Source organism: Arachis ipaensis, chromosome B3 (assembly GCF_059453495.1).
Source record: "Arachis ipaensis isolate K30076 ecotype BB chromosome B3, ASM5945349v1, whole genome shotgun sequence".
In the NCBI taxonomy this organism is placed as follows: domain Eukaryota; kingdom Viridiplantae; phylum Streptophyta; class Magnoliopsida; order Fabales; family Fabaceae; genus Arachis; species Arachis ipaensis.
The window spans coordinates 146,349,027-146,493,205 of NC_142438.1; the positions used below are offsets into that span (position 1 = coordinate 146,349,027).

The 144,179-nt window shown below is 32.2% G+C and overlaps 12 protein-coding genes and 2 non-coding genes across 34 annotated transcripts; 8 read left to right on the forward strand and 6 right to left on the reverse strand.

Moving 5' to 3' along the window:
• Positions 1-4,507: 4,507 nt before the first annotated feature.
• LOC107634006 (uncharacterized) lies at positions 4,508-5,194 on the reverse strand. The gene has a single exon (XM_016337587.1). It carries the CDS (start codon positions 5,192-5,194, stop codon positions 4,508-4,510), a length of 687 nt encoding a protein of 228 aa, XP_016193073.1.
• Positions 5,195-12,908: 7,714 nt separating this feature from the next.
• Positions 12,909-13,629, forward strand: LOC107632042 (galactosyltransferase family protein). Its single transcript, XM_016335677.3, has one exon. It carries the CDS (start codon positions 13,026-13,028, stop codon positions 13,320-13,322), a length of 297 nt encoding a protein of 98 aa, XP_016191163.1. The 5' UTR covers positions 12,909-13,025; the 3' UTR covers positions 13,323-13,629.
• Positions 13,630-13,633: 4 nt separating this feature from the next.
• TRNAL-AAG (transfer RNA leucine (anticodon AAG)) lies at positions 13,634-13,714 on the reverse strand. Its single transcript has one exon. It is a non-coding gene; the product is annotated as a tRNA-Leu (tRNA).
• A 619-nt stretch (positions 13,715-14,333) lies between these two features.
• RH1 (RNA helicase 1) lies at positions 14,334-19,511 on the reverse strand. Of its 8 annotated transcripts, none has more exons than XR_015907223.1 (10): positions 19,218-19,511; positions 18,799-19,089; positions 18,211-18,712; positions 17,966-18,120; positions 17,554-17,731; positions 16,948-17,135; positions 16,108-16,312; positions 15,404-15,509; positions 14,815-14,974; positions 14,334-14,730 (listed from the first exon to the last, which is right to left on the reverse strand). XR_015907223.1 is itself a non-coding variant. In XM_088508182.1 (9 exons), the coding sequence occupies exons 2-9, from the start codon at positions 18,909-18,911 to the stop codon at positions 14,919-14,921; spliced, it is 1,503 nt and encodes a 500-aa protein (XP_088364308.1). In that variant the 5' UTR covers positions 18,912-19,089; positions 19,218-19,468; the 3' UTR covers positions 14,334-14,918. The 8 variants fall into 8 exon arrangements, 2 of the variants coding, with proteins under 2 accessions (XP_088364308.1, XP_016191164.3); XR_015907222.1 differs by having other exon boundaries at positions 14,827-14,974; positions 19,218-19,468; XR_015907225.1 differs by having other exon boundaries at positions 14,827-14,974; positions 16,101-16,312; positions 19,218-19,468.
• A 26,119-nt stretch (positions 19,512-45,630) lies between these two features.
• On the forward strand, positions 45,631-50,669 carry LOC107632040 (CBL-interacting protein kinase 23). 2 transcript variants are annotated; one of them, XM_016335673.3, is made up of 15 exons: positions 45,631-46,421; positions 47,211-47,273; positions 47,359-47,430; positions 47,523-47,630; positions 47,779-47,859; positions 47,945-47,998; positions 48,105-48,230; positions 48,536-48,625; positions 48,775-48,894; positions 48,986-49,111; positions 49,328-49,444; positions 49,632-49,688; positions 50,028-50,102; positions 50,208-50,280; positions 50,384-50,669. In XM_016335673.3, the coding sequence occupies exons 1-15, from the start codon at positions 46,227-46,229 to the stop codon at positions 50,425-50,427; spliced, it is 1,401 nt and encodes a 466-aa protein (XP_016191159.1). In that variant the 5' UTR covers positions 45,631-46,226; the 3' UTR covers positions 50,428-50,669. The 2 variants fall into 2 exon arrangements, with proteins under 2 accessions (XP_016191159.1, XP_016191160.1); XM_016335674.3 differs by having other exon boundaries at positions 45,672-46,421; positions 50,387-50,669.
• Positions 50,670-55,455: 4,786 nt separating this feature from the next.
• Positions 55,456-62,161, forward strand: LOC107632038 (uncharacterized). 4 transcript variants are annotated; one of them, XM_021119986.2, is made up of 8 exons: positions 55,456-55,704; positions 56,279-56,522; positions 56,940-57,063; positions 57,302-57,648; positions 57,748-59,530; positions 60,529-60,782; positions 61,442-61,550; positions 61,655-62,161. In XM_021119986.2, exons 1-7 carry the CDS (start codon positions 55,649-55,651, stop codon positions 61,514-61,516), a joined length of 2,883 nt encoding a protein of 960 aa, XP_020975645.2. In that variant the 5' UTR covers positions 55,456-55,648; the 3' UTR covers positions 61,517-61,550; positions 61,655-62,161. The 4 variants fall into 4 exon arrangements, with proteins under 4 accessions (XP_020975645.2, XP_016191155.2, XP_020975646.2 ...); XM_016335669.3 differs by having other exon boundaries at positions 61,837-62,161; XM_021119987.2 differs by having other exon boundaries at positions 61,445-61,550.
• Positions 62,162-63,544: 1,383 nt separating this feature from the next.
• On the forward strand, positions 63,545-64,844 carry LOC107632041 (transcription termination factor MTEF1, chloroplastic). The gene has a single exon (XM_016335675.3). The coding sequence runs from the start codon at positions 63,670-63,672 to the stop codon at positions 64,606-64,608; it is 939 nt and encodes a 312-aa protein (XP_016191161.1). The 5' UTR covers positions 63,545-63,669; the 3' UTR covers positions 64,609-64,844.
• Positions 64,845-64,868: 24 nt separating this feature from the next.
• On the reverse strand, positions 64,869-68,056 carry LOC107632039 (Chaperone DnaJ-domain superfamily protein). 2 transcript variants are annotated; one of them, XM_016335671.3, is made up of 6 exons: positions 67,469-68,056; positions 66,179-66,741; positions 66,012-66,061; positions 65,634-65,732; positions 65,360-65,536; positions 64,869-65,249 (listed from the first exon to the last, which is right to left on the reverse strand). In XM_016335671.3, exons 1-6 carry the CDS (start codon positions 67,933-67,935, stop codon positions 65,196-65,198), a joined length of 1,410 nt encoding a protein of 469 aa, XP_016191157.1. In that variant the 5' UTR covers positions 67,936-68,056; the 3' UTR covers positions 64,869-65,195. The 2 variants fall into 2 exon arrangements, with proteins under 2 accessions (XP_016191157.1, XP_016191158.1); XM_016335672.3 differs by having other exon boundaries at positions 66,179-66,729; positions 67,469-68,032.
• Positions 68,057-79,749: 11,693 nt separating this feature from the next.
• Positions 79,750-82,584, forward strand: LOC107632037 (Metallo-hydrolase/oxidoreductase superfamily protein). Of its 6 annotated transcripts, none has more exons than XR_001618672.3 (10): positions 79,750-80,053; positions 80,130-80,265; positions 80,367-80,494; positions 80,671-80,818; positions 80,909-81,014; positions 81,234-81,292; positions 81,563-81,662; positions 81,768-81,877; positions 82,056-82,117; positions 82,242-82,584. XR_001618672.3 is itself a non-coding variant. In XM_016335665.3 (10 exons), the coding sequence occupies exons 1-9, from the start codon at positions 79,875-79,877 to the stop codon at positions 82,111-82,113; spliced, it is 960 nt and encodes a 319-aa protein (XP_016191151.1). In that variant the 5' UTR covers positions 79,751-79,874; the 3' UTR covers positions 82,114-82,117; positions 82,242-82,584. The 6 variants fall into 6 exon arrangements, 3 of the variants coding, with proteins under 3 accessions (XP_088364309.1, XP_020975650.1, XP_016191151.1); XR_002360044.2 differs by having other exon boundaries at positions 79,751-80,053; positions 81,627-81,662; positions 81,742-81,877; XM_016335665.3 differs by having other exon boundaries at positions 79,751-80,053; positions 81,627-81,662.
• A 1,321-nt stretch (positions 82,585-83,905) lies between these two features.
• Positions 83,906-85,531, forward strand: LOC107634815 (uncharacterized). The gene is made up of 3 exons (XM_016338228.3): positions 83,906-84,148; positions 84,564-84,629; positions 84,933-85,531. Exons 1-3 carry the CDS (start codon positions 83,972-83,974, stop codon positions 85,428-85,430), a joined length of 741 nt encoding a protein of 246 aa, XP_016193714.1. The 5' UTR covers positions 83,906-83,971; the 3' UTR covers positions 85,431-85,531.
• Positions 85,532-86,872: 1,341 nt separating this feature from the next.
• LOC107634814 (protein TRANSPARENT TESTA 1-like) lies at positions 86,873-87,799 on the forward strand. The gene is made up of 2 exons (XM_016338227.3): positions 86,873-87,223; positions 87,289-87,799. Exons 1-2 carry the CDS (start codon positions 86,873-86,875, stop codon positions 87,682-87,684), a joined length of 747 nt encoding a protein of 248 aa, XP_016193713.2. The 3' UTR covers positions 87,685-87,799.
• Positions 87,800-96,595: 8,796 nt separating this feature from the next.
• Positions 96,596-99,417, forward strand: LOC107632035 (Remorin family protein). 2 transcript variants are annotated; one of them, XM_016335664.3, is made up of 6 exons: positions 96,596-96,979; positions 97,081-97,243; positions 97,322-97,858; positions 98,019-98,466; positions 98,548-98,629; positions 99,039-99,417. In XM_016335664.3, the coding sequence occupies exons 1-6, from the start codon at positions 96,950-96,952 to the stop codon at positions 99,240-99,242; spliced, it is 1,464 nt and encodes a 487-aa protein (XP_016191150.1). In that variant the 5' UTR covers positions 96,596-96,949; the 3' UTR covers positions 99,243-99,417. The 2 variants fall into 2 exon arrangements, with proteins under 2 accessions (XP_016191150.1, XP_088364307.1); XM_088508181.1 differs by having other exon boundaries at positions 96,788-96,979; positions 97,081-97,858.
• Positions 99,418-103,955: 4,538 nt separating this feature from the next.
• LOC107632034 (auxin response factor 6) lies at positions 103,956-110,000 on the reverse strand. Of its 3 annotated transcripts, XM_021119993.2 has the most exons (15): positions 108,935-109,785; positions 108,784-108,845; positions 108,333-108,445; positions 108,064-108,162; positions 107,880-107,936; positions 107,630-107,785; positions 107,461-107,545; positions 107,270-107,360; positions 106,889-107,053; positions 106,676-106,798; positions 106,412-106,487; positions 106,108-106,255; positions 104,763-105,931; positions 104,479-104,669; positions 103,956-104,385 (listed from the first exon to the last, which is right to left on the reverse strand). In XM_021119993.2, the coding sequence occupies exons 2-15, from the start codon at positions 108,824-108,826 to the stop codon at positions 104,262-104,264; spliced, it is 2,640 nt and encodes an 879-aa protein (XP_020975652.1). In that variant the 5' UTR covers positions 108,827-108,845; positions 108,935-109,785; the 3' UTR covers positions 103,956-104,261. The 3 variants fall into 3 exon arrangements, with proteins under 3 accessions (XP_020975652.1, XP_088364305.1, XP_088364304.1); XM_088508179.1 differs by having other exon boundaries at positions 108,784-110,000; XM_088508178.1 differs by having other exon boundaries at positions 106,676-107,053.
• Positions 110,001-120,644: 10,644 nt separating this feature from the next.
• TRNAS-AGA (transfer RNA serine (anticodon AGA)) lies at positions 120,645-120,726 on the reverse strand. Its single transcript has one exon. It is a non-coding gene; the product is annotated as a tRNA-Ser (tRNA).
• Between the last annotated feature and the right edge of the window lie 23,453 nt (positions 120,727-144,179).

A 144,179-nucleotide genomic window follows, 5' to 3' on the forward strand; every position in this document is an offset into this window, starting at 1 on the left:
CAACCCGCGGGTAGTAAATTGCAGTACCCGAACCCGCCCCTGCGGGTACCCGCCCCACCCCTACCCGCCCCTATAAAAATTAAATATTTTAATTTTTACATATTCATATCTAAATTAAGACAAAAACTTAAAATTCATAGATAAATTAAAATACAAACATAAAAATTCATACAATGTCATTAGCTCAAATAACTTGAAATAAAAAAAAAGTGTTAGATCACTACAAATTTAACACCATAATAAAGAAATTATAGTATTAGATATAAAAAAATCTTTAACCCTTATTCTTGATCACTTTCAACATCTTCATCATCATTAAAAGTTTGCAAATCAAGATTTAAACCTGAAAATCAAAAGATATAACAATTAACAAATTAAAATCATATCTTAATAAAGATCAGAATGCATAAATGAAAAATCAGAATACATAACAAGTTCTGCCACTTATTTTATGCAGATATTGGATGCTATTAAATCAACTGTTGGCTACTGATGAGGTTAATCACAATCTTTCAACCATCTATGTGATCTTGAATTCACGTGATCATCATAATGATCATGTTTGGGACAAAATGAATTTGTATAATGCATTGCAGACTATGAAAATCTGGAGATTAAGTTAATCATAGCTTCTCCAAATGTAAAACATTTTTAAAAAATAATAATAATAAGAAATAATGAATGAAACTTGAAAATCAATAACCATACATTCATATATTAGGCCCATCCTTGTAGTTCTATATATAATAGGATTGTAACACATGAAATATTTAGATGAGAATATGAGAATACATGCTAAGCCAATTGAATTAAATTAGATAACCACAAACAAACTTTTTCTATTTGTATATGTCTATAGCTTATTCCCTGTTTCTTGATTTCATCATAATTCAGAACACTGCTGCACATTATGGATTCCCCACAGAAACTGAAATTGCTTGATTGGAAACTGAAAACACAAGACATTGGGGGCGGAAAAACATCAAGCTAAGTTCAGATCTGAAGTGAAGTGAAGTTCATTTCATATACCAGATATAGTAAATAAGCAGAATGAAAACATTTGTCCTCTTCAAGTACAAAGTTGACTTTAAAATAGAACTAAAACTCTAGAAGATTAAATATTGAACTAACTTGTCAATTTCGGAGGAATTTAGAGAAAGTGAGAGAGATGGTAGGTAGTGTGAAACCTGTTCAGGAGCAGGGAATTTTAGAGTGGAGTCAAAAGGCTTCTCATCTTGAGAAACCTTAAAAGACATCAAGTGTGGAACAGCATAGACTTTGCTTGAGAAAAGCCACTGAGCAGTAGAGCCCTTGGTGAAGCCTACAATACAAATTAGAGACTCAATTTCCCACTCAACACTCAGATCATAGAGTTTCACAACTTGGAATCTATTAATTACCCTATGTCTACCTACTTGTTTATTAGAAATACCTAATCAACAAATTGGCATTACTAATTTTTGTAATAATAAAAAAATTCAGAACACTTCCGCACATTACTAATTCTGCTAATTTCAAATGCCCAATTCTCTCCATAATTAGAACACCTTGGGCATATTCCCTTTCATAAACCAAATCACTCTAATCTTGAGGGGTCCATTCAGTACTCAATGACAATTACAAAATCAGATTAAAATCAAAATTCAAAATGCATAAAAATGATAAATCAAAACTAAACATGCACTTCTTATCAGTCAAAAATATTGTTATCAAAACTAAATATGCACTTCTCATCAATCAAAACAACTTTAATTTTTCAAATCTAGTAGAGCATGCCTGTGGGATGGCAAATCTGCAAACACAGAGGGGCTCAAAGACTTACCGGTGGTTAGAGACAGAGAAAAAGGGCTTCGGTGACAGGCTCACATGCAACAGCGACGGACAAGCTCACAGCGACAGCGACCAAGCGATGAATCTGTGGAAGAACAAGAGAAGAACTTAGATCTCACAACGATGGAGAGATAGAGAGCACGAGAGAGAGAGAGAGAGAGAGAGAGAGAGAGAGAGGGGAACTTACGGAGCTGTGCGAGCTGAGCAGCGAGGGCGAGGAGTTGCGCGACTGAGCAGCGAGGGCGAGGAGTTGTGCGGCTGAGCAGCGACGGGCCGACGGCAGGCGGGAGGTGAGCAGCGACAGTAAGGAGCAGTGGGACTAAGTGGTGACGCCAAGGAATTGCAACGACGGCAAGGAGCTGCGAAGCGACGGCGCAATGGCGGAGAGGAGATGAGAGGCTGAGCTGAAGAGCAAAGGGACTTGGGGTCTCAGGTCTGATCTCTGATGGTTGGTGGATTGGAGGCAAACCCTAATATATATATATATATATTAAGTACTCCGGGATGGGTAGGGGCGGGTTTACCCTGACCCCGACCCCGCCCCGCCCCGCTACACTACCCGCCCCGATCAAAACCCGCCCCGCCCTCGGGTCAGGTTTAAACCCGCCCCGAGCGGGTCGGGTACCCGCGGGTTCGGGTACTCTTGCCACCCCTACCTGGAGCTCTTCATCCATTGCTCTTCGCCATTCTAGAAACTTGACTGCTTGATGGAAGAAGGCAGGTTCAGGGATTGCAGCAACATTGGCAATGAAAGCACAGTGAGGTTGAGAGAGATGTTTAAAATTCATGTGGTAAACATTGTGGCATTGATAATCCTTGAGGTACGGAGGTGGTCTTGATGGTCTAGATGTTCGGCGAGGCTCAGTGGTGGGAATCGCCTGAGATGAAGCTGAGACTTGTTGAAGTTGTGGCTCTACATTGGTGGCAGGTGAAGAGGAACTAGGTGTCACATCGGGAAGGAAAAGAGGCATGACCACATCAGGAAAGATATCAACAATGGTGCTGGAAGTCTTAGAGGATTGTTGAAATGAAAACTCAGACTCCACAAAGGTAACGTCCCTCGAGATAAAAATCTTCTTAGCGATTGGATCATAGAGCTTATATCCCTTGTAGCCAGAAGGATATCCAATGAAAACTGAGCGCACTGCACGTGGAGAGAATTTGTGTTATTTGGAAATGAGGGTGGAAGCATGAGCTAGACAACCAAAGACCCGTAAAGAATGGTAGTCTGACTGTTCGGAGAATAACTTCTCATATAGTGAGCTATATTGAAGGGCTGGACTTGGCAATCTATTGATTAGAAATGTGGCAGTCAGAACACATTCGCCCCAAAATTCAATTGGAGCATTGGATTGGAAGAATAGAGATTGAGCCACATTGAGCAAATGATGGTGTTTTCGTTCAACTACGAAGTTCTGCTCAGGCCTTTCGACACATAAGAATTGATGCACTATCCCTTTCGAATTGAGGTATTCGGTGAGGGAAAGTTCACCTGTATTGTCCGATCGCATTTGCTTCACCCTGGTCTTAAATTGAGTCTCAACCATATTGAAGAAATTGATAAGAGTATTAGCAGCATCAGATTTATGTTTCAACAAGAAGGTCCATGTGAATCTAGAGTGATCATCCACAACAGTAAGAAAAAATCTCATATTATTATATGTAGAGACACGATAAGGCCCCCAAATATCACAATGAACCAAATCAAAAATGGAAGAACAAAAGGTATTATTTGATTGAAAGGATAAACGCCTAAGTTTGGCTAATGGACACACATCACAATTGGAGTGATTGAATTTTAAGGGTGTTGAAGACAAAATAGAATTCAACCTATTGAAGACTTTTTCAGACGTATGACCTAATCTTGCATGTCAAGTAGAGCTACTAACAGAAAAAACTAAATGACAATTATCAACATCAAGAGAGGGAGCATGCATTAAGGGTGGTGATTGTAGAACAAACAGATCATCAACTTCATCACCTCTGCCAATCACTTGCTTGGAGTTCTTCTTCTATATCACAAATGATAGGTCAGAAAGATGGACACTACAATTTGACAATTTTAGAAGGGAACTAACCGAAATCAAATTGACTCTAAAGGATGGAATGAATATGACATTAACAAGTGTTAAAGAGGGTTGAGGACAACATTACTAATGGCTAATGCACGGATTTTGGTATGATCAGATAAAGCAACAAAGTGGTTAGATAATGATTTTGGCTCAATTAGAGAATTAAAGGAGTTGGTGATGTGGGTGGTAGCACCTGAATCAACAATCCAGACAATTGGAATTGCCTTTTGGTTCATGTAACAAGAAGAGAACACTTCACCTGCACATATCTCAGGTTCAATGTCTTGAACAGCTTGCTATGGTTGAAGAAGAGCCATCAATTGGTTGTATTGAGCTGCCATGAGAGAGAAGGGAGAGGTGACTGATGAATCTTGCACTTCTTGAGCATGATTCACTTGAGCCACATGATGCACCTAAGGCTTGGGAGTCTTGTTTTGCAGATAGCCTGGTGGATAGCCATGAAGGCGATAACACTTGTCTTCAGTGTGTCCCATGAGTCCACATTGAGAGCAAGTTAGACGATCTTTCTTACCCTTTGGCTTCGAATTTTGATGCAGAGAGAACTTCGGAGACTACTTGACTGCGAATACCATGTGCTGGCTAGGTTAAGGAGAAGTAAGTGCACATTGTTTCTCTTCTTGCAAGACCAGAGAGAAAACTTTGTCAATTGAAGGAAGGGGATCTGATAACAAGATTTGGCTTCTAACATTTGCCAAATTTTTATTGAGCCCCATGAGGAACAGCATGACATATTCTTGATCGAGGTAGGTTTGAATCGATTTAACACCACCGCAGGAGCACGAGACCAGAGGCTTGAAGGTATTGAGTTCTTCCCAAAGGATCTTCAACTTTGTGAAATATTGTGAAACAGAGAGAGAGCCTTGGGTCAGTGACATGAGAGATCGTTTCAGCTCAAAGATACGAGGTGCATTGCTTTGAGAGAAACGAGTCTCCAGGTCCTGCCAAAGGAGAGCAGTTGAACCCGCGTAGATCACGCTCGTGACAATGTCCTTGGAGATCGAGTTTAACAACCACGTCGTGACGATGTCGTTGGTGCATTCTGCAAGCACGAGATGAACAGTTGGATCTGGTTTCTGCAAAAAACCATCAATGAAGCCAATCTTGCGTTTGCCACTCAATGCAAGATGCATCGATCTGCACCACGAACCATAATTGTCTTTTTGGAGCGGCTGAGAAATCGGCAAAGACCGTGCCGGAGAGGTCAAGTTGCCTTGGGAGGGATTCGATTCAAAGATTGTGGACATCTTGATTGGAATCGGTGAAGCAAACATCTTGAAAAAGAAAGGAAGGAGAAGAAAAAAGAGGCAAGAAAATCAAAAAATTTTTCCGAAAAATCACCAGGAGAAGAAAAGTGTAGCAGAATCGTGAAGAGAATTCACTTCTGATACCATGTTATAACATGCAAATGCAGAGAGAAAATGAGTGATCTCATTGATTAATTCTGTTACAGATGGGATATATATTCATGTACATAACATATAAGGGTCTAACTGCTTAATGAGGGAAGGGTACTCTAACTAACTAATCAATTATATTGAAGAAAAGCTAACTAACTAAGTTACATGAGTGACTGACTATTGGTTAGACTAGTGACTAATTAACTTAGATGGTCCATAATACACTCTAAGCTATTCTGTTAGGGTTAGAGTTAACTCTAAACCTTGGATACATGAATGTTTGCATGTAGGTAGATTCTAAAGTAGTAGTAAGTCTCTGTCTTTAAGGAACCATCGAGTTGCACTCTACAAGAGCATTAGTTTTAGCTATTAAATATCGTTACAGTAGACTAAACAATTGAAACATTACTCATAAATTCTGAAAAATGAATGCTTATGCAGATAGATTGACATGGCAAGAGCATGCGTTTCAGTTGGGATGTCATTTTTTTCTCTATTCCCTCATGTATTTCTTTAAATTTTCATATAGATTTTATTGAAACTGCTTTTTTTAAGATAATATCTATCTAGTTTTTTTTAGAACTTTATGTCTCTATATCTATAAAAAAAAGTTAAAAATTATTAAATAATTTAATAAATTTAGCTAAATAAAAATAACTACACGTAGTTTTTATTTTTTATTATCATACATGAGGAAGAAGTGAAAGTAGCTAGAAAGCAATACAGCACTTATCATTATAATATAAGCATGACATGGTTGAGCGCCATCGATGACCACACCATGCATGTTTGAAGAAATAAAAAAGAACAAAAATACATAAATAAATAAAGATAGCCAGGTCCATGGCGGCATACACTTGCTTTACAGCATAAATGCTGAGTTTGGCATTATTCCTTTTTGTTCCTCTTTTATTAGTCGTTATTCATTATTTTCCACTACTGGCTGAATGCAACCGCTTCTATTTCTCTATTAATTGGTTTTAGGGCCTAATGAAGAAAATTACTTAAAGAAAAGAAAACATGAGTAGTCTTATTCCTCTCTTGTATGTATTATACGTACCCTCCCTAATACGGCATAAGTGATGTTTATATTATGGGGCTCATTTATTAATGATAGGTGAAGGGGGTCATCAAGTGCTAGCTTGCTACATGGCATATGGTGCAAATTGTTCAATTTTGTCTTCCATATATGGAATATGCTACTTACACTCTTTCTTAGAAGCTGCATGCATGCATGTGCTGTTGTTTCTTCTTTTAATATATAGACATGTGATCTAATATGATGTTGACAATGATGATAGATGATACAACATAACAAATTCAGCAATAAGATCTCATTCATAATAGAACCTCATAGCATTCAAGTGGTATGAACCACCATTGTTGAAAGTATTAGGAAATAGCTTGATCATCAGAATGGATTTGAAAGAAAATTCGACCGCCTAGCTAATAAGGAGTCAGAGCATTATCTTAATAATAGAATCGGTAGAGTCATTAGTGAGTGAGTGAGAGGAGCAAACAATATCAGGTGTTCATGGGTCCGATATCTGCGGTATTTATCCGAATCTGATTTGAGAATTGTGGATATCGATTTGATCCGTAAGGTTATAGGATCGGTTCCGATTCACAAGGTTATCGGATTGCGAATTTTATGTTTGTATTCGCATATTCGGGGATCTCCAAAAATAAATAAATAAATAAATAAATATTTTTTTATATTTTATTTCAATTGATATATTATATATATTGTATGATTTTATTTTTATTATTTAAGAAAAGTATGTTTAATAATATTTTAAGAGTAAACATGTTTAAAAGAGTAAAAAAATAATATTTTATTAATATTTTTAAATAAAAATAATTTTTTTAAATATTTATATATTTTGTGGATATATCCGATTAGATCTGATTCGATCTGCAAATGTACGAATCGGATCGGATCCAAACTTAAAAATCGTAAATATTGGATCTGATCCGATAATTTTAGTACAGATTGAATGAAAATTTTGACCATACTCGTCGCGTTCACTGCAAAACAATATAGAAGCTAAATTAGAAAATGAATCACCAAGTTTGTTGTTTTTTGGGGGCACGCACTAATTTTGACTAATTCAACTTCATTCCATGCCCTCTTATAACAAACAACGACTTGTAAAAGAATATTTTTCCATGGCAAAATCCTAACTGATTAAGGAAATAAATAAACCCATCGCCCCAGAGGCTCAGATTAGCTATTTTCTTTGATAATGGCTGATGACAAGCAAAATGGTTCATAGTCCAAACAAGGGTAATATTATGTTAGGTAAGTTTTTCATATTGTTTTGTTTGGCTAACTAAAAGATAATTTTTTATATTTTTTATATCTCAAAGTTATAATAAAAATATTACATACATACAAAAAATTTATTATTAAATTAGTTATTATATATTTATTTATAAATACTTATATTATTTAACTTATTTTTAATATATATTTTATATTTTAATATATATTTTATATAAGTGATTGATTTTTTTATTTATATCTAATATAATTAAACTTATAAATAAAAATATTATCCATACAATAAATAAATTATTATATATTTATATATAAATATATATTATTTAATTTATTTTTAATATATATTTTATATTTTAATATGTATTTATACTAACTAATTTTAATATTCAACTAATATGGTTAACTTATAATATATAAACGACTGTGGAATTTTTCTCTTTACCGTAAATTTTCTGCTATATATAGTTTAATTCTGTTACCTTGTTAATTAGTATTTATAGGAATGAATAATTCATAATATGTATTCAAAAAAAATTATTAATCAATTATTTATATAGAATATATATTAAAAATATATAAAATATTTACTTATACATAAATATAAAATAATTAATTTAATAATTATTTTATATATATATTACATTTTTATTTAGAATTACTGGAAATTAACACATTTAGTAAAAAAAGAAATTACTGGAAATTAACACATTTAGTAAAAAAGAAATAAGAAATTAACTAGTATTTACTCAAATATAAAGTAATAAAAAAAATGTCGACACTCTAAAATTTGTGTTAAATAAACTAAAGACAAATTAATGATAAAACAAATGCCAAAATTTTATATATAAAAAATAGAGTAAAGTGTTAAATAAATCTTTAATGATTTACATTTTATATATATAGACTTTCTATTCTAATAGGGACTAATTTAAAGGTATTGTGTTCACACTAATTATTTTAGAGAACTTCTTTGTTTTTAGGAACTAATATGTTTAAAGTGTATACTATAAAAAAAATGTTGAATATCGTTGAATTTAATGTCGGAGGTTAGCGGCGAATTTTCTGGCAGATTTGGCAATAAATTCGTCGTGTAAAAAAGTTATCGTCAAATTCGATTTCAAAATATAATTGGAGAAAAGAAAAGAAAAATTGGCACGATCATTAGCGTCAGATTTAGAGAAAAAAATCCGATAGTAAGGTAATTAAATGAAACACGCCGTTTTTGTCACAAGCTATGCGTTATCGGCGGATTTTTCTGACGGTAAGCCCGCCGATAAAATTGACCCTAAATTCAAATTTGTGAAGTCTTCCCTTCCATTTCTGTAACATCATTAACCTCACTTTTCTCCCTTTTCTCTCTCGCTGTCAGTCCCCATCACCACTATTCGCTGCCGTTTTGCCATCATTGACTGCTTCCCACGATGACTCCAGCCATCATCGCTGTTGAGTAGCGTCCACCTGGAGCTTGTTTTTGCCATGGAGGAGCTTGTTTCTTTCTTGCTGTCGCTTGCCTCCATCAATTGTGATATTACCCTTCTTTTTTTATCTAGTTGTGTCTTTTTCCTTCCCTACATTTCTCTGTTTTTTATTTTTATCATGTTAATTAGATTTTTTTTTTTTTGAAGAAAGAAGCTCAACACATCAAGTGGAGCGAACAATAACAAACGAACCAAATAAATCATAAACTAAACTATGCAACTCCAAGTAAGACTACTGTTTATCCCATTGTCATCTCCGGCATTGCCATCAACAACAAAAAGAATCTCCACCTAACCGCTCTTTATAGTTCATGAAGGACATATGGATGACCTCAACAACCCCTTTTCCTTTGTTCTGAAAAATTTTTCTATTCCTTTTTAGCTAGATGTTCCAGATAATCGCACAAAAGCCCATCAACCACCTCTTACGCTCTTCTTTGCTAGCTAATATCTCAGTCCAACTTATAAAATGTTCTTTCAGCGTCCCCTTATCATGTTAATTAGTTATTTGGTTTCTTTAGATTTTATTAAGAATCAATTTGTAAATTGATAATAAAATTAAGATAGGTCTTTTACTTAAAGATACAGATAATTAAATTGTTTATAGATGTGTAGCTCTGTGACTATTTTATAAAAATGACTAAAACTTTTTGAAAATTTTATTTTTTGAAATACCAAGTTCAAAAAAATAAAAATTAAAGACCGAAACTGTAAAGAACTTAATCCAAGTTACTGTAGTAAAAAATATATGATTTTTGTTACACTATTCTAGTATTCTCTAACTTCCTCAAAAATATTTAATCACTAGAGAATGCAACAACTAAAGGGCGGTTAACTCAATTTCAAGATCAACAACTTTTCAAAACTCAGTTGTTGTGATCATAAATATTTCAATGTTGATGTTTATTATCAGAATCAGTGATTTTTTATTACATTGATTTATTGATACCGAAAAACTCTATCTTAAATTTTTAATACTATTATAAAAAAGATTTGTAATTGATTGTTCTTAAAGAATTCATCAATTAGCACTAAATAGGTAAAATCAAGATTATTAATATTTACCTAATTGATAAAATAAAAATATTTATTCCCTTGTTCCTTAATGCATGTGGTTGACTCTTTTTTTTATTCATGGCATAAATAGTTAAAAATTTTGTACTAAACTATTCTTTGTTTATTTTATTTTTTCTGCAGAATGATCATCAAATGTATCTGATCTAGCTCATCAAAAGATCAGTCTAATTAGCAAATTTCAGGTGTGTTGGTCAATTCATAAGCACTTATGCTGTCTTTATTATTAAATATTTCATTTATAGAATCATCTTGTATGAAAGCTTCTTTGTATACATGACTTGCAATTAAATAAACAGTTAATATCATAAAATGGAATCATAACCCATAGTGTGAAATTAGTATTAAGCTTCTTTAACTTATCTATTGATAGATGTATGCTTTATACTTCGATTTAAAATAATCCAACATGTTGAGTACTTGTATTACTTTCTATGGATTAGTATTTTCCTCATACTTGTTTTGTGGCTTGATTTTGTTGTCTTTGTATTGTGCTCTCTATTGTTGTTCGATTTAAATTTCTCATTGTGATCTAATATCAATATCACTTTTAGTTTATGCAATTAAATTTGGTATCAGAAACACCAAATTGCATATGATTGAGTTTCATTACGGAATTAACTTATGTCTCTTATAGTTTATTTTACTTTAGTTCTGGTTTATTATTTTAATCTATGTTTATAATTTTAATTTAGATTGATTTTTCAGAATGTAAGTAACATCTTTAGTTTAATAGTCACTTATGCACTCTCTCATTGTTACAGCTCATTAAAAAATTTTGAAGAACAGATAAAAGAATCTTTTGAAGAAGAAAAATTACAAAATCCTTAGTAGAGGAGCTTGAGACTGAAGATGAAAGGTCAACAGATTTGTTCTCATTTGTTCATGCTCAAATAAGATTTCTGTTATTTTTTACTTGTATATTGATATTTGAACTTGTTTATGAATTTTTAACAAAAAATTATAGACAACTTATTAAAAGAAATTATAAAACTTTAAATTTTGATAGTTTAAAAATTACTAAATTTAAATATCTAAAATTATATATTAAATTTTTATACAAATTAAAAAAAAAGAGTTCAAGTTTAATGTCGGATTTAATGTTGATTATATTTGTCGGTAACTATCAATTTAATTATTAATAATAAATAATATATTATCGTCAAATTTATCGAAAAAAATTCGACGATAACAAAGTCCAAAATTTTGTCAATTAAAAATTTAAAATTTGCTGATAATTAGCAACGGATAAAAAAATTTGCCAATAAATAATTACCAACAAAATTTATACTATTAGATTTATTCCGCCACTAAATTTAATGATAAACAAGTTACCAACAAATCTTTTTAATAAATTTACTAATAAATCTAACGATATATTCGATAACTTTTTTATAGTGGTAAATCTTTAAGATTTATTTGTCACTTTACTACCTGACTTAAAAAATTAGTGGCATCAGACAATAATTAATGAAAATAAGACACCATGTTCACGTGAAGATCTCTCTAGCTACCAATACCACGAATGAAGAATGATGAAGAAGGAAGACAAATTAGCATGTTGGCCTATTTCTACAACCTTATCCAAAATAAACATATTGCTACAACTTCATATATAATTCATCCCCTCATACCTCGTTTATGGTCCACACCTGTTCATCATCATTCTCATCCTTTTCTTGGTATTATTCTTTCCAAGTTGTTGGAAGAAGGCATTTAAAAAAAAAAAAAAGAAATTACAATCCTCGTCATATACAGTATGTACATTAAACTAAAAATATTTACAAGTGTACGAAGATGGTGGATGTATAACTTTTATTTATTAAAAAAAAAAGGTATATAACTAAAATAAGAATAATATAAAACGAAATGTTTTGTGCAAAGGAAATTATATATATATTAGAAAATTTGAAGAGCTAGTATGAATGAACCACAATATGTGTTGCATACGACAGTTCAGGGGCCAATGCCCTCGAAGATGGGGAATGAGAATTGAATAAAAATAAAAAGGAAGCTGTGGACGGTAGCTATGATGGCGATGGTAGTGATTTAGATATATCTTGCTTTATCCTTGCATCTTCATGCATGAATAAAAATTAGTGACATAATAATGAAAAGGTTATTATTATTTACATTAGACCTATAACTTTATAAAATTTTGTTGACTATTCATAGGTGAAAATTGAGTTAGTAGAGATTCTAAATAAAGACGTATAGTTAAACATTTCTGATGGAGAATGGTCGGGTCAGTTCAACCTCAAAAGATTAATGCAGTGCCAAACCTCACCGCCAATTAACATTAATGAATGGTACACTTGGCACCAATTTGCAGCGTTAATTAGTTCATGATTCAAACATGCATAAGCATAACAAAAAAATCCAAGCAACGACCACCATAACTTAAACAATTGTACGGTTAAAATTCCTCCACTCCTTTTAGCCGCCAATAAATGTGAAAGAAAATGTTCATGTGAGGAAACGTGTCAATGCATTAAAAGCACCCAAAAAAGTACAAATTTGGAAGCTAGTGCATGCACAACAAAAACCATATCTTCTACGGATACGTGCAAGTGCAAGGGTTATCTACAGTATGAAAAAGTCTCCAGATAGCAACACAACACCAGCATTAAATATCAAAAGCTGTAGCCGGCACTAGAAAATAAAAACTTGAATTAACCATTTATGACTATGACCCTTCACTCCTTTCAAGCCTAGTGTAAAATTAACCCTTATAAATTGAACCTATGCCCACTTCTTCATTCCATCCTCAACCAAACAGAACTACTTCATCATTACTGCTTTCATTTCTTCTTTCTTTAATTTTCTTCTTCACAAAACAGTTTCAATTAAGTACTTGAAAAATATAATAATGGCGAATTCTAGGCTTGCAAGGTTGTTCATGGAGGTTGCACCACCACAGTATGTTACTGTGATGAGGCACAGAACAAGAAAGATGTTGGACACAATCACCGAAGAGGAGAGGGAAACTAGTAGCTCTAGTGATTCTTCATCTGCCGCTTCTTCCCCTAAAGGCTCTTCACCATTATCACCGTCATCACCTTCTTCTTCATCATCACCTGCTGCTGCAGCAATTGCGAGTGCTAACAACAATGGAAAGTATTTCCTGAAGGAAGTTCACAGATCCCTCTCAATTTTGAATCACTGATGATGGTGGCTGTTGGTTATCATTCATAATGACGAGTCACTGCAACAAATTGATGAAGCTGCTGCTAGTTATTTTTATTCTCTTGTGTTATGTTGTGTTGTGGTCCTGTTTAATTAGGTAGTTGAGTTGAGTTGTTAAAATGAAACTGTATCCTGTTCAATGGTTTATTTGGATGAACAAGAGATGCCGTGTGTGTAGAGAGCTTGCTGTTTCTGCGCTTATTGTTATTGTTTGCCACGCTGTACAGGATCTTAACTCATCATCATCTATATGTTTCTTGGCAATGAAGTTATAACAGTTTCAAAAATTAATGTTGAGAGTGGGATTTGAACCCACGCCCTTTCGGACCAGAACCTTAATCTGGCGCCTTAGACCAACTCGGCCATCTCAACTTATCGATGTATATTTCCAACACGTATATATTATTGTTTGAATTTTTAAATCTCAAACCCCAACCAATTGAAAATAGTGGCAACAAAATGCGAGACTCAACTTAGCTGGACAAAGGATGTGAAGTTGTTAGACGAGGTTGGAACACAATTAAAAGTTCTACTTGTTTGAATACTTTTTCTTATAAAAAAAAGTTGTTCGGGAAAATAACAAACTACAAATATAAAAATGGTGGGCTAGTATAATTTGATTGAGCAGATTTTTCCCCTCTTTTTTAATGTTGTGTTGGTTGGTCAATTTGTATTGAAGCAAACTACCAGCTGAAACATCAAAATTACTTGATAAAAATAACAAACGAGCACACTTCTGTTCATATAAAATAACTTTAATCCAGTCGCAGTTTATAAAATTGTTTAAAAATCTTATATACATACAAAAAATTAATTATATTTATATATTTAACTTATTTGTAGTATATATTTTATATTTTAATAACTGAATTTTTTTATGTAGACGTAGCAATTATTAATTGTTTAGCTATAAGTGTGAAAATCAGGCATTTGTTTATAACGTCAGACATTTTACACCCCTAATCAAACTGCTTTGGGAATGCTAAGAGGCTTTTCAGAAGTATACGATAAATTCTCACTTTCTTAAGAACTTCAAATATTTTCCTCGTCAGAGAAATGAATGTTTCAACTAGAAAAAATAAAAATAATATTACAAATCTATTCATTAATATTTGCAATTCTCATTGTCACGGAACTTCTGCATGATCTCATCCATTTGCCCCGTCCGTGAAGGAAGCATCCCGTTAGAAAAACTTCAAGGAATGCACAAAATCCACCACTACCGAGGGATCGCAAGAGCTCTGTTCATGCCCTCATAATATGCTTCAGACTGTTGTTATTCATTGAATGACTTCTTTCTCAGTCAAATCGAATCCTTTGCAGGATGATTCAGTCAGTGGGATTCGGATTCTCTAAAGTTGTATTGTTACTTTAGAGAAAAAAGTACTCTATTAATCACCATTAAATTAAGATAGTAAGGCTCACAAATAATAAATGTTACAAATTCAAAGGTGATTAAAGCATCACTTTACCGCTTTACTAACATTGTCACTTTAGAGGATTTTTTCCCGGTCTCTTTGATAAGCTATTCCTATGAATGATCATTTTTCAATGTATATGCTCCATCCACAAGATTCTAATCATTTGCCTTCTTTCGTGCCTTCGAAATCTTCTCCTTGAATTTTTTCAATGCTGCCAAAAAATTGGAACATCTAATGTAAACTCCAAAACAGCAAAAAAGTCAACAAAGGAAGCTTTGAATTCAAATTAGGTCCATGCACAATAGAAAGTAAATCTTATTTAAGACATTTTCTGAAGCAGATGAATATGATACTTCGATTCAACATGCTTATTAATGGGTGGGAAATTAATTAATTAATTAATTTAAATGCGGAAAATCAGTACACCTTAGTTGAAGAGATATAGCATGGAAGCAATGATCCATAAAAGGCATTTTTTTTTTCACTATAAGATTATGAAGATTAAGCAAAATCTTCTTGATGAAGCATGTAATAAAGTGGCCTATTAAACTGATGTTTGAGTCTTATTCTCTGTTTCCAACTAGGTTGGTTGAGAAACTTGTCCGTTGATATACACGAAAATTGGAATTAGCACATGTACCTGATTCATAGGTAGGGTGAAGTGCTTCAATCAAACTGGATTGAATGATGTGCTCGGGACAAGAACTAGCCTCAGCCTTTTGCATCAACTTCTTAAATTGTCGTACCTGAGAGGTATAAGATTTGAGAAGTGTTCAAGAATTATTCAGTTCCTAATGTCGCTAAGAAGAAATTAACAAAACAATACATTCTTGAGTAAACTACCAAATATGTCCCCGAATTCTTTATTTGCTGAAAAAATATCCTGATAAGATAACGACAAAAATACCCTCAAAATATTTAAAAAAATGCCGAAAGTACCAAGACATGAAGAAAGGTTGTCTCCGTTAACGAAAACTAATGAAGTGGCAAACGACAATGCTTATGTGGCTGTCTCCTACACTATTCATGGTCTCGTTACGGAGATGGTCTTTCTTCGTGTCTGGGTACTTGTAGTGCATTTTAAACTATGAGGGTATTTTTTGACAACGTATAAATTATTCGGGGACATCTTTTGTGATTTATTCTATATTCTTAATCTCCACCGGTAAATAATATAGCAGTGAACAAAATGGGAGAGAGAGCAACAACATAATAACGGTGATCAACTAACATTCAGAAATAAAGTGTGTACGTTACTTTTCTAATTTATTAAACACAAATACACTTTGATCTAGTCGCTAAAAATGACCATGTGATCATTAGTGAGAGAGGGTGACCTCAAACCTCATCATTGGACATCAATGTGAAACAGCGCCCAGTATGGCCAGCTCGAGCAGTCCTACCAGCCCGATGAACATAGGTCTTCACGTATTTGGGCATGTCATAGTTAATGACATTTCTTACCCCTTCCACATCCATTCCACGAGTCATTGCATCAGAAGATACAAGCACTTGAAACTCGCCTTTCCGAAAATTATTCAGGGTCTTACTGCAGGAAAGCAGGTTTTTTGGGTCAAGGATCAACTGATTCCAAATCTATAGTTCTTAGGCAAAAGGACATGAACAGATTGATATCTGTAAATAATTTCAAAACTATATATTCCAAAAACATAATATGACATGCTAAGAAACATAGAAGCAGAGTGCACCAACACTTAATGGTGAATCCATACACACCGCATCAGATTATAGTGTAAATCTACATATCTACATAATTAGTCTATATTTATCATGACCAATAGTGCTCCTCATTTAACAATTATAACCAGATTTGTTGATTACTTAATGGATTTTCTCTCATTGACCAATTTGTAGAGTACAACCATCAAGTTGATGGAATGCCTAGGGAGAAGGAAACTAAACTTTCTTAAACATGGTTGCTTGTCGTGCGACTTTGGCTAAGTGTAGGAGCTTTGCTTTAGGTGAATGAGATACCTTGAAAATTCCAAATTTCTTTCCTTGTTAAGATTTCAGTGGCAATAATACAACAAAAAAATTGGATTCAACACAGAGGAGAGTGGTGTCTTCTTTTGAAGCAAGTTTTGTATAATTGAAAGATCAAAGGAAGCATTCATCATACATGACTCTATATTTTCTTTGTTCAGTGAGAATGTAACAAAATACCTTCTTACACGTTGATGTTGAAGACCAGAGTACTCCTTGATATCAATTTGCAGATCTCCGAAACAATTAAGCAATTTGCAGAGACGATGTGTAGATTCCACAGATTTTGTAAAAATTATGCATTTTTCTCCTTCTAGTGATTTTAAAAGGGCAACCAAGTACAAGGGTTTGACCTTTCTTTCACAGATCTGCACAAAAATAAATAAATAGAATTACAAGGGAACTTCTAGTTGTCAGGTATCACTTGTCAACTTAAAAATTTACTAAAGTGAAAAGCCATTTGAACAAACAATAGAAATACTTTCATCCACCAACCAATCTCAGAACCTTGCAATCTTATCTGTGTGTGAGTGCTGTAACTAGCTATGCTTTGGATTCCAACAGAATAACACATCCAGGTTATTCAAAGCAAAAGATAATAACATATAGAAAAAAGGGAAAAGCTAAAAGTTGGGGGTTGGTACTAAAACAGGGATTGGAGGAAAGGTTGAGAGCAACACTACTAATAATGGTTCATGTCAGCAGAAAGTATCTTAGCTTTAAGTAATCTTTTCATACAACTCCGGCGTAATTTAAAAGAGACAAAATCACCATGCAGGTTCATACCAATTTGAAGGATTGCAGATTTTCTGGGAGTCGATAACGCATTGGCCCAGCTCTCAGGAATAAAGGGTGATGCAACTCAAGCTGAACAAGCCTGCCTGGGTCCTGAGTTATTGTCGCAGACAGGACAATCTTTGCCAGCCTAGGGTAGGGCTTATCCTTGAAACCCCTCTCAACTCCACTACAAAAAACATAATAGTAATGATAATAACAATTTAAATGTACACTTTTACAATAAACATTCATTTTTTGTATTAAATTTAAATAAAAAGGGGGAAAAAAGGTATGCAAAATGGATCCTTCCGATTTTCAAACATATAATCCAATTTGAAAAACCTAAGTCCTAACACAACCAAAAGTCTAAATCTAGTCATTAAAACCTCAAAAGCCAAGATAAAAGGTACTTTGAACTCACCATCTTCTTCTGGTTGTTAACACACCCATGGAACAAGGTAAAAACGAATCACTGGGTTCAAAAGTGTTATCCTCATTCAACTGCACCGATTCAAGCACAGCAGGTAGCCATGACTGGTAGGCCTCACGGAGTAGCCGGTCCGTTTCATCAACCACCTGAAACCATTTGATTTGTAAACAATTAACACACACTACGTTCAACATTATATTTGTGAGATTTGAGATATAGTGCAATCTACTACTTACAAGATATTGAAGATGCTCAAGAGTGAAGCCTTTGGTGGTATTGATATGATCCATCAATCTTCCGGGGGTTGCCACCAATATATCTACCTTACTCCTCAATCGTCTCCGAACACGAAATGCAACCTCTTCCGGATCGTAAGAAATCCCGAACTCACATTCCGGCGAGTACACCAGTTCTGAAATCTCGTCCGCAACGGAAGACTGACCGGCAGCGAGTCCCACGCGCAGGCCGAGGGGCGAGGCAATGGCGTCGAAGACACGCTTGACCTGGAAGGCGAGGTCGCGTGTAGGGACAACGACCAATGCGCGTAGGCACGTGACGACGCGTGTGGAGAGCAACTGTACGATGGGGAGCGCGTAGGCCAAGGTCTTGCCACTGCCAGTGGGGGAGTTAACGCAGAGGTCTCGGTGGAATTTCCCGGGCCCAACGGTTTCTTGCCATACCGCAACTTGCACCGGGAACAGGTTGGAAATCCCCATGTTTTCCAGTGATAATTTCAACCTAAAAAACAAAATTACAAAACATAATCATTATATTTTTTGAAAAAGAAAATGAAAAGGAATATGGATAGAATGAGTGAGAGTTACTTAGGGTGGAGGGAAGGGAGGGTATGGAGAGGAATCTGTTGGAAGAGAGTAAGGTCTAGAGGGTCTCGCATCCATGGCAGCACCGGAATGCTGCGTTTCTTTTGTTCCTCCATTTTCTTCTTCTTAAACCCTTCGTTTGACTCAAGATGCTGCAGCTCGCAGGGTTTAACTGAACAACAATGAGGATTCCACGATAGTGTTTGGAGAGTCACAGACAATAAGAACTTGGGCCCTCAGCCCTTTTATCATTCTGGACTTCCTCAATTTTAATTTGAATATGTCTAAGTGGGCCTTCAACATGAAGATAAAAACTAGTTAATCTCTTTTTGGAAGTAGAAACAAAACAGAATATAATGTTTGGATCGAAGAGGAGTAGAGGATGTTGACCCAAAAAAAAAAAAAAGAGAGGAGTAGAGGACCTATCCAAACTGAGTCGATGACGGCGACTGGAGGACACCGCAGGAAGTGACGCGACGATTACTGGAAGGCGAAGGCGACGGGGAGGAGAAGAGATCCAGAGAACTTCGCGCAGCTGGGAGAGTGAGAACAGAACTCACGGCGGCTGGCTGGATGAGAAAGATGGAACTCGCGGCTGGGATGGGAGAGGCGGAGGAGAGACAGAGATTTTGGAGTATTTAAAAAACGGTTCAGTTCGGAAACCAACTAGAGTGAAGTCAATTCTAACTAATTAGTTAAAAAATAGGCTTAGTTACAAAACAAAATAAAAAATAATTGTTTGTGATAAGGATCATTACGCAGATATTCATTTTTAAAAGAGAATGAATTTAATAAAGTCGAAAATGTTATACGCATATAAATAGGGTTAATACTTAAATTAGTTTTAAAAAGATCACGTAATTTTTATTTTCGTCTTCTAATAATTTTTTTAATCAAATTAGTCCCTGAAAAATAAAATGTGAGTTAAATTAGTTTTTTTATCATTTAGATAATGATGTGTCACGTGAAGTGCCATGTGACATGATGGCGTGACATGCTACGTGGCAAGTCAGTGACACTCACTTGACATGTAAAAAAAATTTTTATAGTCAAAATAGTCTTTGAAAGTTCGGACGTAAGTCATTTTCATCCCTCAAATTTTAAAAATTAGTCAAACTAGTCCTTATATAATTTTTTTATAATATTAAATTTTCAATATCTTTTGATACTACTAATTTTAATATTATCTTTTAAACTTTAATAAACAAAATTCTCTTTACATAAAATAATAAAAATAATTAAATTTTTATAAAATTATTTTGTCATTTGTATTTTAAAAATTTACATTTTCAAATTGTAATTTTTTATGTGAATTTTTTTTATTTAAATGAGTTTATCAAATTATTGTTGATTATATATTTAAAAATTTAATATTTTAAATTTTATTAAATAATATAGTAATTATTTTAAATTTTTTAAAATTATAATTTTTATTATTGTTTAATTTATATAGTAAAACTCAATAATTGAAAAACTGATTTATGGAATCACTTTTTTAATATTTTGTAAAGTTTAGAATTGAAGCAAAATTTGTGAATCTTCTTGAATTTTGACTCTAAGTATCACTATCATTACATCCTATATGTAAATAATATCGTAATGAAAAAAAAAAGATGTAGTAAAAAAATAGTGGTATAACTTTGTTTAGGTTAACATACATAAATTTTGATTTTGAGCATATAACTTTGTTTAGGTTAATAAATACATACATTTCAATTTTGAGTGTATATATATATATTCCAACAAAATGTAATAATGTAAGAAAAATGTTTTAGAATAGAAAAGAATAAGAGAGATTTTGAGAAGAATTAAAGGAGAGAGATAATTTTATTGAAAAAAATTTGAAGAAGAAAAGATACAATTACTAATGTTTTGTTTGTCAATTACATTTCTATTAAAATTAGTAGCATCAAAAAATATTTCAAATTTAATATTATGAAGAAAAAATAAAAAAAATTATATAAGGACTAGTTTGACTAATTTTTAAAATTTGAGGTATAAAAATGACTTACGCGTCTGGACTTTCAAGGATTATTTTGACTATAAAAAACTTTTTTACATGTCAAGTGACACGTGACGTACTACGTATCACTGACCTACCACGTGTCGTGTCACGTCATTATCTAACTGACGGAAAGACTAAATTAACTTACATTTTATCTTTTAGGGACTAATTTGATTAAAAAAATCATTCAAGGACGAAAATGAAGATCGCGTGATCTTTCAGGGACGAATTTGAATATTAACCACATATAAACAGGAGGTTAAGTCTTAGACAAGAACACACATAACAATAACATATAAAATTTTCTCTCTTTCTATATCTCTCTATAGGTCTTAAGTTGCAATATATATAATACTAGGAAATATATGAGTTACTTCTATTATTATATTAAGATAATTATATTAGTGAATATTAATACTAGAGTCTTTTATTTACACTTTTTTATTTTATATTTATTATATCTTCCTTATTTCTTTATTTTACAACACGTTATCAGCACGATACTCTGATCAAATTTAATGCTCTTGATATATTTGAAAACAACTAGTATCATGGATACTAGATGCTGAAATCCATCTTGATTTAATAGATCTTTAAGATACCATTAAAGTTGAAAATAATGCATTCCAAAATCAGGGGGGAGCTAGATGAAATATTAGAGGGGGGTCAAAAATATTTACATAATAAAATAATACTAAAATAAAATTTTAAAGGGGATAAACTGAAATTTACATATAATTTACATGTAAAAAATTAAAATTAGGGGGTCATTGCCCCCCTTTACCACTATGTGGCTCCGCCCCTGCCCAGAATTAAAGGATAAAGCCAAAGTCATGATCTTCTTTCGTCGTCATCTTGACGAAGGATTGAAAAATGAATATCTCACACTCAAAGATCCTGCAGATATGTGAAAAAACCTTGAAGAAAGGTATAATCATCAAAAGACAGTGATACTTCATCAAACCCAATATGAGTGGATGCACTTACGTCTACAGGATTTTAAATTCATAATGAATACAATTCAGCGAATGAAATTATGTGGGGAAAAGATAACTGATAATGACATGTTAGAGAAAACTTTCTCGACTTTCCATGCCTCGAATGTGCTCCTGCAGCAGCATTATCGAGAAAAAGAATTTTTAAAAAAAATTGAGCTAATTTCTTGGCTTCTTATTATTGAACGCAACAATGAGTTTCTTTTAAAAAATCATGAAGTGCGCCCAACTGGCGCCGCCCCATTTCTTGAAGCAAATGCGGCAAATTATTGCCTCAAAATAGGTAAATGGCAAGGTTTTGGAAAAAAAATTATGGAAGGAAGAAAAATTATAAGAAAGGATCTCATCAGAAGTGGGATAAAGAAAGAAACAATGGAAAAAATAAATCAACAGAGGATAAATGTTTCCGTTGTGGTGGAAAGGGACATTGGTCACATACCTGTCGTACCCCGAGGCACCTAGTTAATCTTTATCAAGCATCCTTGAAAAAGGATGACAAAGAAAATAAGACGAATTTTGTTTCGAATGATATTGGTGAAAATTACACCACTCATTATGAAGTATCTGATTTCTTTGAGGATTCTGAAAGAAATATTGGTCATTTAATCAATGATGAATAGTTTAATACGTGGGTTTGTTAAGTTACTCATGTAAATAAATAATGTAAAAAATTATCTGTTAAGTTTTATTTTCTATGCATTTGAATTTTAAGTATGATGTATATAAATAACGTTTAATAAAATATTTATGTTTATGAATTTCAAAATTGCTAATGTGCCAAGTTCTAAAATAATAATAATAAAACTTAGTATATAATACTATGTACAGTATTTTTTAAAAAAACAATCATGAAATTTACTGCACATATACTTCTACTCATTTTATTTTTTATTATTATTATTATTATTATTATTATTATTATTATTATTATTATTATTATTATTATTATTTATTTTTTAAAAAAATGACAAAGACATACAGTGAAGATGTTTGCCTTGCGAATAATGTAAGTTCGTATACCATTCTCAAAAGTAATATATATTTTACACATCTTGTACCAAAAGAATAATATGTTAATACTATTATTGGCTCAAGGCAATGTGATAGAATGTTTCGGAAGAACTATAATTTTGTTTCTTGGAAGAACAAAATTCATAATAAACAATGCACTATTGTCTACCAAGTCTCTAAGAAGCTTGTTAAGTTTTAAAGATATTCGCCGAAATGGATATCATATTGAAACAATAAATGAGGGAAATCATGAGTACTTATGTATCACAACTCATGATTTAAATAAAAAGGTATATTAGAAAAGTTACATTCATTTTCATCTGGGTTATATTACACTAAAATTAGTGCAATTGAATCACATGCCATTGTAAATTCGAAGTTTACTAGTCCAAATGAATTTATAATTTGGCATGACCGTTTAGGTCATCCTAGAACAACCATGATGCGGAGAATTATCGAAAACTCCCATGGACATTCACTAAAGAACCAGAAGATTCTTAAATCTAGTGAATTTTGTTGTACTGCATGTTCTCAAGAACAGCTGATTTTAAGGCTATCACCAGTAAATATTGGATTTGAGTCCCCTGAATTCCTAAAAAGGATTCAAGGCGATATATGTGGACCTATTCATCCACCATATGGATCATTTAGATATTTTATGGTCATAATAGACGCATCTTCGAGATGGTCACATGTGTGCTTATTGTCTTCTTGTAGCCTGGCGTTTGCGAGATTACTTGCTCAAATTATTTGATTAAAAGCACAGTTTCCAGAAAATTCAATTAAAGCAATTCATCTTGATAATGCTGGTGAATTTACTTCACAAGCCTTTGATGCTTATTGTATGGCTAACGGAATAAGTGTTGAACATCCAGTAGCTCATATTCACACATAAAATGGTTAGCAGAATCACTTATTAAACGCCTCTAATTAATTGCTAGACCCTTACTTATGAGAACAAATCTCCCAACCTCGGCTTAGGGCATGCTATTTTACATGCCGTAGCACTTATTCGTTTGAGGCCAGCAAGTTACCATCAGTTCTCTCCTATGCAATTAGCTTTTGGCCAGCAGCCAAATATTTTCCATTTAAGAGTATTCGAGTGTGTGATATATGTTCCCATTGCACCACCTTCTCGCATCAAAATGGGACTCCAATATATGTTGGATATGATTCTCCCTCTATAGTGAGGTATCTTGAGATACAAACAAGAGATGTATTTAAAATCCGATTTGCAGATTGTCATTTTGATGAATCAAAATTTCTAACATTAGGGGGAGAAAATAAGCTTCCTGAAAAGGAACTTAATTAGAATGCATCATCCTTGATGCATTTAGATCCTCGATCAGGTCAATGGGAACTAAAAGTTCACAAGATTATACATTTACAAAAAATAGTAAATGAATTGCCTGATGCATTTTCTAATACAAAGAGGATAACCAAATCTTATATACGAGTTGAAAATGCCCCAATTTGAATTGATGTCCCAATTGGACAAGTGGCCACTGAAACAAATTCACGCCAGAAGCGTGGTAGACCTGTTAGTTTCAAAGACAAAAAACCTCGCAAAAGAAAATAGGTAAATATTATTCTTGTTGAAAAATATAAAGACATGGTAAAGATACCTAAAGTTGTCTAATATAGTTTTGACGCCAGAAGACGTTCAGGTACCTGAAAATTGTGAAAATGACAAGATCTCGATAAATTATGTCTTTACAGGAGAAAAATGGGACCGAAATAAGACAATTATCAATGAAATATTTGAATATAATGTGGCATTAAATATCATGCATGAAAGTAAGGATCTTGAGCCAAGAACAGTCGAAGAATGTCGACAAAGAAGTGATTGGCCAAAATGGGATGAAGCTATGAAGGCTGAGTTAGACCCACTTGCAAAACGTGAAATCTTTGGACCTGTAGTCTGTACACCAAAAGATGTAAAACCTGTTGGATACAGATGGGTATTTGTGAGAAAACGAAATGAGAAAAATGAAGTTGTACGCTACAAAGCTCGACTTGTGGCACAAGGTTTTTCACAAAGGCATGGTATAGATTATGAAGATACATATTCTCCTGTAGTGGAAGCAATAACATTGCGTTATTTGGTCAGTGTATCCGCATATCATAAACTACATATATATTTAATGGATGTGGTAACAGCCTACTTATACGAATCATTAGATCGTGATATCTATATGAAAGTTCCTAAATGACTAAAGATATCTAAACCATCCAATGAATATTCGCAGGGGTTATACTCTGTCAAATTGCAAAGATCTTTATATAGCCTAAAGCAATCTGGACGAATGTGGTATAATCGTCTTACTGAGTATCTAACCCAGAATGGATTCAAGAATGATGGTATCTTCCCATATGTTTTCATAAAGAAATCTGCATCTGGATTCATTATAATTGCTGTGTACGTTGATGATTTAAATATCATTGGAACCCGTGAAGAGATTCCAACAATTATAAAAGCTCTAAAAGAAGAATTTGAGATAAAAGATCTTGGAAAGACTAAATTTTGTCTTGGTCTGCAGATCGAGTATACAAAAAATTGGATCTTTATTCATCAAACAACATACACAGAAAAGATCTTGAAAAAATTTATATAGATAAGTCACATCTCTTAAGTACCCTAATGATTGTAAGGTCTTTGGATGTGGAAAAGGATCAATTCCGTTCTAAAGAAGAAAATGCAGATATCCTTGATCCTGAAGTACCATATTTTAGTGCCATTGGAGCGCTAATGTATCTTGCTAATAATACACGACCTGATATATCATTTGCTGTGAACTTACTAGCAAGGTATAGTTCCTCTCCAACCAGAAGACATTGGAATGGAATTAAACAAATCTCTTGATATCTTCATAGAATGGTTGATATGAGATTGTTTTATCCATATGGATCCAGGTCACAATTAGTTGGCTATGAAAATGCAGGATACTTGTCTGCTCCACACAAAGGGAGATCTCAAACAGAATACATGTTCACATATGGTGGTATAACAATATCATGGAGGTCTACGAAACAAACGATTGCAGCAACATCCTCTAATAATGCTGAAATACTAGCAATACATGAAACTAGTCGCGAGTTTTTTGGCTAAAGAGTTTGATCCAATATATTCTGTCATCATGTGGACTAATTGATCATAAAATAGTTTCAACTGTCCTGTTAGAAGATAATATAGCATGCATTACTCAACTTAAAGGTGGATACATCAAAGGTGATAGAACAAAGTAAATTTTTCCCAAATTCTTCTTCACTCATGACCTTCAAAATTAAGGAACAATTGATATCCAATAGATCCACTCAAGCGATAATCTGGCAGATTTTTTTATAAAGTTACTTCCAAAATCATCCTTTGAAAGATTGGTACATCAGATTGAGATGCGCCAATTTCGAGGTATTAAATAACGGTAACAAGAGGGGGAGGCTGTACTCTTTTTTCCTTGATCAGGTTTTTTTCCATTGGGTTTTTCTTGACAAGGGTTTTAATTTGGCAATCCCATTGCAAAGGATTTTGTACTCTTTTTCTTTCACTAAAATTTTTTCCCATTAGATTTTTCTTTAGTAAGGTTTTAACGAGGCAGAATTCTAAATAGACATCCAAAGGGGAGTGTTATGAGAAGAATCATTACGTGGATGTCGTCTATTCTCAAGAGAGAATGAATTTAATAAAGTTAAAAATATTACCTTCTGTATGCATATAAATAGGAGGCTAAGTCTCATGCAAAAACACACACTACAATAACATATAAAATTTCCTCTCTTTCTATATCTCTCTATGGGTCTTAAGTTACAATATATATAATACTAGTAAACATACGAGTTACTTCTATTATTATATTGAGATAATTATATTGATGAATATTAATACTAGAGTCTTCTATTTACACTTCATTATTTTATATTTATTATATCTTTCTTATTTATTTATTTTATAACATAATTCTCTATTATCCGAGTTTTTTAAATTTAAAAATAAAAAATAAAAAAGAGTTGGCTTAATTGACTTATACTATAGTTAATTCTCTATACTTTTTTTTTATCTTTTAAAATTGATTTTGGTTAACGAGTTAAAAATTGATTTTTACTATTTTGGTTTATGAATCAAAATCTAATTAAATATGATTGAAATTTTTTACATTGATTTAAAAAATTAGTTAATTAAAATTAGGGGTGAACGCGAATTGGATCGGATTGGATATAGCCAAAATTTTGATCCGATCTGTACTAAAATTATCGGATCGGATCCAATATCCACAGTTTTTAAACTTCGATCTGATCCGCACATTTGTGGATCGGATATCGGATATATCCACAAAACACAAAAATATTTTTAAAAGCTTATTTTATTAAAAAATATTAATAATATTCATTTTTTCTAGTCTTTTAAATATGTTTACTCTTATAATAATATTAAACATATTTTTCTTAAATAATAAATTAAAATAATACAACATATATGATAATTATTAGTTGAAATAAAATATAAAAAGAATATTTACTTATTTATTTCTTTATTTTTGCAGATACGCGAATATGCGGACACCTACACAAAATTCGCAATCTGATCCTATTAGTGTGCGGATCAGATATATATCCGCAATTTTCAGATTGAATTCGAATAAATCCCACTTTTATGCGCATCGGTTCCGATCCATGAACACCCCTAATTAAGATCTGGTGGTTAAGGGTTTTTATTTTTCACCTTGTTTGATAGCTAAGGAGGAGAAAAAAATTTATTTAAAATGAATATAATTACTTAATTAGTGAGAAAATTCCTGTTCAATTTGCAAAGAATTTAGAGGTAAAGGTGGGGTTACACCATACAAGAGAGATATTCTAATATGAGAATTAGTTAGAGTCGCAAAAGTATTTTCCATTACTGTGATGTAGAATATATATACAAGGTGCTCAATCATCAGCCACAAGTTACAATCTAACTAACTAACTCAAGTTAACTAACTACTCTCTAACTCTCTTAACTAATGTAATTATTTAACTTACTAATACTAAATACAGTTACTACAAGTAACTAAAAGATTAAATTCTGGCTACACCCCCTTAAATTAGGAGTGTGAAAATTGATCAATCCAACTTGATCTCACATAATGAAAATGAATTTGGAAATAAGGGCTTGGCCATAATATCAGTCACTTGGTTAGCTGATGAAACAGGCGGTACCTTTAAGGATTTATTTTGCACTCTTTCTAGCACGGTGTGGCAGTCAATCTCGATGTGTTTCGCCTGTTCATGAAACACGGAGTTGGCCGTAATGTGGAGAGCATACTGGTTGTCACAATATAGGGTCATTGGTTTGCTCAAGGGTGCCTGAAAGTCACGCAAAATAAAAGACAGCCAAACACCTTCGTACGTCGCAAGCGCCATGGCTTGATACTCTACCTCAGCAGATGAGCGCGCTACTATTTGTTGTTTCTTGAATCTCCACGAAATCAAGGACTTGCCTAAAAAGTAGCAAAAACCAGAAAATGGATCGATGAGTATCTGGACAAGCTTCCCAATTCGAGTCTGAAAAAACTATCAGGTTGAGGTCTGCAGAGGTAGGAAAGAGAAACCCCTTTGCTGCTGCACCTTTGAGGTACCTCAACACATATAGCACAACCTTAAAATGAGTGTCTGTGGCACAGTCTAAGTATTGGCTAAGCTTACTGATAGCGAAGCAAATATCTGGATGTGTGTTTGTCAAGTAAATCAATCAGCCAATTAATCTTCTGTAGCTAGAGACATCTCCCAAATGAGTACCTGAGGTTTTTTAGAGCTTTACCGTGTAATCCATATGCGTAGAGACCGGATTCACATCAGTCAATACAAACTTAGCTAACAAATCCAATGTATACTTACGTTGGTACATGGCAATAGCTCTGTGACTGCATGCTATTTCGAGTCCAAGAAAAAACTTCAAGTCACCCAAGTCCTTAATCTTGAATTTTTCATCAAGCATCTTCTTCACTCTTTGAATTTCATGCAAATCATTGCCCCCTAGCACTAAGTCATCCACGTAAACCAAGATACAAGTAAAAGAGTCACTAGCTCTCTTAGTGAACAAGCATCTATCAGCCTTAGATTGAGAGAAACTAGATTGGAGAAGAACACAACATAACTTCTAGTGCCATTGGCGACTAGCTTGCTTCAGTCCATAAAGGGAGCGCTGCAACTTGCACACAAAACCAGCAGGAACTCGAAAGCCTAAAGGAGGTTTCATGTAAACTTCCTCAGACAAATTACCATTGAGAAATGCAGTGTTGACATTCAGCTGGTGCAACAACCAATTTTGAGATGTAGCAATGGTCAATAAGACTCTTAATGTGGTGAGTTTGATCACGGGACTGGACGTGTCGAAGTAATCAAAGCAAGTTGTCTGAGTGAAGCCCTTTGCCACCAATCGGGCTTTTTGTCTTTTCAATCTCACCATTGGATTTGAATTCGATTTTAAAAATCTATTTACAACCGATTGCCTTCTTTCCTTGAGGAAGAGAGGTCAATGTCCATGTCTTATTATCTTCAAGAGCTTTCAGTTCATCACTTACTGCTTGCCTCCAACAACTTTCAGTGATTGCCTCCTTATAACTTCTAGGTTCAGTGTTTTATGTGATCGCAACTGAAAGAGCCATGTGGCTTGAAGTTAAGGAATCCAAAACACACATAATTGGAAAGGATATTTTTTATTGATGATGGTTAAGCACTGTTGATCTTATGTCTTGAATTGCATACTTTGAAAGGTATCGAGATAGGATGGTCGAGATCTTTGTCTTGTTGATCTTCTTAATTTAGGTTGTGTAGTTGGCAAGGCTGAATTGGCTGCAGAATGGGTTGATGCATGTTGTGTGGTTGTGTGCAGTGGTGATGGTTGATGCAAATGTGAGCAATGTGTGGTCAAACTCGAATCAAAATTTAGTGAGGAAAAAAGGTTGTTGTGTGATGAATGATCAGGATACAAATCATGAGTGTTACTTAATTGAGAAAGTGCAGCAGGCAAAGCCATATTGTCCAAAACATTTGTATGAGTATTAGCAGAACCATTGGAAGTAATGTCATGATCAAATATGTATGGACATGAGTTAGAGGGCGAGGTTAGAGTTTCGTTGAAAAATATAAGCCCTATAGAATTTTTGAAAGGGAAGTTGTGCTCATAAAACACCACATTTCTAGAAATGAAAATTTCTCTACTCTTAGTATCTAATAAAATGTATCCTTTAGTTCCTTGTTTAAAGCCTAAGAAGACATATTTTCAAGCTCAAGGGTCAAGCTTCTTCCTATGAGTCACTAAAGTAGATGTATAAACCAGACTGCCAAAGATTTTAAAATTGTTAATTTCAGGCAATTTTTGATAAAGCATTTCATAAAGGCTAGAGGCTTTCACTTTGATGTGAGGTACCCGATTTAGAATATGAGTGTCATGGGCTACAGCAAAATGCCGAAAACAAGTAGGTATATTAGAATTAAAGATGAGAGCTCTTGCCATGTTTAAGATTTCTTGATGTCTTTTCTCCACCACTCCATTCTGCTGTGGTGTTTTCACACAGCTAGTTTGGTATAAAATCCCTTTCTGATTGTAAAAAGAAGGCATCAAGAATTCTTTACCATTATCTGAGCAAATGCTCTTAGTTGTTTTATGATGTTGCGTTTCAATCAATTGAACAAAATCCTCTATTAATTTCCTAACTTCAGTTTTGTGTTGCATGAAAAATAACCATGTGAATTTGCTTTTGTCCTCAATAATTGTTAGAAAATACCTATGTCCAGAGATAAAAGGCATAGCAATTGGGCCTAAATATCCATATGTATAAGATCGAACAAATTCAGAGATTCAGTAGTGCTATCATTAAATGGCAATCATTTTTGTTTAGCATAATGACATGGAAAATAAGGTACATTGGTGGTGTGATATGTAATGAATGGATATGATTTTTGCATTTGTTTTATCTTATTACATGAGATATGTCCTAATCTATGATGCCATAAAATTGCATCTAATGAATGAGTAATGCTGTTTGTGTGTGCTTGATGCATGAGTTGTGATGCATCAACCTCTATTGCAGCTGGAAGACTTGTTTGTATGGCTGCTACCCTCGTTGTATACAATCCTCTTTTTTTATCAGCAGCTCCAATCATCTTCGAGGTAAGTAACTCCTGAATCTCACAATCATATACATTGAATGAAAAAGAATAAGAAAGTGCTTTAATTGCTTTAAAAACAGAAATTAGATTGTATTTAAAAGATGGAACATAGAGTAAATCAGTCAAGTAAAAGATTGCTGAAAAGAAAACCGTCCCACTTATTATTGTGACAGTTTGAGAACCATTTGGCATGATTATTTGAACAGGCTTGATGTGTTTTATAGATTGAAAAAAATTGAGTGAGAATGATACATGACCACTAGCTCATGTATCCAAAATCCAGTCATGACTAGTTAAAAAATGGCTGGAAATTGATAAGAGATAGAAGGTACTTGCAGATAGTACATGTATAGATGCCAATTTTTCATTACTCAGAGGGTCACTACATTGTTGTTGAATTAAGGCAATAAGTGCTTCCTTCTGCTTGTTTGAAAAATAAGCCATCGAGACTTATCTTTTCTTCCTTTTGAATCAAAGGTTCAATGCTACATTCATCATTACTCGCAGCTGTAATGGAGTTAATTGAGTTCAATGAATCACTGTTTATCTAGAATTGATTTCTTTGCATATGTGGTGGGAAGCCATGTTTGCGATAACATGTGTCAACCAAGTGCCAACTCTTTCCACAATGGGAGCACAACTTAGAAGTTCCTCTACTATTTTCTCTGCCTCTACCACCACGTCCCCTACCTCTATCTTTATGGTAATTGCTTCCTCCTTAATAAGTCCCAAAGGCATTCGCATTAGCTACACTGTTACTAAGTGCATTTGCATTCATAGCTTCAATAGCTTTTATCATCAATCTGGATCCTGGGTCTATCAAGTGCATCATTTGCCTTTCTTGTTGGAGTAGTGAAGAAAACACTATGCTAACATCTAGTAAGGGTTTTACAAGCATGATTTGTGAACGAACATTTGCATATTAATCATTTAATCTTCTAAGGAAGCGTATTATATGAGACTGTTCTCTATGCTCTCTAATCATATCAAGATTCTGACCACATTTACATTTAGTCAAGCAAGAACATAAAGGTATAGATCTAAATTCTTCTAAATCTTCCCAAACTCTTCAATTTCGTGTAATAGGAAGTGATCGTAAGCTCACTTTATTTCATAGCAAACATTTCTTCTTCAAGATTTGCAATTCAGAAGAGGTCTCACTGGTAGAAACGGTGCTTTAAATCCTTCCATAGTTCATGAGCATTGTCGCGCCAGAGCACAACACTTTGCAAAATCTCACAGCTGAGTGATCTACGTAAGCAAGACAAAACAAAATTGTTGCATCGATCCTAAGCTTCGAACAAAGGATTGTCCTCCTCTGGTTTCATTAGGGTTCCATCGATGAACTTGAGTTTGTTCTTCGATTTTGGAGAGATCTTCACTGATCTGGACCACGAATGATAGTTCGAATTGATTAATAGAAGATCTGTAAGCGAAATTCCAGGAGCTTCACTTGGATGAAGGTAGAATGGATCTTGCAATAGACTAACACCGGAGAAAGATTGAGCTTGCATCGCTTGCATTACGTTGAATTGCGCCATCATTCTTGCGAAATTTTGGAATTCAATTCCTGAGAAAGATTGAGTTTTTGAATTTATCCTTCTTTCTTGCATGTTTGTTTCCATTGATGAATAAACTCATGCAAACACTAATTTACACGAACCTCTCTGTGATCGAGTTCTTACACGGAGTGATTATACTCTTTTTTGCAACCTCCACACTCACCCCACTATGAGAAAATCTTTGTTCTAGTTGCAAAAAAATTAGAGATGAGAGTGGAATTACACTATACAAGAGAGAGATTCTAAAATAAAAATTAGCTAGAGTGACAAAAGTACTTTCTAATACAAGGTGCTCAATCATTAGCCACAAGTTATAATTTTAACTAACTAACTCAAATTAACTACCTATTCTCTAACTCTCTTAACTAATACACTTATTCTAACTTACTAATACTAAATACAGTAATTACAAGTAACTAAAAGACTCAAGTTTGGCTACGATAATGAGATCGAAGGTTCCTAAAGATATTAAAGTATTAGAAAGTAAGTTTTTTTAATATATATTGTGATAAATTTGTAGATTTTTAAAATTAAAGAAAAACAAGTAAATTCATTGTTGTAGTGGATTTTTAAATTGTGTCAAATATTACCATTTTTAAAAAACTTATAAATCTAATATTTTAAATTTTTAGATATTTATTTAATTTTTTAGACTTATAAATCTCACAAATTTTTTTGTGAGCATATAAATTTATTGTAAACAATTTTAAAGAACTTTTTGTCCTATTAATATTATCGTTATCTATGGATAAGTAGTCCACCGAAGTAGTCCGACCGCGGGTGATGATATTTCAACTTTCAATGGTATGGTTTAATAGAAGGAAAAGTATAGGTAATTAATAAGATTTTTGAATAATGTGTGAACAATGTGAATTAATAAGGTTAAAAGAATAAATTTAATTAGTAGCATTAAATTAGAATGTAGTGTATTTTTATTTGATTGATGGTTGTTCATGTTATTCAAAATTTTTATTGTTCTCTAGCACTCCCCTTAACAAAATCCAACAACATCTGAAGTGATAGTTCAACAAAAACAATAAGTAAATTCTTTTTGAGCAATTCTACAGTGAAAAGAAATTTGTGTTGAGAGAGTAAAAAGAATGTAAAATTTCTTTTAAAAAATTAACAAAAATAAAATGACATGTTTTTTTAAATAATATATACTTATTTATTAAAGAAAAATTTTTTAATTATTTTTTTCTTTATTATAATATACATTATTCTCTCTTTTTTTTTTAATTTTAAACTTGTTCATGTCCTCATTTAATAAGTAAAGCCATGTTCAATAAATAAAAAGGTCCACCAATAAAGGAACTTTTATAAACATATTTGACCTTCTTATAGAAGTTGGACACTTACAAAAGAGGTCAGTTCTACCTGTCCAAAAAAGATAGATCTTAACAAATTTTTAAGATAAAGAGAATAAATTATTCATCAACAAAAGTAAAACTACTCCAATAAAAATAGTTAATAATTCTACTATAAATATATTAAAAATTCTTAAGTATATTCACATTCTAATCTACAAAAAATTCTGTTTAAAATCTTTATTAATTTAAACATCATAGTCTCTTGCAGATATCATCTCTCACTTCTTCACAAAAAATTCAAACAGGTGATACCTCAATATTAATAAATTAGACGCTGTCACATAAAAAAAATCTAAATCTCAGGTTCAGACTCAAATCAACATTTTATGTAGCTCTCGCAACAAAACTTATGTCCTACATTTTTTCTCTAAAATACTAGAACATGAATTAAATTAAAGTATCATCATGCTGATCAATTAAATTAAAGGCAGTCATCATATCCGACGCACTCAAGCACATGCAGTTGAGTCAATGCATAACATAAATTTGTTGAATAATCTATCAATCGAAGTATAAAACCAGGTATCTAAAGTTAGTGATCTAAGAACGTTTTGTCTTTTGTGTTGTCTTATCTAGGCAAATAATTTTCATTTCGAGAGATGTTAGGGCGCCAGTAATTTTTATGTTTTATAATCATCAATTAATTATTAATATTATTTTTAATAATGTAAAATTAAATTTAATAATATAAAATTATTCAATTTTCTTTTGATAATTAAATATTAGCTAACATTTTAAAAAATTACTGACCCTAAAACTTTCCCATTTCCCAATATTTTAACATTGGATCTAAAGGCCAGCAGTTATAAATTTATAATGCAACTCTAGAACATACTACATTAACAATATCCTAAGTCTTAAAATACTAATTTCAAGTGAGAACAAATATAATGTTTATGACATCCTTGCATTATTGGGACAAACAGCTCAACACGCACGGTTTTTTTTATTATTTTTAAAAAATATTATTTTATACTGTTTAATTTATAAATTTGATTTTAATGAATAAAATATAAAAAATTAAAAAATACTAAAAAATCATTAGAATTTATTATTATTTTTATCATCAATTAGTTATTAATATTTAATTAAAAATATGAATAAAATATATTATTGGATTACTAAACTAAATAAATTAGACTAAAAAAATTAAGTTAACGACTAAGTGATAGCTAAAAACAATAAATTCTGAGAATCTCCTAATATTTCTCATAAAAATTTTATAAGTTATTTAATATTTAGAATGTATAAAATAAATAAATTTATATTAAATAAAGTATGATTAAATTTTTTTTATTATGTTGTTAGAATGTGCAACAAAAATACAAAATTACGATAAAAATTTATAAAGTAGTTATTTATGAATAAATTTTTTTAAGATAAATTCGACGGTAATCATACCCTAAATTCGAACCGTAAACCCTCTTCCCTCTTATTTCGAATTGCTCTCTCTCTCTCTCTCTCTCTCTCTCTCTCTCTCTCTCTCTCTCTCTACCCTCTCGCCACCCACTCTTTCTACACCATCTCGTCTCTCCTTTCACTTTCTCTCCAGCAGCCCCCTCTGACGGCCCCTTCTCGTCGTCCGACGATCATTCTCCGTCTCTCTACCAAACTGCCACTTCTGCCGCTGTGCTGTTGTTGCTTCTACCACTATGCTGCTGAAGTGCCGCTGTTCCCTCCAGGTAGCACCCCCTTTCCAACTCTCATTATTCAAATTCTATTATTTTCTGTGTTGATTAGATTAGAATATAGGATGTTAGGTAGATTAGTTGTTGATTGCGTCCATTAGTTTGAAGTTGTGATTAATAATTTGTTGATTGTTGCTGATTTTTATGATTAAAATGTACATATTGCTGATTTTTATAAAAATGGCTCAAAGAGCTCTTAATAAAAGTTTGATTCAATTATTAAAATCAATACTTACTTTTGAAATAGTATATTTGAATTCTATGTTGGAATTCTTAAAATTTGATGTGTTGTGACTGTTTTTGAGTTTCAATGTATGATTGATTCTCCATAGAGTTTGTTTTGATTGTGGAGCTTATCTTAAAATTTAGGGGAGGTTATGTCAAAATTTTTTTGCAAATGATATAACTGTGGGAGGATTTGTGTTATTGGGAAAATAATATAAATGTACACATGATTTGTGTTGTATTTGCTATTTTATGTGATTTAAAATGTCTATGAATTTCATCTTTGCTATTACATTGTATTCGTGACTAGTGTTTAGTTATATGCTCTTTGCAGATATGACGAAAGGTAGAGGTGTCACGAATCGACCTCGTGGTCGTGGTAGAGGAAGAGGTTCTACTGGTACCTCTGGGACTTCTCAGTCGTCCCCTCTACTCCGACTACCTCTGTGACATCACAGGAAACGGGTGCACAGGATCAGCCGTTCATCATGGTTCCTAACCCCAAGTACGTGGCTCCTACTGCTGCGCCACCCCCGCAACCAGGAAGTCGTCTGTTTGCTTCATTAGAATGGACTCTTCCACCACCTCCATCCACTCAGCAACGCACTATCTCGGCGACACTGCCTCCAGCGACAAACACCACGGAGCCGGAATTCTCTCACGGATCCCCGCCAGATGCCTCTCCACCACCTCCCATCGTACGGATGACGATTTGGCCTGATGGGACTTCGCGTGACTACTATTTTAAGTCTTTTATATGCAAACCATTTTAGTTAGTCAGATTAATTTAGTTACACTCAATTTTCTAATTTTAGTGGATTTAGGTTGTTAAGATAGGTTTGATTTAGTTTAGTAAGTTTGAACTGCTTATTCTGTTTGATAATTCTTGATTGTTGATAGATGTTGCTGCTTAAGTCATATAATACCATATAGATGAAACTACTAACCTTAATTAATTGATAATTCTTGATTGTTGATGGATGTTGTTGTTTGATTCTTGATTATTATTTGTTGATTGTTGGTAGATGTTGTTGTTTACATGAATTGTTGATGGATGTAGTTTTTGGCGCATTCTAGTTATAGATGAAACTCTACCGAAATTTATAAAAAAATCTAAATATAATTGAAATTTATAGAAAACTTCAAATAACTTTTTAGTAAACTACTAATCCTAAGTTTTTCATTGATAGGTTTGCACCAAACAATAATGCATGTACACAGGAGTGTACTAATGTCATCAAGCTAATGTACGACCATCCATGGCCGAGCTACAAGAAGATCAGATCCCAGCTGAGACTAGAGAGTGATGGTTTCAGAAGTGGGCGGCAAGAACTTAACATATTCAAACTTTAGTGTTAGTTTATATCTTCTATTTTGTATAATTATGTATTTAATTTTGATTTACTCGTGCTAAATATTCTTTCTGTAGGAGAAATTTATATAGGACAAGACTCACGATTGATCAGGAAGATTTTCGACCATTCGATGGCTAGGCGGCTTCAACAGATGTTGGAGGATGTACGTGAGCACAGCAACCACCTCACCATTTGGCTCTGCCTGTACATTAAGAAGTTACTGTACGTCCATTGGGAGATTGATGAGGGATTCAAGCGTCGTCGTCTCACCAACAGAGCTAATAGGACATCGGCAAGGTCGTCGAAGTATACCGGCGACTTTCATGAAGACTAAGCCCAGGTTGGTAAGTAACCTGTTTCATTTTGTTATTAAGTTTGTTTAGTCTTAATATAATGTCATTATTACTTGACTTAACATGTGGTTTCAAAATATGTAGTCTAAGTCGTTGGATCGAGAGGTGACAATGGCAGAGACCTTCAAGTATACTCGTACGTTGAAGGAGAACAAGGAGAGATTTGCCGATCAGCGTGCCGCGGATCATTACGTGAGTAAACATCATATGATATACCAGTTTTAAATTAACTGCAACCCTAATCATAAATGTGTTATATAGGAGTCCTACAAATAGAGATTGGAAGCCGGAACCCAACAATCTCAGTGTACTGGAGACGACGGCAATAACTCTGCTGCATTAGTCGTCGATCCTGATCAGGTTTGGCGCGAGGCTGCATCTGATCCGTACAAGAATCGCGTGTATGGGTTCGGATCATTCTTCGCCGACAACCTCCGCACGTTCACATTGATACATTCATTTGCCTCTACCACCAATCGACCCATCGATCCTGAGAACGGCATGGATTTGAGGGAGTAGGTGCTGCTTCTCACCCGGAGCCTTCACCGACAGGCTCAGCAGTTGCGGGAGTCTGAGGAGAGGTATCAGGCGATCCTCTCATGCATGGCAGATACAAATGACCTCAGGGTGGAATGGAGGTGGGAGTTGGAGCAGCTTCAGCGGATAGAGCGACACATGGTGCCATACGAAGATCAGATGCGCGCTGGTGGCAGTAGTGCTAATGGAGGCGCACAGATATCATTGCCTAGGCCGCCGCCTTAGCAGCAGGACTAGTGGGATAATGACGACGACGACTTTTAGCGAATAGGATTTTTTTATACATTGATTGATTGTATTATATCCTCTGTTATTTGACTTTTCATTTTGTTTGTACACTTCATAATTTAACATATTTGTCTTCTATTATTTAGAATTTGACTACTAATTGTGTAAAAAATAAATTTAAATAAAAAATTTAGAATTTGACCACTAATTTCATCAAAAAAATATTTAAAAAATTGAAATTACCGTCGGATTCTCCGAAGAAAATATCCGATGGTAAAAATGCAGGAACAAAACAGTTTGGCGCCAAAGTTACCGTCGAAAAAAATCTGTCAGTAACTGACACCAGATATTCGTAGCTTGAAAAACAATTTCGTCGCTAAATTCGCCGCAAGTTACTAGCAGACAACAAAATCCGATGGTAAATTTATTACCAGCAGATTAATTTTGTTTTTTGGCTAATAAATATGACGGTATTCAGCATTTTTCTTGTAACAATTTTTCATAGTTTCAAATAAATAAAAGAAACCCCTACATTTCTATGGCTGGTTACGTTGAATGTACAAATAATAACAATAACATCCTAATTTTTATAGAGCAAAAATAATTAATCAAATCATATTAATTTCGATTACACTTAAAAGTGAATACTATTTAAAAATGAGTAATGCTAGAGACAAACTTTTTTCAACTAACATTAGTCGATTTTTTTAAACTATTATATTTATTTGAAATTCTAAATTCTAAATTCTAAATCATAAACCCTTAACTTCAAATCCTAAATTATAAACGATAAAGACATAGTTTTGAAAACTGAATCGGACCGGCCGATTCAATCGGGTTAACCGAAAATCGATCACTAGGCCGGTTCGATTAGTTTCATAAACCATCTGACAAAAAACTGGTCAAAGAACTAGTTGAACCGATGGTTAACCGGTGAACTATCATAACCGACCAATTTTTCAAAGGGTTTTTAGTTTAGGAACCCCCTCCAAATGGCGCCATTTTAGATTCCTAAAAAAAAATTTGAAAAACCCTTAAAATCATAAATACCCAGCACCGAAGCCCCATTCCTCTCTTCTCTAAAACTGAAGTGAAAATTGAAATTGAGAGAAAGGAAGTATGGAAATGATTGTAGTACATTGCGGCTAAGAAATCTGCAACTCTGGAAATGATTTTCAATTCGAGTGATAGTGTGTGTGGTCAGAAAGGAAGTATAGAGTGTGGAAGTAATCGTGGCCGTCAAAATGTTTGTTGTAAGTTTTTAAGTTTTATGGGATATTTTTTTGAATTTATTAAAAGTTCGCCGTGATATTGTTTGCATTGTTAAAACAAGGTTGCTAGTCATTCCCCAAGAGGAGCTGAATGGTGAATTTGCTATAGTGAATAACATGGAGGAGTGGTTGGTGAAGTTTTGCTACGATTCTGAAATTCCTACCCCTTGTTTCTTCAAGAAAGAGAGATATTTAAGAGAGCAAGGTCCTCTCTATGGGTTTACTGTGGTGGTTCTCGACGAACCGTATGAGGTCGAGTTAAGTGTGAAGGAGCAATTTTCTATGGTGAAAAAGGCTACTGGCAAGGATGCAGCGATGGAGATGCTTGGTCAAGTGCTTGATATCACCGGTAAGGAGATTAAGGACTACAACTACTCGAAAGTTAAGCTTCTTCATGATAGTAACAATGCACTTCGGGCTAAGGTTGGTCAATTAGAGGATGCTTATGAGAAGCTTATGGTTAGGTATGATGCAACATCTCAGTTTTTTTTTTTAATTATGCTTATTATTAAATTTATAATTATTTGAATTTTAAACTTCATAATAAAATATTAGAAGATAATGCACTTAAAAAACTAACATATCTAATTTAAAATTTGAAAATATGAAAATACTAATTTTAATGAATTTCTAACCGACAATAAACAACATTTTAAGATATAATCATAATTAATTCTATATTTATTAGATTTGAATAATCTTTAGTTACATGAAAAGATAAGAAAACTAGCTTTATTCTTTAAATTCAATGCAAAATCAAATTCAAATTAAATTAGGTAGATAAATCTGTTATAAGTTCATAGTAGAAAATCGCACTCTAACCAACCAGCCTGATATACCAATAGTATTTCATAAATATCTCGAGTTACAAGTATCTGATTGACTTTGTTCAAAGCTTATTTTAAAGTAACTCAATTATCTATAAATTTGTCTCTAATAGCTATTTCCAAATTCCAAACATACAAAACGTTATAGGGCTTGCAAAGTGACAATTCAGATTGAAGATTTCACCTAAACGCGAGTTAGATTCTCCTAACACAATGTGTACATATCTAAGAGCTATTTGAATCCTTTCTTTCTCATTCTATTCCATTTTTTTATACAAAACATTCTAGGGAACCTATTTTCTCTATCTTCTATTATCTCTATAAATTGTCATTCATATACCTTCTCCACTTTATTATAAAAAATAAAATATTATTTCTTCTCACTTTCTTACTCGCACTCTAAATATTTTACCAAACTATTCACAAATTTTACTCATATATTGTTCGAGAAGATATCTCCTCTGAATTATACAAATTACGGAATATGGAGATTTCCTTTCTATCCAATCAAATATTTATACCTACATCAAAACATATACAAAGTCTAGCCATGGAACAAGTCTCTCTTCGCTAACAAATCGTGTTTAATTATTTGCATTGAAATATATATAGGAACTTCACTAGAGGTAGGGTTTTGTACTACTTTTTTTATATGTCATATCTTAAATATTTTTTAATATAAATGTTAGCATTGCATGTCATTATATAATATCTCTCTATTTTATACACATTATGCATTATAATAACCATCTTATGTGCATTAAAGAATTGAAGGAATGATCCTTCGGTAAGGAAATGTAACCCCCAAAGACAAGATAATTAAAATGATCTTTCGGTAAGAAAAGGTGATCAAATCAAGATGATCCTTCGGTAAGAGAAGGCGATCGGCAAACTTTTGGGATAAGAACATGAGACTCCCATCAATTTTATATAATAATATCTTTTTGTTGCATACACATTAAGCATTATAATAACCATCTTACGTGCATTAAAGAACTGAGAGAATGATCCTTTGGTAAGGGAAGGTGACCCCAAAGACAAAATATTGAAATGATCCTTCAGTAAGGGAAGGTGATCGACAAACTTATGTATCTTTTTTTGGCATGACTCCCTTCTTGTATATGTCTAAATAACCTTGATTGTAAATTGAACCGAGTGTATGATCCTTCGGTAAGGGAAGGTGACCTCGAAAGACAAGATATCGATATGATTCTTCGGTAAAGGAAGGTGATCGCCAAAACTTTTGGGATAAGAACCTTTGGTAAGGGAAATGAACTCCCACCTTTTTATACCGGTTTGAGTTCAATACTTTCCAAAAAAACTACGAGAAAAAGTAATAAAAAGGACAAAGAAAAACGTGATTATGTTATTGTTCTCCTTTCGTTCAAAAATTCTTTCTGTTTGATTTATGATTATGTTTATTATCCTTATTTTATTCAAAGGTCCTTTTTTGTTTGATTTATCTATGCCAATGTTACTATTCTTCTCTCATTTATTTTGCATTGCTTTATGACCTACGAGAAAACTAAGTCAAGGTTCATGAGTTTGCATTTTATATGTTACTTTATAGGCATTACATTATGAGTCACATGTGTCATAATATAAGTAAATGAGAAGCATCTAAAAGTCACACCACTCTGACTAACAAAGACTTTTAAAAATAATAATTGAACAACATTGCATTGTCGTTGTTTTTATTTTAAAACTCGGAGTGATTGGGGATAGATACGATGACACCATATAGATAAACTATTGAGAAACTTTTGTTTCTCATCCCTTTCTCTGTACCATCTTCAGGAACAACACGGTGCAAAGCAATATGCTACTTGATTGAGTTAAAAAGACCGGTACACTATAAGATGGTTAGGAGCAGGAGATCAAGGACATAGATATAGAACGTTAAGTACTTATCCAAATTCATATTAAGGATGGAGGATAGGCGATTGTTTTAACTATAGTTATGCAAAGTGAGAGAACTAAAATTTTCTGTGTGTCTTATTTAATCTTTATTGAGTGAGTACAATTGTGGTTATAATGTTTGTTTTTATTTATTATATGATTGTTTGATATGGGTAAAATTTGTTATTGTTTTTGCCTTTATAATTTAGTACATGCATTTTCCGTCTTAATATCACTAGATCCACTTATATTTCCCAACTAGTAACGATTTTTGTGATCAAGGTTCTCACTATTTTCAAATGGTTTCAAAAATAAAAACTAGTTATCCACCATTTTTTTAATAAAATATTTTATATAAAAATTTTATTTTAAAATTTCATAAAATTTGAGTATCAACAACTAATATAATTCAAATAAGGTTTAAGGCTAGTCTGAAAATATTAGGGTGTTACATATAACACTGTAGTGAATGCTTACATTGAAGGTCAATGACCGTAATTTAAAGTTAGTTGAATAAATTATGTTGTAGTTCGTAGGATGAGTGTCACTTTAATTGTTTATTTTGGGTACATTTATTATGATTAGAGCGGTCAATCGAGGAACTGAGGAAGTTGTATGAAGTAGGTGTAAGATTTCATTATGTTATGTATGGATTGTTGACTAGTTAATAAAGTTGTTATTTTTGTGTTGATGTTGAATTAATTAATTAAAGCGGTTAAGGGATAGTGCACTGAAAAAGGCCTATTAGGGTCTAAATGAATTAGAGTTTGGTAGCATCATTGTATATGTGGTGGGAGGCAAACTCATTAAATGTATTTGTTGTTTTGTGTGAAATTTAAATCAGACCCTGTCTATTGTCGTTGTATCAGAGATTTCATTGTAAATTGAATTATTTGTTATACTGTTTTTGGATTCTAGCGATGAAAGCAATTTTAGCATAACATATGGATGTTATGTTTTATTAGTATGATAGCTTTATGTGAGACTTGAGAATTGATAGTGAAAAAATTAATGACATATGTCGTTATTCCGCGTCTCTGATTCATGACGAGGAACTCAGCTTTAAAATAAGGAGTCATTTAAGACTGGCTTCAATCCAACTTCATGTCATTAATGTTTACTAATTTGAGAACATTTAAAAGAGTATTAATAAAGGGTGGGATATCTCTATTTTGCATAGCTATGCAAACATTGATACGATTACATTGCAAAAGACGCTTAAAGACTATTAAATGATATTAGTCAGTGAATTGTAAGGATGTAGACTTAAATAAGACAATTAACAATAATGACTTGATACTGATAAAATTCTAAATGGATTTTCAACTGGTGGTTTTACCTATTAAGGATGGCCAGGTAAAGCACCAACAAAGTGATAGTCAATAAGAAAATAACAGCTGGATTGACAGATATGCGTGGAGGCTTATATCCCTATAATGGTAGAGGAGCTTTAGGTAGAAAAAGCCTGCTGTATTGGCGGTGATTTGTTGTGAGTAAGGGTTAGCATTTCGTTGTGAATAAGTGATGGAATTCCTATAAGTTGCGTTTGTTTACAAGCACGGGACGCTGAGACAGGGACACAGAAACACAAAATTCTATTTGGCAGATGAGACATAAATAAAGACATTGTATGCCAGCCTCAATTTAAATATTTAAAGTTTCAATTGCCTCTATTTAGTCCTCAAACATTGCGAACGTGACTCATATTAATCATTAGGACAATTTTCAACGTATATGCGTTAATAGAATGCTACCATGGCCAATCAGATGCCACGTTGTACTTTGTAAAACTACGTTATTTTAGTTTTGACACTAAAATAGTCCAACATCGTATTTATTGAAACTTTTCTTCCAAAGCAAATGATTTGACATTCTATTTGGACTATTTGAACACCAAAACAAAATTATTTCGTTTTACAAGTTTTAGTATGACATTTGACTATCTATATCAGTATTCATTAACGTCTGTATAGTAAACATGATTTCAAAGATTAATGGGTCACGTTTACAAAGATTAAGGATTAAATAGAAGTAATTGGAATTCTAAAACTTAAATTAAAACTCGTATATAACTATGCAAGTTTAGGGTTTAAGTCGAATGTTAACTCTATAAAGTTCATCTTCCTATAATCGGTTTAACTAAAACTGAATTAGAGAGTAGTACTACTTATGCTACTAAATCATTTTTACCAAGGATGATTTACATAGTGATATCCTCATATAGTAAATCAGCTTAATTTAAAACGATTTACTAAACTATAATACTAAATCGGTTTAAGTTGGTTGAATTTTATAAAGACATTCCTGCAACAAAAGTCAAAAAATAATTGAATAATATAACAATTGAATAATATTATAGATGAAATCATTTAATGCGGTAATTTACCCAATTAATAATATTATTCTTTATCAAACAATGTTAATACTCATATAAAAATACAAGTATTATTAACTAATTGTATATTTAAATTATTCCTAATTAACAAAACCAAAAATACATATTAATTTTAAAAAAGTATTAATATAATATTAAAAAAATATTTACTAATTTATATGCATAATCAGATTGTATCAGAAGTTCAATTCAAAATTTAAAGATAAATAGAATTCCAACCCAATTAATAGTACCTATAAGTAGGGATGTTTGCGGTGCGATTTGGATCGATTTTGAGTAAAAAATTCATCTAATCTGAACACTAATTTTACTTGCGGTGCGGTTTGGATTGGATGCTTTTTTTAAAAAAAAATTCGATCCGAAAATCGGATTGGATTGAATTGGATTTGCGATTTTGTAAATTAAAAAAATTAAATACATATAACAAGTTTTAACATCAAATTTTAAATAATCAACAATGACATAACAAATCTCAATAATATCTTAAAAAACTAACGATAACATAATAATGAAAATAGAATTCTAGGTTAGTTAAAATAAATAAATAAATAAATAACATTATGAACATAAAATATTTATTAAATAATAATAATATATAAATACTATAAAAATGTATAACAAATTAAACATGTTATAAGTATAATTATAAATATAATAATAAAATAATAATATTATAACACATTGTGCAGTTTGGATTGAATTGGATCGGTTATGAAAAGTAGATCCGAAATTCGATCCGATTCAACGGTTTACAAAAAATAAAATCCAACCAAATTCGAATTAGTACGGTTTTAATCGATTTTCGATTTAGATTGAATTGGACGAGCGATTTAATTTGGATTCGTTTAGATTTGAACATTCTACCTACAACTACAATGATATTTTTATCAAGGTTGGATTTGTCGTCAAGGTGACATGAGAGACAAAATGTATTATCAGAAAAAGACAAGGCCACATTTTCAAAGCAATCATATTCCTTCAGAAATACCTCATTCAACTCCTTTCTCGTTTCCTTCATAAATTTCATTTCAGGTTCTTCTCTCTCTCTCTCTCTCTCTCTTCTCTCCCAAACAGTCAAAAAAGGAAAACACTAATACCTCCCTCTCCCTCTCGCTCTCTCTCGAATCCAACAACCCTTTTCAGATATCATCCAATCCCCTCAATCCAACACATTCAAGTCCTTCCCTTTTCAATTCATCCCCACGTGAAATAGAAAAATAGTTTTCTCTTTTCCCCGGAATTCAATTTCTTCTCCTATTCTCTCCATTCATGCGATGCTAAGCCGCATGGGATCCTCCTCCTCATTCGATCAATCGCTCAGAAATTCCCCCACCCACTTCTTCTTTTTCCACAAAGTTTGACTCTTTATTTGAGACTGCTTGAATTTCCTTCGCCAAGGTTTCGGCTTTAGAAAGATCAACAGGAAGATGAGGGTTGCAAAGTCTCAGGTGTGGCAACCGTGTAAAAAGAAGAGATCTTGATACCCGCTCTAATCTAACTCATATACACGGAGAAAGAAAGAAAGTAAAAGAAGTTATAGTCGGAGCAAGAAGAAAAAGAAGATGACGTCACGTAGCGGCGGCAGCAGCAGCCGTGCTGGTGGCGGGACGAAGGTGGGGAAATACGAGATGGGTCGGACACTTGGAGAGGGAAACTTCGCAAAGGTGAAGTTCGCCAGGAACTTGGAGACAGGGGAGAACGTGGCCATCAAGATCCTTGACAAAGAGAAAGTTCTCAAGCACAAGATGATAAACCAGGTACCATTCTTACTTTCTCAACCTCTTTTTTGTTCAGACAAAAAAAAAAAAAAGAAGAAGAAACTGTTTCTTTTGCTGAAAAAAGATTGAAGCTGATCCATAATAGATTCTGCGCATATTCTTATTTGATTGCGGTGGGAGGTTAATTTCGTCCTGTGAGAAGCTTGCACGAGTTTGCATCTGTATTTTATTTTACTTTATTTTTTAATTTTTTGGTTCCTGGTAACTGTTAAGATAATGAGTAAAAGTCAAATTTTGCAAACACTGGTTTTATTGTTCTGCCGTATGGTGTATAAAGTTCTACAGTAAACGGTGGGTCGGTGGCTATAATAAGTCAATTTTAGAACAGTGGAGATGTGCATAATCAAAATTGTCATTTTCTCAACTCTCTTACCTAAGGTATCTACTTTTTCAACTATTCCTTCCTTGAAGTAATAGCTTTCTTTCATTTCTTTTTTGTCTCTCTTTTTGATATTTGTGTAGAATAGTGTTCTTTCTTTACTCATTGTTTTAATTTTTTATTATTATTATTAGTAGTAGTAGTGGTAGTAGTAGTACTTTGTCTCACTTGTTTCTTGGATTATATATTGCCAGCATAGATGATCATGATTTCACCACAACCACATTTGTGTATGTGTGTAGAATTCTAGATAGACAACCCAGTTTCTAGTCTTTAAAGATTCTTCATCAAACTTGCAATGGATGATAGTGGTTAAAATCTAAATGTACGGTTGTGTTTGCAATTAGAATTTAATCAACTTAACTATTATATTGTTCACCATTTTGCAGATAAAACGAGAAATATCCACAATGAAACTGGTTAGACACCCCAATATCATACGTTTGCATGAGGTTAGAAGGAATGTGTTTCCATTTGCATGTCTTTAACATTTGACCATTTCCATGGTAAGTGACTTCAGCAGCATTCTTGGTGTAGGTGATGGCTAGCAAGACAAAGATATACATTGTGTTGGAACTTGTGACCGGCGGGGAACTGTTTGATAAAATTGTAAGAAACTTTTTAAACGTATTTAAAGGTCAATTGTTGTCATCAGAATCCACTATAATTTTGGTGCTTTTGTTGCTACTTTCTTGGGCTAGGCAAGCCAAGGGAGGCTGAAAGAAGACGAAGCAAGGAAATATTTTCAGCAGCTTATATGTGCTGTTGATTACTGTCACAGTAGAGGTGTTTGCCACAGAGACTTGAAGGTATATCTCTTATAGTCTTATGTCATTATTGTTGTTCCTTTGTGGGAATGTACTTTCCTCTTAATTTGAGCCTTAGACACAGAGAGAAGCATGGGAAAGAAACAGAAGGAAGAAAAGTTGACTTGTTACCGTGTTTTGCATATTACAGCCTGAGAATTTGTTGCTGGGTGCTGATGGAGGGCTTAAAGTGTCAGATTTTGGATTGAGTGCACTGCCTCAACAAGTTCGAGTGAGTATGGTGACTAATTCTTAGATGAATTAAAATTAGGAGGTATTTGTGTCCAATTGGAATTGATTTTTCTATCACTTTTTAGGAAGATGGGCTGCTTCACACAACATGTGGTACGCCAAATTATGTTGCCCCAGAGGTGTTGGTTGCTGCTACTTTCCTCCAATACCATATCAATTATCACATCAACGTCTTTTTACCCTTTTTTTCCCTCTAAAAAAATTATCATGTCCCTTATCATATAGGTGATAAAAAATAAAGGCTATGATGGTGCAAAGGCTGATCTCTGGTCATGTGGTGTTATTCTCTTTGTTTTAATGGCTGGTTATTTGCCCTTTGAAGACAACAACCTTATGAATTTATATAAAAAGGTGATTTTACACTCCATATTTCTGGTTCTTTTTGTTGGTGCGAATAGTATCTTCTTAAACATATGTTCGCTTTATATATAAAGTTGGTGGATTAGACAGGGTAAGAATCTGAACATACTATTCATGAGCTAATTGTGGGTTAATCATTTAAGGAATATTTGGCATGCTTATAATTCCATCTGCTTTTTGAGGCAGCTTCTATTGAAAACTTAGGCAGTAAGCATAATGTTCAATGTACATGAAATTATATGTTGACTTCTGTGAATAAAAATGCTCCTAAGACATTGTTTACTCTGGCTCAACAGATTTTCAATGCTCAGTACGATTGTCCTCCATGGTTTTCTTCAAGTGCCAAAAAACTAATCAAGAAAATCCTCGATCCCAATCCTGCTACGGTATGCTCTTAAATAATTATTTGTATTTCCCTGCTCTTTATCAGATGGCTTTGTTTTTGTTCTTGTTTTGTTTTGTTTTTTGCTTTTTTCCCCCTTCGGCATCTCAGTATTGCTCCAAACATGTGAACATATTTGATGGCATGAAACAGCGGATTACAATTCCTGAGTTAATTGAGAATGAGTGGTTCAAGAAGGGGTACAAGCCTCCTCGATTTGAGCAGGAAGATGTCAGTCTTGATGATATAAATGCTATATTCAGTGAAGCAATGGTAACATTTTTGGTTCAGTTTTTGATCTTAATGATATAAATGCTTTGGAACAACCTTAATCTCAATGTTTCTTTTGGTTCATCCTTCACAGGATGCACACAATCTTGTTGTGGAAAGGCGAGAAGAGGAGTCAGTGGCTCCTGTGACTATGAATGCATTTGAGCTTATCTCTACATCCCAGGGCCTCAACCTCAGAAATCTTTTCCAGAAGCAGATGGTATTATGTTTTTTTCTTTTATTGTATTTTGCATCCTAGAAAATTAATATGGAATTGAAAAAAAAAGCGGATCTATTGTGAAGACTTCTGATAAAAATTGATCAGTGATTAAAAGTCCCCTGATTTGGGAATATATAATCCAAGTTTGATGGAATTGAGTTTGTTTTTGAATTACATAGTAGACTAATAGTTATTATAACATTTTGTGGCAACTAGGGACTTGTTAAAAGGGAGACAAGATTCACATCCAAATGTTCAGCAAATGAGATAATCTCAAAAATTGAGCAGGCTGCAGGTCCTCTGGGTTTTGATGTTAAGAAGAACAACACTAAGGTAAAGTGAATTATTGTGGTCTAAGTTACTTTGTTTTGTGTTTCTATTTTCTTTAAAGCTTTTTAGTCATATAATCCATCCTCCAAGGTTTTGGGTATACTCTTTCTTTGCCTACAATGCTGATTTCTGTCATAATGACTTGTTACAAGTTTCTGCATCTGATGATATTTCTCATTATGAATTTCAGTTGAAGATTCAAGGGGAAAAAAGTGGACGAAAAGGTCATCTAGCAGTAGCAACTGAGGTACATGTCTTTCGAAGTTTACTTTTTGTCATTTGGGCTGTCCATTCTAAGTTAATTTCCGTCACTAGCGAGTAGCGACTAGTGTTGCTTCTTTCTAATGCTCTTTTCAGAAGTAAACAATTTTAAGGGTTTTGCTAACGTGCCATAAGGCACATTTTAAGGATACCATAAAAAGAATAATTTCTTGAAAGTTATTGAAAAGATAAACAGTTTTACATTTTCAATGCATTGAATACATCAAAAACTTAAAAAATTTCTATTATTATCCTCTTAAAATGTGCCCTTAGGGCACAAGATTGCTCAATCCAACAAATAAATAATAAGATTCTGGTTTCTCAGATCTTGGAGGTGGCCCCTCAACTTAACATGGTTGAGCTTCGAAAATGTGGAGGAGACACATTGGAATTTCACAAGGTATTTTCATTCAAGAGAAATAAAATGAAAAAAAGAAAGAAATATCCATTGTTGGTTTCTTAATTTTGAGTTTGAAGTGGGTTGTTTATGACTTAATATTTACAGTTCTATAAGAATCTATCTGTTGGCCTGAAAGACATCATTTGGAAAGCAGAACCTATTGATGAAGATTTGGATGGTTAGTCCTGCTGCTTTTATTTGGTAGTAAGAAAAGAATCTCAGCAATTTAAGAAACTAGTTCAAGTTCTAATGTAATATCTCTTTCAAATTTCCATGTACAGCAGATACAGGTACAGGAAAAGGTGCAGCTAGTAATTCTAAATAATGTGTTGCTGAAGTCTTCGTTTTAGTGCCTACATAGACCAGTTTGTGTTCATTACCTTTATTTGTTTGAATTTGGTGGGATCATGGTATTATGTGAAATAAGGTTAATGAGTAATTAAGTTCAGCTAAGTAGAAATTCAAAAATAGAAGTTTGCTGGCTTTGTTTTGTGGTATTGTATTTTGTTTTTGTAAATTGTACTAATTATGGAGGCAAAGACACTTTTGATAAGGCAATAATGTCAATTCCTTGTAGCCTTTCAGTGTTCATATATATGGAGGCAAAGGCGCTTTTGCAATCTGCACAACATAATACAACTTTTAAAACCGGAGTATCATAACTAATTTGGGTTAGCTAAGTGGTCAGCTCACTTGTCCGCTTAAACAAGTGTCGAGATTTGAATCTCACCTTAATTCATTGTCCATCGGCAAACTCTTTAAATAGAGTTTAGATTCGCAGCGTATTGATCTTTAGCATGTTAGATTAGTATTGATCTTTAGCATGTTAGATTAGGAGATATCGTGGGCAATGAAATAAAACTGGAGTAATATATCTACAATCCAAGAGTGTAATAAAATGGACTAATGTAGGCAAAGAACTTGTAAAATTACAAGTCTAATTAGTATTAATTTTAAAGAATCATATTACGTATACAAATTCAGTTACCAAATGAATAATATATGTTAAAATATAAATATAAAAAATGAATTAAATAATATATATTTATACATAAATATATAATGATTAATTTAGTAGATGATTTTTTTATATGTGTATAAATAATATTTTATCTTTTATTTATTAAATATATATAAGAAAAAGTCTCATGACAGATTTTAACAAATTCTAGCCTGCATTTAGATTTTGTTTGGACTTATGTATAAAAAGACTAATGCTGACTTTGATGATTTATATTTTAAAATAATAAAATCTGCGGATTTTATAGCACTACTGTATGTATAATATTGGCAAATGTGATATAGTTAAGTTGATATTTGACTTACATTCAAACTAGATTTAGTATTTAAGTTTTTAAAATACTAAGATATATGTTTAAAAAAAAACATTTATACTTATTATGATGTAAATACAATACAATTTTCTAATTATCAGTTTGTTTCCTCCAATTCTTTATTACTTTTCACATTTATACCTATATATTACTGTAGTTATGAAATCAAATTATGTTGAATGCAAATAAATTGGTTTGATTGTAATGGGAATCAGACTAAAAAATATATAGTAGCATAATTATGCTATGTGTGGACAAAAAATTAATCATTTATATAAAATATATTATATGTTAGAATATAAAATATATTTTAAAAATAAATTAATTATTACATATATTTATATAAATATATAATAACTGATTTTTTTTGCACATGTAATATTTTTAATATTAATTTTGTCAAAATAAAAAACATAGAAAATTGTCGTTGAAAACTAAAGAAAAATTTAAGGTGAATCAAAATTTCAATTATTTATTATGTTTATATTTTTAAAAATATTTTAAATTAAATGACATAACAAATGTTTTAACCTTTTAGTCGAATACTAACGAGTTCAGAAAAAAAAAATACAATACTTTCTAGAAATTAATTCATTATAAAAAATAAATAAAAATATAAAGCACACTAAACCCTAATTTAAAATTTAAATCGCTAATATAATCCGTCCTCGGCTTGTATCTCTGTTTTCTCTTGGGATGGGTAATGGCAAGCAATCCTTCTCTGCTGCCAAAGATGCATCGGGTGAGAAGGAGGGGCTCTCAAAGTCTAAGAGTTCCAAGGTTCCTTGTATGGAGATCGCCATGCCGAGTGAGTTTTGGTTCTATTGTGAAGACTTCTCATTTTAGTATTCATTTTACTTCGTTTTCTATTTCTATTTGTTTAAAGCTTTTTAGCTCTATACTCCATCCTCCTTGTTTTAGAGTAGACTCTTTCTTTGCATACAACTACAAGTTTCTACTTCTCATGATATTTCTCATTTATGAATTTTAGTTGATGATTCAAGGGGAATAAAGGTAGACTAAGGGCTTGTTTGGGTGAGCTTCTAAGAAAAGATCTTTTTTCGAATTATCTTTTTTAAAAAGATCTTATAGAGAAGTAAAAGTAATTTTATGTTTGGATATCTTATGTAGAAAGGTCTTTTTATCAATCAATTATGTTTGGGTATAACAATATAAAAGTACTTTTTTGTTTATTTATTACATGAAAAACATCTTTTTTTTAAGGAAAAAAGATCTTTTAAAAAAAGATGTAAATTACAGCTTCTCAAAAAAGATCTTTTTTTTATTTTACTAGTGCTTTTACTTTTACTACTAGAAATTTGCTAAATACGTTAAAAAATAAAAAAAGATTTTTTTTCATTGAAAAAAGATCTTTTTTTAACAAAATAATGACGCCCAAACATGCACTAAGGCTGGGTTTGGTAAAGCTGTCTTTTAAAAGATAGCTTTTTAAAAGCTGCAGCACTTGCGTTTGGTAAAATTAAATTAAAAATGACTTTTAATAAGTACAAGCACCACAATTGTGTTTGGTAAAACAGTTTTTAAAAGTTAAAAAAATTATAATAAACATGTTTATAACAAAAAATAATTTCTTTTTTCAAATTTTTTAAAAATTTATATAATATTTTAAAATAAAATAATGTTAAAATAAAAAATTCATAATAAACATAAATATAATAAATAAATTCTTTTATTTTTTAACTTTAAAATTTTATATAAGTATCATAAAAATTTATTTTATCCTAAACATCATTACTAAAAATACTAAATTAACATATTTAGTATTTATTTTATTATATAAGTATCATAATAATTAACATATTTACTTGATTTATTCTCTGTACTAATATAAATAAATTTATCATTAGTCAATAATAAAATTTGTATGTAATCCAATGTTAGTACTGGATACGTTTATTACCCACCTATATATATTGGCTCATCTTTATAGATCACAAAAAATAGGACACTTATCTCAAATAAACTACTCTTATAATTATATATCTATATTTACATATGTATATACATGTTATTATAATTTTGACTAATGTTCATACAAAAAAAATTTTATGATTGATTTTCATAAACCAGATCAACCTCTTCCCGTTTCAAAGAACAGAAAAACAAACATAATAGATCTAGTGAAAAAATACAAAATTAACGCAAAAAAAATTAACATAAATAAATAGAAGTTCATACCTAATATGTGATAGAGATGTATTTGTATTGAAATTTGTGAAGATTAGGTTGAAAAATAAAAAATATATGAAGATTGTGTTAGAATTTGTGAAGGTTAGGATGAGAAGTTAGAAATATACGAGGATTTTAATGACAATATAATTGCGGGAAATACATGCGGGAAAATGAAAAAAATTTGGTAAGCATAAGCCAGCTTTAAAAAGCTCCCTCCTAGGTGCTTTCAAAAGCACCCCTAACTTTTAAAAGCCGTAAGCACAAGCACTTGGGCTTTTTAATTTACCAAACGCAAAATGACGTGCTTGTGCTTTTGAAAAGCACAATTGAAAAGCACAAGCACCTCTTAAAAAAGCTTTACCAAACCCAACCTAAAAGGTCATCCAGCAATAGCAACCAAGGTACATGTTTTGAATTTAGTGGGATCATCACACCATTAAATATAATTTTATACCATTAAAAATAATAATAATAATTATTAATAATTACAAATTATAAAATCTGTTGAGCTAGTACTCCTTTTTAATTTTTATGTGATGAGATATGAATAAAGCTTTAACATGGTATAAACACTAAACAGGATATGGTACGACAAAAACTGCTTCATCTGTAAAGACGTGTGTTTGGTATTATCATCGCATTTATCTCAATCTTTTTAGAAATGAATTCTCTCAATTGTTAAAAAGAATTGAAAATCGTAAAATGTGATTTTTAATTTTTTATTATTTTTTCTTTTATATTTATTTTTGATCTCACTTATAAAACTGATAATAAAAAATCACACTTTATTCCCTCAATTGTTAAAAAAAATAAAAAGTATTCATTGTCGATCTTCTCCTTTCTTTCCGAAATCTTGCTAGGAATTACTACTCATGAGTAATGACAATGATATAATACAAGTATATGACATCAGTTGGGGTATTACACCTATATGACCGTTAAGTTTAGAAATAGAGAAATCATACCAAATGATTTCTATTTTTTAATTTTTTTTATTGTCCTGTATTTTTTTTTAAATATCAAATATCACAATTATTTTGCTAAAAATTAGAAATTGCACTTAGCAAAATTTTTTGCTTTTGATTTTTCGGGTGGGAGAGAAAAACGTGTATGATAATATGGTGTGAGGAGAGAAGTGTTTTATTTGGCTATAAGATAACACAAATCAGAGGCACCGATTTATTTGTATTGTTTTATTTTTTAAACAAACAATCACAAATCGAACGGTTCCGATTTGTAATTTCGAAAATAAAAAAATTTTTAATATTAAAATCAGACCGTCTGATTTTTATTTTAACAAATAAAAAAAATAAAAAATACAAATCAGACCCTCTGATTTGGAGTTTAATTTTTTCTTCAAGTAAATTGGACCTTCCAATTTGTAATTTATTTTTTTCATCAAACAAATTGGACCGTCTGATTTAAATAAAACACCATATAAAAAAATACCTAATTTTTCAATAACAATATATTACACATATATTTAATCAATATAAAAAAAAATTAGCCAAAATTTTTTCGTATTTTTCTTCAACAAGAATAAATCTTCTTAGCTATTTTCTTTTTACTTTCGTCGTAAGTTTTGATAAAATTCTTAAAAATTCTAACATTTTTTAATTAAAAAAAAATCTCTGTATAGACATTAACTCTATATTCTACAGCTATTATTATTAGCGTGTCTCCTAATTTAATGAGGTTATTACATATTAATACAAAAAATTTATTGAAAACTAAAAAATAATTTAAATTTTGAATATATTTATTATTTTAATATTTTAAAAATATTTATGTTAAATAACATTAACAAATATTTTAACTTTTAACATGACCTTCTAAGGGAAAAAAGAAAAACCAGTGGCCCATTACATTGGCATGGTATTGACATTCGTAATCGCAATGGGGGCCACGCGCTAACACTCGATCGTATTAGCGAAGCTGCTATTATTCCCACTGTTTCTCTCCCACACCATGAATTTCATTTACTTCGGAAATTGAGAAAGTTGAGAGAGAGAGAGAGAGATGAGAGAAGAAGTTATCAGCTCCGGCGGCACCGTTGATCCCACACCTGCTGCCAGGTACTACTTACTTTCTCTCTCTGCTTCACGCGTTCACTCTCATCAACTCTTCTCCAAATTAGGGTTTTCGTTTTGGCCTCAAATATTCACGATTTCAGTAAAATTTTTTCCCAATGTGAATTATCTTTGTTCTGCTGAATAGCTGATAGCCCCTGAGGTTTGAACTCGGGTTAGAATTTTCAGAGCTAAGAGGATTATTGTTGTGGTTGGCTGGTTGCTATTAGAACTGGATCTAGTGAAGTCTCAGTGCTCATTGTGTGCTAAGTGGATATGTGCATTGCGTACCTCAAGACACTTTTTCTTTGCTTTTAGTTGCTTTGGTTATTGCTAATGCTTGTGGATATGAACCCTTGTTGTCGAATTTTTCTTGTTGAACGTGGTTTGTTGTGGTAGAACTTAGAAGGTAGCTAAAGAACATTTAAAGTTTATACCTCTTGTTGGAGCTGAAATGTATAGAATTCTCTCTCTCCCCCCCCCCCCTCCTCTTTGGGTCATTCTACCATGTCACGCACACTTGTGCCTTGTGTTTTGCATTCCATTAATTTGACTAAATTTTGCCTAATCATTATTCCAGTTCTGCTGGCGCATCGTCTGCAGCTGTTCCAATGAATGTTGGCAGCATAGATGGGTCAAGTCATGGACAAGGCTCTAAAGCTGCTTCTCTCTCATGTGTTGGCTCTCAACAACCATGGACTTCCCTGAGCACAAGTGCTGTTGGCTCTGGTTCTTCAAGAGCTTCATGTAGACCCTGGGAGAGAGGGGATCTATTGAGGCGATTGGCTACATTTGTTCCTTCAAGTTGGCTTGGAAAGCCTCAGGTTTGATGTGCCTATGGTTTTAAATAGATATACATGTTGTAGTCACAGTTGTATATGATCTTCTTCTTTTATTTACTAGTGGTTAGCGAGTTATAGAGTCACTGATGATTCCTGCATTTGTAAATTATAACAATAGGCCTGGAGGAGAGGCAGTTATTTGTCTGATGTCTAAAAATGCAGTGTTAAGTATTAATTATTAGCCCTGAGGCAGTTTGCGTCTATGCTTATGAATTATACGAAGAGTGTCTAAATGAAAGAATCGATATGTAAGATTTATTCATTTGTCATTTGTTATCTATGAATAGGAATCTTGTTTATTTTTTATTCCTCTATATGTTATCTTTGCTACTATGACTGTTTTATAAGTAGAGATGAGGCAATCTGAAGGGATCACATGCCCCCTTTGGTTTCTTCCAGATCATCAATTCATTGGCTTGTGCTCAGAAAGGTTGGATGAGTGTTGGTGTAGACAAAGTTTCCTGTGAGTCATGTGGTGCTTGCCTGAATTTTACATCATCATCATCTTGGACATCAGCTGAAGGTTGGTGATTGCAAAGTTGTCAAGTAAACAACTGTAGCTAAATCTTTTATAATTTGCTTCCTAAAAATTGTGAAATTGCAACTCTTGTTCTGATATAGTCATTTGAAATATTGTTATATTGTTATATTGTCAGTTTGTCAAGGATACTTTATTTGAGAACTATGCTAAACAACATCTCTGTTTTTGCTAGTATTCATAATCTGTTTTTAACTTATTTTCTTATTGTAATTGCCAAAAGCTCAACGTGCCAGCGAATCCTTTGCCAGGCAACTGGATTTTGGGCACAAAGTGAATTGTGCCTGGAGAGGAAACAGCTGTCCAGAAAGCCTAGTACAGTTCCCTCCAACACCCCAATCTGCATTAATTGGTGGCTACAAGGATAGATGTGATGGACTTGTACAGTTTACCTGTCTCCCTGTTGTAGCAATCTCCGCAATTGAGTTGATGTGTGTTACTCGAGGTCCACAGATTGAGCGATTTTTGTCCCAGCTTCAGAATTTCGTGTCAGGAGAAGCAAACTTTAAACAGGAGATTATATCAGAGCTTGAAAACTCTCATGAGGAGGCACACTGCTTATTTTCTCGTGTAAGATGTTTATATTTTTTGTCTACTTGTAGCTGTCAAATTGATCCTTGAGTTACAACTATTATAAGCTAATATGCTTCTCTTTCTTCCTTTTGGCAGTCTCAAAAGCTTATAAGCCTTTGTGGTTGGGAACCCCGGTGGCTTTTAAATGTCCAGGATTGTGAAGAGCACTCTGCTCAATCCGAAAGGAATGGATATTCTTTTGGCAAGAATCAACTTCATCGTACTCAAGATCCAGGGCTGAAAGCAGTTTCTGCTTGTGCTAAAAGGGACGCCAGAAAGGGAAAGGCTTCTCTTAAGGAGTCTAGATTTGACTGTAGGTCCCCGTTGCTTGACTGTAGCTTATGTGGTGCTACTGTTAGAATTTTAGATTTCTTGACTGTTCCTCGTCCTGCTCGTTTTGCACCGAATGCCAACAGCATAGATATTCCTGATACCAGCAAAAAGGTAGGATTGACTCGTGGAGTGAGTGCAGCTAGTGGAATAAGCGGTTGGGTTGCAGCTGATGATGCCGAGAAAGATCAGGTCGAAGACCGTGATGAAGTTGCAACAACAAATGAGGGTAAACTGTTGGCAAACTCTGATTTGGATTTGAATCTTACTATGGCTGGAGGGTTTTCTTTTACTCCTTTTGGAAGGACAGCAACATCTGAAAATACTCATGATGAAGATATGGGAAGGGATTTGATGATTGGCCAGCCTTCAGGCAGTGAGATTGGTGACCGCGCAGCTTCATATGAATCACGAGGGCCAAGCTCTCGTAAGAGAAATCTTGAAAAAGGGGGAAGCTCAGATGACAGGCCAGTTCCCAGGTTGCAGCAGCAGGCTGATAGTGTTGAAGGAACTGTGATTGATCGTGATGGTGATGAAGTCACAGATGGTGGACAATATTCAGCTGGTCCCTCAAAACGTGCCCGTGACTCTGATATTTTTGACACACATTCTTCACCACATCAAAGAGACTCATCTGGTGCTGGTCCTAGTCATTCGATGGGTTTTGATGCTTATGCTTCTGGTGCTCGAGTTTCTTCATTGCATCAAGGTAATGACCGCATAATCGGAATCCAATCAGCTAGAGACTCAACCCGTGCATCATCTGTCATTGCAATGGATACAGTATGTCATAGTGTAAATGATGATTCTATGGAAAGTGTTGAAAATTATCCTGGAGACCTTGATGATGCCCACTTCCCCTCCTCTAGCACCCATGGCAATGTGGACATGAATGAAACATCAGAACTGAATAACAGCAATCTAGCTCAACAGAGTACTTGTTTTCAAACAGCAACTGAAGCTGTCCCTGGTGAAGTGGGTGTCAGTAGTACAAACTATGGGGAAGAACTTTTCAATGCAGAAACTGTGACTGCTCCAGCACGAGATGGAATCAGTTTTGGAATTAGTGGAGGCAGTGTTGGAATGTGTGCTAGTCATGAAGCTGAAATCCATGGAGCAGATATATCTGTGCACAGAGCTGATAGTGTTGTTGGCGAAATGGAGCATAGAGTAGAAGATGCTGAAAATCAGGGACAAACTGATGAATCTGTTCCTGATCCAGGTCTAATGGATGAGATTGTCCCTGATGATATTAACAGGGAAGGTCCTGTTGGAGATAGCCAGGAGATGATGTCTCACTCTGCAGGAAGGGCAGACAGTGGATCGAAAATTGGTTGTTCTACAAAGGCAGAATCTGTTGAAAGTGGTGAAAAGATTAGTCAAAACCGCAATGTACCACCTGCTACCAGTAGTCATCCATCTCATTCTTGCAATGCTAATATATATTCTGCTTGTGAAAATACCAAGGAAGAGATCATTAAGGATAGTAAATCATCATTCACCAACAAAAGTGGCCTCGAACCAGATTTTGCTTTAGCAAATGGGATAGGTAAGCTCTCTATTTCAATATTCTTGACTTGTTTTACTTGTTACCCTTCCCGAGTACATAAGTAGGTAGAATGTAGAGGTGAAATCACAAAGATGGATTGAAGATAGGTGGTGGTTACAGATGGACTCCAATGGAGACTTAAATGACTTAACAATTTCATTAACACTAAATCCATTTGTGTAATTTCATTACCTTTCCAAGGTTTTTACTAGTGTTCCCTTTAATTGCAGATGTGACATGATTTGCTTTTACTAATTTTACTAGATTTTACTGCTGTATTACCACTCCCAAACACTCCATATAAAACCTTCAAATGGTATCGCAAAACTTAAACTTTGTGCCCCTTTCTGTTTGTTGGGAGATAAAAGCGAGCCCTGATTTTGTAATTTTATTGTGTTTCTTGATTTGTTTTGATCTAGGGTACTTGTATCACACTAGTATTTGACCAAATTAACAGTATAAGTAGATGTTCATGGCTTAATGCTTCATTAAACACATCATCTCAGTCCAGTTTTTTTATTATTCCTTTTATTTTCTTTTCCTCCTTTATAAACCCTAAATTTCAATGATGGAAAAAAATGTTCGTATTGTAAAAATTGAATTTTCATTATAAAATTTAACAGACAATTGGTTACACTCTGACGTTTGACCGTTTGTTTCTGCTTGCTTGATCATTTGTGCTTGCCTGCATATGAGCTGTTGTGAACTCTGCCAATGTTTTGGTTGAAACCTTAACGAAAGGAGTTGTGTGGAATATGGTGTTGACTTGTTAATGTAGAATTTACAACTAGATAAAAACATCACTTCCTTAGAATTCCCCATTATGTGTCTCAAGGTTCTTCTATGCATCCAACCAAACATGTTCCTTAGTGGGGTGATGGATTTTCATACCATATCGGAAATGGATATTCTAATTCATTCCAAGGCCTTGTTGCAGCTCATCAATTAGTTGCTACATACTTTTGGGGGAAAGCCACTAACACTGCTAAATTATTTAGGGCCTCCAAAAGGTGAAAGTAATTATGAAGGTGGTGTAGAATTTGATCCTATTGCCCATCACAACCAATATTGCCCTTGGGTGAATGGCAATGTTGCTGCTGCTGGCTGTGCTAATTCTGTTCCAAGCACTAGCAGTGATGCAATTGCACTCTGCGGTTGGCAGCTGACATTAGATGCTTTGGATGCTTTGCGGTCTCTTGGGGACAATGCAATTCCAACTGTACAATCTGAGTCTGCTGCATCCCTTTACAAGGTAAGTCCCATTCGGCAATTGATTTTTTCCATTATCCCCTCCTAGTTATTTATTTATTTTGGATTGATAACTAAATTTCCAATTTTGGTAGAATGGAATGAATCTTATTCAGAATGGGCAGTTTGATTTTTCACTTTACTGTTTTTTAATTTCATGTTGGCAGATCAATACATACATACTTTCTTTTATCCTATTGCATAAATGCAATTTTTTTATTATTTGGTTCCTTTTCGTGTGCAAACTAAGCTATTTTAGACATGACTAGTTCACTGAATTATATCCAGATAATAGAATTTTTGTTGGATATAAAAGGATGGAAGAATTCTACATTGCTAGACATGCATATTCAATCATCAGTATGTTTATAGGAAAGTAGTTTTACAAAGGTAAAAACTCAAGTGCAATTGACTTCACGTGAAGTTGATAGCTGAGAGCCGTTAGATGATTTGACTGATTTGACTAAATTTTCATCTAACGGCTCTCAGCTATCAAATTCACGTGAAGTCGACTGCACCTGAGTTTCCACCTTTACAAAAATGATAGTAATTAATAGTGGAGAGTGAGATGACTCTGATCAAACTCTTGGCCAGTTACACATTAAGACTCATGTACTTGTTTCTGTAATGAATGACATGTTTCCGCCCTTGAATATCTTCCAGCAGAATGATCAGCAAGCACCTTCTCAAAAGCTCCTTCGCAACCACTCTATGAGCAGAAGTCATGGTCAACTCTGAGATTGGTGTGCTTTTTGATTATTTCCATTTGCTTGTAAGTGTTTCATTTTGCAGTCTATAAATATGGGATTTAGATCCTCTAAAGTTTGAATTTCACTTTAGAAAATAAAGTGTGATCTCTCACTATTGATTTCATAGGTGGGAGCAATAATAAATATGAAAGAGAAATTATTCAAGGGGAGAAGCTCACACTTTACTCTCTAAAGTAAAATTCAAACTTTAGAGGATCCAAATCCATAAATATGATATGCAAGTGTTTTACTGCACTTCTTAAGATGACATTATTCCCGACTATTTTGGGTGACCGAAACTTAATGCAGGATGTCAAGGCATGCTACTCTAGGTATATTTCAAAGTCTCTGGGTAGAGATTTACGAGGGTCTAGCAGACTTTTTGCTTTTTTTTTTTCTCTTTTGCTGTTTCTGTGCAAATAATCGTATACAGATAAATAGATAAATCGGTTGTTCAGCAGAACTTATAGATCTCGTGCATTAATCTGCATGGTTAATTAATTATGTAGAAGACTAAAGCTTTTATGGAACAACTTCAGTTTGCTTCGAGATTCCTAGTTAGAGGCATTTAAGTGTAAATACTGTGATGATGTATTTGCTTTTTATAATAGTTTTCTGTTATTTGTTCCTTTTATTTATAATTTGTATCACTGGTGCGGGATTAATGAATTAGTGCAACGAATAACAATCGCCGTTTCTGAAAGATTTTCCCATCTATAATATGGGCATTTTTGCTCTGTCAATGTCATCGTTCCATTTATCTACTGCGATGGATATGCATATCCAATTTTAAGCCGATCAATTGGGCATTCATCTGTAGTTGAACTGCAATTTAGTGGTTTTAAGTCTTCTGCATATCTCATTTAAGCTTTGATGTTTCGTGTTTAACCTTCATTGTTTTTTACTACCTTTGGTTGAAAAAAAATTGGGGAGGGGTGGGATTCATTTAGATAAATTATCCATCCATAATCAACTCATAATATTTGCATTGTTCGACAATTTTTGTGCACATGATGCATTAATTTACCATTTTATTCAATGACGTTTTGTGCTTATCTATGTCACGATAAATCCATTCGGGAAAAAGGGGTAAAAAACTGAGGAAAATAATGTTAGTTAGGATGCACTAAGGTGGTGTATATTTTAAGAGACTAGAAAAGGAACCCTTTAATGTTGTGTGAGTGTGGTGTGATTCTTAGGATTGGGGGTTATCTAAAATTATAAAAAAAAAATATTTAGTCTCCAAATTTTGCGTATGACCAAAAATGCCTCGTAAGTAGTATTTATTGAAACTTTTCTTCCAAAAGCAAGTGATCCAGTGTCGTTTTTGGGCTATTTGAGCGCCAAAACCAAAATGGCGTCGTTTTACAAATTCTAGCATGGCATTTGGTTGTCCATGTCAACACTTCATTAACATTTTTGTGCCGGAAAATTGTTATAATGATTAATGTGAGTCACGTTTACAAATTTTGGAGACTAAAGAAAGGCAAATGAAATTTCAGGGACTAAATTGAAACTCGCATATAAGTTTATGGACTAAATTAAATATTAACTCAAATGTTCATATTTATCTTGAATTAAACACAATACTAAGACATATTTCATTCATATACACTTTCTTTTTTCAAAGTTAGGAGTAAGACTTAAACTTGCGAGTTTTAGGTGAGTATGAGAATATTATATCATTTGAATTATAATTCGTTGACCAGTCATGTACACTTTACATCAAATAAATTACAGAGATTTAATTTAGTTTTAATCTTTCGGTCTCAATGTTTTAGTTTAAATTTTTTAGTTTGTGTGTTCCAATTTTAGTCTTTCTTCCAAATGGTGTAATACAGCTCTTTCCAGATTAGGAAAGAAAAATAGAATAATAGTAGAATTATTTTAAGGAAATGTTAAAGAGTCAAATGCTTTAATAAAAAAAAATGTGTGCGCAACTGTGAATTGTGATTTCCCGTATTTACTAGACTGGCAGAATCTCAAATTCTATGATACATTGAAATGATATGTGGCAATCTATTTTCAGCCAATCAAGTTTGAAAGTAATCTCCACGTGTCATCCCATAGTGGCATAATATTAGGATTTCATTGGAGATATTATTACAGGACAATCATCCCCCTTTCCACTTCCACCATACCATGTCAGGTGCTGCTAGGGCGGTTGGGGCGGTTGCTCTACACACTTCAATGTGCAGCTTCTCATCCTCCCATTCCCACAGACCATCAACAACTCCTTTCAATTCTCACCAATCTAACACAAACACTCATCTCACTAGCCTCCTCCAAACTCACCCACTTTACCCTCTAACCACTGCAAGGCTCTCCCTTCAATTCAAAGAGAAAATCCTCTGCCTTGAGATCATGGGCGTTGATGCTGGCAAAGCATTGTCCCAGAACCCTGCTCTAACCACAGCTTCAATGGAATCCATTCAATCCATTATCTCCTTCCTTCTTTCCAAAGACATCCAGCACAAGGACATTCCTAGGATCATTTCCATGTGCCCCAAGATTCTCACCTCTGACATTAATTCTCAGCTTGACCCAGTTTTTGATTTTCTCTCACACGACCTCAAAGTCCCGGATCATAGCTTTAGGAAGGTTATCAATAAGTGTCCATACTTGCTCACCGCCAGTGTTGTAGATCAGCTTAAGCCAACTTTGTTTTATCTTAGAAGATTTGGCTTGAAGGACTTGAAGGCCCTGGCTTATCAAGAACCTGTTCTGTTGGTGTCTAGTGTTGAGAAATCCTTAATCCCTAAGCTGAGGTATTTGGAGAGTTTAGGATTCTCTAAGGATGAGGTTAAGGATATGGTCTTGAGATGTCCATCATTGCTCACTTTCAACATTGAAGTTAATTTTCGGCCCAAGTTTGAGTATCTTGTTGGGGAAATGGGGAAGAAACTGAAGGAGCTGAAAGAATTTCCCCAGTACTTTTCTTTTAGTTTGGAGAACAGGATAAAGCCTAGGCACATGGAGGTGTTGCAAAGTGGTATCAATTTGCCTTTGTCACTGATGCTTAAGAGCACTGATCAAGAGTTTAGGGAGCTGATAGAGCAGGGGGTGGGTGACATTCACTGATGAGAGTATTATTTTCTGTGTATATGTATGTACATGAATTCAGTGCCAAGTTTGGATCTTATTTTGTTTATATATACCTAACATTCTATGCAATATATTTCTAATTCTTTAGTGTAGGTTCCTTGGCATTCTAGAGCAAATCTTTGTTTGCCCGTATCAGAGGTTCACCAAAACTGATGAAATGTAATCTTCCAGACAGCAAGATAATAATGTAATTGTAATTCTGTATGTTTCAATTGAACTTGCAAAGACGAGCAAACTTTTTCCTTACTCTAACAGCATCTAATAATGTCACATTTTTAAACAGAAACTGAATCTTGGTTCCATGTCATCATATACAAATCATATACTAAGATCAATCAAATAACTTCCTATTAAATACATCATAAGTAACACCTAAAAGGGATCAAACAGCAACTAATACAGACATAAATAACAAAATAGTCCTCGGTTAATCATTTGTACAAAGGAGCAGATGCTTTCAAAATTCAAATTTCATGTGTATCTACTGCATGCCAACAAAAACCTTCCATTATTCCAAATTTCTAGCTTGGGGTTTGCCAAAACTGAGTGATCAGCAATTTCAATCATCTGCCTCTTAAAAATGAAACATCCATAGATATGAATGCTGCCCATGCATCCTGTTCCAAAATAGATAATGTTAACTTGGTATCGTTCCTCAGTCTATACATTAGTGTGCAAAGAAACATAATGGCAGAACCTATCTATATGTGATATATAGTTCACACACCTGAAGAATGGAGAAAACCTTCTCTGCTACATACTTCTGCAAGACTGTGGCTCCTCTTTGCTGAAGTTTGTCAGGATGCAGGCATAACCTTGCTTTCTGATAAGCCTTCTTCACCTTTGAGCTTTCTATTAGACTCATAAGAGGAACAGCATACCAGCCACTCTCAGGCCATAGAACCTAGCAATTGAAACATATAACCATGTAAGTTCTTCGTCTACCCGTGCATGCTAATGGTTTAAACAGCTCCAAAAGATTTAAGCAAATAAAATTTTACATGATGCAGTGTTGAAAGGAGTAGCCGGATGTCAGTTTCTTTGCCGGATGACCACAACCTTATGTCTCTGTCTAACTTCTCTGTTTCCGTCAGTGGTTTCTGTAGAAAAAGTGGAACTATTATATTTACTGGGTAGTGTTTGGAAATTTAACTGCTTCAACAAACACCAAATGTTAATTTCGGACAGAATGCATGTTGCAACTTGCAACAACTCATTTCTATTAACATAAACTCCTTTTTAGTTATTGCAATTGGATTATACACATCATTCTAGTTGAATAGATTCTACCGTTTATTTTCTTGGCCAAGTTATTTTGTCAACTAGTAAAATGATCAAGTCCAAATGTAAATTAGTATGATCAATGTAATATATATTACCTTGGGAGATTCAACTATTTCGATTTCATCATCATGGCATTCAAAGCTTCCTGCATTATATAGTCAGATACAAATAATAAGTGTCTGCTTTTGTCTGTTCCAGTGTATCCAAATGAGGATATTGTATGAAAAAGCGAAATATTCAGTTAGTGAAGACAATGAATCACCTTTTGTTTTAGCAGTTTGTTCATTGCTATCATTTTTACTGCTTGATCCTTCATCAGAGCTCCCTGATTGAAACTTCTCTTTGGCCCATGCAATTGCTTCATCTATGGCTGATGCTTCACAATCTTCCCTCCTGAGATTGGAGTTGAGCTCTATGACATAGGAGCTCATAACTTCATCTTCGTCCTCATCATAGTCGTCATCATCATCCTCTATAGTTTGTTGTTTAAGCACACCATCATGAACTGAATATTTTGCTTCAGACTCTTGACGGAGTGAAGAGACAACAGAAATAGGGGAATTGAGCTCCCAATCATCGGTAAATCCTTTGACGCTTTGATATGAATCATATTCAAAGCTGATGGTTTCTGGAGATGTGACTCTTCTTGAGGATCCTAAATTTGAGCTTTTGAAGATTTCTTTGAATTCATTATCAGGAAATTGAAATTCAACTGACTGAGAATCGCATGGAGAAGTTGGTACCCCATGGTTATCCGGGTATTCCTCAGGCATCATAGAGGATGAGTCCCATCTCCATGGAACACTGATTGGCCTGTAAAAATCACTGTAGAACCCTCAGATTCAAAATCCTTGTTACCGTATTGCCAAAATTTCACAAATTATGTTCATCTTGCAAAACAAAATAACATAACTTGCATTAAGGTTTACTTATTTTTTTATTAGATATCGTAAAAATTATTTATAACAGCATCTTCACTTAAATAAATAAAGAGAAGCATAATTTACAACACTTGTATGTATACCTTTTCTTAATACGAAAAGAATATTAAAAAAAAGTAGCACTATAACATTCTTCTCAAATAAATTCACATATTATTATACATTACTGTAAAATAAATTTAAGTATCCGAATATTTTCTGGCGAGGATGTAACCAGGTTACATTCTCAAACAATTTAACTGCATAGTAGAGTAACATAGTCAAATATATTCAGCATAATCACCAGTATACCTAACGTATTCACACAAAAGATTTATCTTGTGCTTGTATAAGACTAAGTTATAAACATTTAACAAAAGAAATAATCATAGTTAACTGTGCATGATGAAATTGAATCAAAAAAATAATCATTTAATTAAAAATAATGAACATAATCCTCTATTCCTCTGTATACCTATTGAATTGAACATCCTACATATCTATTGTTCACATTGTTTACTATTTTTATTGTCTTCCTATTCTTTTCTAACTGGTAATCACCATTCACAAAGGCCATACACGTCAAAACAGTGGAACAAGCAAAAAAATTGTTTCCGTTACAGGCTACGTACCTCAGCTTTGAAGCTAAACCAGACAGTGCCACGTCATCTCCGATCGCCGGCCGGCGAGGGCTCAGCTCCTCCGAGCTCAGCACCGACGACGATGTCCCCTTCGATTGCGATCTTGACCGTTCCCTCGATCTCCGTTCGTCGTCTGAGCCAAATATGTCGCTGTAAAACCCGTTGTTCCTCGCCGATGGAATCCTGAACACAGGCAGGTTCCGACCACATCTCGTTGCCGGAGAAACGAACTCCGGCGGCCTGAAAACCTCCTCGTAGAACGAGCTTCCGGAGTTGGAGTATTTGTGCGCAAGGAGTGTCCTCGGCGGGCCGCCGAAGACGTCAGCGAAGTCTTCGGCGGCGTCCACCGCAGGTTCGGAGCCGGAGAATATGGAGCGGCGCCTCCACCTGTCCTCCACCGATCTCCGTCGAGGGAGACCCCGCATTATCCCCGTACCAATTCTGCATGATTCGTCCATTTTTTCCTACGACGTTCACCGGTTCTCTTACCGGATATTGACCGGAAAAAGAAAACACAGAGCAAAGCTTATGCTAAGCTTTACTTTCTATCTAGCCATGTGATAAGGAGCCTATGCTTTTATATATGGAAACAAGCCAGAATTATTATTATTATTATTATTATTATTATTATTATTATTATTATTATTATGAGGAGTGCTAGAGGCAGCAACTTTTGTGATTTGTAGCCATCAAATAGTTATCAATGATAATTTTAATGGTATGAGATTGGTGTGAGATTTCATCCAATGGTTCACTTTTATTTGTTGATTATATGTTAGCTAGAATTTGATAAAATTGCTGATTTCTTAGACTTTTCCTATTATTATTATTATTAAAGAAAATTGAAAATTGTCATTGATTGACTTTCACTCTCTTTTGCTTCAATCTCACTTTTTCAACTAGAATTCATCATTCACTTTATATAATAAATTTTCACGAGTAAGGTTATTTGTATAGTGATGATTAATTAGACGTTAAGAAGTTTTTTTTTTTACTGAAATGGTTAGATGAATGTGAATTTTTGTTGAATTAAATTAATTATTTTATCTGCATTATGAAGTAAGCATGATACTCAGAGTTATGATTTCATCACATTTGTGTCATATTATTTTTGCTTTAATTAATTTGTGAGAAGGGGGTTAAGTGATAATTGAAGGAAAATGTATGTTTATGGTGGAATTGTATTGAAGTCCCCACAGACATAATCATGAGTTGTGTGTTCCCTTTTCCTTCCTTTTGCACCATGCTTTTGATTCTCTTTTAATTTTTCCTGTGGGTCATGGGACTTTCTGTTAAGCTCTTGTTTGTCTTCATGCACCGAATTAATCATGCCATGATTTTGGTATGCATGGATTTTTCAATTTTTCCTACTTAGGGAAAAACGAGCTAATAAGAAGATAAAAAATTAAATAAGATCAGCATGCATGGATTAAGTTAAGTATCCTAATATTGATGTCACAGAATAATTATTGCTTTTAATTGTCAGAAAATGTGGAGTTGTGTGTATGGCTGAAGAAGAAAAAGTTAACAAAAGGTTACGTTGGCCATGGGATAAGGAGGGTTTGACACCTCATAGGGGACAAGGCATGCGTTAAATTGATTTTCAAATCAAACTTATTCCAATTAGTGACCGTAATCAATCACTTTTTGAGGTCGGATTTATAGTCATCAACTAACGGTGTGCCCTTAATGATTCTCTATATGTATTATATGTCTTCATTTTTCAACAATTTCCTTTTATCTTTCTCTATTTGTATCCCTTCTGGAGTGTTCATCAGAAGATTCAGGATCCTCAATGTTTATTATATATTGCTTAGGATTGATATAACATATACTAACGTGTGCTTAATAGTATAATAAAATTATTGTTAATTATTTGATTTTCAGGTGAAGTAATTTGTAAGTTATTATTATCTATTCAATATTGGCCTTATATATTTGATGAGGATGTGGTCCAAAAGCACAATCCAATCAGCTACGGATTAACTTTATTATATTATATATAGCTATGGGTGGGAGACAAAACAGAACATTATGTCTTATTAAACACTAGATGATGTAGGATAATCATAGATCAATGCGATTAGTTCTCTCTGACTTGGTCATCATTTATTTGTATAATAATGATCTTGTCAATGTAGCCTAAGTGCTCATTATACATATATAAAGCTATTAGGTAATATTATACAGCGCAAGCTACACAGTTGGTGTTCATATTATATTACTATGGATATGGAGTATGGGCACTTATTATACAAAAACATTTTTTTCATTTCTTTGAATATTTGTATAATGAATAAAGTATATTTTTTGTTTTAATTTTGTTTCAAAGGTTTTTTAATTACATTAAAGAGGAGTGTTAGAGACCAGCAAATTTTGTGATTTGTAGCTATTAATTAGTTATTATTGGTGTTTTTAATTATGTGAGATTTCATTTAATGATGTGAGATTACTCATTTTTTTACTGGTTAAGTACTGACCAAATTTTAATAAAAGTGTTGGCCCGTAATTTTTCTCTATATTAAATATATTTCTCACGGTTAATTTTTTAAAAAATTTAACATTAACTAAATAACAGTTTTACAAAAACTAACAAATTTTAACATAAGCAAACCAGATATAGTTGTCATATATTATTACTGAATCGGTTCTAAATATTTTGAAAATTTAGTCATCAAGAATATATTTGATGTAAATAAAATTCTTTAATTTAAGGATAAAATTAAAACAAAATAAAATTTAGAGATATTTTTAAAATTTTTCACAAACTTCAAATAAAAAAAATATTTTTTACTTTTGTATAATTTTTTATTTTTTACTTTTTATTAGTTATTTTAATATAAAAAATAAAAAATACTCAAATAAAGATAATCTACATAATATTATTCGTCCTTTTTGATATATGAGATAGAGATAAGAATAAGATAGATAATTGATATGTACAAGAAACGCTGCGCTGTTCCTACTTACTAGCCCAAAACATGACTAATCTATAATCCTCTAAGAAAATATGACTATGGTATAATAACATGTGAAAAATAACGTTGATGTGCAGTTTATGTATCATTTCCAGCTACATTTCTTGGATGAAGACTCTAAGTATGCGCATGAATGTTCGAAGAAGTTGAAGAAACTGACAAAAGAGCAGCTGTAGGTGCTTTTGCTATGGATCGGATCGGATTAAAATTATGCATTATTGTCCGAAGATGCTACACATCATATATGATAATATGAAGGTACAATATGCACGTTTTTAATTTGATCCCTAGCTAGCATAATATCTAATTCAACGGTTCCCTACCATATACTTTTCCTATCTAAAATCACACTATTTTGTTAGTTCTATTAACAAGCATACACGAGTCACGGTATTTATTAATTGCCGACGATAATTCACAACCATTCCGTGAATAATTGAATATACATCATGATCTGTCGGTATGGTTTATATATAAGATTATAGGAAGCTGTTGATGATTTAATTTGTTTCTAACTGAAGCATATATATAAGCATGTCACGGGGGAAACAATAATTAAGTACATATAGGATTAAAGAAAAATGTATAATTTACCTCATACTCATAGGATTGTGCATGAAGATGATCCATTATGAAACTTGGATTATTTATTTTGCAATAAATTAAGATGGTGATCGTTCTTAAATTCATGATGATTCTCACCGTAGAATAGTATATATACTGCTGTTTACGTAAGTATATATATATTGTGTTTATTAGTTGCGTCTCTTGTATTGACGTCACAGTTTTGAAGACATACAAATTAATACGATGGAGAGATTTTTCATCAAAAACTACTATGCACGTATATGCTATACTTTCTTATGTATTGATGATGATTCCTCAAAGTTAATAATAATAATCATAATAATAATAATAATGTAATTGGCAGTATTTAGACATTCACTCCTAAAATAAAAAATTGGCACATGTAATGAATTGAAGAAAGTAGAAATTAACGAGTGTAGCTAGGGCCGGGCATGGTGTTTTTCTTAAGGAAAAGTATAGGGTACCAACATATTATCTGCCAACTTCTGCCAATTCTTATTTATAATTGTGTTTAAGTGTGTTTGTGGATGTGTCTAATAATTAATATATTTTAAATAGATATATAAAGAGACACATCCAGAAAGTATATCTATAAAGACACTTTTATTAAACACAGCTATAAAAAAGACATTTTTATTAAACACATCCACGAACACACTTTCATGAAACACAATTATAAATAAGAGTTGGCAGAAATTGGTAGATATGATGTTGGTAACGTAGCGGAACCGTTTTCTTAATGGTGTGACCAATGATGAGAAAAGGCATAATGATGGGAGCTTACCCCGGAAGCAAAAACACGATAGACCGTTTGTTATGGCCCTTGCATGTGAAAAGTAACTACTATGCTATATGTACACTAAAATTAGTTATTAAAATCAGTCACTAATATAAAATATATGTTGAAATATATATACAAATTAAAAATAAATTAAACAATACATATATTTATGTAGAAATATATTAATGATTAATTTTAGTGACTAATTTTTGGTGTACCAATAATATTTTTGGAAAAGTGAAAAACCCTTTCTGATTCATGTCCTCCCTGGTTCGGTTCAAGTCAAACTAAGATTTCCATTCTTTCACTTGCGTGTATGTCTTTTCTTTTCTCTTAAATGATTGTTAAACTTTCAGCATGGTGCGTGGTTGCAACAAATTAAAGCAATAAAAGTAGCAGCTAAACAAAACATTTTCTGATGAATATATAAATATATATCTTCATTCAAATTGATCCCTACCACCACCTCCATATGTAGCTCATGATGATAATGCATCAAGGGCCAAAAGCTAGCTTTTTTCTCATCATATGTCATACTTTAAAGAGAATGCCATGCCATGCCAGCATATTTGTCCCACTATGCTTCCACCATATATAAATCATTATATGATAGTGGTGTACACCATATCATGATTGATCAGGCATGCATTCATTTACCCCTTTCATCCTCACCTTAGTTTTATTTCCTTTTTGACTCAGCTTATTATTATTGGTTTATTTAATTCCTATGGTGGGAAAAAAACACAATGCTTTCCTTCACCTTTGTTCCCCAAAAACTGGAAAATATATATAAGGAGTTATTTAATTATCAAAATATTATTTGTATACAAAAGTCAATATATATATATATATATATATATATATATATATATATATATATATATATATATATATATATATATGATTTAATTTATTTTTAATATATATTTATATTTTAAATTTTTAATTTATATTTTATATTAATAATTAGTGGCTGATTTTAGTATATATCTAGTATAATTATTTAATTATATGCTTAAAAGTATAGTATTTATTGACACTTAATCTTCAATTTAAAAAATAAAAAAGAAAAGTTTAAATGTTAGAGCAATACAATAATAACCAATCACAACAAAACTAAAAAAAATTAATGAGATATATATGAATACAAAGATATAAGATTGTTTTGAGTGTTTAGAGTAATATTTTCATGTTTTATCTAGTCTCTGCAAGTTATGATAATTAATCTCACAAAAAATAAATATGTAAAAAGTAATTAGTGGCTTAGGGAAGAACTAATAATTGAAAGGTGATTATTCTCACATTTGAAGTCACATTATAGAAAAATATATAGAGAGGCTAGTAGTTAGGTCAGTTACCTTATTTTTAGTTTTTTACAATTATAACCCCAATGGCCAAAACATACATAGGAGGCTACAACCTACAAGAGTGAGAGTCATGATCAAGTTAAAGTATACACTAATGACATCACTCAGATAATTAGCTTTAACACAGGCTGTCTAAGTCTATTTACAGCCATGAGACACTAATAATAAGATATAAAGATATAAAACTATATTTGATAAATAAGATATAAATATTTAAATAAAAAAAATTATATTTAAAATATTAAATTAGTATATTTTATATTTATTTTGACAAAAAAAATATAAAAATATTATTAAAAGATATAATTTATTGTCTATTTTTTATTATTGTTATTAATTTTTTATAATTATATTTTTTTATTATTATATTTTATTTCTAACATTTTTTAAATAAAAAAAATTAATTTTTATAATTTATTTTAATTTATTATTAAATAAAATATAAAAATATTAATTTTTATATTTCTATTTTTTATGCCTTATTCTTAGAATATTATTTTGTCCTATTTTTAAACTAAATAGAACCATATAGAACTAATCATAGAGATAAACTCATGAGAGAAAAAAAGACTATGCCTCAGGCATTGGCCATAGATCTATTATCCATGTATCCTAAACCATATCCATCATATTCACCTGTCTTATTTCCTTCAACATATTCACCACCTGAAACTCCAAATTATGAATCCATCTTCAAATCCACTTATCATTTAACAAGACAAGTCAACACCAAAAAATTTATCTCTCTCCAAGGATGACATTATTCATCCCAAACCCAGCCACAACCACCTTTTTAACCCAGGCCTTATCTTCTCTGGAGGCCAAGAAATTTTTTCAGAGAAAATATATCTACTGATCTTCCTTCAAAAGACAAGGACATTAAAGAAAGATCACTTGTCACAGACTGGACAATTAATGCTCTCACTCTAAACGATCAATCAGTTGTTGGAGAAATCACTGATGAATCTACAGAAGAACCCACTGAAGATTCAGTTGAGTCTACTGAATGGTTCAAAGAAGACTATTTGGCAGACCTTTCAGTAATAGCCATGGTCAATCCAGAAGGAGGAGAAGAAGAAATAATCTCTGAAAAAGATGAACTAACAACTTCAGTTAATCCTCCACAAATAGGATCTTCTGAAGTAAAAAATTATAATAAATGGTTCATCTCTGATAATATTCCACCTTCAAGATACAAAGAAAGGCTGAATAAATTTGGTGCTTGGATTGAAACCAACATGGCTAATCCAAATCTTTCAAGCAAACAAGTCCTTGCAGAATTCATAAATTGAATGACTGATAATTTTCGTGAATAGGTTAACAACCTTTTTTAATATGAAAGACTTCAACTCATCAATAGTACTTTTTCTCAGTTTTTGGGAGTACTACACCAAGAGTTCCTAGGAGATATCACAATCATCCAGAAAAAAAATTTCTAAGAGTATTTTGAAATGAAATGCTGCTCACTCAACAGAAAAGACTTAGAAAAGCATTATAAGAGGATGGCTGCTAAATATTATCCTCTTGGAGGAAATAGTAATCCACCACTCAAACAAGTCTTCATAGCATCCTTGCCAGATGAACTCAAGCCAAAACTACAGCGGATGATGATGACTCTTTGTAAAGAAGTAGCTACCCCCACCATGGGAGAAATATACCAACTGGCTCTAGCTGCCTTGGATAAGCTATGTGAACAACAATAAATGTTCAAAAGGCTCACTCAAAATTCAAACAAACTCAAAAAAACATGCAGTAAATCCTATCTGAAGATCAAATGTAAAGAACACGGTATTTTGTGAGTGCAAGCCAAAACAAAAACACATTGGCAGCAGCAATCAAAGACGTTTCAACAGAAGACATTCAGAAAAGGTAGAAGAAAGCAAAGACTTTTCTACTATTTCAAAAGAAAACACATCCATAGCAAGAAGCCAAACAAATACTTTATTTACGAAAAACAAGGTCATTTTGCTAAATCATGTCCCAGCAAGACAAAGAAGGAAATAAAAATGCTTCAATTTTTAATGGATGCAGCCTCCATAAAAGATGAAGAAGATCTTGAATCAATACTTGAAGAGTAGGAGGACAAAGATGGTAATACCAATATGTTTTTCAATACTCTGGTCCGAAAGAAAGCAGTTCAGAAGATGATTTTTCACCAGAAAGATCAGTCTTTATAATATCTTCCATTACTACAAGGATTTCTAAAGAACCGAAAATTCCGAAAGAAGAACTTGGATATCTTAGGTCCTTGGGAATGAAGCAAATTGATGGTACCCCTCGACGGCTCGACCCCATTTCTATTTAAAGACCAAGACTTCTAAATATGACAAACCATTGAAAGCTGTTGCACTGATGGATACTGGATCCTGTGCCACCGTTCTAAAACCACATGTCTTACCTGTAGAAATGTAGGCACCTTTTCATAAAAAGTTTTCAGCAGCTAATAAAGAAGTCTTCACCACCATTGATCTAATTTCTAGAAAATCCATAGGATTTGAAATATTTGCAGGCCAGACTACTTGGCTCAGGGTATTGGAAAGTTATCTCCTAAAAAAGGATGTCCTGTTTGGATTTGATGTTTTTTATCGAATCTATAGACTATAAATCAAGCCCACTGGATTGAGTTACAAAAGACAGTTTTTACCTTACACAGGGATACAAAGCATACTTGAGATCCAGGAAGTTCGAGAAGAATATAAGGAGATCCAGCAACAACTCCTCAATACTTTTTGCGACAGTCATGATCAATTCAACTACCCCTACACCTTTGTGGAAAAATCTAAATTTCTACGTTCGTCTTCCTTTCAAAAGGAATGAGGACATTAACCCAACTAAAGCCACCCACTCCGAGATGAATTCTGAAGATCTCAAATTAGCAAGAGCTGAATGTGCAGCTCTTCTTGTCTAAGGACTCATTGAACCAACCAATTCTAACTGGGCATGTCAAGCTTTTTATGTTGAGAAAAGAGCTAAGCAAAACAGAGGAAAAAAGAGGTTCATTATTGATTACAAGCCGCTTAATATCTTTTTGCAAGACGATAAATTTCCTCTACTAAGAATTTCAGTTATCACACAAAGGCTAAGTGAGACAAAAATATTCAGTAAGTTTTATCTAAAAGCTGGATTTTAGAAAATTGGACTCCATCCTGAAGATATATATAAGACAGCCTTCTGTATTCCTGAAGCCCAATATCAGTGGACAGTAATGCCATTTGGACTCAAAGTGGCCCCATCTCTCTTTCAAAAAATAATGATCAATATCTTTGAGCTCATTTTATATTTCACACTCATTTACATGATGACATCCTACTGTTCTAAAAAAACAATAAGGCCTATAAGACACTCCTAGCTCAATTCACTCAAATCATAGAAGATCAAAGAATCATGCTATCATAAAAAAAAAAAGAGTTTTATTGCCCAAAAATTGAGTTCTTTGGGATGATTTTTCAAGACAAATTTTTTTAACCAGGAATCATATTGCTAAAGAATTTGTCAATTTCCCTTATGAAAACATGACCGTAAACAGGTTCAACAATTCTTAGGAATTGTATACTACATTAGAGACTTTATTATCAGCCAACTGTCAAAATTCTTGAAAAAGAAACTTCCCACCATAGAGACTTGAACAGATTATAGTTGTAAAAAATCTGTAGAAAATAACACAAGACCCCCTTCCTTTAAAGTTTCTAGCACAGAAAAAAGGATACAACAAACATATGCTAGTGACAAATTCTGGGGAGCTGTGTTACTTGAAGAAACTGATGGGACAAGACATTACTGTGCGCATGCTAGCGGACAGTTCAAAGAATCAGAAAAACACTACCATGCCACTTACAAAGAAATTCTTGTTGTCAAACGCGGAATAGAAAAATTCAATTTCCACTTCAGTTCCTATCATTTTACTGTGGAAATGGATAACACCTCTTTTCCATCAATGTTGGAGATCAAGAAAAAGATTCTGCCAGACTCTCAGCTCTTGTGATAGAAAGACTGGTTCTCCCATTATAAATTTGAGGTAAAACATATAAAGGGACATGAAAACACTTTTGCTAATTTTCTTTCTTGACCTACTAAAGAACTAATCCCAAAACCAGTCCTTTACATTTGCACAATGAATATCCACTTATTAGCCCCTACTCCTTCTATCAAAGATAAAAGAAATCAACCCTCACCACCATCTGCCATCTTATCACCAGAAACCATTTTTCTCCACCAAAAAGAAAAACATCCAATATTCTCATTTACAACAGTATGGTTTGAAAGCTACTAATTGCTGAACAGTATATAACCCTGAAAATTTCGCAAAAATTCATCCAAAATTATCAAGTCCAAGGCTACACCCATTTACATCTAGGAGCAGTTAGGCTTATTCTAACTCTTCATGGAAGAAGATCTCTTCCTGTAACAGCCAAGGTTGCTCTTTTGGATAGTACTTTCAAGAATTACCAACATGCCTTAATTGGAGCGTTGGTCACTACACTTTCAAACGGAAGTGTTATCCTTACTATAGCTCCTAATTTCACCATGAGGTTATCAGACCCAACGATACCTCATAGATTGAAGATTCAAATACAGTTAATTGGAGTAATCCAAGACTCCAATATTGAACAGACTACTTTGCACCACTAAGTCCTCTACAGAGTCCAAGACAATGCTCTTGATCTCAATCTCCCAAACACTACAGGAGAAGCATTATTCATGTTCACTGATAATGCCAAAGGACTAGCAATTATGAATATTTTAAGAATGATCACCACTGAAAAACTTTCTTCTATTATTCTATTGGAATTGATTACTGATTATGAGAAAGCCTTCCCCAAGGAACAGGTTGATGTTCATACTACAGCTCCACCAACTATTACCCACAATAGTAATGGAACGGTCACTACTATTTTCCAGAAATCAGGATTACTCAAACAAAATTCATTGCGAGAATCATCTCTCAGAAGGATTAATATGATCTCTCCAGTTCGAGTACAAACTACTCACAATCAAGATGATCTGTCGGTACATTTCTATGAAAACAGAAGACATGTCTATGTTTCTCATATTAATGGCCATTTCATTTGAGATGTTGATCCCTCTATGTGTGACTCTGATTGTGACTATGCTGAGCAATGGAGTGACACAAATAATGATGAAATGTCCATGTTTAGTGAGTTCTCTCTTACTTGCTTTGGCTAGTACTACCGTCTTCCTCCTATTAAACCTGAGGCTCTAATACCACAGGAATGGATCTCCAGTACTTCAGGAGATCGATGCTATAACACCATCATGCTTATCCCTATTCATCATCATATTAGTTGATATTTAAAGGGTCCGAGCAAAACTTGATGTTATAAGATAGAGCCCTTTTTCACTATGAGAAATTACTGTAAATCCTATATATGCTATATTCTAATGAGCAGGATCCTCTGAAACAAGAGGCAAGCCCAAAGCATACTTAATGACACTAAATAAAAAAGAAGAAAATAATACTAGTTAAGCTTTCAGAGAGAGAACAGAGATTTAGAACATTTTGTGAGATAGGAAAAGATGAATATATTACAATGTTCGATACTATATGTTACAACTGAGATAAACTCCTCTTTTTATAGAGGTCTCTAATAGACAATCATATCTTACAGACTTCAAACAAGTATATTATACAATGTCAGTTGGAAGATAAAGATAAGCATTATCTCTTCCTGACTTAGCTAGATAAGTGACAGTGACTCGTGTCCGAGAGTCTTCTAGGACAAGGGTGAATTCTACTAATTGATCAATTTTATTGACAATGGTTTTTTTTTAGATTAGAAGGTAAGCGAACGCTTAGTGAAATAGAATGATGTATGAATTCAGAAGAGCTTAAAGATGATGAAATGTTCATGTTTAGTGAGTTCTCTCTTACTTGTTTTAACTAGTACTACTACATTCTTCCTCCTATTAAACCTGAGGCTCTGATACTACAGGAGTGGATCTCCTAATTTTTAAAAAGAAGTACAAATATAAATTTTAACCTTTATTTTTTATTGTTTGATAATGCAACTCACCATATTTCAAATAAAAGAAGACAAAACTAAAATCTTTAGAGTACATTTAGTTTACATTTTCATTTTCTATTTTTATTTTCAGTACTTTTTATTTTTCAAATTTTATAAAAAAAACATGAAATATTATTTTTATTTTTTTATAAAATTTTAAAATAAAAAATACTAAAAATAAAAGAGTGAATACCTCATCCGACCCCTGACAATTATCTCGAAAGGATAACGAGGCCCCCAAGAAAAAAAAAACACCCAATTCAGTCCCTGATAATTTTTTTGGGAACAGATTAGCCCCTGTGTCAAAAAAAATAACATTGATTTTTTTTGGCACAGGAACCTCATTATCCTTTTGAAGTAATTGTCAGGGGCCGAGTTGGGTCTTTTTTTTTTGTCAGAAGCTGGATTAAAAATTTTTTTTTGTCAGAAGCCTCGTTGTCTTTCGAAATAATTGTCATAGACTGATTTAAGTTTTTCTCAAAATAAAATAAAAATAAAAAAGCAAAAGCGCATTCTTAGTTTACTGTCCATTGAACTCTACAAATCAAAGTCAACATTTTTCCTATACAGTAGCTACTTGATTGAACACAGAACAAGTGTTTAAAGATGGAACTCGGAAGTCCAACGAAACTCAACTGTTTCATCTTTCTTCATTGACGCATGGCGGCAACTGTGTCGGTGAGTGGTGGCTCCTCCTCGGAATCGGCATTGATTTTCATGGGGACAGGCTGCTCCAGCGCCATCCCCTATCCGAGGTGCCTCATCTCTCCCTCCCATCCTCCCTGTCACGTTTGCTTCCAATCGCTCTCTCTCCCTCCCAACCGAAACCCTAATTACAGGTCACCTCTTCCATTTTCTTCCATCTTTCGACGCTTGCAATCTTTATGCTCATTCAGGATGCTATTGACTGATCAGGTGTAATGCGTCCCTCTTAATCGATTATTGCGAAAGCCACGGCAATCACCGCTATATTCTCATTGATGCTGGCAAGACTTTCAGGGAAACGGTGCTTAGGTGGTTTCTTCATCATCAGATTCCAAGAATAGATTCTGTCAGTTGCTCTAATCACCCTGCTCTCACCATCCTTTCATGCTTGCAATCTATGTTGGTCGTTTTGTGAAAGCAATTCATTCATTGTTAATTGCATTACAGATTGTTTTGACTCATGAGCATGCTGATGCTGTCCTTGGATTGGATGATGTGCGTAGTATTCAACCAGTTAGTCCCACAAATGATATTGATCCTACTCCCGTGTACTTGACTCAGCATTCAATGACTAGGTACTACATCCTGCTTTTGCTGACGTTAAATATACCCTGCTCTTTTTCACTTTAGGCCTACAGGTTCTATATGTGATTGTGAACGTTACTATTTCAGTACTATTTACTTTCATTTGATATTATGAGTGCCTTTTGCTTTATGGTAGTTGATTCCATGCTTTAAATGTTTGCAACAGCTTGGAAACCAAATTTCCTTATTTGGTAAACAAAAAACTCAAAGAAGGGCAAGAAATACGAAGGGTAGCTCAATTTTCCTGGAACATAATTGCTGAAGACTGCAATCAACCATTTTTTGCATCAGGCTTAAAATTGACTCCTTTACCAGTTAATCATCACAACCTTTGTCATTAATGGTGAGAATGCAATAACCCCTTTTTTATTACAAGGACTCCAGCACTTCATTTCTGGATGTAGGTAATGCATGGAGAGGATTACATCTGTTTGGGCTTTCTCTTTGGTGACAAAAGTAAGGTAGCTTATTTATCTGATGTCTCACGGATTCCAGCTACCACGGATTATGGTGCGCTCCAAATTACTTTATTCTTGCTTTGATACATGAATTCGTTGCTTCACCAGTGTTTTCTATTTTCACTATAACTGTGCTAGCTAGGATTTCATTTATCTTTGTTTTAATCAATTAGTTTTACACGTGTTTTTAAACTTTGCTGTTGTATACCTAAGAAGAATCTATGCTGAAGTTGCATTTTTACATCTAACTGAGTTAATATTCATTTTACAGTCATTTCAAAAAGTGGGGCTGGACAGTTGGATCTTCTGATATTGGATTCGTTGTATAAGGTCAGTAGTGCTGAAGGAACACAAAGTGATGAATCTGTGTAAACTGTATCTATTCTCCAGTCATGAGTTTTTCTTCTTTTTTTTTTCTAATGCAGAGTTCCTTTTTTTTTTTCCAATCATAATTTTCACAAAGGAACTTCTTGGGCCTCACATCATTTTGGCATACCTTATGTTCATATTTCAATATAGACAATATTGTAGAGCTCCAACTTATTTTATTGGATATTCCTACTCTTGCCATTTCTGAAACATGTTAATTCCATATTTTAGTTTTCTTTCTTTACATTCCCAGTGATAGCCGTTCTTCTTGATATTCCTCTTTGCATTATGGCAGACTGGATCAAATAAGTTTCACCTTTGTCTTCCACAGGTTAGTTTTGCATTTTACAAATGATGTGTTCTCATTATCTATAATTATACAGGTTAGACTTTATATCTTCCTGAGGCAGAGTTCACATCATTTGTGATTTTACAGACGCTTGAAACTGTGAAGATGTTATGTCCAAAACAAGCCCTACTGATTGGAATGAATCACGAGTTTGATCACCATCAGGACAATGAATTATTAATGGAGTGGTCTAGAAGGTACATTGCTTGTCCATCTTGACATAGTAAAAGCTTAGCTGTTAAAAATAAATCAGGCGAAGCACCCATGGTAACAAGATCATGTGACTTTTGTTCAAGTCTCAACTAGTTATCTTTTGTCCTTTTGACGTGTTATGGACTTAAGCAAATGATGAGGTTGCTTCTAAATTGTGCTTAGGGAAGGAATTCTAGTGCAGCTGGCTCATGATGGTTTGAGAGTCCCCATAAACTTATAGTAAGGTAATTCACTATGATCAGGCACATCTTTATAGTCATACATAATTATCTTAGGAGCCATATTACATTATATTATATTATATATTTTTTTTCTGGTAACAGTAATTACTATTCTTTCACGTTGCAGGGTAATGCATATGGGGATGTGCTTAGTTCACCGTTTACTCGTGCTTTACAGTGAGTTCGAGTTCAATGATGCATGCTTTCTTTGCTGGATTATATGCAAGCAATTGTTGGGGAACAATCCTAATGCGAATCTTTCTTCTCCCTTAAATTTTTTATTAAAAGAAATTACTTTTCATATTATATAATTATATTGGAGAACACTGAAATACTTTGTGACATTGTCTTCTGTTTAATCTGTTTATACTGCAGCCAGAGGAATCTAAAATCCTTAGTGTAAAAACTGCTTTGTTAATTCGAATAAAATGGGATCCTACCAAGGGATTCGAGGATAGAAGTTCTTCAAACTAGCGTTTTGTTCCCCTCTAAATATGAGATTATGATTTTTGTATGGATGATAACAATTTTGCCTTCATTTTGAAAATTGTTTTTAGTATACTTAGGATGTGTTAGTTGAGGGTTAAAAATAGGCTGAAAATTTTTATAAGTGAATTGACACGGAAGTTTACACATGAAATTCATCAATCAAACTTTCTATCCTCTTTAAATGTGTAAGCGGTTATATTTTTATCAATCATTAGTAAAAATCAAATCAATTATTCGTGTAAAATATATATTAAAATATAAAATTGTATATTATAAATATGTGAAATAATACATATATATATTAAAATATATAATGACTAATTTTTATACTTTAATAGTTAAAATAGTGAGAATAAAAACAATCCACTACTACACTTACATAGTATGATTTAGTTATTTCTTACATTTTTTATTGGTAATGTAAAGTTTTTTTTACAGTAGGTGCATAGAGACTAATTTCTAAAATAGTTACTTAAAGATATTTTTATAAAAATAATCACAAAAATATTTTGCTTAAAAAATTAAAAGTATTTTATAGTAAGTGTTTCTGAAACAATTTCAAGTTGAATTTGTTGACTAGGTAAAACCTTTCAAAGTCATAATTGCGTAAGTCAAACCATGCGTTGATGATTTCCTAAATCATTGGTAATGCTTTTTCTTTAAATATTGTATAAATATTATAGGCAGCGTTCACCGCAGGGTCATAATTTATTTCAATTATTAGAGCCAATTACATCTTTTTCGAGAAATTTTGTGTGTTTATAATTTTCTTTTTGTCCGAATTACTTAAAAGTAGAAATAGAAAAAGGTAGAATTTTTTTTTTATTTTTAAATTCTATATCTAAAATTTAAGCATCATAAAAATCACTTTTTTTTTTTTATCTCTTTGTGAGTACTGAGTAATAAGGGTTTAATTATTATTTTTTAGTTTATGTGCATAATATAATTGAAAACTTACTTGAATATTGAAATAAATATACCAGGCAGCAGGCTAGCCCACTTGTACGGTGATTTGCATGGGATATGTTCATGCTACTTTATTATATTACAATCAACAAAAGTATATGTATCTATTAATTCTTAAAAACAAGTAAACGTTTGTTTGGTTTTTTTGGTACAATGAATGCAAGCATCCTGAATCAGTCAATACACGTGAATGCCTTATTCCATTTTATTAATTCTGGTCGTCAACTAAGAACAATAGAATGAGAAATGGGCAATTCAATTGAATTCAAAGCACCCTTTGCATTGACGATGAAAGTCTGCGTGCCTTGTGGTTCATGACTCTTAAATTTATTTATTTGTAATTAATATTATTATTTGTAGCGCACAAGAGGAGAGGAACTTGAAGAGGGAACACACAAGAGAATGATGACATGCTCTGTGGCTTTCATCAACAAGGATTTTGACCTAAGCTTCTTTGTTTTCAAGCCTACTGTAGTTATCATCGACCATCTTGTTCATGCGCTCGTGCACTTTTCCTCCTACACTCACAACCTTGGTTCTGTCCAAAGCTCTATTTTTAGGAGCATCCATGGAAATATGGTCATGCTTTTTCTAATTTCTCTTCTTTTTTATATACTTGTCTTTATTCTTATGTGTGTGTTCTTTCACTGCCTTCTAGATAGAGCATATTTGTTTCGAAATTTGAGTATTAATTTTTACAACTCATTTTGTACTCTGTGATGCACCCCAGATAGTTATGATTTTCATTTTCTGATATGACTTTGTTCAAAATACAATAATAATTGTATCTCATAACAATTTATGGATGAGAATTTCTATCTATCAAATGTCATAGCTCCATGTTTTTTAGTGTAGCATCTAGTAATGGCTGAATGAACTTTGAATTTGTCAGTGTTAAACTCAATTCCTCTGTTCCACAATTACACATGTTTCTCTGCTCCGTTATTATTCTCAATTTTACACGTTATGCTAAATATTTATGTGCTGTAATCAGATCATATGGTGCAGTGCATGGAAGAAAATGTCCAGTGACGAAAAAGATAGGTTGATGGAAATCCTTGTAAGTTTGACCCTTCACTTCTGCACTAGATGAAAAAAAAAAAAGGAAAAGAGGCATGAAATTCTGATGAAACTTACTTTTATCATTTATGTGAACTAAAACCAATGAGGCACGTGAATCACAATAATAGTTGTCAGTTCTGTTACAGAATTAGTAAAAGAGGAAATAGCAAAGATTTACAACAGATAATTAGTACTAATTATTTAATTCCTTAGATTATTATGTGGTTACAAGTGCATATTCAAGAAGGAAAGGATTCCTGAATAAAAATTAGACAAATGATTTTATCCTTATTCCTTGCAGAAATCAATGTTAACAAACGTAACAAGAATGGCTGTGTTAGTTGAACACAGCTTCCTTGATGCATATGCTGGAGAATCAAGGGATGGCTCTTCAACAGCAAAAATTTGTAGTGGCGACATAGTTTCCATCAACACTGGAGTCACAACTGCTAAAGACCTTAATGATCTCTGCTATGCCGTGCTAGCAATTTTCAGGTGTCGCTTCGCGAAAGTAGAAGGCTTAACTGCAGGCCTTTGCTTGAAAGGGCAAAGCACTCCCAATGTGGTTTGCATTCATGTCTGGAAATCTCTACAATATTGTTACTCATGGGTCCTCAATAACAGAAAATGGATGATACCATATCTTGAACGCTTCTCTATTTTCGACATGAAATATGATATTTTCCGAGTAGTGTATGTTAGTGATGAAAATGTAGTCATTCCTCCTTATGTTTCTCCTCATAATATGTTAGCAAATGATGAGGAAGATAGTAGACAAGGACATGTTATGCAGAACTGAGAACACAGCATTCAATTCAATCATGCTGCAAAAGTTTCTATATTGTTTAATTTCTTTAAAATATCAACATATGAATGATAGATTTAAATTAGTTCTGTTCTCTTTTCTGCCTTATGTTCTTTTCAATTGTTTAACATGCATCTTGATTTCATTCTTTTCAACCTTGAAATGCTATTGGACACAATCCGAAGGTTGTTGCTGTTAGTTGGAGTAATTTATTCACTTATTTAAGGTACTTGAGAGTTAAAATATTAAATATCACAACTCTAAACTTGCTGATAGTAATAATAAGGCTAGTTAACTTAGGTATGACTGAACAATATTTATTAGATTTTTTGAAAAATAAAAGGATGATTTAATTTAGTAAGTGGTTATGCTCAGGGAGGGAATTAAATACAATCTTTAAGAAGAAATTAAAGTGGGGTTGGGAACTTGTAGTAGTGTCCCCTGCAATCTTTCAAAATCTTGTAGCAATACTACTATATATCTATATGTATATGTAGTTTTCTCTATTATTGCTCTACTATTTTTGTTAGTTTTTGCCTTTAACAACATTTAATACCCAAGACTTGCAGTTGATAAAACTGTAAAACTTCCGAAAAGAAGAAAAACAATTATACCTTTGCTATATACTTTTAATAGCAGGACACAACATCATTGTAGTTGTTTCAGTCCCATAATATGATTTAACTTTTCGTTATAATATAGATTTTGCTTCTGAGAACCAAAATTCTTATGGCACCACCGTTTGTGAAAATGTAATGGGATCATTTTGCATAGGAAAATTATTGAGTTATGTTTCATCTATTAACATTTATTAGGATAATTTAAAAGTGACATCATTCTATTAATGAATAAAATATAATCTACTTAAAGAAAAGAAAAAGAAATCTGCAGTAGTAATAACTTTAATTTTCCTGGTACATGTGAATTACAAGTGCAGTTAACAAGAATTCTACCTAGCTGCTGTATTTAATAGTGGTCCCATCACATATAATTTTGACAGTTTATGCCAAAAGAAAACCAGCTTCATTAAGAGTATCTATAATTAGCATGTTGAGTGTGAAGCAAGAGATAAGGTAGGCTCTGAAGATTTTCATATGTGAACGTTCTGACAATACAAAATGTTACTTTTTTTGCCCTCCAATTTAAATTCACTGCTATAAAATTCTTGCTATGATTGTTAGGCCATGGTCCACAGAATTTAAGTTACTATGTTATCCAATACTAGAATAGACAAATAGGACACATACCCTCAACAAAGGGTTCTTTTCAGTCAACTGTAATATTCTCCGGCCACCTATCACACCATTTCTTTCACTCCTCTTCCTTTCCAAATTTGACTATCTTCCAATTTACATGTCCTTGTTACTGACCCATATAATCTAATAAAATCTAACGTGCATTCCTCTGATAAATTCATTCATTTTTTGTTTAATACAATGACCCCTCGGATATATAATATATGTAGCTGTTACATTATACCCTGCACAAGAATCAATCTGATAGCTAAAAAGATGAATCAAAAGCAGCTTGAGCCACTACCTTTGCTAAGCAGCTTCCTTGGTTCTTCAACTTGTTCATCATCAGAACAAAATCAAAATCTGAAAGAAGATGTGACAGTGGCCTTGCACATTGGGCTCCCTGACAATTCCCATGATAATCATAATGTAGAACCTCTCCAAGCTCCAAATAATTACTGGATACCAACTGAAGAACAGATTATAATTGGTTTCAGCCACTTCTCTTGTCCTGTATGCCCAAAAACCTTCAACCGCTACAACAATCTTCAGGTAAAGTTCTAAGCTTGTTCCATTCATGTTACAGAATAATAATGCATGCAATGAATGTTGTGCAGATGCATATGTGGGGACATGGGTCAGAATACAGAAGAGGGCCAGAGTCACTGAAAAGAACACATCCAAGGCCATTGTTGGAGATAGCATGCTACTGCTGCAAAGGAGGGTGCAAGAACAACATAGAGCACCCAAGGGCAAAGCCTCTCAAAGACTTCAGAACACTGCAAACACACTATAAGAGGAAGCATGGACCCAAACCCTTCTCATGCCGCAAGTGTTCAAAGAATCTCGCTGTCAAAGGTGACTGGAGAACTCATGAGAAGAACTGCGGCAAACGCTGGCTTTGTCTTTGTGGCTCTGACTTCAAACACAAGAGGTCTCTTAAGGATCATATCAAAGCTTTTGGCTTTGGTCATACTCCCTTCTCTTCTTCTTCTACTTCTTCTTCTCATTGATCTCTCTTCCTCTCTATTCTCCAATCTTACTATATATTACTGCAATTTCTTCGCTAAAACACCATATTAGACTCCCACGTAAATAATGCTAATGCATACAATTTTTTTTTGGTTCCATGGGCTTTCCACTTTTTGGTCATAAAAACCCATGATATTTAGATGGGCCGCATTATGGGCTAGCTTAAAAACGTTACCTTTCAATTGAATATAGAAACCAGCACTCGTCCAAAAAAAAAAAAAAAAAACCAGTAGAAAACACAGAGAGAGAGAGAGAGAAAGAGTATAAACTATAAAGTAATCTATAAACCACCCTTAACTAAATGTCAGGTTCGATCATAATTTGGAGATAGAAAAATTTTAAAACTTTTAAGTAAATTATTGCATCTATCAAGATAGTTACAAGTCAAACAAAAATTAATTACTGTACTGAATAGAAAACACTTCAGTTATATATACATGACAATAAATGTCATCATTTTTCATATACGGTAAATCTATGTTGTTATTGTTATCAAGTATTATCTTATTAGACTGGAAATGACTTTAGTTCCGTTGAAGCGAAAAGAATAAGCTAGGATTTTAGACTTTTAGTACACATCATATTTAGATTGAAAGCTAATTATTGATTTATAGTTGAAGCTTAAAAATTAAACCGCCCTTGGTTAAAGCAATGAATGTTGAATGATGTTCTAATTGTTATTAATTAACACATGGTTGCTTGAAGAATTATAATCAAATGCCACACTTTTACGGGCACCTTTGAAAGTTGGTAGCTTTGGTATTCATTCTATATATAAAGTCACATTCATTTAATTAAATAATTGGGGCCAAGTTGATCAAGTCATGATGATTCTGATCTTAAGATTTTGGAGGCAATAGAGTTTAGATTTGGCATATTCATTGATAATTTCATATGCTTGCAAAAGCTTATTATAAGCCATCATTGACTTCAAAGGCAACCCAAATTCCTTATTTCTTCGCAAAAAGGGAATTATAGCAAGAGCATGATAGGGAAGCTTTTATTTTCCATATATTAGAAAAGAAAAATGAACGACAATGGTCCCCAAAATCTGAAAGCTACTACTCTCTTGTTTTTTCACCCAGTCAAAGCTCTCAATTGATTTTTAAGCATAAGGTGTCCCAACAACCTTAGTATTCTGATCTCTAGTGTAAAACGAATTGCCACAAAGGTCCCCACCTAATTTTCTTGTGGATATGTACGTACCTTACAAGCAAATAGGATATTTTCTCTCTTTTTCTAGAGGGAATAGAGTTTCTTAATTAGGATTTTTCTTAATTTGAATTATCTAATGAATAATATTATATAATCAGTAAATATTATTCTTTTTGTCAATATTTAATCAACAATAATTTACATTTATATTTACATAAATTTTATATATAAAAAATATATAGTTTATTTTTATATTTATCAGAATTTATACACATAAATTAATATAATTTATACTCAATTTTTTTAAAATTTGTATACATAAATTAATATAATTTATTTGTTAAAAGACAATTAATATTTATATTGGTCAAATAATAACCAAAAACGCTAAAAATTATTAATTTAAAAAATTTCTCTTATCTAATTGTTCTTGTTGAGTTTGGTCGGTGTATAGCTCGTCCATCGATGAATGTCTTTAAACTTCTCGTCGGGATGAGTTATACGTCGGCAAGGAGAGAACAAAGGGGTGGGTATCTGCAAAAGACACTCCGACGCTCAAGTCAGTAAGTGTTTAAGAGGTATAAGAATAATTCTATGAATATAGAATGTAAGATATGAAATAAAAGTTATCATGTGTTGTATATTATAATAATTTTATGAATATAGAATGTATATAGAATATATCTAGAATGTATCTAGAATGTGTATAGATATATCTAGAATATGTATAGAATGTCCGGTGTATATAGAAATTGGTGCCTTTTATAGGCATAGAGTTGATGGTATGACCGTTGATCATTAAGTCAGAATAATGGTCATTATGTCGATAATGAAGGTGTCGGTTATATAATGAATGATAATTAAGGCCGAGTTATAACTTATAATGCACAATAAAGACCGAGTTATACGGTGACGGATCATAGCCCCCAAGCTTTGTCTGCCGATCATATGATCCAAGCTAAGCTTAGAAAATAAAATGATTTATAACTCGATTAAAAGATAAGTGAATAATAATGATATGGTAAGAGTCATTCAATCAAGGTAGTTGCGTGAGGGATACTCTTCCGTTTAAGAATAATTTTAGCATTTGATTGTATGTGAACTGAAAAGTTCAGAGATAGATAAGATATCCATTGATAGAATCGATTGTATGATCCGAGGATATAATGGTTAATTGTCTTGTGAATTTTTTCAGCCCATAACAATTTATTGATGAATTTCTCGCTCAAAGCAATTAGTTATTGAATATTTACAATTTACAGTGAAGGTTATATGATATGAATAAGATAAATTGAGAAAATGAATATGTCTAAAGTCGCAACATATATTGAATAATATATATTGTAAAAGTAAAAGAGTTCAAAGTAGAAAAATATACCTTGAAAGTTGATAATTGTCGAGAAGAAGACGACATATATGAATGTCATACATGCCAAAATGTGAATATCTAAATTTTGTTTTGTAGGACATGCTTTAATTTGATAATAAAGCAATAAGCTAACAATTATTGAATTATACATTTAGTATAATATTTTTAGCAGTTACAGTATGACGAAAGATATTTCTCGTGCAATAATAGTAAATTTGCATGTTTGTAACTATTTTTTCTTAACTTTTTGTATTAAAACATAAAATTTAATAGCATAAAGTATAGAATATATATTGATGTTTGAATATAACTAATAAATTAGTAAATATTAGTTACACAAAATATAAATACAAAAGTATGTTGAATAAAATATATAATTTTACTTGTGTAAATAGAGAACTTTGAAAAAATTAGCAAAATTGACATGCCAACTTATGCTCGGATTGATTGAAAGTCGAATTTGTTCTCGAATTGATTGAAAGCCGAGTTTGTTCTCGGATTAGTTCATTGATCAATTATGAGATGTGAAATATTATGATACTTAAAAATGAAGCAATTTGAATGTATAAAGTACATACTTTATAAAAAATTATGATAGATTAAAATTTGATAAGAAGTATTAAATAAAATCTTAAACAAGATTGTTGAAATTAGTTCAAAAATTTAAATGTAATTCAAGTATTATGAATTTGAGGGGAGTAGGAATTATTTTACTCTCCCCACAGACGGCGCCAATTGTTCTTCCTGAGTTTGGCCGGTGTATAGCTCGTCCGTCGATGAATGTCTTTAAGCTTCTCATCGGGATGAGTTATACGTTGGCAAGGAGAAAACAAGGGGGTGAGTATCTGCAAAAGACACTCCGACGCTCAAGTTAATAACTGTTTAAGAGGTATAAGAATAATTCTATGAATATAGAATGTAAGATGTGAAATAAAAGTTATCATGTGTTGTATATTATAATAATTCTATGAATATAAAATGTATATAGAATATATCTAGAATGTATTTAGAATGTATCTAGAATATGTATAGAATGTCCGGTGTATATAGAAATTGGTGCTTTTTATAGGCATAGAGTTGATGAATAGAATTGATGGTATGACCGTTGATCATTAAGTCAGAATAATGGTCATTAAGTCGATAACGAAGATGTCGGTTACATAATGAATAATAATTAAGGCCGAGTTATAACTTATAATGCACAATAAAAACCGAGTTATACATGGACGAATCACTAATAATTATATTTTAACTCATAGTCTTATTAACAAGAGTGTTCTTTCCAAGAGTATTCTTTAAAGATATCAATAGTTTAATGTTTGAATAAAAAATCTTAATTGTTTGAGTTTTTATGTATTGAAAAAATAAAAATATTATTTGTATATTAAAATTGACTACTAAAATTAATTATTATATATTTGTATATAAAAATATATATTATTTAATTTATTTATAATATGTATATTTTAATATATATTTTATATTATTAATTAATTTTAATATATTGTTGTAAAAAACTAAAATTTTCTATTTTATTCTCTTAGTCAATGTTTTTAGAGTATTCTTTGATTAAACATGTATGTCAGATTAGAGTTAATTCCAGCTCTAGATATAATATCACACCCTTAACACTAATAAAGTGAATTACAGAATTATTTCTTTTAATTTTATTTTTAAAGTTAGAAACTAGAGAGAAGGGAGTGAATATGCAAGCGTCAAAAAGTTGAGAAAGGAACAAAGATTCTGTACCAAACACAAAAATGAAAAGGTTATGGAAGCCCCAACATTGCACGGTTCATTAGATTTTGATTATTTATGCTGCCATTTCAACACATACATACAAGAGTGTAGGGTACTACTGTAGTACAAGGTCTCATCTCACCTCTCTAGATTCTGTACCAAATAAAATCTTGTTGGATCGGACGCATATACGGTATACCCATCACACAAAACCATTCCATTATTTACATGAACTAATGTGATAATAAATCACATTATTTTGTGAAAGACTTTGCAAAATATGTTGAATTGAAATTGCAAAATTGTTGTTTACCTTTTGGGGAGAAACGTGGAGGGGGTATTAGAATTTATTGTTTTTGTTATTATTTAGTTATAAATTTAATTTTTATAGTTTATTTTTTTTTAGTTTAGTAATCTAATAATATATTTTATCTTATATTTTTAAATATTAATAGTTAACTTATAGTTAAAAATAATAAATTTTGATGGTTTTTTAGTATTTTTTTTTTATATATATACGATATTATTCTATTAAATTATGAGTTTAATTTTGATGCACTGACGATATAAAGTATTTTATATTGTGTATCATATTCTTTCTTTTTTATAACCATTCACGCGATTAATGTAAAAAGTAGTTATTTTTATTGATATAGTGTTATGTAATTAAATGTATGTATAAAACTATTTACACAGTATCAAAATTAAATTTTTAAATTATTTTGTTAAATTAAAAAATAAATCATTTTATAGGGAATAAATTCCCTAGTGGCTAGGTATAGTAGGTACTGTAAAAGAGACATAATTGCCAAAGAGGTGCATCGATGGAGCTTAGAAAATAATAATAATAATAATAATAATAATAATAATAATAATAATAATAATAATAATAGAGGAATGCTATGGAGCTAGTAACTTTTGTGATTTGTAACCATTAAATAGTCATCAATAATAATTTTAATGGTGTGAAATTGGTGTGAACTTTCATTTAATGACTCACTTTTCTTTGCATGGTTATATGCTGGTCAGAATTTAACAAAGTTGTTGGTTCCTAGATTTTTCCATAATGATAATATGTAAAAGATGGCCGTTAGCAAGAGTTTTTTTTTTTTTTTTTTTGTTCGAGCAACCACAATCAACGCAATGCCCAGACCATGTGCCTCTCAATCTATTGTGTGAAAACGACTTGCCATGACTTTATTTATTTTTTCTGCTGACATGTTTTGTGCATTCCTTCCTTCACCATAAGATGAATTTTCGGACACTATTTATATATATATTCATATGGAGAAATGCAAGAACAATCATTACTTTGTTAATGGGCACTCAATATCCAGAAATAAGAAGAATTGCCTCGTATAATTAATAGCTAATTTATTTATATGTATGCATAATTGCATATTCATGTGGTAGGGTAGTGGCAGTGCCACCCTAGTTTGTTATTTTGTTTTGGGAAATAGCTACAATCCCTACAACTAACAACGCATGCTTCATGCACCTTTCTTACAATCTGCCACACGCCAACTCCAAATAATTCACCTCACTTGTTTATCAGTTATGAACACTTCACTTCACTTATTAAAAAAAAAAAAACAATATAGTGGTAAAATTTTATTTTGGGAATGAAGAGTTTAAAGTATTTATTTATTCTTTCTCTTCGTACGTCAACTTTGATCACAATTTTATCTTTGAAAAGATGAAAGAGATGTTTTGCCTGCGTATATGATATAAGAAACCAATACCACACTGAATTCAAACTAAATACCTAATATGTTTGAACCAAAAAGAAAGGGCATATTGTATGAGAAATGGGTCAACTAATTAGGCGAAGTGAATCAATACGTTCACATACAGTGTTTGAATTATCGGTCAAAGGTCCAAACCCTAATCAAGGGGCAAACATTATACACGTCATGATCAGTGGGCCCCACTTACTGCAAACATCCCATGTGAACCACACTAGGGCCCCTCCTTTCTAGTTATCTAATCTAATCTAATCTAACATCGACTTTAGGTTAATAAAATTGATGTAATTAACAATACTCAAGAATGTTTCTTGGGCTACTAAAACTAGCAAATAACATAAAAATTTTAACAGTACAAAAGATAAATTGAATAGTGAATCTGTTGGACCTTAGACCTTATTAAAAGCAAACAAAAAGTATGTGACCTCCCTACTCTTACTAATTACTATGGGGCTTTGTGCTTTAAAAGTTTGATTAGATGATGGATAATGATAATTAAGTTTTCTTGAGGCAAGGGGCGGATTTATAGGAGTGAGCACGAGTAGCGAGTATTCAATTACTCATCCGAACCAAACTAATTAAATTGGTTCTGAAACCAATGGATAATTGGGTTTAACTCGAACCAAATCAATGGCCTTTGTTAGTAATTAGTTCGGGTATCGATTCTGGAAGTGCGGAATCCGAATCAACTCGCGAATCCGATTATATATTAATTAAATAAAAAATAAATTATATATGACTTTTTTATTAGACAATGATTATTCACTATTAATATGTATGGATTTTAATAAGTTTAGTTTTTAATGTATTTGGTGTTTAATATATTTGGATTATTTCTATTGGTGTTACATGTTTATTGTACTTGTTGAATTTTTAAGATAAAAATTTGTTTCTTTTTTTATGAATTTTAAAGTCATCGGATACCCAATTATCCGAATCGAACCAATCCGTTCTTAATCGATTTGGTTTAGTTCGGATACATGTACAAAAAATCACAAATTCAAACTAAACCGAACAAATTATATTTTGATCGGTTCGATTCTAATTTTACCATAAATCCGAACCAAACCGACCTGTACTCACTCCTACGGATTTAACTATACTATGGTGTGGTAAATTATTTGACGATTCTAAAAAGCATGCATTGGCTATATCTTAATTTTAGGAAGTAATTTAATTTTACTGTTACTCATAATATTAATTTGTATAGAAGTTCTCTTTATTAACAATGTATCATATATATAATTTTTTTTTTTTACCTAAACTTTTTATATCTACCACTGAGATTTTTTTTAACTGAAATTTTGTATGTCTACCTCTAAGATTTTGAGACATAAGTATTGAACTTTGAAAATAATAGATCAAGATGAGCTGAAAACTCCAATTAATTATTTATCATTATCTCGGTCCACTGTGTTCTGATGTTGCAAATCAATTTATTGAATGACAATTAATTTTTTCTGATCTCTCCCTTGAAATCATAAAGCTTTACTCAGTTGCACTTTTGAAAATTATGAAAGAAAATTACAGATTAGAGGCAAAATAACTAGAAGATAATAATAATAATGGATAAGAAAGAACATGTTTATATTATATATATAGAGAGAGCAATTTTTTTTAAATGCATAATTTAACATAATTGTATAAAAAAATTTACATGATCATGGTTACTTCTTTAAAATGGTCCCCGGAAATCAACGGTATATATTTTTGGATAACCACATCAAAACCTTTTATACTCTTACGCAGTTAAAACTTAAAAGTAAAAACGATGGATGAATGATTGAGAATTTCAGGGGAGTAGGAAAAGGGTAAATTGGTCCCTAAAAATGTAAGTGGATTAGGTGATGACCCTGGTCAAGGAAGGAAGGAAGGATTAGTCAGTCACATTATAGAATTCCTAAACTTTCAGATTCAGAGCAGAGTCCCAACCCATTTGGCTTCTGAATTCTGACACCCTCTGCTAATTTAATTCTCAATACGTTACATGCACATATATAAAAAGTTATTTGCTAAATTAATTATTTATCTAAAATATATATTAAAATAAATTAAATAATATATATACATAATATTTTTTATTTTATTATTTTCTCCTGTTTTCCATCTAAAATTAATAGAATATATATTATACGAAATATAAACTTTACATTATAGAATAAATTAGTATGAGAAGTTTTTAAAAAAAAAAAAAAAACTAAATAACATGTTATGATGTACAGATATTAATACTGATATAAAATACATAAATACATAAATTTAAAATTTTTATAAGACACAAAAATATAATATGTATATATATAAAATATAAAATATTTTTTAGATAAATTATAATAATATTTTAATAATTAATAATATATATTATTTTTAAAATTATTTTAAAAATACTATTAAAAAAATAGACAAATTAATATATAATAATATTTAAATATATTTAAAAATATTTAATTTTTTTATTTTTATTAAAATATAATTAAACATAAAAAATATATATATTAAATAAATATCAATAAATATTTTATTTAAAATATATTTAATACACAGATACAATAAATAAAAAAAGAATTTTACCTATTCAATCAAAAATAAGCAAGGGACAACGAAAATGATGAGTCTGCCTTGGTGGATGTGTTTTCCCCAGAAGTATCTTTGACTGGCCAAGGGAATATATTCATACGTATATTATACTATATCCTCTACCTTCCTTTTTTTGACGAGATCTACCTTTCGCTTTACTACATGTATTAATGAGTATATTATATTAATGAGTATATTATATTATTATCAATTTAAACAAATGATAAAGCTTTGCAAAAGCATCCTAATGGAGTAGTCATGTTTAATTATTTATGAGTTTATCTTTGTGGTTCGTGTTATAATAATAATGAAAGCTATTTTTGCCGAGATTACCGGAAAAATTCAGTGAGCCACACACGGGCGCACCAACATAACAACATTGGCTTTACGCCTTTACTTCACGTGCTTTCACTTTTATATAAGATAATTTTGGTTGGGGGTAAAATCGGAAAATGGCGTGCATACATAGATACAGATAAGTGCATCCACCCGTACTGTACTGTATACAGTATACAGTATACAGCGACCGAAACTTGACGCAACAAATTCATTGATTGATTCATTGTTTCTTGTGTGCTATGCTTCATTCCTTCATTGTGTTGAACCGAACTGCACTGCTGCTGCATTTGTTAAGCATACACAGATCTCTCATCTCTATTCATGGACTACGAGAGGATTCACAAACCTCAGGTCTTTTAATTCCGTTTCAATTTACCTTTTGCATCCTCTTCTTCATTAGTGAGCCACCGTTCATGCCTTCCTTCTAATAATTTGTTTTGTTTGTTATGCAGACTGGAATAATTTCCCCAAGTAAACTGAGGATGAAGCTTATAGGTCACAGAAAGAAGGATGGATCCAACAGTAACTCATCCAGAACTTCCCCTTCCAGAATTGATGATGCTGAATTTGTCAACAGCTTACTACCTTCTAACAATGGCAACCCTGACGATGAAGGTCTGCATTTCATTTCTTTCTCTTTCTCTTGTGTGTATATGATGAATGGCAATGACTTCATTAATTCCTTAATTCCAGTTACATCTCCCAGCTTAGAACCAAAGGGAAACGGTGGCACCGGCCTTACCAAGATTCAGCATCTTCAAAAGGCTGATGGTGGAAGTTCAAGCACTATTCACCCGGTGAGAACAATAGAAGAGGAAAATCTTGATTATGACAGTAATGCTAGCTCATCAAGCTTCGAGTTTGATAAAGGAGAGAGATCGGTGAACAATCCGGCAACAAGATCACTATTGAGGCCTATTCCTTCTAAGTGGAATGATGCTGAGAAATGGATAATGAGGCAAAACACACAAGCTACTATTTCAAAAAAGAATAATACTCTGCATAATAGTCAACCTAATCGCATGGTGAGGGTTGCTCCGGAGTCTGGTGTTTATGATCATAAGTTATCAACAGCCAAGGTGACAGAAACAAAGCGGGTTGACAAATTCTCTTTTGTTCCTTCCGATGGAAGAAATCCAGTACTAGAAGAGTCTTATCCCCAAAGCAAAGATTTAAAGGAAGTAAATGACTTGGACTTATCTTGCTCAACAAGTACACATGATCATACAGGTATGTTCAATATCACACCTCAGTTATGTTGTAAGTTGCGTTCATTTTAGGGAAAATGGACAAAGCATTATACTAGATGTTTATATGGAATTTTGATTTGATTGAATGTAGAGGTGTGTGTTATGCTCTACAGCAAGATGAATTTGTTCATATTTTGCAGAATTTCCTGGAATTCGATCGGTGGCAATGAGAGATATGGGAACAGAAATGACCCCTGTGCCAAGTCAAGAGCCTTCACGAACTGCTACTCCTGGTGGCTCAGCAACTCCACTACGTAGCCCAGCGTCTTCAATGCCTTCAACTCCAAGGAGAGGTGAGCCTGCTTCAACACCTTTGGACAACACAACTGATGATGATTTGCAGTTTCCAACTGAAAATGGAAGAAAACACTTGTCTGAAGAAGAAATGAAACTCAAGACAAGGAGAGAGATTGCAGCCCTTGGCGTGCAGCTTGGTAAGATGAATATTGCTGCTTGGGCAAGCAACGGCGACGAGGAAGAGAAAAAGTCTGCTATGAGGGACGCAAATGTGGAACAACATGAGAGAATTGAATTTGAAAAGCGTGCTGCCCAGTGGGAGGAAGCTCAAAAGTCTAAACATACTGCAAGGTTTTATTTTGTGTTCAACCAAGGTTTAAAATCATGGAAAGTTTTCATCCTAATGTGATTAGTCCGTGTTAATATTTTCAGATTTAAACGTGAGGAAATCAAAATTCAAGCATGGGAAAGTCAGCAAAAGGCAAAGTTAGAAGCAGAAATGAGAAGAATTGAGGTAGTTATTATTTTGCATAGTCCATATACATCAGAAAAAGCAAAAGTCTTCCATATTTTAGAACCTGAATGTTGTTTAGTGAGATATGGAGCATTTTTAACTTTTCTATGGAGACAGACATCATAATTATGCTATGGTTATTTTTTATTTCTACTTGAACATTGCTTGAAACTTGATCTGTATCTGATATTCTAAATTAACTATATGTCTCTCCAATTATTTATGTATAATAGAAGCTTAATAACTGAACAGATTTGATGAAATATTAATATTATACATTGAACATAGGTTAAATCCATATGATTGCCATTATTTAATTGCAGTTTGTCCTAATGTTTACTTGAGTAGATAGTCTTTACTTCATAACAATGTTCACATTGCCATTGATTGAAACTGTTTACAATTTAAGGCCAAAGTTGAGCAAATGAAAGCTCAGACACATGCAAAGATGGTGAAAAAGATTGCTCTGGCAAGACAAAGATCAGAAGAGAAACGTGCGGCGGCCGCAGCTAGAAAAAGTCGGGAAGCCGAAAGAACCGCAGCTCAAGCAGAGTACATACGCCAAACAGGGCGAATGCCCCCTTCCAGTTACACCTGTTGTGGTTGGGTCTGATGTATAGACATTGCAATTAAAACAAAATGCAAATCACATAACTGTGTAAGGTATGAGCCATAAACAATGGCAAATGATAGATCTTGTATGTTACTGAAACCCTGTAGTTTTCAGGCACCTGAGTGCAACTTGCTACGTAAAAGTAAAAGGGATTGCTGAATGATGATTTTTATAAGTCACAGAACTGTGTCTGTTTCATTTTTTTATTATTATAAAAAAAAAAAAAATTGGAGGAGGAAAAAAAATAGAGAGAAGAAAATGAAAGTGTCTGCTTTCACCTATTGGCCATTGTTTTCACTTCCTAGTTTCTACTTTCTACTATGCAAAGTTACAAGTTTCCTCTAGTGAAAAGTAAACCATATTTTAATTTAAGAAAAACAATGCAAAGATATGTTATTTATATTTACTCTTATTATACATGGGTTTTATACTTATCTATGTACATAAAACATTCTTTTCAAAATAAAATAAACCTTTGTGATCATACCACATGTTGGGGCACTGTAGAGAGTGAATTCTCGACCACCATCAAAATTTTGGAGAGGAATTAAGTGAAAGAATATAAGATGAAAAGACACTATATCCAATTCAAAACATTAAGATAGTAAGTTAACAGGTCTCTCATCTTATAGATTCTTCATTCTTTTTTGTTATCTTTAATGTGAGACTAATTTCATACATTATTTTTCATATTTGCAACATTAACAACACAACAGAAAATAAGTAATGGATAATTATTGCCTGAGCAACAATTTTTTACAATATTTAGTTATCACCGTAAGTTGAAATTAATTTGCAAAGGGATTGCTTAAACATTAATTCCATGAATCTATATCACAATCTTAAGGGAGATAAAATCTATTGAAACATTAGTTCTATCAATTTCTTTTATCTTGGCACGGATTGAAAAAAGATGTGCACAAAATTATGTGTACCTAATGAATTGAACGGAGTGCTCCCTGCCTTGGTAAGAATGCACAATCCCTTTTATCCAAAGCAATAGGCCAATAGCCCGAAAATATAAATTCTGAACTTTGGGCTACACTAGTTTCCACAAGGCTGCAAAAGTGCCTAATTTTATGATTCCCAAAGTATGAATCTGGTTCTTTATATACAAGCCAATAGTGAATTACTTGGACCACCATCATTGACTCCTATCAAGGGGACGAGCATATAACAACACCTACGATATTTATTTAGCAGTAACCCCTAAACAAGTTATGTCATCCTACTAAATCCACTCGTTCAAATTGTCTTAACCCAATCCACCACTTTCACAGTAATATTCTTTCTCTTTTGACCTTTTTGGTATGAGAAACCTTTTTCACAATAATTTCATAACTTCCATGTCCATCTATCCCTCAATTGGTTGGGCTGAACCCTCATTTTTCAATCTTTACTCTTTACTACACCAACAAAGGCTCTTATGATCCAAGAAAAAAAAAACTTTCTCTTTTCTTTTTCCCTCTAAATATATTTCTTCAAAGATTTTTCACCAATTTCGTCAATAATATTTACGATCTCTATTAACCCTCGTTAAAATGTGTAATTTAGTGTGCCATAGCCTATAGTATATAGAAATACTCTTACAAGTCTAATATAGAACTAAGAAAAAATCAGCCAAATAAATATTTATTCACTCACTATTTTTTTAATTACCTTTTTAAACTTGTTCATTTTTTTTCTCCTTCCTCTCAACACCAGAGTTTCACCCATTATCACAAGTCACCCACCACCACTGCTGACTAGCCACCTAATGCCGCCAAATTGGTTTTGTTTTACTTTATTTCACATTCAGATATTAAATTTTAGATGTTTTATTGTTTTTAATTTCGAACATTTTTATAATATTCATTTTTTTAATTATTGACTAATTTACGAATTAATTGTTAAATTGATATTGATTCTTGTAAATTTTCATATGTTCATTATTATGAGATAAATTGAAATTCAGTACCTATGATCATAAGAAGTAGCAATAACATATATACATGGAAATGGATCATCTCCATTTTTTTAACACTTGAGAGAATAAAGTGTGATCTCTTACCTTTAATCTTATAATGGGACCAAAATTAACAGAAATTCTTCGCATACAAGCGATTAAGGCTTGTAAGACTTACAAGTCCAATTAAAACTAACACTCAAAACGCGTTTCTTCTTCTTCTTCTTCCTCTTCGTCTTCTTCTTCTTCTTTTCTTTCGTTTCTTGCCTTCTCTTTCTCCTCCTTCTTCTTCTTACTGCACCTTCTTCTTCTTCTTCTTCTTTTCTTTCGTTTCTTGTCTTCTCTTTCTCCTTCTTCTTCTTGCTGCACATTCTTCTTCTTCGTCTTCCTCTTTTTCTTCTTCATTTACGTGCTTTTCTCTCTGTTTTCTTTCTTATTATTCTCGATTTCCATTGTTTTTTTTTACATCAAGCTCTGAAATCGTTTTTGAAGAGAAAGAGAAAGAGTTCTGAATTATGCATAAGGTATACTTCAACGAATTTTGGGTGTATTTTTTAAATCCTTTGAGTGTAGTTTTGTAATCTTTTGGGTGTATTTCTATAATCGTTTGGGTGTATTCCTGTAACCGTTTGGGTGTATTTCTGAAGTTCCATTATCTTCAAAACGATTTCAAAGCTTGATTTCAAAAACTATGAAAATCGAAAGAAAACGAAGAAAAAGAAGAGGAAGAAGAGGAAGAGGAAGAAGAGTCGTTCGTAATACATGGTGAGTGTAGCGCTTTGAAAACAGAAAACGGTTGAATAACGCATTAAAAGGCCCGTGTGTAGCAACTTGTAAGACTTGTAAGTCAAAAAGACTTGTATGTGTAGCAGGCCTCCAAAATTAAATAGAAGAGAAAGAACAATGAAATGTGAGATCTTATCCTAAACACTATCCAATTTTTTTTTTTTCATTAGAGACGATCCACTCCTATGCATGCATATGGCATCAATTTCTACATATTAGAGGAAAGGGGAAACATCAAAGGACGCACCTCAACCACACGTGTTTAACAAGGTTGCTTCTTTGCTACAACCTTTTTGGTCATGTTGTGGATGGCACAAAAGCCACATATATTTGCTAGTACACTTGAAAATTCAAAACATCAATTATGAAGATAAGAAATTAAAGCGAGTCTTTAGATTTAGTTCAGGGATTTTTTCACGTGAAAATTCACATGACTTTGTCATCTTGAGATTTTTATTATTGACAAAAGAATATGAGACTCATACAATGGTTTGATTTAGTAAAATTTTTACTTTTTAAAAGTTATAACATCTATGTTTGGTAAATTAAATTAAAAATATTTTTTAATAAACATAGGTATTAACAAGTGTGTTTGGTAAAATAACTTCTAAAATTTAAAAATATTGTAATAGATATTAATTAATGTATAAAATTATATTAGATTTTTTAATTTTGATAAGTACAAGCTATTTTTGAAATATTCCATCTTAAGTGTTTTTAAAAACACACGTATTTTTTAAAAGCAGCAAACACAAACATCCTTTCAAAAAGTTTTATCAAATCAAAACCTTAATCATGTGGAATTTTGAAGTCAAAGAATGAATTGATATAAATGGAAAAATTGCAAGTTGGAACTGAACAAGCTAAGCAAGAAAGGTAGGCAAGTGGTTGGGGGGTGCCAACCCTAGCTAGTATTGCTACTTATGGTGGATAGTGCCCTACCACGTCACCATTCCATACCCATAAAGAGGGTCTCATCTAATAAGGCAACCCACACAACATGCATCCAAGCAACCTTCAACTTTTTCCGCATTCCACACACACTTGACACTACACTCTTCAAAAGAAAACCATAGACAAGAACTTTGAATGCTTGTTTAGGTACACTAATGAAGTAATTCGATTCATGGTAACAAACAAACTCCACTGCCAAATCTGCCGACAACTACAAGTACGAAGCTCTTATTGACTCTTCAGAGAACATAACATAGATATTGTTAAGCAGTGTTAATAGATTTTCTATCACAAAAAGTATTAAAAGTTTCAACTTTTTGTCGTTGTTCAATGCATTTATTAAAAGCTTGTCAAGGTACAGCCGTATTAATAGAACAAAGTAGTAACATACTACTAACTCCAACAACAATTAAATTCTGATTTCTCAAAGTCTCCAACAACCCCTGCAAGCTCCAACTTCTCAGATTAAATTATACTACTACAACAAATTGTTAAAATTAAATAAATAGCAAAACCATTCAAGCTAGCGTGAAAAGATTGCATGGCCAAATCCAATAACAGAACAAACTAGGCCACTTTCACATCAATGGAAGTTCAACGTTAACGTGCTCAATGTCAATTTAAGACACATCACATGGGGTTTTTGGTGTTCAAATTGTCACCATCCACCTTCCCCCGAAAAATGTTTACCTACAACTCAAGAATGGCCAAAGATGTCAACTAACGTGAGTTAGTTTAGTAGTTAGCTCATTAGTCCGCTTAAGCAAGTGTCCAGACTCCAGAGTTAAAATCCTGCCCTTTGCATGCAACAATCCATTGGCTAGTGTCACACCTTAAATGAAACTCTGATTCGCGACAAACTAGTCATTAGCTTGTCGGGTTGGAAGATACCATGGGAAACAAAAAAAAATGTCCAACATCATCCGCAATGTCCTTTTGTTCTATCATCAAACACTGGGCTTATATGCATGAAAAAGGTTTAAACTCATCACACATGCGACGCCAAATGAAAAGTAAACATCGTAGTAGAAGATAATGTTGTGATAATATATGGCATATAGAATATAGTATCTTAAATCCATATTCCTAACAGGGTAAGTAATAATATGATGAAGGGTAGCACAATGAGGATATGTCATATATATAGTTACAGTGTTTTAGATTATGAATTGGTCCCTAAGCAGCAACAAACACCAAAATAAAAACAAAAGCAAAAGGCTTGGAATTAAGCTAGACTACAACAACTAAGAGTACCTCTCACCATTGTTAAAAGGTTGAGAAGGAATGGTAATAATACAAGAGAGAGAAGTTGTTCATGGTGACTATCACATCATTCAGAAGTCTAAATTTCTTGGGTCATCATGTCCTGGTAAGTCATCACAGATGCCATTGTTGGCCATTTGCTGCACCTCCCGAGGGGAAAGTATCTTGATGCACCATACACTATTTACAAATTCCCTGTCATGTCAAAGATCATTAACATAAACATATGTAAGAAATCAGGGTAATAATCATCATTACAAAGAAAAGAATAAAGCATGAGCTACTTACGGCCATGGGTCATCACCGAGGAGAAGAACGTCATTCTCTCGGTCCACAACTACAAGCTGCCAGCCTGATCTCAAAGGGTCCTCCAACTCACCTTCAAGGCCGAACATACGAGCAAGCTCGCTGCGCAGCTCATGGTAGTTGGTAAATCTAGTTATATCCAATGATCTTCCAAAGGTCCCTGATTTATAAACCTGTTAATCTCAAAACAAAAATGCAACATTCAGTCAACCAGTGCCAACTTTATCATGCACTGTAACAAAGTAGTAGTGGAAACAGATGCTCACCTTCACAAAGGTCTTTTTATTTGGCGGGTTTCCTCGGCCCCCATCTTCTGGAGGCTGAAGGAAGCCCGATTCACCATTGCTGTGTGTCATTCCTTGATTCAGTGAAGAATCAGTGCCTACTGTATTCAGGTAATTAGAAGATTGAATAGGTACGGTTGATGAATGAGTGTTGCTGCCAACCCCCTTAAGGCTTGACATTCCATGATGCATTAGTAGCGAAGAAGAGTTTTCTATATTCACACCAAACAAAATATGGTTTTGTGGATCAGTGCTCCCTTCTACACTGTACTCCCTACCAGGAACTGGTGGCAACGAAATAGCATTCTGAGACATGGTGCTATGTGCCTGCCCCAACTGATCCACCTGAGGCAGAACACATTGAGAAGCTTCAGAAGAAACAAGAGGATCCACTGCAACACGCTTTGAGGGCCATGCAGATGAAGATTGAACAGGAACCCAAGAGGAAGTTCTAGCAAGGTTCACAAGGTGGGATGTTTCATCCTGGGGAAATGAACCCAAGATACTGTGTAGCGGAGAAACAGCAGCAGTACCATTTGAATCAGTAAAACTTTGCTGATGGCACAGTGAAGAGATAGCCTGCATGGGTAACGACTGAGACTGCGGAGTGGAAACGAACTGAGACATTGTAGAGACCACATTTGGAATCTCCTGATGATCTACCATTTGTTGTTGGTGGTGCTGCTGCTGCTGCTGCTGTTGAAGCTGTGGTTGCTGCTGCTGATGACTCTGATTGTTGAATAAGTGCTGATTCTGTAGATGCTGCTGAAGATGATTTTGAATTTGAACCTGAGATTGAGATGGATGCTGAATTTCTTGATTATTTGGGAAGGCCTGCTGATGTTGAGAGGGCTGCAACATTGGTGTCTGCATTAAAGCACCCGTCCGGTTAGGGAAGTTCTGGGGTTGCTGAAACTGAATTAAGGAAGTTGGATGCTGTTTGGTAGGGTCTAAAGTCCTCATATCCTGAAGCGCAGTGGCAGCCATAGCTTGGTACAGATCTGTTTGCAAATTCAACATGGAGGGATCAAGCCTTGGCTGCATCCAAGGACTTACACCGGTACCCTGAAAATTAAGAGACTGTAGCCCTCTATCAGCATCTCTAAGCCACATTAGTGAAGAATTTATGCCGAAATCATCCTCCTTCATGCCTGCAAGCATTCAATGCAAGTGAAATTGGAGAGGGTCAATGAGATTGAGTTTCTGTTGACACACAAACGAAATGAACTTTGAAAATTGAAATAATCACTTTTTAAGGGTTAAACAACATTAGGTAATCAGAAAATTTCGCTTATTCTTTTGGATCTAAATGTCACATGAAGCATACCATAGAAAGAAGGAAGTCCTGAAGGCCATGGTCTTTTAAGCCTAAGAGGAAACGGAGATGGATACATAGGAAATGTTGTTAAGGGCTCAATTTCCCATAGAGACACTCGAGGTTGCTTCTCTCCAGCAGTAGACTCATCCCAGCCAACCTGCAACCAAGTCAAAACCATGTTCATCCTTAGCACTTAGAAAGATGGAAAGTGTTCACAAAGCAAGATATTATCAATGTTACATCTGCAGATGCATGCAGCACTCAATTCAATCACATAACCTCAATTCAATAACATGAATGTATGCATACAGACCTTGACCGAACGCCAATGTGAATTTTGCCATCGAACAGGATCCAAGTCACTAATACCAGTTATGGTGCCCATGTATCTGCATGAGTATATATTAGTATCACAAACATGTATAATCAATTCTATTAAATGACTAACCCATTTATCCTATGAGAGGAATTATATCACACAAACATTTGAATAGAGGATTAGAATAACAAGTATAGCTTCAAATGATCTCTAATTCATATGCAACATGGTCTTAAACAAAGGTAAGTCTCAACCTACCGCCGCACACTAGATTCCTCTGTTTCAAACAGCATTCTGAAGCGCATGCCAACTGAGACTCGAGTATGATACACAGCTTTAACATACTTTGCCAAGGGTATGACAAAGTCTGATGGGCAAGCACTGAAATTAAAAGTAGCAAAAGAAAAATCGTCGGTCAAAAAGGAAACAATATCATGACCTGAAGGTTTTGCACAAGAGTCTAAGTGGTACCGTGGGTTATAGAAAATGGTGAATCGACTATTGGTTGCAGCTGCATGAGCTGCAGCAGCAAGAAGCCCCAAGTGCATGCTATCACTAGACAAAACTGAGGAAGGCATCACAGGTTGTGGCCGATTAGCACGGCGAATGCCAAGAAGCAATTGATTCTTTTCATTCCTGTAGAAGAATTTTACTTCAGTTAGACCAATTATAAGATATGTTTATAACAGAATTACTATTGAAAGCAGCTATGCTCAACATCACAACAATAAATTGTGAATATAGAACATGTGAATTACACGGGAAGGAGAAGAATGTTATTAATGCAGTGGAGAGCAGTGTGCCACTTCAATTAAACAAAAAGGGGAAAAGCAGAAATAAAAATTTTCTAACCAGATAAACAGCACAGCATCACCAGCAACAAGTCTTTTAGCACTCACGAAGACACTCCATCCCGTTGTCAATAGATGCCTTTTGGGTTGGCCTGCAGAAGAAGACAGCAAGTTACTTTCAGGGGATAAAAATAATAGCCTGCGCTTGCTGCCGAAAGAAGGGTAAACAATCTCAGTTTTATTATAACTCACCGCGAAAGATATGTCTGAATTTCCATTCATTACCATGCAAATCCCTTGCAATTAACTCTTGAGCAGGAGGCTGTTGGGTGAAGTCCTGTAGGTCACAATAATCAATCAGTTAATAAACCAACAGATCTAGTGAGCAAGTTTTCATGCACGATTCTGCATAAATGTTTACCAAAGGAGGAAACACTTTTTCAGCTGCACGGCGAGGAACAGAGAACCCTCCATGCGTGCTTGTGTCACTGGCTGTCAAAGTTTTGCAAAAGTAGTTTGTAGGCTGTTTACTTGGAGTGCCCAACTCTGCTGGAAGGTATGCCTCCTTTTGCTCTTGCTGCAAACAAGGTCATAGTACAATGTCAGAGTAAGAATTATAACTATGAACTCTAGAAAATCAGTTATCAATTAATAAAGGGAATCAATCATACAGGATTCAGAGGTTGCAAGGTCATTTGTGCATATACTTCATCTGTCTCAATATCAGCCTGAATTCATAAAATAAAGAAAAATTAGAAAAGCAGAATTTTAAAAGATGAATCAGAAGCAAACAAGCCTTACATGACTATTATATTAAAATGAAAAATAAACTAAGTAAATAAACAAGAGCCTTACATGCATAGTCACATTATGAAGTTGACAGATAAGTTGGGGAGGCAAGCTTGGATAGTTAGGAATTTGGGCATCCACTTCCCTGTTGGTTGATACAGCAACCTAAAGCAAAGGGAAAAGAAAAATGCTTACTTAGAAGTTAGAATACATGCATGCATGTAACTCATCAAGTCCAAGTAATCAAACAAACTAGTATCTAAAACTTTATAGTTTAGAATTTAGACATAAACTAAAAGAACTTAGGCATATAACTTCCAACATCACAATCTTACCTGTTCACTGTGACCTTGTGGAAAGTACACAACTCGGCTTCCAACAATTGGTAAAGAAACAAGGGGACCAGCACATGCATGCCAAAGTTCTGAATCCAAAACGCGCTTTTCTCCTGCAAAGAACAGCCATCACAATGCCATGAATATCCAACAGAATGTTCATAGCTGCCACCTAAATTCGTCAAGAGCACTAACTGATTTTGGTATATTCATTAGCAAAACCATGATCTTAATAAACAACAAAAGGCTTGGCGCGGAGCAAATCAAACCAAATCACGTTAGAGAAACAAGATTCTCAGCAACCAAAGTCCATCAAGATCTAAAAGAGAATAGCATTTTCACCCCTTAACACTGGGATGCAACAATAACTAGCTCCAAAACAGAGTGGAGAATAGAAAGGGAGATGAAGAAGGAAGAAGAATATGCAAACAAGAGTGTATACATAACATACCTTCCGGGGGTGGAGGACAAAAATCAGCTGAAGAAAGCTTCATTTTCAGCAAAATTTCAAAACTAGAAAAAACCAAGCCAATCCCACACAGTCAATTACTAAAAACAAAAGCTCTTTAAGTAGACCAATTAAGTAGGAGCAAAATCCTCACAAGAAGAACCTCAGACCACAGAAAAATCCTTTTCTTCTCTCCCTTCCCGCTGCAAAATCTCATTCTTCTTACCTTAATCTCCCCTTTCACCAACCAAAACTCATTCCAAATCTGAACAAAAACTGAACAACCAGACAATGAATTGCCTCAGCCATTAACGAGAAATGCTAAGTAGACCCAAAAGATTCCCACACTTCCAACCCTTCAACCAAAACCAGTTTCACTGCAAAAGATAACTTTTTTACTTTCACTCTTCATTCCCTTCCAATCCTACTCAATCCCCACCACCCAAAGTTCCAATCTTGAACCAAACACTTCATCATACAAACGTATTTTTCCAGCTCCAAAAGCAACTAACCAGCACCACTAGTATCTTCCACGGCTCCAAATTCGGCAACAAGCTCAAAAACCAAACAACCTCAGGAACTCCGAAACCAAACAGATCTCAGCCACAAGAGAGAACGAATCCAACAAGGCACCGGATCTCAGCAAGAACCAAACTCAGAAGAAAAAGGAGCAAATGGACTTGAGAAACTAAAACAACCTTGTAACTGAAAAACGGATACTGTTACAAAGGTAGGCACTTGGTTCCTCTTTTTTTCCTCATGGAGGAGACAAGATAACAGTGTGCTCGCGTCTCCTTCTTTGAAAAAAAAGAAGCTCGGGTCGGTTCTTATTTTATTTGATATTTGTTCTTTTTCTTTTCCAGTGTAGAAAAAATGAGCAGCAGTTAGAGGTGGTGGCGTTGTTGCTCCAAATGGAAAAATGGTGTTTTCAGTGTGCAGCTTCTTGGGTGAATGAAGACAGAACCGCCACTATTTTTCTTGGGAGTGTTCCTTTTTTCGGTCTTTGAAGTTTGAAGCAGCAGAACAAAGAAAGAAAGAGAGAGAAGGGGGTGTGTATTCTGAGTCAGATTATTTTTGTTTCTTCTTTTTTTTTTTCGATTATTGAGAGAATGAAGAAGGCTTGGCTTCACAGTTTTGCATTTTTGCTTTATCATTATTTATATCACCTTTCGTACCCACGATTTCAGACACTCAAGGAGGGAAACAAAAATAAAAAGAGTAAATACCAATTCGATGCTATTTTTTTATATTGATTAAATATATGTATAATATATTATTATTGAAAAATTAAGTATTTTTTTATATGGTGTTTTTTTTAATTGATATTACTCAAATCGGATAGTCCGAATTGTTTAAAGAAAAAATAAACTACAAATTAAAGGGTATAATTTATTTTTTTAATTCTTTTTATTTTTAAAAATAAAAATTAGACGGTCCAATTTTAACATTAAAATTTTTTTATTTTTTAAACCACAAATCAGATCATTCAATTTGTAATTGTTTGTTTAAAAAAATAAAATAACACAAAAAAATCGGAAGCACCAATTTGTGTAACCCATAACAAGATAAAACACTTCTCTTCTCACATCATTCCGTGATTCACATCTCTCTCTCCCACGCGAAAAAGAATAAGGGCTAATTCGACTCTTGATAATTTTTTCAAAGAGATTATGAGATTTTTATATAAAAAAATATTTTTTTTATTTTTAATTTTTTTTATAAGACTGATTAGTTTTTATGTTAATAATAAAAAATATTGATAAAAAAACTAATTAATCTCATAAAAATAAAAATTAATGACAAAAATTAATTTTGTTGTCTTTTAAAATAATAGTCAAAAATCGTTTAGAATTTCTTTTAAATAAAGATGAAAAATGCATTACCCTCGGAATTTACTGCTTTTTACTAAAGCTGCCCTCGGATCCTTCTTTCAAATATAAATAATAATAAATAATATGGTATTTTAGATTTTTAGTCAATTAACTCTTTAAAGAAAATTCTATTTTATAATACACACTTCCATTTTGGAACTAAAATGAAACTACTAGTTTCTAACTATTATTTTGCAACCGTTCAAATAAATTTGATATCTTTATCAGAGATAGCAAATAACTCAAAAATATAAATATGAGATTGATTAAAGTGATGGATGCTTTTTTTTTTTTCAGTTAGATGTGAGTTTTGATCTCATTCTCATCCCCATTTAAGTCTAACACTTGTAAATGTGATCAATCAATGTGTTGATCTCTTAATAAAAAGTTCTTAAACATGGATCAACAGAGATCCAATCAGATTAATTGGGCTTAGTAATAAAGCCCAGAAATTTGTGATTTGATTAAGAAAAAAATATTATTGTATAACTTTATTATATTGTAAGATATATTTATCAGAATATTGTTTAATATTGTTTGTAACTATTATGGTTATATTATTTTTCATGGAAAATTTTTATGCGATATTTTCACGAACTTAATTTAAGGCAGTAATGAATAAGAGGAGTGAAAGAGAAAAGTAAAATATAATTGGGATTAGAATTTGTGAGAAGTATGAAATATTGTTGTGTAAATATAATTGTTTGAACTTTCATTTACTATTATTACTGTCAAGATATAATTACGAAGGGACAATTAAGTGGGAAATTAGGTAGCCACTAAAGGGTTTGATTTTAGAGAAATTATTATGGCTCATTTCGTTTATAAAATTATTTTCATTTTAAAAATTAACTATACATACAACTTTCACATTGCTATTTTTTTTCTAAAGAAAGTAATAACAATACACTTTCAATTTTATTATCTTATTCAGAAATTATAAATACAAATAAAAATATTAAACATAACTAACAAAATGTTAACCCAACTAGAATTTCATTTTAATTTCACCTTATTTATATATACTTAGATAATCAATAATTAATTGCTATATCCAATTATTACAAGATTATTACAGTGTAAAACAGCATTCAACTATTTATTTTTGGCGTGTGGAAGTATACGAAAGAACTTACAAAAGATGGAAAAAACGTACTTTAAGAAGCAAACAAATAATAATTAATTGATAGCTAAAGAAGAATATATTACAAATAGAATTATTGCATATGGCAGGTTGAATTATAAACATATTAAATATGCACTAAAAATCAATTATTACATTAATTACTTGTATGAAGTATTTATTAAAATACAAAATAGATGATATAAAATAATCAATTCTGTTACGTAACTAACAGTATTTTTGCCAACTTCTGTCAACTATTATTTATAATTGTGTTTAACAGAAGTGTCTTCGTGAATGTATCTAATAAAAATGTCTTTTTTATGACTGTGTTTAATAAAAATGTCTTTATAGATATATTTTTTAGATGTGTCTCTTTATATATATGTTTAAAATATAATAATTAATTATTATTAATAATAAATTGACAAATAATATATTAGTACCTATATTTTTCCTAAATAATATATAGTTAATTTAATTATTAATTTTTATATAAATTTAATTTTAATACACTGATAATATTTTATATAATTATACAATCACATTTATTCTTTTAAATAATTATTTACATAATTAATATAAAAAAATAATTATTTTTATTAATCTATTATTACATAATTAAATATATATAAAATTATTTTATATTAACAATACATCAAAATTAAACTCATCTTTATATACAGAATATTTGATGGAACTATTCTAGTAAATAGATCTTTTTATGGTCTTTCTTTCGATCCTTATTGTTAGGTACACCCAATCCATGACTAGTGCTTAGGATGATGACTAATTGTAGTAACCTAGGAATATGATCATATTTACGTGGCCAGTGCTAAATACATCATATTAAAGTTCCTCATAATTCAAGAACAACATTAGACCATATAATTTTAAAGAACTTTAATTTTAACCTAACCGTTCAAATTATTAACTGTCTACAGCAATTTATGTGATTAAACTCATATGTGAGGGCGTCAAAGTCAAACTAATGATTAGCGTGTCGCAATAATTGTTACATCTAGTACTTGGGTTTCTAATAATGATTAACGTGCTAATATAATCATCACTATTACTATGTTTTAGTGTATGGGTTGGGTTTGATTTTGAATGAGAAGTAGTAGAGTGACGTAAGCAGGGGTGGAATCTACTCAATCTAGGCAATCCATGAGAGAGAATGAATCCGAACCGTTGGATGAATGAAAAGTGGGTCCCATGAATGAAAAGAAAATAGCTGAAGGTTGATGCCTTGATGGGACTTGACAGCACTTTTTGCTCGCATTGTCGTACGATCAGCAAAACGACACGCGTTTTATTGCTCAACACTTGGCTCACTGGGTGGCATGTATTGTAAATTACCACAACTTCACACCGACCATCCACATAAAAAAAAAAAAAAAAAAAAATTGGAAACCACCATCTACCCATCAATATTGTAGTTAGTATTCATAGTTTAGATTTTAAAATTTTAAAAAAATCTAAAACTAAAATAAAACATTTTTAAAAATCAAATAAAATAAAATCAATTTAAAATATAAAATATAAGATAAAAAATTTAATTAAAATTTACTGTTTAAAATTTATAATTTAATATTTAAAATATAGAACGATAATTATCGATAGAAGTCGGAGACTAATAGTAATTAAAATGATAGAAAGAAAAAAAAAGTAAATGAATAATTTTAAAAAAATGTAAATAAAAATTTTGTTTCTCTACATTGCTGAAAATGACTAATTATTTATTGGTTCTTTAAATATCACTACTCAAATAAAAAACAAATCCTCACTCACTAAAACAAACACACTCGGACTAATTTGGGTGGGTTGGTCGAGTAATCAGTTCACTCGTCCGCTTAAATAAGGGTTGGAGATTCGAATCTCGCTTTATACATGCAGTAATCTATTAGCTAGCGATAAACCCTTAAATGGAGCGTCGATCCGTGATTGATTAATCCTTGACCTAGGAATATTGTGGAGAACAACAAAAAAACACACTCGAACATATGCTAGCTGTTATCCAAAATAATAATAATAATTAAACATTTTCTAAATATTGAATAAAAATATATTTCAACATTATAAATTAAAAAATATAATATTCTTTTTGTTAAATTATTACGAGAATATTTAAATTTCTCTCTCAAGAGAATTAATCATATCATTTTTCATGTACTAGTTACTTATTCTTTTTTTTTTCCCTGCAAATCAAATATCAAATTAATTATTCATCTCTGTTCATGTACATAATATAATTAATAAATATTAAATATGGTAAATTTAGATTATTTTGACTTTTTTCATCTGTTAAATATTATTGTAGAAATATATATCTATTTTTAATAGAATAAATATATACCTTACTACCCAACATTGAATTAACTATAGTTGGTTGAGTCGGCTTCATCATATATATATGTGTGTGGTAAAGGCCACAAGAAATACAATGTAGGCTTGAATAATATCTTAGTAAATCTATGAAAAAATCTATGAAATCACGAAGTTTAGATTTTTCCACATTCACTAGAACCCTACAATACAATATATATATGGCTAGTGATGAACAAGTGAACATGAATGCAATGATTATTAGGTAGAACATCAATGTCCAATGTAAGATAGCCCATCATCTGCTACATACCATAGAGTTTGGCCTAAAGGGCACATCACATGCATGCATGTATGTCAATGTGATCATCAAAGAGTTTTGATTTCTTCGCAAATATTGAACGATAAGATACACCAATTTTGAGTCTTATATATAATGCGCAACGCAACAAAAACATATACCATGTTAGCTATTTGTCTAATACATCTATTATGGGATAACCCCTTACGATATTCGTAAAATTAATGTCGTCCATATATAATTTTTTTTTTAAATTCAGATTTTAATATTCCCAACATGCATAATAACTGTATATATCTCCATGGTTAGATCCTTGAGTACACGTAACTTGTTCAACACCAATGTGATTACAACGGGTGATTTATTATAATGGTCCCGTTATTATTCATTTGGACCTAATTTATTTATTTCTTAATATAAAGAAAAAGAAGTAATGCGGAAATAGAAGCGAGGATGAATCTTTTTTATTTTTCCTGAATAATAAATGATGGGACAAAAATTCGAGACAACACACCTGGTGATGATAGAAGAATTTTATCCGAATGTCAAAAAAAAAAAAAAAAAAAAGAGGTTAGAAGTGTGTGGCTGGGATATTTGCCGTCAACTTAATTTTGCAATGTAATATTGTGTTTTATCCAAAATTGTTAGAAGCTTAGCTTGGACCACCCTTAATTACCGTTGATAACAACTATGATACGTGCAGAGATGGTGTTGTATGTTGATGCCTACTGGAATAAATATATAATATAGCCAACTTGCTCATTATCCCAAAATATATATAACAGTACCTACTAGTATTTTAATTATTTCCTTATTAATTTTGCTCATATATAAATTGTACAAGATAGATTTACCATGACATTCTGCAAAAGCATGCAATTATATCCAGAGTTAATTTTTTTTTTCTGTCGTATTATATGACACTTAGAACCCTACATTAATATTGATAGTAAGGATACATGTACAAAACTCACCCAGTTTTAGGATTTTTTATTTAAATGATTTAAATATAATGTTAACGAAAATGTGTAATATGAAGTATATATAGGTATATGCAAAAGACTTCATTTTTCGAGTACAGTGTCCTAAATTAAGGTAACAGTTGTATATTTAATTTTTCAAAAAACATTGCATTTTGTTAGAAAGTGTTGCTTTTGATTAAAGGTATCATTTTTTTTTTATTATAAGCAACGTTTTCGAAGGATTGTTTCAGTTTGAATTTGTTGTAGTGAGTTAAATGCACATCTTGGATACACTGTACTCTAGATATGAAACAATGCAATGAAACACAACCTGGATGCTACCGCGATACACTCAAAATGCGGTAATTAGATATTGTGTACCCGATATACGTGTGTAACAAAAAAGTGGACACACAGTACCTGTAATGTGTTGGAACGCTATATAAAAGGTGTAACCGAGATCCTTGTCTTCATTCTAATTTTTTAAGTTTTGGATAATTTTAAAAGCATACATGGCCGGATAAGGGAGTTACATTCGATCTGAAAATATTAACAGATTCAAATGTTCAATGTAACCTAATATGTGGCCGGAATATTGAATTTTGAGGTCGATTAGTTTGTGTATCTGTTATTTTTAGTAGTTAATTAGTTAATATATTTTGATTTATTTAGTTTTTAGTTGATACCACCTTATATATTAATTAGATGTTTAGTGTTTACTTGGATGAGATTTGTTGAAAGAGTAAAACATTGGAATTTGATTAGGTATATATGAAATGATTTTTATCTGTCGTTTTAGTTTATTATAAAACAATTACATTTTTTATTCGTTATTCTTAATTAAATAATATATTCTCTTATACATTAAATTAGTTAATGAGTCATGTTTAAATTTAATTAAATTATATTATTAAATAAATAATACATTCTCTTCATATGTATAGTAATATTCATATGCATTAAATTATTTAATGAGTGATGCTTAAATTTAATTAAGTTATAGTTGTAATTATTTTATTGTAAAGCAATATTAAACGCGATAAACAATAAGTTTTAGAAGACTAATGAATAATAGTTGTACAATCACCTCGATTGCTCTTAGCATGTCGTGTGCCTTTGGGGCTCCTGCCGCCTAAGGTATTACTACTTTAATTTATATTCGGGAAGCTGGGTTCGGACATGTAGTAGAGTTGAGAGATTTTATCTTCGATAATGTCTTACTCTCTACTTTTGTGGAGCAGTGGAGACTAGAGATTCATACTTTCTACCTTCCATGGAGCGAGACCACTATCACACTTTAGAATATGGCATACCATTTTAGATTGCACATAGATAGTGACTCAATAGGTGGTTGCACTAGAGACTTTCTGTAGTACTATAGCCTATAGGCACCTTATATGGCAGTGGGTTGAGGATTTCCATAGCAGTTTCACCTGAATCAAACTCGTTCAACTCTACATCAATACTATCCCACGAATCGGCGAAGTGAATCGGCCTCGTCGGGGCCAGGACTGCATCGGGTATTGAAGAAGACGGCCCAAAACCACCGAACACGTCCCGAACATCAGCATACAACTTTATCACATATTGTGGCATTAGTCTACCGTGCACATCCAACATTATATTGACGTGCTTATTGGCCAAAAACGTCCTATTAGTAAAACCTCCACTAGGCAGCATTGATAGAAATCTGTATGCTACTCGGCCAACTTCTTTCGAACCGATTGCCCCCATGTTGTAACACCCTACCACACCAAGTCATACGTTATAGCCGTAAATCAGAGGCGGCGAAGCATTATGACCTCTAAAACTCAAAAGGTACATAATATATGAAGAATAATAATATATCTAGGAGTCTGTGAAGAAAATATGACAGAACAAAAGTTGTATAGCACTCAAAAACATCGAAGATAACAAACGTTGACATGCCAAACAAAAGATATATGTATAAAATCCATAGATAACATACAAAAAGTACTAGTCTCGACCTGCGAAGAAAGGTCGACTAGAACATAATACAACTCAAAGATTATATAATACAACTTGCTTCTCCCTAATCGATCATTATCAGTGTTCTTAAGTAATTTCATGAGTTATTAGATTCATAAATCTCCCTTTCTTTATCACTTTATTAATTTATTTATCTCGTGAGTGGGACAATGTCACCTTTCTCACCAATCTGGTCATTCAGACCACAATTCATCATTATCATCTTCTTAAGTTAGTTTCATAAGTTAGTATGTTCTTTAACCCTAATTCGTTATAGATTTATCACAATTAAACTCATTAACCCCCAATTCTTTTATCAATTGCCAAATTCATTAACTCGTGACCGAATAATACCACCGTCCTCATCGTGGATAGGACGAATGACCATCTCTGCAACTATGTCATTCGGTTTAACTAAGCGTTTATTCGGGAACAATTTACTTTAATTCATTCTATATATACTCACACTCATTTCAGAGCCCAAAAACTAGGTATCGGACCTTAATTAGAGTTTATAGAAGGTTACAAGCTTGACGAAAAAGCTAAACAGTCAAAACAGAATTTTATTGAGAAAACAGGGCTTGTGCGTACGCATCACCCTTGTGTGTACACACAAATCAGAAAGGCTTCCCCAACTCGTGCGTATGCATGCCTTCTATGTGTATGCATGAGCATTTACAGGCTCTCTGACTAGTGCGTGCACACCATTATCTGCGTGGGCACACATACCAGAAATTCTGATTTTCTGCATAATCTCATAATTCAATTCATTTTACTGATTTTCATTTTTTCATAACTTTCTCTCTAAAATTTTGATTCCTTCCGTTCTTAAACCATTTTAAAATTCTTTTCATTAGCTTCAATTTAAGATAAGTTTCATATGAATCCAAGCTTCAAGCACCAAGTTATGGCGCACCAAAGTTGGTCAAAAACTGGTTTTTACCAAATTTACACCAAAGCTCATTTTCACTAATTTTCCATCAATTCAATTCCAAATCATACCAAAATCTTTACTAGGCATTCTTAACACTCATTCACCATTTTCTCACCATTCAACACCTAATTAACCAATTTCAATCCACCAATCATTTCTAAAGTTTTTCATTAATAATCAACCAACAATCCATTCATATGACCAATTTCTCATTAATCCAAACAACAATACACTCATAACAAATACACCACTTACTAGGACTTACCATATAGGGGATATCTCACCCTATCTCGACCTCTGGCCTAATTTTTCATACCAATTGACATCATAATCAAACATATCACAACTCATATTCAATTAACTCATTCATATATACATTTATACCACTCAATAACCACTCAATTCATAAATCACAACCAATTAACACAACATCAACTAATTTTATTCAATTCTATCTTAAGGATAATTACCCTAAATTTTTCACATAACTTTACACAATGTCTATCCGAATCAAGACCCGTACCTTCATTAACAGCGATGTCAACCTCGAAAACTCTTCTCCGGAAGTTTCCAAAGTCCACCAGTTTAAGCTCTACCAACTTCATACCAAAACGATCCTTGAGTCAATTCCACACCAAAATCTCACTGGGCTAGCTCAGCTTCACTCCAAAATGATCCAAACAAGTTCTATTCCATTTAATCACAAGATTTCACATAATTCATACTGAGTTTATAACTCAAACTTGGACAAACAATGGAGAAAAGTTCTCTTACCTTATTCCTCATAGACTTGGGTTAAAACCTCGCTAGAACTCATGGTTAAGCCTCCCCTAACTATCAAAATTTTGAGATTTTCTCACTACCCAAACAAAAAACGTAAAATTGAAAAAAGTTAAAAAAAAAACTAGGAAAGAAATTTAAAGTTTCTAACCACTTTTTTTAAATAGAATTGAAGAGGATTTCAAGATGAACGTGTAGCCACAAACGGCTCGTCAATCAGAATTTCGAATCAAAAGTTATGGACAAATGAAGGTGGTGATAAATATTATGGTTTCTTCCCCCTAGTGAGGCCCGATTCAATCATTTTAGTCCGTTAGCTTAACTTTGGGCTAAAATATTTGAGATTAGTGTTTTAATTTGTATTCTAAATATTTTTACTTCTCCAAATTATGAATTCTAATTTCTTAATCTTTTTTGTTCATATTAACTTATTAATTAGTTCTTTATCATTTTTTTTAGGTTTTACACATTGCTTAAGATGACATTCTTAAGCGGTCTAAAGAATCAATATGAAAAATGCACATCACAGGTGAATTGCACTCAAATATTACTCCCTTATCACCATTTCTAGTGGTTCTATTGGGATAAACTACTAAAAAAAACTGATTACTAGCCTTTTTGGGGGGGTGGGGGGAGGGGGAAAAGTAAAGGAAGAATAGATAGAATTTAAGATGGATGTAGTGTGATGAATATAGTGAAGCCAAGAAGTTACTTATATAGGTATTTTTTGTTATTATCTAGAGTGCAGAGATCTCTATTGATTTAAGCATTTATTTCGGATATAATGCGTTCATACTAATTATGGTTGTATCTCAAATATCGTGTTAAAAAATTACTTGCGGTTATATCTCGAATATAGTATACTCAGTTTATGCATGAACTTTTAAATACTTTTAAATTTTTTGTATTTCGGATACAGAGTGTCCAAATTGTGCTTTTATTGATTTTACCAGAGAGAGAAATGTATAGTAAACTACTAGAGAAACCATTTAATAGAGCAATTTACATCATACAACATAAGCAATGCAAAATTTATTATGCTGTGTGATTCTTCATCAACCTAAGAAACAAACTTTTTAAAATAGCAGTTACATTCTCAATTTATTTTAAATGTGAAAACAATAAAATAAAAATAAATATGGTCGTGAGAATAAAACTTTTTGAAATAGTAGTTATTTTTTGAAATAGTAGTTACATTTCCAACTTATTTTAAATGCAAAAATAATAAATGCGTAAACAATAAAATAAAAATAAATATGATCGTGAGAATCAAACTTTTTGAAATAGTAGTTACATTTTCAACTTATTTTAAATGCAAAAACAATAAAAACAAAATAAAGAATCAAACTTTTTGAAATAGTAGTTACATTTTCAACTTATTTTAAATGCAAAAACAATAAAAAAAATTATTTTAAATACAAAAACAATAAAAACAAAATAAAGAATCAAACTTTTTAAAATAGTAGTTACATTTTCAACTTATTTTAAATGCAAAAACAAAATAAACAAAATAAAGAATCAAACTTTTTAAAATAGTAGTTACATTTTCAACTTATTTTAAATGCAAAAACAAAATAAACGTAGTCGGCAGGATTCGAACCTGCGCGGGCAAAGCCCACATGATTTCTAGTCATGCCCGATAACCACTCCGGCACGACCACAACATATGCTTTTATATTGATTATGGTTATATCTTAAATACAGTGCTGAAAAATTGCTTATGTGTTAGAAAATTACTTGTGACTCTATCTCAGATACAGAATATTCAAATTATGCTTTTGTTGGTTTTGATCACTCTGTACCCAAAATGTGTAAGGTACACACAAATATATAAATATATTACAGATTACATATTTGTATAAATATTATATTTGAATAATTTAAATAAAAAAATCTCCTAGTTTCAAATGAATAAAGGGAAGTAATTTTTAATTAGTTGTCATATATTAGTTATTTTTTTAATTTTTATTTATTTAAAGATTAAAAATTTATGATAAAAAAATCATTTTAAAATAACTAATGGCAATTAATTAAAAATAATTAATTTTTTAATTAAACTCATTTGAAGCCTATATAAAAAAAAGGAAAAAAAAAAAACCTCTAAAATAAGGAGGTTATAAAATGGTAAAGTATTGTTTTAATTATCTTTAAATTTAAAAGTTTTATCACTTACAAGGCCCACTAAATTATTAAAGTATTATATTATTTTATTGATCTTTTTACCTTAAAAAAGCTTTATCCATACAAAACATATGTGCAGTTCTACTACATGTGTGTGTGTGGGGGGGACGGGGTTAAATAATCATCATCAGTTCTTGACTCCATGCCTAATTGATTATATTCAATTTTCTTTATTATTAGTAATAAATAATAAATAATAAATAATAAATATGAAGTTGAAGGGTCAAGGAATTTCAGATCTGTAAATAAATGGATCCGATCTATGTGGGCTACCCTGTGATCAATGATAACATCAAACTACAGGGTACTATATATATGACTAATCTTACATATCCAAGGTTTTCAACCAAGTTACTGAAATAACCATTTTTCACGTCAAATTTGTTTATGTCCAATCTCTTCTTTAGTAATCTCCAAATGCAGGGTTTATCGTAGAATCCAGTCACCAATAATATTTCGTACTTTTAAGTTTTAGTTTCGTTTTATCACTTTAATTAGAGAGTTGTTTGATGCATATATAAGCATGAGATTTAGAAAGACATTGGCGGATTGGCCACCTTGTTATTTATTCTAATGAGATTATACTTCGAGGATCACCACTAAGAAATCCACAAATAGAATATTAACACTTTAGACCAAATTATTTAGACATGTAAAATAGTAAAAGTATAGATTAAGATAGAATAGAAATTCAGATAAAGTGTATACATTATGCTAGTAGCTCTATCATAAAAGCATGCATGTCATGTGACATTTAATATATTCAATAACGAAAATATTTGGTAATTAAAGAAAATCAGCAAAAAACAGCCATAACTTACCTTATTTAGCATTCATTAATTGTTGCGATATTAATTAATGTTAAATAAGGCAAGTTCTGACTATTTTTTTTGTCTACCTAACATTACTCATTCAATAAAACCGTGAAACCAATATCCAAGAATATTTACTTTATATCTTTTAAAGAATCAAAAGTGCAATAATGTTAGATATATCTTTTTGGTGCAAGATACGACATGGTTTAATTATAGGTAGTTTTCTATTATTAAGAGTAAATAAATAAATTATCTATCTATTTATCTATCTATCTATCTATCTATGTGTGTGTTAAATTAACATAATAGTACTCAAAATTCATGTAACAGAAAAAAAAAATAGAAGACATACATGAATGATAATAAACTAAAAAAAATTTAAAAATATGACAATAAATAAAATATTAAATATATATTCTCAAAAAAAATTAAAATAAATTTTGATGCGAATTTTTATAAATATAATTAAAAAAATTTATCTTTAAAATTTGATAATTTTATAACAAGTGAATTCTTTAATTTTTTTTGTGAATGAACATGTTTAAAAGAAATAAAACAAAAGTTTAGTAATTGAATTTTGTTCTAATTTTTTTTGCACATTATAAATAATTATTCAATTGTTTTTGCAAAATTTCGAATAAGATGCACAAATTGATTGTCAAATATAAAACTATAAAAGAGTTTTTCACTTTACAGACATATAATTTTTTAGTATTTTTATCATATTTTAAAATTATTTAAAATTTTATTTATTATATATTTTTTTAGAATTATTTTGATCTGTAATATAATCTTTTAAATATCATTTTTATAATTTACTATGTGTGTGTGTGATGACTTGTTAGGGGATCTTCAATAAACTTTTAGAGTAAATTAGAGTATTAATTGTCATTTATACATTGGTCTGTTTATAACTATTTTAATTATAAAATGAGCATATTTTTATATAAAGTGTTATTTATGAATTCATTTTCGTTTCATCTTTCTAATTTTGTAAATTTTGCACATAATTTCCAATCTCCATGCCCTCACGGACGGAAGCCTATCTTCTCCAACGATCGCACCCTCGAAGATGAAAGAATGCCATGGACAAGTATTCCCCGAAAGCGCAAATGCTTTCATAAACTGAATTCAATGCCAACACAATAGAAATAAATAATGGAAAGAGTTGGTTCGATCACTTGCAGTTATAAAAGAATGGGGGCATAAGAAGTGGAAAGGGTTTTGAATGGCATTGGGAAGGACCTGGATGATTGCCATGGTGACAATGTTAGTGGATAGTGCTGTTTGACTTGAAAATTATTGGGAGACATTTTTTTTGGTACAAGACGGTAAAAATAATATTAAAGTAGCAAAAAAGTTTGACCGAATTTATATTAATAGTGGATGATTATCTATTTTTTAAAGGCTTATACAAAAATTCTGAATAGATTATAGTATGACCACTATCTCATTTTAGTGCGCTATAAAGGGCATCTGCAGTTGAAAAAGAACAGATTCTTTCATTTCATGGCAGTAGGTTATTTATTCTGGTTACAAAAATATTGTAAAACAATCTTGGTAGTCTGACTTTAGAGGGGTGCAAGACAAGCTTTCGGAAGTGCAGAAGAATTCTCTTAGTTTAATTCTACAATGTTTGGTAACATCTTTGTTAAAAAATATGAACTGGAGCAACAGTTGGTTGAGAATTATAATAACACTCTTGTGCCAGAAAAACTTGTTTGGTTTTAAAAATTCAAAGAACAGTGGATGAAATTTGAAGACAGAAATACTAGCTTCTTCCACGTTCAGACCCTTGTGAGATGGAAGATAAATAAGATTTGTGGTCTCTTTCTTAAAAATGGCATGTGGGAGACGGATCCGGAGATTTTTAGCAGGAAAGCTGAATCTTTCTAATAAGAGCTTATTTTGTCCGTCGGAAGATGTTGATTTGGGGTGTCTGGATGAAGTTTCACTTCCTTCTTTAAATGAGGAAGTCTGTTGTAGTCTTACTGCGCCTGTTGCTATGGAAGAAGTTACAGCAGCTGTTTTTGGCATGAACGCTTTTAAGGCTCTGGATCCGGATGGATTTCAAACTTACTTCTTTAAGGAATACCGAAAAATTATTAGTTCTAATGTTTGGAATATGGTTAGGAAAGCTTTTTATGGAGGTGCTATTGATCCAAAGATGATGGAGACTCTTTTAGTTCTAATTTTCAAGGTGGATTTGCCGGTATCGATGAAGGAGTTTAGACCGATCAATCTTAGTAATGTGGTCTACAAGGTCATTACTAAAGTCCTGGTCAACAGACTCTGCTCTCGTCTCACGGATATTGTTGTCCATCTCCAAGGAAGGTTTATTTAAGAAGGGGAGCACTGAACAATATTATTATAGTGCAAGAGGTTCTTCATTTCATGGAAAAGACTAAATTGAAGAAAGAAATTCTAGTGTTTAAGATTGATTTAGAGAAAGCTTATGATAGAGTTGATTGCAGGTTTCTAAATCAGACCCTCATAAAATTTGGTTTCCCTATTCCTATGGTCGACTTGATTATGAGCTGTGTCTCTTCATCTTCATTATCTATTTTTTTGAATGATGATAGATTATATAGTTTTACTCCTAGTTAGGGTCTTCAGCAAGGAGATCCTATGTTACTATATCTTTTTGTGTTATGCATGGAGAGATTGTCATGCTTGATTAATCATCAAGTTGATTTGGTGCGGTTAAAGCCGGTTGTTATTTCTAGAGGGGGTCTGAGAATTTCTCATTTAATGTTCGCCGATGATTTGCTTCTCTTCTGTAAAGCAGAGAAACGACAAGTTCAAAATGTGATGGCAGCTTTGGAGAGTTTTTATAAAGCTTCTGGAATAAAGATTAATATAGAGAAATCTAAGGCGTTGTGTTCCCATAATATTTCCACGACAAAAAAGAAATCTTTACTGGGATGTCCTCCATTAGATTTATCCAGGACTTGAAAAAATATCTCGGAGTTACTCTTAGCCTATCTAGGGTGACCCGAACATCTTTCAATGAGGTTCTAGATAAGATCGAGGGAAGGCTGGCTAGCTGAAAAGGGCGATTACTCAACAGGACAGGAATGCTCTGTTTGGTCAATTCAGCAGTGACTGCTATTCCTATTTACCGTATGCAAGTCTCTCTCTTTTCCAAAGGGATAACAAATTCTATAGCAACTACGATGAGAAAATTTCTCTCAAAAGGTCAAACTGATGGTTGGGGGCTAAATCTTATTAGTTGAAAGGTGTTAGTCATCCCAAAGAAGTTTGGTTGTCTGGAAATTAAAGACCCGTTTTGTGCTAATATTGCTCTTTTAGAAAGCTAGTTTGGCAATTTTTTCATCATTCTCACAAGCTTTAGATTCAGCTGTTGGCTGATAAATATCGATCTTCTTTGGGTGACGATTTCAGCCGTTCTAGAGATATCAGATCTTATGTTTGGAGGAGTCTATATAGAACTTGAGATATTCTGAAAGATGCTTTTAATTGGTGCATTGGAGATTTAAATCAGAAATTGTTGCTTTTCTAAATGGAAGAAATTAAAGATGGGTCGCTTTGTAATGAGTTGGATTATGTTCACATTTCTGATTCGAATCTTCGAATTTAAGATCTTTGATCAACTGGAGGATGGCACCTTGAGAATGTCTATTTTCCTCAAAATTCTCTTCTACAACTCGGCTGTTCAAGCGGGTTCTATGGTTGGCTAGACTTGGACAGGGAGGGGACTAAGGTTTATGATGCTTGCACTGGCTACTTATGGCTTTGCAAGAAGATGTTTGGCTAGAAAGAGAGAGGGAATTGACTTTGGCTTTGGCATCAGATTATTCCGAAAAAGATCAAATTCTTGTCTTGCCTTTGTTTGTGAGCAGCATTGTCCACTGCTGTTTTTTGTTTCAGGAGAGGTTTGTCGCCTTCAAATAGTTGCCCCAGTTGCCTAACTAGCCAAAAAACTATTTCTCATTGTATTCGGGATTGCCCGAAAGCTAAGCCTGCTTGACAGATTTTAGAAATTTGTTGTCATCCTTTGAATTTGAAGAATGATTTCTTATCCCATGGCAAAGAGCATTTCTTTAGATTCTTTTCTAGTCTTTAGTAAATTTTGAGAGTTAGGAATAATGAGATATTTAATAACCATGAGCCTTGACCTCCTTTTAAAGTGGCTAGTATGGATTTAGCCTTGGAAAATGAGCTTTTCAGCGAGTATCTATTTCTTTTACGATTAGTTGCTCTTGGATTTCTCCTTCGATGAGTACTTTTAAGTTCAATTGTAATGCTAGTTATTCAGGTTCTGGTGATTGGATTGGTTTTGCCTGTTAGCAGAGACTGAAAAGAATTTTAGCAAAGAGACTGTTTGAGAACTATTGAGAGCAAGTATATTCTTTAAAGAGAGTTATTTGCTATTTAGAGAAATATTCTGTTAGCTTGGGACTTAGGCAAAGAGATGTGATTTGCGAAATGGATTGTCTAGAGACTTTCAATTTTGTTACCAATTTCCATGATAATATTATTTGTGTAGATTTTTTGGTGCTTAAAGTTAGAGACATTATAATTTAAAAGTGGCACATTAATTTACGTTTGATCTTGAGATATGTAAATATAGTAACAGAGACAACATGACAAAAATGACGATAAGATCACATTTGCAGCATGTAAAAATTTTTAACATCTTAAAAAAAATTTAAAAGAAGTATCTAAAGAAACTGTCCTTTACCTTCTTAATTTTTTAGAATTTTATTTTTTTTGTTTGATTATTTTTTTCTCTTACTTTTTAATTACAAAAAAAAAAAAACTTGTAGCGAGCTTATCAAAATATCAATTCTTACCTACCTCACGATCCCAATAAACTAAGCTAAGAGTCAAATTAACATTCCTATCCTTCGCTATAGGACACAGGTTTTAAGCATGAAATTTGGGGAAAGTTCAAGTTAAGATTATTTAGTATAAAGCATAAAACAACAATATAAGGACTTCAGTAGATCTATTATATTATTATTATAAAAGCATATAACAAAACTGTTAACAATAATAACTACAAAACTGTTAGTTATACCGATAATACTGGAATTATTTTTATGTGAAGTTAATAGTCGAAAAATATTAGATAATAATATAATAAATTTATTAAATAATTTAAAAAATTTTAAATATTAATTTTATATAAAAATAATTATACATAAATTTTTACTTAATTATATAATATAACTCTTTAATATTATTAGAAGTCTGCCTCGATAAAGGCATAGGCACAATTGGAATTAAATTTTTGGGTTAGTTTGTTTGCGCTTTAAAAGTTAAAACAAAACAAGTATTTTTTTAAATAATCACTTGTTTTATTTTTTAGTCATTATTTGTTCTAAAAATGAGCAGAAGGAGGTTGACACCTGCTTCTGTTTTGACGAGAGAATTTTTTTAGAGAAAAATTTAAAATAGTCTCTGATAATTATTTTGAAAGACAACGAGATCTTTGATAAAAAAAATCTCAATCTGATTCTTAACAATTACTTCGAAAGGACAACGAAGTCCCTGTACAAAAAAAAATTAATGTTATTTTTTTTGGCACAAGAGCTAATCAATTCTCAAAAAAAATACCAAGAACCGAATTGAATGTTTTTTTTTTTGAAGACCTCGTTATCCTTTCGAGATAATTATCAGGAGTCAGATGGGATATTCACTCATTTTTGTATAATTGGTTTAAAATTCACGAGTCTGAGGAAAACAAGCAACAAGTGAAATGCAAATCTGAATTACTCCAAAAACTAAAACTTAAACCTGGAATATAGTGCCCCAAAATCAAATCGTCTATTCAATTTAGTCAAGAAGATAACCATATAGTATCAAACACAAAATCTTAAGTTAATTTGATAAAAAGCATGTGGTTCCAGAGTGATTATGCATATAAAAGATGTTTGAATCAAATGGTGGAAGTGGCAAAGACTATGTTTGCGGGACATGAGTTATCTTAAAGAGATTGGTAGAAAATTTATTTTAAGGAGACAAATTTTTCATTTTAATTTTTTCATAGAATTTTTTTTATTTTATACTAATAAATATATATAATAAGATAACTATATCTTCTAATTTTTCAAAAACGCCATGTTAGAGAAGATAGCCTTTTAAGAACCATAATTGTAATTTTATATGAAAAAGTACTTATATTTGTCATATTTAAATAACTAATTATTTTTGTTTTCAATAAAGAATACTTCCATAAATATATATTCAATATAAATTAATTTTCTACTTCAAGAAGTATTTTTGTCAAGTGCACAAACAAACTAGTCCTATAGTTTTGCATATATAATTGCAACATAAAATCAACAAGAAGAATTTAGACAGAAATTTAATTATGTAATAAGTTATATATAAAGATTTATGTTCGGAGATATGGTATAACTTTTAAGATTATAAGAAGACAATAAATCTTTATTTCGATCAATTACAAACTAAGTCGAGAGGATAACTTATAAAGACATTCCAATCAGGAACGGATGCATTTATAATAGTGTGGGGCATTTATTGAATTTTAAAAAATTTTCAAATAATACTTAGTAATAAATTTTATTTGTCCTTACTATAAAATAAATTTGACTCCATAATCATAAGGACACAATGTTATTGAACTTTCCACAACCATAAACTCACAATGTTAGTGCATGGACACTGAAAAATTATTTAATGTTTTCAAAATATAAAACCTAAAAGAATAGAAATTTAAATTATATATTATTAATATTTAAATTATTATTTTAGTATTTAATTTATTAGTTAGATAATTCTAAGATTAATTATGGTTTATAATAACAAATTTTAATTATAAAAATTATTGTTATATTATTGTTCGTTCCAGAAGTGAGTTTACAAATTAAAGGGGTGAAGACTAGAGATCTTAACTTCGGCGTGTATAGAATTAGGTCGAATAGACAATCTGTAAGACACTTTGATGTTAAAATCAGTAGTGTATTAGATAGTATGAAACTTCTTCTCTTTACCTGTTGGTTGCTTTTCCCTTTTAATTCTACCCAGTGGGGCTGCCATTTTTTCGACATCTAATGCTTTTACGTCGCATCATTATTGTCGAGATTTGACAGTTATAGGCTTTGGTGGTGCAGTCGTTATGGTAGTCTCAGCGTTATCTCGTAACGTCAGTTCAGACTTAATTATTTATCCATTATGTTCTCATTTGTCTAGAATAGTGCCCCAACATGGATTCCTATACTTGGGCTTTTTGGTCGGAAGCATCTGAGTTTAGGAAGTCGAACTCGCCTCTAAATTGGAATTTTGAAGGGTTTATTAAAAGAACCTGTTTCTTTTAATTTTGAAGCAGTTATAATTCCTTCGTTCTACGAAAACCGTCAGTCCCGCTCTCAAATTTTCTCTCAGCAATAAATGTAACATTAATTTAAAATTAAATAACTTTTTATTTTCACTTTACCTTTCACTTGTCCATTTTCATTTTCCAAAATTGTTTCCTAACGCGAACGGTTTCTCCTTCTTTCTGGTGAACTTCTTTCATTTGGGCTTCCCTCTCTGTCGCCTTCTTTGTCGCCGTTGCTTCTTCCGCTAGTGCCCATAACATCTTCGTTTAAGGTTAGCGAAATTTTTTTTATCTTTTTTCTTGTCATGCATGTTTGCTTTGCAGTTTCTTCTTTTTTGTATGCTTTCGCACATTTTTTCATATTTATCGGTGCTTTTTGAAGTTTTCCTCGCATTTTTCTTTGTTTATTTCTTTAGATTAGGCTTAATGTAGTTGGGGTACCACTGTTTTGAGTTTCCCTAAATAATCGATGATTTTTGCTTGTCCCCATTTTTCAGAACTTCTGTGCTTTTTAGGCTTGTTTTGTATCCTACTTAAGTGAGCCATAGAATCTGTAGCTCTAGAACTTTTTGTTTTTTGATAACGTAGTGATAATGACGTAGTAGTGGGCTCCCTATAGGTCTTCTTGTGATAGCTAGAAAAAAGGTTATCACGACCCGAGGATCTGACCTGAAAATATGAAAATCCTCTGTCGAGAACTGTACTACTGAAATGCTAGTTACTTTGAGAACTTCAGAGGTCGCGGTTTTGACGTCCCTTTTTACACCATTGTTGGATCTCGGCAACCCATTCCTTCCAATAACCACATTGACCACAACCTGAGTTGTGTCTTCCATGTTTTCTACGGGTTTGGAATTCCTTGGGTTTCTGGTTTCCTGATTTTCATCCTCGTTACGCTGTCTAGGTGGCCGTATGTGCTCGACAAATTTGGAAAGCTTTCCATCTTGAATTTCTTGTTCCAAAGTGTCTTTCAAATCAATGCAATCCTCAGTTTTGTGACCATAGGATTTGTGGTAATCACAATACTGGGACTTGTTTAATGAGGCTCTGGGTCAAATCTGTCAAGCTTTTGGTAATATATCTCGATGAGAAACTTGCTAATACACCTTGGCAAGTGAGGCCACTAAAGGAGTGTAGGAGGAAAACTTTTCGACTCGAGGAGTTGGTGGCTTTGGTGACAAGGTTTGTCCCAAGCTTTTGCCTTTTTGTGGAGACCACCTTTGAAACATCTTCATCTCGTATGTACTCCAAAGTGAACTGATGAATTTTCTCCATGGACTTTACATCTTTAGAAGTCAGGTGCCTATGGAAGACTCCTTCCAGCAATCCAGCAATCAAGCACAGGCACATGACCTCTGGAGTTTGAGTGTTTACTTCCAAGAGTGCTTTGTTGAATCGATCCAGGTAATCTTGGATGTTCTCGTCTACCCTTTGTTCGGGTGCTTTGCTTGAGTCCTTTTGGTGGTAAAGTGGGCTAAAAACTTGACCTTGAAGTCAACAAAGGAGGAGTTCAATCCAGAGGGTAGCATGTTAAACCACGCCATAGCTAGTCCCAATAAAGTGACCAGGAAAGCTTTGCATCAGATTACGTCTTCGACTCTTTCTAAGTTCATCCTTGCCTCAAAGGCATCAATGTGCTCCTGAGGATCCATCCTTCCGTCATACTTCAAATCAGTAGGCTTGTCAAATATTTTGGCAATCGTACCTGAAGGACGTTGGAAGCAAATTGGGCTTGACCCATTATCACATGATCTCAAGACTCTTTGTGCCTTTTAGGGCTAGGACTCCTTTGCAGAGTCCTTTTTCTTTTAAACTGGCAGATCATGATTCTTCCTGCACCCGCCTATTTGCCTTCTGTGAATCGCCATGTCGTCGTGGTGACTTCCTCTCGTCTCTTTAACGCTAGGGTGAGTGTGAGCCTCGTCGGTGATCTCGCCCCTACCTGTTTAGGGTTTCCGGGATTGTGCTCTTTGCGTTCGCTGGCTGGACGACTTCGAAAACGAGTCTGTCTAGACAATGAGCGCTCGACCAACCGTCGTTCAAGTTCCAATTTGTAACGCTCCAACTCTTGTACCCGATGTCATATTTCCTACATGGCGTAGTGATAGTCATCTCCAAGACCAGCGAAATAACATACTTCTGGGTGATGGGTTTCCAGGTTAGGGGCTCCTGGATTTTCATAGCCAGGGGGAGCTTCTTCTTGACTTGGTGTAACATCAGTCTCGTATCCGTCCTCCCAGTGTTGGCCCTTTAATGGAGTTTCTAAATTGATTGCGGAGTGAATTTGATGTTCGACCATAATTCCTGGCGAAGTAGGATCCCCACAGACGGCGCCAAATGTTCGTACCAAAAGTGAGTTTACGAACTAAAGGGGTGAAGACTGGAGATCCTAACTTTGGCGCGTATAGAATCAGGCCGGTTGAACAACCTGCAAGACACTTCGTCTCTTTACCTGTTGGTTGTTTTTTCCTTTTAACTCTGTTCTGTAGGGCTACCATTTTTCCGGCATCTAATGCTTTTATGTCGCGTCATTATTATCGAGATTCGACGATTATAGACTTTGATGGTGCAACCGTTATAGTAATTTTGGCGTTATTTCGTAATGTTAGTTCTGACTTAATTATTTATCCGTTATGTTTTCATTTGTCTAGAGCAGTTATATATATTTTATTCCTATAAACAAAACCTTTTGGATCCGTGATTCCGGTGCGTAAGTTAAAAAATGTTTACTGTGTTTAATACTTTAATGTAATTCACTATTTCCTGGTTTATTCCCTTTTATATATGTGATTATTCAGTAACGATTTTAATGAATAAATGATTATCACGATTCACTTGTTATAATCATATCATAACGTTTTGCCTAGTTATTCCTTTATATAGGGTGTGTTTTACTCTCAGAAATACGAGGTCTCTTAACCGTTGAAGCACCTGAAGAGAGTTGATTCTATTTAATACTGGGTTTTGCTTCATCTTGTCTTAAGGATTTGTTATTGGATTTTAGTCATCATTGAGTTAGGTCTCATCAGGTGGGTTTCTTAAGAGCTAATTGGACTTTAATTTGTCGGTAACAATCGCATTATTATTATAGAAAAAATATAGAGAATAAATTTGTAATTTGTAATTTTTTTATTAATAATTAATAATATTTTTAATAAACAAAATAAAAATATAGAAATCAAATTTTTATTCTATTTTTTGTGTGTATTTTTTAAACAATTTTTAAAATATTTTTATAAAATTTTAGATCAAATACATAAACGAGTTATTAAATATAAAAATTGTTTGTTATTTACAAAATAATAATATTCTTTTTGAATATTTTTGTTACAAATTTAAATTAATTGAAGATATTTTATTGATAATAAAATTTGAGTATATTTTTATCAAGAATAAAATTATTTGAATATGTTTTTTTATATTTATCCATAAATTGAAAAGGATTTGGTGTTCATGTCGACGAAGCAGCCATCTTTGTCCATGCATGTACGCCCACAAATTAAAATCTATGTATACGGAATAATCTTATTAATATATCATACGGAATTAAAATAATTATGGGAGAAAGGACAGTCGGCTAAGATTTTAATTAGATTAATTTATTGCCACATGCATATATTGAATTATTTGTTTGACAAAGTCACACATCACACTCACCACACTCACACATACACATATAGGAATTTCGGCACACTGAAGACATACACAAATTTTTCTAGCTAAGGAATTCAATCAATTCATATGGAGAATACTTAAAAATTAAAATTCTCGCTATAGAATATCCATGAAGAAAAATATATAAAAAAAAGGGATTCATCAGTTCATGGGATGAATAATGATGAACAGGGTAGCTCGCTAGGTAGGCTTTCATTTTCGTACACCTTTCTTTTTCCATATTCTTTATCTTTGGTCAGTTTTCTCGGTAGGGGTGGGGGTGTTCATGGTCTTGTGGGGTACGTAAAAAGAAAGATATATCGCGAGAAAAATTTAGATCTTTTAAATTTTAAATTTTATTTTAAAAAATAAAATATAATTTATTATTATTTATTTTATAAATAAAATTAAAAAAATAAAAAAATATTTAATAATAAAATATTTAATTTTATTTTTTAAAATAAAAATTTAAAATTTAGAAAATTTAAATACTAACGCAAGATAGATGTCAGTGGAGACGCTAAAATGTGTCAAAATATATGGGACAGCTCACTTAGATTTGTGGGTCCCACTCCTTTGAATTGAAATACATGGCAATCCTTTCTCAGGTACTATTAATTAACAACGAACATCAAATATCCTTTAATAAAAAAAAACACACACACACGTGTCATATATATATATATAGTAAAAGTTTGCTACCCTAATATTTATATAAAATTGATAAAAATTTTAATTTTGCTACCCTAATATTTATATAAATCTGATAAAAAAAAATTAAATAAAATATAACCTTTTAAAATTTATCAAGTTTTCAATTTTTTTTAAAGCTAAATATTAGTTTCAATGTTTAACCTTATATATGTTATATGCTTGGAGTAATAACATCCTCTATCTACTACAATTTTATAGGAAATGCTGTGATACCTAAAAATTTGATGCATAATTTTTAAAAGGAGGATTAAAATTTAATATTTAATTTAAATAATATGAAAATAAATAATCTTAAATATTTAAAATTTATCTTAAAAAAAATTAGATAAATTTGATATTAAATTAATTCGACACAGAATTAATCTAATCTTATATATAATGTAAAAAGAATTATGTGTATACAGTATACTAAAATTATTTATTAAATTAGTTATTATATATTTGTGTATACGTGGGATTACAAGTGTTCATAATAAGCAGCGGAAGTAATAAAGTAATTCTATTGATCTATTTTGTACTTAAAACTTTATTGAAATAAGATGGATTAGATGCCAATACCTGAGTACCCTAGTGAATGAAAATTTTCTCCTTTGATAGTATGAAGGTACTATGTGTATCCACCCTTGTTGTCAACTCCTTGACCAATGGATTTAACTGAGAAAATTCTTGCAATTCCTTGCACCAGCAATTCTTCACTAAGAATTGGAATATTTGTGTATGTGGAGGTAAAAGAAAAACTTGTGTGTTCTTTCTTTTATCATATACACATATATATAGTATGAGATTAGTGACTGATTTATGAATCAAATTACAATTTAATTTGAAACAGAATCAGTTGGGATCTTATCCATATTTAAAACTCATCATAGAATAAATAATTAATTATTTAATATTCTCAATGATCATATTATTATATTCATGGTGCTAGCAAAGAATATAATAATATTCCATTTGAATTAATATAATTATTTATTTGATCTAATCAAAATAATAATTAAATGATTATTTACCAAGGATTAGAACACTCGTTAGTGTGTGACCCCATAGGTTCAATACTAAGCAGGTAGTAAATTAGTCATACTAAATTTACTAATCAAGATTGGCGTCTAGCAACACTCCTTGACGACCCGATAGACTCGATAGTATGAAGTAATAATATTTTTACTAAGAACCCAAGATGAACAAAAAATACAACTCCTTCCATCTTTTCAGCTCTTGGCTAACTTTTAGAGTACGGTTTGATTGTCAAACTCTAACTTGTTACCATTATTATAATGAATTATGAATGACTTAAGAAACTCATTTCTTAATTCATTCAAACCCCTTGGCCAATGCATTGTTTATTTCATTCATTATAATCGTAGAGCTCAAACTCATTACCATAGTTGATGGATTCCATTTTGACTAATCATTAATTCTACAAGTATTTAAATCATGCTCAATGTCCATTCAACTAACACCGTAGAGTGTTAGGTGTCCGGAATCAAAGTATAACAAATACATTGTCAATTACTATGATAGTCGCAGGTCAAAGGAAAATTCTAATATTATGTTTATCATAAGAATATCCTATTGACAAATATACGGTAACTATAACCATTAGGAATTCTTATAGTGAGTCAGTTCAATGGTTATATCTCTATATATACCATTTATATATATAATTTAATAAATGAGATCTATTAATCTTCATCTAATGAAGACTATTATATATATATATTAATCTATCCGAATCACTAATATCCCATTTTTAGTGATTCTACTATTAAGAACAATTTAAATTAAAAGTACTCAAAAAACGTATATCTCATTATTACGATCCCTATTGTAATTATTCGTTTCTAATTTTAATTAAGGACACTATCATAAATTATAAAAGTTTATTCTTATAAAAAGAAATAATAATAATAATAATAATTCACAATAGTATTTTGTTGGACATACACACTTATCTCTAACAGTATAAATATATATTATTTAATTATTTTTTATATATATTAGACTATGTTTAGTTTTGAGAGTATACGACAAAACAAAACACTAAGAATAAGATACAAAAATTTATATTTTTGTATTTTATCTGGTAATAAACTATAATAAATTATGAAAGTTTAATTTATTTTTTTTATGTTAAAAAAATTGAAAAGAAAAATATAATAATAAAAAAATATAATTATAAAAAAATAACAATAATAAAAAAATAAAAAATAAATTGTGTCTCTTATTAGTATTTTTGTGTCCTTTATATTAGAATAGATACAAAATATACTAATTTAGTATCTCTCAATGTTCTAGCCCAACCCAAAAAAATGGGAGTCTACCAAATGATGAATCTGCTCCCTGTCCGTACGACATGACGTCCCGCGTGTGCCCCGATCTTTTGAAGAGATCTTGACGGTTGGTGAAAACTTTTCGAAGGGCTGCGCCATAACGAAAGAGAGCCTACCCAAATAAGCTGGAATAAAGGAGAGGGACCTATCCCTCTTCCCAGGTACGTCACTATAAGTCTATAATCCTAACCTAGCCGTCTTATCGTACAGACATTTAATTTATTTTGGCCTGCGAGTATCCTTGTAGGTGGTCTTACGTGCCATCTAACTAACAAATCGCACACATAACTCCTTCCATAAGAAGTTCACATTCAGGTTCCATTAACACCTTAAGTATCTCGTCCTCAACCGACTCATAACACTCAATATAATATCTCTATCTAAATCTTATCTGTTAAATATGATTTTATATTTTTATATTTCTGTTTTAATATCCTATACTTGTAAACAAACACAGTCTTATATACATGTTATTTTGTTAATTTAATGGTTGTTCTTTTGGATTATGTTTGTTTATAGAAACAAGACATTGAGATAGGAACATAGAGACACAAAATCGTATTTGATAGAGAATAGATATAGATAGAAACAATGTGTCTAAAGACACTAAATTAGTATATTTTGTATCCATCCTAACAGAAAAGACACAAAAACACTAATAAAAGATACAATTTATTTTTATTTTTTTATTATTTTTGTTAATTTTTTATAGTTATATTTTTTATTATTATATTTTTTGTCTCAAATTTTTTGAATGAAAAAATGAGAATAAATTAAATTTTTATCACTTATTCTAATTTATTATCAAATAGAATATAATAACATAAAATTTTATATTTCTATTTTTTATATCTTATTTTAAGTATCTTATCTTGTTCTATTTTAAAAAGAGAAAATTCTACTCTCCTCTCCTGCGAGATGCTAAAATGACACTCCCCTCCCCTCTATTTTATAAATGTACATTCCCCTCCCTTCTAACTTTTAAAAAACCTCCTCTTTAATCCATTTTAAATTTTTTTGTGTTAACTAATATTAACTTTATCCATTTTTTAAGAAAAATAAATTATTTTTTGAAAAAATATCCACTAACAAAAATTTTATTTTTTATCATTAAATTTTGCTTACCAAAATATCCTTTAATAAATTATTCTTTTATTGATTAAATTATACTTTTACCAAAATATTTTTAAAAATATTAATAATTAAATTATTTTTTCTAAGATACCTATCGTTCAATAATTTTTTAATTATTAAATTATAATTTTTCTAAAATTTTTGTTAATAATTATTTTTATAATTATTATTAATTTTTTGATATCAATATATATTATTTTAACATTAAATAAAAAAATTTACCATTGTTTATATGTATAACAATTAATATATATTGATATTGAAAAATAATCTTACTAAAATTTTTTATTTAATACTAAAATAATATATATAAATATCAAAAAATTAATAGTAAAATATAAACAAATTGTTAACGAAAATTTTGGTAAAATTATAATTTAATAATTAAAAAATTATTGAAGGATATTTAAAAAAAAAATAATATAATTATTAATTTTTTTTAAAATATAATTTAATCAATAAAAGAATAATTTATTAAAAGATATTTTGGTAAGCAAAATTTAATGATAAAAAATAAAATTTTTGTTAATGGATATTTTTTTTAAAAAATAATTTTTTCTTAAAAAATGGATAAAGTTAACATTAGTTGATACAAAAGGTTTAAAATGAATTAAAGATAAAATTTTTTAAAAATTAGAAGAAAAAAAATGTATATTTATAAAATAAAAGAGAGAAAAATATCATTTTAACATGTCACAAGGAAAGAAAGTGGAATTTTCTCATTTAAAAAACAAACACAGCCTTGTTGACGTGAGTCATTATTTAGGAGGTGGGTCTCCAAGCACTGACTACTGTCACACTTTGATTGGGTGATTGGTCACACACGTTCTGTTCCCCAACTATTCTGCTTCTTCCCAGATACTTCATTTACAAATGATTCCATCACACATTAGAATTTACATTAAACACGTACGTTTTACGTTGGATTAAGGGTTTGTTTGGAGGAGCTTTTAACAAAATATTTTTTTTTAGTTTATTTTTTTAAAAAATCTTATAAAAAAGTAAAAGTAATTTTATGTTTGGATATTTTATATAAAAAGATTTTTTTATTTATCAATTATGTTTGGATATAATAATATAAAAATATTTTTTTATTTATTTATTACATGAAAAATATCTTTTTTTAAGAAAAAAATATCTTTTAAAAAAATATGTAAATTACAGCTTTTCAAAAAATATGTTTTTTTTTATTTTTCTAGTCTTTTACTTTTACTGCTAAAAATTTACCAAACACGCAAAAAAATAAAAAAAGATATTTTTCATTCAAAAAAGATCTTTTTTATCAAAATAATGACGCCCAAACAAACACTAAATAACTCTCCATTAGTTTAATTATTTTTGTAACTAATTATTGTTAGAAATTTGAGTAGCATGCATCAACCTTTAAGTTTATATATATATATATATATATATATATATGAATATTTATTATAGGAGATTTATTATTACGATTCTCTTAATACCTATAAATATCCTTTTATATTGTATTATTTCAGACAACTTGATTACACTTAATAATACACAAATCCTTTCTCCAGTTTAGTCTCTTATTTCTAACATGGTATCAGAGCCATGGCATCCTCCTTGAAAATGATAGGTTATTTTTCTTGCGGTGAAATCACCGTAGTTTTTGTATTTTTTTCTATGCTATTCTTCTTTCTCTTTTGTTATTCCTTTGATACTTTTTCACCTGACCGACTAGCTTATTTTGAGTTGAATGATCAAACACCATTGTCATCCGCTGCTTACCTATTCTCATGAAGAAATCATATAGTTTTCGTTCTTTTTTGGCAGTTCCGTCTACGTTCTCTCGTGGCAGTTCTGTCTGCATTTTCTCGTGGCAGTTCCGTTGCGTTCTCTCGTGACAGTTTCGTTTATGTTCTCTCGTGGCAGTTCCATTTGTATTTTCTCGTGGCAGTTCCGTCTGCGTTTCGTTTGTGTTTCCTTGTGACAGTTCCGTCTGCACTTCCTTCAGATAGCGGCAGTTCTGTCTGCAATTTCTTCGGACAAGCAGCAGTTCCGTCTGCGCTTCCTTCAGATAGTTCCGTCTGCACCCGTTTTATTAGTTTATGCAGTTTTTTTCTCTTTATTTCGTTGTTTTAAATAAGTTTTAAACTCAAGTCACTTGAGTTTGAAGGAGATGTTAGAATATAATTAGGATCAATTAGGATAAATTAGTATTATTTAGTATATCTAAATATTTATTATAGGAGATTACGTCTTTATTATTACGATTCTCTTAGTACCTATAAATACCTTTTTATATTGTATTATTTCAGACAACTTGAATAGACAACTTGATTACACTTAATAATACATAAATCCTTTCTCCAGTTTAGTCTCTTGTTTCTAACAATTAGTATAAAAATATTTTATACATATAATTAATTATATACTTTTTATTAATTAAAATAATTCATTTTTAATTTTATTATTTAAAAAATTATCTAACTATATAAATTTAATTAAATAATTATGTAAATATTTTTATATTATTAATATATTAAAATTAAACTCATATATTTATTTACTAGGAATTGATTGCAAGGGAATGATGAATTGCGACATTAATTAGGCCATTTTTACCTAAATTATATAAATGATTTGAATTATGGGATAATCACTTTTGCGAATGATTTTATCTAACCACTAATCTTAGGCCAAATTTTGACAGTAATTTTGATTCGAGTTTTGTTAGATAAATTGAGAATTATCATATGTTAATTAATTTAATTATAAAAATAATAACTAAGAGAATAAAAGAATATTTAGTATATATAATTAAATTATTTATTTAAAAGATATATTAAAAATTAGCTAAAATAATGATTAATAATTATGAAAAATCAAACATTTTATTATTTATAAATTGCATCGAAGATTTTAGTTAGTCGAGTTGAATTAAATATACATATCATTTATTAGTATTTATTTTAAGCCTAATTATGATTTAACCCTTTTATTTTAGTAAATTTATGAGTTAAAATTTTAAACCTAAGATGTAAAAACCTTTAAAATCTTGTAGTCACTTTTTTTTTCCTAAATTTTATGAATAATTTTTTTTTAGTCTTTTTAAAAAATTTAGGTATGAACAAGACAGATAGAGTGATTCTCTTAACTGTTATATCAAGAAATTAAATTGAATTAGAGGAATCTCTTTCTTTAATTTTTCATTTTATCTTTAGTTTCATTCCGTATCAATTTTTCTCTTAAAAAAAATTAATAAATTATCATTTCTATCCACAAATATTTTAAAATTGATAAAATTATTCATAAAAAATTAAAACTAAAAATAAAATTCAATCAATAAAACTAACCAAATGTTACAAATAATTTAAAATTTTTTAAATTATTCCTTTTTCTAACATAACCTAATCTCAAATTTCCATCTATACCGTACCCTCTTCCCACCAGTCTGTAGTCACTGCCACCACCCATCCCACCCGCCATCCCCTCACAACTAATCATAACTCCTCCTCTATCGGCCCCTCCCCGAAGTAACGCCGCCCCGCCGACAAGAACATTCGCGACGAAGCTAGCAACAACACCACCAACGACAACCTGTTCTCAACTTGCTATACATCCCCTTCAACACCAATCCTCCTTCCATGGAGTCATGCTCCCTCGGTGAGATCGTCTACCGCTCCCAATCCAGTGACCTCCTTAATGTCTAGCATGATATGGCTCTCAAAAGTTCGATGGCAAGTACTTATCAACACCTTTAAAAATAACTTCAATCTTTTTTGAAATGTGAATAGATGATACCCAGAAGAATTAGAAAATTGAAATAGAAGTAGGAGAAGTGGGATGTGTAAATGAGATTATGAAAAGAGTGAGAAAATGATTAGGAGTAGCAGAGACTAATCACTATTATCCATAAAGAACACGCTTTTTAGTATGATTATTCTTGTTTTTGAGGTGCTATTAGTTTTGATTTTTATGATGGCATGAATTTTGTTTTGACGAGCTGAAATGAATTGAAAAAAAATGACGTTGTAAAAAGAAAAGAAAAAAATATTGCATCACAAAATTCAGTACTCTTTTTTTTTTCTTGCAAAGTTATGAATTTTATTATTGAAAATTGGTCTAATTTGGACTAATTACAAAAAATGTAATAAAGAGAATAGAAAGTTCAAATTTTAATAAAATAACTTAAACATAAAGAACCAGAAAAGTAAAATAAAAATTCAGGGGCTTCTTATTTTCTCTCGTACACTTCTCTTTGCCATCTCTATAATAGTTGTCAAAGGGGTGGTTCTACTTTTAAATACCAGGCATTTCTTGTTAACCAGATTTGTCATATGAGATTTGCTGCTACTGCTCTTTTATTTTTTGGATTTTCCTCCAATCTCAGTTCTATATTCAACCGAATCCACCACTCCCATGGTTCTCGAGTTTGAATCGGCCATGGTAGATTTGAGCATCTTCAAGCTTCAGTCACGTCTGGACACTCCCAGAAATAGTGAAAAATACTTTCTTGTGATCGATTGCATTTTGGGCACCAGAGTTCAATGGATTGTATTCGGGCGTTCAATCTTTCTTTCACAGGGAGTCCTCCATGCATCAGTTTCCAGAGCAAATTCTTTATTTTCGGTTGACAATTAATTTTTCATATGCTCTTCCATAAGTATTTTCTTTTGCATTGTTATGGCAGATATTCAGTTGGTAGGCGGTAGAAGTTAAAGACTATTTTGTATCCCGAAACAACAGTAAAGCTGCCCCCTTTCTCCAACATCCAGATAACTCTATCCTCTGTCTCATGAATTGGAGTGTTGATTATTGCTATAGCTACTTCTAGATTGAAATTGGTCTGAATTAAGTTCTGGTTTCATGTTCTGTTTGAATGCTATAATTGTGAATCTCATTCTAGATTAACAGTCATTGCAGTGGTAGTAATAGGAGTAATTGAAACATAATCCTTCACCCATGAGTCTTTTCGAATTCTGATATTAAATCCCCTTCCTACTTTCCATAGTATACTTTTTTCTAGCACCTTTCTGTCCTCGATAATACTCCTCAAATCTCATGATGGGTTATTACCAACCTCTGCTCTTAGGAAACTTGAATATCTATAATATTTGTTCTGTAACACTTCACTGATGAGAGAATTAGGTCTGGAAACTAACCTCCAACCTTGCTTTGCAAGCATGACAAGGTTAAAAGCCTTCAAATCTTTAAAGTTGAGACCCCTTTGCATTTTTGGTATGCAAAAAATCCTCCATCCGATCCACTGCATCCTGTTTTCTGACCATTTCTGCCCCTACCAAAACTGGAGTATGGCTCTCTGAATCTCTTCAATTAGTATCTCCGGTAACTTGAAGCAACTTAGAGTGTATATGGGTATCGTCATTGCCACTGCCTTAATAAGCACTTCGCGTCTATTAGAAGACAATAGAGCCCTCTTCCAATGGTTGAGCTTCTGACACACCCTATCTTTAATGTAGTTAAATGTTGCTTTCTTTGATCTCTGAATCACTGTCGGTAAACCCAAATATTTGTTTTGATTGCCAACATGAGGAACAAGGAGAATCTCCGCCAAATGGTCTCGGACTAGAATTGGTGTGTTCTTACTAAAGAAGACTGATGATTTGTCCAAGTTTACCTTTTGGCCACTAATTTCTTCGTAAGTCTGTAGGACCTGTAGCAATCTCTAGCACTTTACTTCTGAAGATTTGCTAAAAAGAATTGAATCGTCTATGAAGAAAAGATGATTGATTGTTGGACACTTTTGATTGAGTCTCAAACCATATATTTTCAGCCTCTGTTCTTTTCTGTGGAGCAGATGGAAGAGTTTCTCTGCACAAAATAAAAATAGGTAGGGAGATAGAGGATCATCTTATCGTAATCCTCTACATAGTTTAAAATAACAATGAAATTGTCCATCCACAGTAACAAAATAAGATACTATTGTCACATGTTCCTCAATTTACTTTATCCATCGATCACAAAAATCTAGTTTCGTTATCATCTTCCAAACAAATTTCCATTACATCCTATCATAAATCTTGTTCATATCCAGCTTTAATGTTAAATCATAATCTCTATACCTTTTATTTTAAAAAAAATGCATGCAAAATTCAGTACTTCACTTGAACTTATTTTGTAATTTGTTGGATTGAAGTGGAAAGCGGTGGTGGCTATTAGCTAAGTAGAGTAGGATGGAAAGAAAATGTAAATAAAAATTTAGAATTATATTAAATTAAAAAAATAAATAATTTTATAATATTTAAATAATTTTATCGTTTGAATTCTATTATTTTGAGTGTATAATTTTAATTTTAATTTTTTATAAATAATTTTATTAGCGTTCAAAATATTCATAAGTAGTATAGTAGTTTACTGAAGGAAAAATGTATACACATTTGAAGTCCGAAAGCTAGACATTAATTGTATTAAGATTAGAAAACGATTAGTCAAAATAAGACCCACATATACATAGGATCTTTGCTCTTGGACAAAAGCAGTCACATCTGTTATAGAATCATGGACAGCACAGGGATTCAAATAAATAAACGAGCTTCAATTAATAAAGTTATATATATATATATATATAACAATCGATTTAGGGGAAAATAATGCAAATGAAGATATAGCTAGAAAATGACTAAAGAAAGAAAATGATCCTAAATAGCGTGGAAACGATGATGATGTATGCATAAACATTGTGCTGATGATAATTGTTGGAGAAGTTGATTACCTTATTATATTATTATTGTATTTGTACAGAAGAAGAAAAAAGGGCACGTTATAATAATTGAGGGCCCTTTCTTTATGTGCAATAATTTTGAGGAGCTTACAGATTTGCGATTCTAATTGGTTATCTCATCAGAAGGTTTCTTTTCCACTCGGGTCATATCTTGCCAGGTAACACACATATCAATATATCATATATGAAGAAATTCGCAAATTTTATGATCAGTATTTCATATATGACAAATTCAACTCGGCCCCTAAATTATTTCTAAGTTATTATTTTA

What these genes read in the sequence shown, in the direction of transcription:
- LOC107632034 (XM_088508178.1), bottom strand. Translation starts at nt 108,826, where the DNA reads ATGAAGCTTTCTTCAGCTGATTTTTGTCCTCCACCCCCGGAAG. An exon ending in CCTTGCAACCTCTGAATCCT is followed by an intron (nt 107,786 to 107,879) that starts GTATGATTGATT and finishes CCTTGTTTGCAG; the next exon opens with CAAGAGCAAAAGGAGGCATA. An exon ending in ATAAAAAGACCTTTGTGAAG is followed by an intron (nt 104,670 to 104,762) that starts GTGAGCATCTGT and finishes TGAGATTAACAG; the next exon opens with GTTTATAAATCAGGGACCTT.
- LOC107632041 (XM_016335675.3), top strand. Translation starts at nt 63,670, where the DNA reads ATGTCAGGTGCTGCTAGGGCGGTTGGGGCGGTTGCTCTACACACTTCA.
- LOC107632038 (XM_021119986.2), top strand. Translation starts at nt 55,649, where the DNA reads ATGAGAGAAGAAGTTATCAGCTCCGGCGGCACCGTTGATCCCACACCT. An exon ending in GATCCCACACCTGCTGCCAG is followed by an intron (nt 55,705 to 56,278) that starts GTACTACTTACT and finishes TCATTATTCCAG; the next exon opens with TTCTGCTGGCGCATCGTCTG. An exon ending in ATCTTGGACATCAGCTGAAG is followed by an intron (nt 57,064 to 57,301) that starts GTTGGTGATTGC and finishes AATTGCCAAAAG; the next exon opens with CTCAACGTGCCAGCGAATCC.
- LOC107632037 (XM_016335665.3), top strand. Translation starts at nt 79,875, where the DNA reads ATGGCGGCAACTGTGTCGGTGAGTGGTGGCTCCTCCTCGGAATCGGCA. An exon ending in AACCGAAACCCTAATTACAG is followed by an intron (nt 80,054 to 80,129) that starts GTCACCTCTTCC and finishes TTGACTGATCAG; the next exon opens with GTGTAATGCGTCCCTCTTAA. An exon ending in TTAATGGAGTGGTCTAGAAG is followed by an intron (nt 81,878 to 82,055) that starts GTACATTGCTTG and finishes AATTGTGCTTAG; the next exon opens with GGAAGGAATTCTAGTGCAGC.
- RH1 (XM_088508182.1), bottom strand. Translation starts at nt 18,911, where the DNA reads ATGGAGGAACAAAAGAAACGCAGCATTCCGGTGCTGCCATGGATGCGA. An exon ending in CAACATCAACGTGTAAGAAG is followed by an intron (nt 16,313 to 16,947) that starts GTATTTTGTTAC and finishes GCTTTCCTGCAG; the next exon opens with TAAGACCCTGAATAATTTTC. An exon ending in CATTGATGTCCAATGATGAG is followed by an intron (nt 15,510 to 16,107) that starts GTTTGAGGTCAC and finishes TATACCTCTCAG; the next exon opens with GTACGACAATTTAAGAAGTT.
- LOC107632035 (XM_088508181.1), top strand. Translation starts at nt 96,950, where the DNA reads ATGGACTACGAGAGGATTCACAAACCTCAG. An exon ending in AGAGGATTCACAAACCTCAG is followed by an intron (nt 96,980 to 97,080) that starts GTCTTTTAATTC and finishes TTTGTTATGCAG; the next exon opens with ACTGGAATAATTTCCCCAAG. An exon ending in AAGTACACATGATCATACAG is followed by an intron (nt 97,859 to 98,018) that starts GTATGTTCAATA and finishes CATATTTTGCAG; the next exon opens with AATTTCCTGGAATTCGATCG.
- LOC107632040 (XM_016335673.3), top strand. Translation starts at nt 46,227, where the DNA reads ATGACGTCACGTAGCGGCGGCAGCAGCAGCCGTGCTGGTGGCGGGACG. An exon ending in AGCACAAGATGATAAACCAG is followed by an intron (nt 46,422 to 47,210) that starts GTACCATTCTTA and finishes ACCATTTTGCAG; the next exon opens with ATAAAACGAGAAATATCCAC. An exon ending in ATCTTTTCCAGAAGCAGATG is followed by an intron (nt 49,112 to 49,327) that starts GTATTATGTTTT and finishes TGTGGCAACTAG; the next exon opens with GGACTTGTTAAAAGGGAGAC.
- LOC107632042 (XM_016335677.3), top strand. Translation starts at nt 13,026, where the DNA reads ATGGCGAATTCTAGGCTTGCAAGGTTGTTCATGGAGGTTGCACCACCA.
- LOC107634006 (XM_016337587.1), bottom strand. Translation starts at nt 5,194, where the DNA reads ATGTTTGCTTCACCGATTCCAATCAAGATGTCCACAATCTTTGAATCG.
- LOC107634814 (XM_016338227.3), top strand. Translation starts at nt 86,873, where the DNA reads ATGACCCCTCGGATATATAATATATGTAGCTGTTACATTATACCCTGC. An exon ending in ACCGCTACAACAATCTTCAG is followed by an intron (nt 87,224 to 87,288) that starts GTAAAGTTCTAA and finishes AATGTTGTGCAG; the next exon opens with ATGCATATGTGGGGACATGG.
- LOC107632039 (XM_016335671.3), bottom strand. Translation starts at nt 67,935, where the DNA reads ATGGACGAATCATGCAGAATTGGTACGGGGATAATGCGGGGTCTCCCT. An exon ending in AAATAGTTGAATCTCCCAAG is followed by an intron (nt 65,733 to 66,011) that starts GTAATATATATT and finishes CTTTTTCTACAG; the next exon opens with AAACCACTGACGGAAACAGA. An exon ending in TCCTTTCAACACTGCATCAT is followed by an intron (nt 65,537 to 65,633) that starts GTAAAATTTTAT and finishes TTCAATTGCTAG; the next exon opens with GTTCTATGGCCTGAGAGTGG.
- LOC107634815 (XM_016338228.3), top strand. Translation starts at nt 83,972, where the DNA reads ATGATGACATGCTCTGTGGCTTTCATCAACAAGGATTTTGACCTAAGC. An exon ending in GGAGCATCCATGGAAATATG is followed by an intron (nt 84,149 to 84,563) that starts GTCATGCTTTTT and finishes TGCTGTAATCAG; the next exon opens with ATCATATGGTGCAGTGCATG. An exon ending in ATAGGTTGATGGAAATCCTT is followed by an intron (nt 84,630 to 84,932) that starts GTAAGTTTGACC and finishes TATTCCTTGCAG; the next exon opens with AAATCAATGTTAACAAACGT.